Here is a 144179-nt window from a genome sequence, read left to right as displayed (position 1 = left end):
ACGTGATTGGAAATATGACCTCGCCCACTTCTCGCTGCTGCCATTGGGAAGGAGGTACAGGACTCACACCACCAGGTTCAGGAACAGTTATTACCCCTCAACCATCAGGTCCCACACCACCAGGTTCAGGAACAGTTATTACCCCTCAACCATCAGGTCCCACACCACCAGGTTCAGGAACAGTTATTACCCCTCAACCATCAGTTCCCACACCACCAGGTTCAGGAACAGTTATTACCCCTCAACCATCAGGTCCCACACCACCAGGTTCAGGAACAGTTATTACCCCTCAACCATCAGGTCCCACACCACCAGGTTCAGGAACAGTTATTACCCCTCAACCATCAGTTCCCACACCACCAGGTTCAGGAACAGTTATTACCCCTCAACCATCAGGTCCCACACCACCAGGTTCAGGAACAGTTATTACCCCTCAACCATCAGGTCCCACACCACCAGGTTCAGGAACAGTTATTACCCCTCAACCATCAGTTCCCACACCACCAGGTTCAGGAACAGTTATTACCCCTCAACCATCAGGTCCCACACCACCAGGTTCAGGAACAGTTATTACCCCTCAACCATCAGGTCCCACACCACCAGGTTCAGGAACAGTTATTACCCCTCAACCATCAGTTCCCACACCACCAGGTTCAGGAACAGTTATTACCCCTCAACCATCAGGTCCCACACCACCAGGTTCAGGAACAGTTATTACCCCTCAACCATCAGGTCCCACACCACCAGGTTCAGGAACAGTTATTACCCCTCAACCATCAGGTCCCACACCACCAGGTTCAGGAACAGTTATTACCCCTCAACCATCAGGCTCCTGAACCAGTGTGGATAACTCCACTCAGCTTTTGATGGCATGTCATTTAAAACTTTGATGAACTTTTATAGAAGCACAGTGGAGAGTATTCAAACTGGTTGTGTTACAGCCTGGTATGGAAACACCAATACCCAGCAATGGAAGTTTACAGAATTGGTGGAGACTACCCACTCCATCACAGGCAAAGCATTCCCCACCATCAAGTACATTGACAAGGAGCGCAGCCGCGAGAAAGCAGCATCCATGGTCAAGGACATTCTGTGCCACAGGCAGGAGTTACAGGAGCCTTAGTTCCCACACCACCAGGTTCAGGAACAATTATTACCCTACAAACACTAAGGCCCTGAACCAGCACAGATAGCTTTACTCACCTCAAGACTGAACTGATTCCACAACCTATTAGTTCACTTTCAATGATGGGGCAAGTGAACTTGAGTGAACCCTTTGGTTCAAGAGCCTGATGGATGAAGGGTAATAACTGTTCCTCAACCTGGTGGTGTGAGTCCTGAGGCTCCTGTCCCTTCTTCCTGGTGGCAGCAGTGAGAAGAGACTGTGACTTGGGTGGTAGAGGGCGGGGTCCCTGATGATGTGCTCAATGGAAGGGAGAACTTTACCCATGATGGGCTTGGCTGTACCCACTACTTTTTGTAGGACTTTCTGTTCGAGGGCATTTACTTTGAACTTTCAACTTTGAGTCCATGAAATCTTTTCCTTTTAATCTCTTCCCTTTACTATTAAAAAAAGGAACAAAAACACGCTGCTAGAAATATTTAGCTAACAACAGCAAAGTACAATCTGTATGAACAGTATGCAAGCTAAACTTTTCACTGTGCCTCTGTACGTGTGACAATAATAAATGAATTCAAATATTTTTCAAGCATTAGATATTTGCAATTTTTCCTCATTTCACATTAAGTAGCAAGTTTTTGTTTAGCTGTAATTTTGCATCCCATCTCTAACATTATTCCTTTGTGTGTGGATGTCATGTAATGTCCAGGCTCCTGTTGCTATCCCAGTGACGTCTTTCAACAGGCAAGTAACGGACTTGACCGTGGAGTGTGTGTATATCATGGTAAAAGGTGACACCTAGTGGTTGCTCTAGATAATGTCCCAAATCTCTATTCCTATTTTTTTACAGCTCCTCTGACCCACCTTTCCTCTGAGCAGGAAATTTTTTTACACAGCCTGAAAACTGCGCAGCACTTATTTTTTTTGTAATATGCATGCCGTGAGTATCTAGAATGAAATAGAAAAATCACATCCATTTAATTTATTAATCGAAGGGGCACAATGAAATACAGTAGACCAAAGAAAATCTTTAACTTTTCGTAAACATTTTCTCGTCTGTCTTAATTACAAATCAATTTTCTGTAAACCCTATCCAAATTAATTTCGCATCCGGATGAAAGGATCCTCATGAGATCATCCAGGACTTCAGGTCTGTTTCTGAATTTACATTAGATTTAATTTATAAAACTGAAGCTTGAAATGTTCCAATGATGTCAACAAGAATTAATAGTTCCCTAAATTCTTCGTTTCAAAGCATTCAACATATCAGTGAACATATTAAGTAAACTATTCTTAATTTTCTCAGAATCAACAAACTTGAAATCACATTATTGCTACAATATTTTTGCGGGAACGCTTTCGTCGTAGTTCGTGATAGTAGCTAAGTATTTTTTTTGTCAATTGTATAACATTCTCTTTTCTATTTCAAAATTGGTTACGTGTGCAATAGTAACAGAGTCAAAATCTTGCCATTCTGTTAATTCATCATCGAGGAATCTATTATCCAAATGATTACACACACTTTGAATGCACCGAATGATAAGCGCAGTATTGACATCAGAACTAACAGATACTGTACTCGCAGATCTTTCACTTTGTCACTCCAATAAACGGTACTGCCAAGATACTGTGACTCTAACTTGTTATTATTTTTTTTCTTTTACATACTGCAGTGCTTCATCTATATTAAATTAAAAATCCCAGATGTCCGGCAACAAAGGCTATGTGCGCCGGAGGATTTCAGTTATTGCGCTGCGGCGTAGGGGGGAATAGTTTTCCCGTGGCTCTACGTTTGGTTGCTGACGACCCAGCTCTTACAGGACAGGACACATTGAGTTCATTTCACCCCCTTCTGTTTCAGTCCAATTTACACCACAGATTTTTAGAAATGAGAGGATCAGAGAATGGAGGCTAAGTGTCAGAATAGAACGACATCCCTTTAGAACAGAGATGAGGAAGAATTTCTTTAGCTGGAAGGTAGTGATTCTGTGGAATTCATTGCCACAGACGGTCGAGGAGGGCAATTGATTGAGTATATTTAAAGCAGAGTTGATAGAAGAGAGTGTTAAAGATTATCAGCAGAAGGCAGGAGAATGAAGTTGAGAGGGAAAATAAATCAGCAGTGATGGAATGGTGGAGCCAAGTCAATGAACTGAATGGCCTAATTCTGTTCCTATGTCTTATGTGACAATAATAAACTAATTTACTAATTTACCAGTCCAATAAATTTTTCAACATGACCCTCTGTAGCCTGCTATATAGTCATCTTCATATCCACACCACTAATCTATGCTTTATGCAAACATTTTTCAACTTGGCTGATATTTTTGGCATTTTATCAAAAGTCTTCCAGAAATAGATGCCCACCACACTGACTGCATTAACTTGATCAATTGTCCATTACCTCTTTGAAGTATCCCATCTAATCGGTCAAACACAATTTTCCCCTTTGCAACTCTGTGCTGGCGTTGTCGGTGTAGTCCTGGTGTACTAACCTTGTACCAGATCAATGAAACCCTCGCACACTGAGATTAAGCTGATTGATCTGTAATCGCTGGGTTTATTTCATCTCCAGGTTTTTGAAAAAGGTAGTAATATTCACCGACCTCAATTATCTGGTACCACCACATATCCAGAGAGCAGTGAAAGATTATGATTAGTGCCCCACATTTCCTTCTGTGAGTCCTCAAAGTCCCAGGATATATATCAGACTATTTAACAGTTCCGTAGTATGAGAAGGGGCTTTTATGCTGTCTTTGACTTTCCTTGTCAGCAAGTTTGGCTCATCCTAACTTCAGAATACTTCTTCATCTTCCGGATGGATCTATCCTGCACCTTCCGAATTGTCCCCAGAAACTCCAGCTATTGTTGTTCTGCCATCATCCCTATTGTGTCCCCTTCCAATAAACTTTGGCCAGCTTCTCTCTCATGCCTCTGTAATTTGCTTCACTCCACTGTAATACTGTTACATCTGACTTTGTCTTCTCCCTCTCAAACTGTGGGGTGATTTCTATAATAGTATGATCACTGCTTCTCAAGGTTTCCTTTAGCTTATGATCCCTAATCAAATCTAGTTCATTACACAACACACAATCCAGAATTCTACATTGTTCCACCTCAGTGCACTGTGATCTGGTCTGATCTGTATGAACAGTATGCAATATGAGCATTTCACTGTATCTCGATACATCGGGGTCTCTTTTCCCGCCATTACAGACATTTACACCACACGCTGCATCCGCAAAGCAAACAGCATTGTGAAGGACCCCACGCACCCCTCACACAAACTCTTCTCCCTCCTGCCGTCTGGGAAAAGGCTCCGAAGCATTCGGGCTCTCACGACCAGACTATGTAACAGGTTCGTCCCCCAAGCCATCAGACTCCTCAATACCCAGAGTCTGGACTGACACCAGGTTACTGCCCTCTACTGTGCCTATTATCTTGTTTGTTATTTATTGTAATGCCTGCACTGTTTCATGCACTTTATGCAGTCCTGGGTAGGTCTGTAGTCTAGTGTAGTTTTTTCTGTGTTGTTTTTACATAGTTCAGTGTAGTTTTTGTACTGTTTCATGTAACACCCTGGTCCTGAAAAACGTTGTCTCGTTTTTACTGTGTACGATACCAGCAGTTATGGTCAAAATGACAATAAAAAGTGACTTGACCTGATGTACATCTGTGGGCATGTATTGTTGGTGCCAGAGGCTTGGTGAATCTAGCAGGCTGCTTCCAATGCAATGCTCAGAATGTGCTGGAAACTGCCACAAACAACACATGTATCAATGTACACATGACAAATGAAGCTAATCTTGATCTTTACACGTGACAACAATAAACCAATTCCAATTCCATGTATCCTATTGGTAGATGCCCTATCTACTTTTACATCCTGTCAACTCCAGATGGCATTGTTTTCGGGATCTCAGGAACTCATAAGCTTCTTCACCATGATAAGGTGATGATCCTTGGAGAATAGCTTTGTAATCTCCCTGCTTCTTACCCATATTTACCTATCTTATTATTAACAGCCTTTTAAGAAAACTTCTTAGTTTGGACAAGTCAAGGTAGTATTGACAATGGACTATAGACACAATTGATTTCTAGATCAGTAGGGTCAAAGTTAGACAGCACAGAAACAACCCCTTGGTCCAACTGGTCCTTACTGAACAAGATTCTTATCTAAGCTAGACCCATTTGCTTTTGTTTGGCCTATACTTACCTACCGATGTACCTTTTAAATGTTATTAATGTACCTGCCTCACCAACTACCCCTGGCTGCTTATTCCACACAATGACCACCATCCAGGTGGAATAAGTTGTCCCTCAGGTTCCCATTAAATCTTTCTCCTCTCACCTTAAACCCTTCATTTTCCTATACTCCAATGTAAAAAGTCTCATTCTGCTCAACGTCTCTCCAAAACTCAATCCCTTGAGCCCTGCAACATCCTCCTAAATATCCTCTGAACTCTTATCAGCCCAGACCATGAGACATAGAAGTCACCCCTTTGAGTCTGCTCCGCCATCCTATCATGGCTGATTTATTATCTTCTCAACCCATTCTCCTGCCTTCTCCCTGTAATCTTTAATGGCTTTACTAATCAAGAACCTGTTTTAAATATGCCCAATGACTTGGCCTCCACAGCCAGCTATGGCAATTAGTATTGCAGGTTCACCACCCTTTAGCTAATGAAACACCTCCTCATTTCTTTTCCAAAGGGATGTCCTTTTATTCTGAGCCTGTACCCTCTGGTTGTAGACTCTACTATTATTGGAAATAACCTTTCCAAGTCCACTCTATCTAAACCTTTCAGTATTCAATAGTTTCAACAAGATCCACCCTCATTCTTTCAAACTCCAGTGAGTACAGGGCCAAAGCCATCAAATGCTCCTCATACATTAAGCCTTTCATTCCCGGGATCATTCTCGTAAATCTCCTCTTCTGGACCCTCTCCGATGCCAGCACGTTCCCAACAGGGCGGACAACCAATGTGAAAAGGCAACAATCTGTGCAAATACAAAATTAAAAAAATAACAATAAATAAACAAGAACATGAGATGAAGAGTAATTGAAAGTGAGTTAATGGGCTGTGGGAACAGTTCAGTTTTGGGGAGAGTAACGTTGAGTGAAGTTATCCCCTCTGGTTCAAGAGCCTGATGCTTGAGGGGCAATAACTGTTCCTCAACCTGGTGGTGTGGGTCGTAAGGCTCCTGTATCTTCTTTCTGATGGCAGCAACTAGAAGAGAGCATGGCCTAGGTGGTGGGGTCCTTGATGATGGATGCAGCTTTCCTGGAAGAGTGTCCGGTGCAGATGTGCTCAGTAGTGCGGAGGGCTTTATCCGTGAAGGACTGGGCCGTCTATTTCTTTTTGTAGGATTTTCTGTTCAAGGCCATTAGCATTTCCATACCAAACCCTGATTCAACCACATGTTGAAACCAAATCTGGAGCACTGTGTACAACTTTGCTGGTACAGTATAACATACAGTATATCAGGATTTACTTTCTATAGGGGAGAGCAGCAATGATTCATCAGACTGGTGAGATTGTGTCTCAAAATTGGAAATGTCAACTCAACATCTGCCCTATCCAAACCTTAGATTACTGACGAATCAGATCTCCTCAATGATTTTCTGAAAGGAAAAAGGCTCTACTTACTCAATTTAACCTGGGACGTCTGGTTACAGTATTTCTAAGCTTATTCTGCATTTTTCTTCACTTCAGAATGTGACAACACTGTGGACGACCGATTCCTCGCCGGCGACTGGAACATTGAGCCAGCGGGTGCGGCTGTCGGCGGCACCTGCACACGAGTATCGCTCCCCCTCTCTCAATGATAAGGGAGAATTTACTGCTGATTTTCGAGGTCGAGGGACAAAGTAAAAAGTGACGCTGCGGACTGTAACATGGAAACAGCAAGCTGCTGGTGTTCCCTTTCGCTGTTTCGGGAGTGACACCCCTCCCTCCCTTGTTAGTGAGCAAGAGAGCTTGTGGCATGTCGAACTGTCGGGTGATATTAAACAATGCATGGTATTCTACGTTCTGAACCGCCGAAGAACTTTATCACTAGAAATTACTCCCCGGATCTGGTTTAACATTACCAATTGCTCTGGTGAGTTGCAATATTCCTTCTTCTATGGCTGTCAACCGTAATTTAAATGGTAGTACCTTTACCCAACTGAATAATGAGTTCAAGTCCCACTCTTGAAATAGGAGAGCAGAAATCTCATAGAGCAGTTCAGTTGAAACACTGAACACCTGCTCTGTCCGGTATGGCTTCGTGCAATTTTCAAGAGTTATACCTGGTATTTTAAAGTATTATCTGTTCAAACTCACATTGCTGTTTGTGGGAGCTTGCTCTGCATACCGTGGAGGCTTCAGTAACACGGCGAGTAAAACTACTGCCCCACAGTTCCAGCAAGCTGGGTTCCACCCCACTGCCCTTGTAGCGTGTACACATTCTGCCTGTGACTACATGTTCAGCTTCTCTAGCACCCTCCCGCTTTCCAAAGAGCAGGTTGGTAGGTTAATTGGTCACCATAAATTGACCCTTTTGTGTAGGCAGGTGGAAGAATCTGGTGGCAGTTGATGGGAATGTGGAGAGAATAAACTGGTTTAGGGTAGGATTGGTGCTAACACGAGGAAATCTGCAGATGCTGGAAATTCAAACAACACACACAAAATGCTGGTGGAACACAGCAGGCCAGGCAGCATCTATAGGGAGAAGCACTGCTGATGTTTCGAGCCGAGACCCTTCGTCAGGACTAACTGAAAGGAAAGATACTAAGAGGATTGGTGCTTGATAGTTGACATGGGACTCGATGGACTGAAGGGCCTGTGACTCTCTTACAGCAAATACTACATTTTAAAGTGCTTAGTTAGCTTAAGACAGGGGTCCCAACATTTTTATGCCATGGAATTGCCAAGCTGTCGTGCTGGGAGTGTGTGAGAATACTGGCTGCAGAGCTTAAACTGTGTTGTCGTTCCACAGCATGAGCCTCCGGAAGATCCTTTGTATTTTCTGGCCAAGTAAAATCTCCAACCTTTTCAGTGTCATCTAGAGGACATGATCACAATCATCAAGAGGAAATGTTGGAGGTTGATTGGGCAAGTGATGAGAGACAGGTCAACTCCATCATCAAGGCAGCACTTCATTAGACCCCTGAAGGGCAGACGAAAAGTGGGTGACCATATGGTGTATGGTGCCAACATACACCATAGGCATGAAATGAGAACCACACCTGAGGCACAATAGAGAAGACGACAAAGGACAGAGATGAAGGACCTTCAATGCTGCCTTTAGCGCCAGTGGTGTAATCGTAATGCCATTAATCAAGAGGTCCGTGAACCCCAGTCTGAGAATCCCTGGCTTAAGGTGTTTTGGATGAAGTGATAGTGTACGGTTTTGTCCCTAGGTGTACTACATTCCAATTCTTAGTTCAAGCTGTAGGTGATCACCACCTGCCTTGAATATTGCTTCCCATGTTAAAACTCATTTGCCAATTAATTCCACATCTAGTATGTATATTCCACACCATTATCCATTTTATGTTTGGGAGATACCACTAAGGTGTGATGATTCATCCACTTTAAACCATGGTAAAGCTCTCTTTTTTCACAATGTTTATCTCAGCCAGTATTTTGCACATTTCCTCATTAATGACAGCATTGGTATGATTACTGCAGAAATATTTATTTAGAGCCCTGACCACATCCTCTACATCCATGTTTTGGTTCATATCAGCCCCTGCTCTTTCCACATTTATCCCTATTCTTTCTGTGCATATAACACATTGTTGCATTTTATGTAAAGTTACTTGCTCATATTTCTATTGTTGCTCTAGTTTCCTCCCATATTTACAATATGGACAGTTAGGTTAGGGTTAGTAAGTAGTGCCATTAGTAAGTCGGTGACACAAATAATGCATTTTACTTTGTTTCAATGTTCGTGACAAATAAAGCTAATTAATCTTTCAATAACCATGTTGAATTTAACTAAATTATTATTATTAATGCTTCTTCCATATGTCCGGCTGGAACTATATCCAAAATTTCACACTATCCAAACTCTTGTTGGGCTTATACTGGCCAAAAAAGTTTATACAGAGTATAACTTAAAAATTATGTGCTTTATACATATTTTACACTCAAGTTGATAAGGAATGAAAACACAGGGGTTTCCCTCCCAACCATTGGGGACATTTATCAGGAGTGCTGTGTAGGCAGAACCCATTGTATTTCAAGCATCCCACCCATCCACTAGCATTCTCTTTGACTTTCTACCATCAGGCAGGAGACTCCCATGCATAAAACCAAGAACGGTCAGGATGGGAAACAGTTTCTTCCTTCAGGCCAATAGGCTTCTGAACTCCCTGCCATATCGCATTCAAACTGTTACCGGTTAATCTGTTCTTTACCTTTACAAAATTTAATTTATGTACTTTACTCTTTTTTTTATGCATAACTCATCTATAGACACGATCCTAACTTTCATAAGCTACTGTGCTTTACACCTTGGTTTGGAGAGCCATTGTCTCATTTGATGGTATACATGTAGATTCACCTATATGTGTATAGCTAAATGACAATAAAATTGACTTGAATGTGGAGCTAAGGCTCCCATCAGATCACCCAGGATCTTATCGAATGCAGAGCAGGCTTATTGTTGGGTGGGCAGTGGCACAGTTAGTGAATGTTTTACTTCAGTTTTTAATTCATATAACTGTATCCCAATTAATAATTAGGTGACTAAAATCCACATTAGTAGCAGTTGTCAGAGACCAGACTGCAAATTTACTTAACTCTCCCTTGGTCTGTCATGTTTTCCCAACAATATCCCCCTTTCTGTTCTTTATTCTAATTCATATGGCCTCATTTGATAGTTTAGCTTCATCAAATATAGTCTAATGTTTGATTCTTTCCTGAATATTGCTAGCAGCTATCTTCTTTTTAACAAGCGCCTAATTAGGAATAGTGAGCAACTCTCTGGTTTTTAAGGCTGCTTCCCTGTTTAACAAAATCATGGCCCATCTTCTACCTCGTGCTGTTTTGTGCAATGTTTCCATGTAGTTACAGTCATTCTTTCTCCTTTGAAAACCCCTTCATGCATCAGCCCCTTCAGCACTTCTGCACTAAACTTCTTTCATTTAAGTATACATCAGAGGTAGATTAAATTTTTCACAATCCATTTTTCCAAGCTTCATTTTCTTTGCTTTCCAGACTAATGTTATAACTTATTTTCAGAACTGCTTCCCTCCCTTTCAAATCTTTACTCAGATTCCCATTCTTCTCCTCAAACAGTCCTTACCAGCATCAGTAATCCTGTCTGAGGATGTCTGACCAACTTCAGTGGCCTTGAGGGCCCTGACAATAAAACTGAATGCATAAGACAACTAGAGAACAATATCCTCATGTTCATTACAAATGTAAGATGAAAGATAGTCATAATCTTACCCAGCTAATTAATGTAAGATTATTTTTATTCTGAGACCAGATTCAAATATCTGACTTCTAAAGTAGAGATATTTTTAAACAGAAATTTCTTTGCACCAGTGTTACCATTCCTTCACTTAAAATATTTGATATGAGAATCTCAGTGTCCTATGACATATTTAGTAGATACTGAACATGTTTAATAGAGGTGAAATCAGACAAGTACATTGACCTTCAATTATAATTGTTTAATGTTTTGATTGCCAGCCTGTTTGAACACTTAATGTTTGGTTCAATTATTTGGTTGAATGAAGAATCAGTTATACAATAAACGGAAAAAGTTCCTTCAGCCTAACTCATCCACATAGTATGGTAGCGTAGCAATTACTACGACACTTTACAGTATAGATGACACATGTTCTATTCCTGCTACCACCTGTAAGGAGTTTTATACATTCTCCCAGTGACCTTGTGAATTTCCTCTGGGTGCTCTGGCTTCCTCCCAAAGTCCAAAGGTGTACCAATTGGTAGGTTAATTGGTCACTGGAAATTGTCCCGTGATTAGGCTCAGGGGATTGACGGGCAGTGAGGCTCAAAGGGCCAGAGGGCCAATTCCCTGCTGTATCTCAATCAATAAATAAAATTGAACAAATGCTTCCTGAACTAGTCCTATTTGCCTGCCTTTGGCCCACATCCCACTAAGCTCTTCCTTTTCATGAACCTGCACAATTCTTAAGCATTGTAATTTTATCTATCTTTACCACTTCCGGCATTTCATTCCATGTATCTATCATCTCCTGTGTAGATCCCTATAAATCTTTCCCCCTCTCACCTTAAACCTATGCCCTCTAGTTTTAGACTCCCCTGCCATGGGAAAGAGCTTCTGATCATACACATTGTCTATGACCCTCATGGTTTTATAGACATTTAAAGGTCATTCCTCAGTCTCCTTCAGCTGGCTGGTGGTGTAGTGGCATCAGCACTGGACTTTGGAGCGAAGGCTCCCGAGTTTGAATCCAGCTGGCCCTCTTGCACGCTTTCCATCCATGCTGGGTGGAGCGTCGAGCTAGCAACTTGGACTCGTAAAAATAAAAAAGCCTGCTAAAAAAGAAGCCATCACAATGGTGTCCCGATGACTCTACACTCAGAGTTAAGGGCTTTCTTCTTCAGCCCCCTTTACATCAGGGAAACAGTCCCAGATTATCCATGAAACCTGAGCACTTCAGTTTTTCATCCTTTTATCCTACCTCCTTAGCTTAATCACATCCTTCCTGTAGTATGGTGATGAGAACCGTACAAAATTCCAGCTCCATTCTCAGTAATGCTTCATTCAGTTATGTCATGGCATCCCAACTCCTGTACTCAATGCCTAGACTGATGGAAGACAAGCATATCATATGGCTTTTTCCACCACTTTCAGAACTATGTATTATACCTCCGCAACTCCTATTCTTCAAAACATTCAGATTCCCAGTAAGTCCTGCCCCACTTTAATTTCCTAAAATGCATCACTTGTACTTGTTCAAGGTAAATTCTGCCATTCCCTTACCCAAGTTCAAAGTGCAGATCTTATGGACTGCTGTATTCTGCCCTTGTATGTTCACTAAATTCTAAGGGGATTTATCAGGATACTTATTTTCATCTGCAAACCCAGCAAAACTACTTTGCCTTGGAACAAGTTCCACCATCTCCATTCTCTCATGATGTGCATCACAGGCACCCCCCCACCCCCCACCACTTTCAAGCACAATATTACACTTTTACTCTCAGGAATTCTTCCTTAAAGTACTTCAGACTATCAAACATTTTCATTTAACATTAAGCATTCATTTAATTTTCAAATTCATACTACAATACTACATTTGAAAAAGGAGCTAGTGCTTTCCTGGCATATATGACTTCCAGCAGGGTCCAAGTATTGATTATAACCAATGTTTTGATGACAAACTCCACCATCTTGAAAATGCCAGTTATAATCAATACCTGTACCATAACCATATAACTATATAACAATCACAGCACGGAAACAGGCCATCTCAGCCTTCCTAGTCCGTGCTGAACTCTTAATCTCACCTAGTCCCACCTACCCGCACTCAGCCCATAACCCTCCACTCCTTTCCTATCCATATACCTATCCAATTTTACCTTAAATGACACAACTGAACTGGCCTCTACTACTTCTACGGGAAGCTCATTCCACACAGCTATCATTCTCTGAGTAAAGAAATACCTCCTCGTGTTTCCCTTAAACTTCTGCCCCCTAACTCTCAAATCATGTCCTCTCATTTGAATCTCCCTTACTCTCAATGGAATACACAGATGGAAGTCTGAGAAAAGTTTAATACTTCACTTATCAAATTATTTGCCTATATTTATTATGAAAGCCATCTATTTTTAAACTTGTTTTAAATTGACAGCTTGAGTAGATCTATGTAACAGCAAATTGTCAAGGCCATTGAAACAGCCAGATTAGAATGGTCAAAATGAGTTGATAACTTAGAAGAAAAGCAAGACTGGAAATCAATTCAATGAGGTAATCAAAATTAAAGCACTTCCAAACTAATACACAACATTCTTAAAGCTTCAAGACACTTCAATAATTTGAGTAAGGTACTTCAGTAATTGCAGGTTACAGTAAAAAAACATTAACTTGTCTTCATCCAACATCTTACATTGACACATAACTCAATTTGTTAAGATATACCTTTGGATAAAAGGTTATTGCCTAACAAACTAAAGATGAAGGGCCCTTATCTCATTTGTTCACATTTGGTTGTTTGAATCTGTGGCAAATTCAGTCAGTTTACAAAACAGAGGATTGCTTCCACACAGGGTTTGAGAGCAGTGAGATGGCTAATGAGATCAATATGGCAGCCTTTCACAGATGGGGCATGTGCTAGCTGACAGAACAGGATAGTATAATAATGTTTTGTGGTGAGCAGTATGCCTCTGCTCCCAACGCACAGGACCTATTTGAATAGTCTGCGCATTCTTAGGCAGAGGGTCCCAGGTGTTGTGGGATGTTACACTTCAACCAAGCTTTGAGCTAGTTCCACCCTCCCAAAGAGCTCAGCAAGTTGTGCACTTCAGGATTTTGATGTCCAGTATGCAAAGGATGTGATTGTCCATCGGGGATAATCAAGTAACACTGCCATCATTCTAGGAATGTAGCAGGAAGAAGAAACTAGTGTTCATTCGCTTAATGTTCCAATTGCTTACTCATACAATCCAACCAGACACATGTACACAGGTTGAGTACCTCTATCCAAAATGTTTGGGGCCAGAAGTGTTTGATTTCAGTATTCATGAGATAGTGTGGGATCACCAATTCCAACTCTGAATTTATGTGCTATTGGTAAGCAGTCTTTGTCTTACTGTTAAGTACGTATGATGAACAAGTGTAAAAATTATTATATACCAATAAAATAATGAATGCAGGGTAACAAAAGCAGCACAGCAGCTTGGGTGAATACCTGAAACACCTGTTAAACAACAAACAGCCAGCTTTCAGTCTCCACTTACAATGGAGAGTTTTGATAAGATTACAGTACATTGTATTTGTATTTTACTTATTTAAAAAGGTTTTATTTAAGGTATAAAAACAATTAGCATGGTAGACTTATTCTGGTGTAGATTTTCATCAGCAATGATCTTGGCAAACAACAAATTTTTCTACTGTTTGATGATCAGAAGCTTTAAATATCTAATATTGTTGCTTTTTTTTAAATTTCTACAACCTGCCTGCTGAAAGCTCACAATTACCTTCAATTTTCTTTCATTGTGACAGAACTTTGCTTATTTCCAGATCAACATACCGTTAAGTGGCTCACGTTCACTCCGATGCTGACGGTACACAATTCAGATCTTCATTTTTCACTTTTTGCTTTTTTTTGAATTTTCATTAACTCCTGTTCATTATATACAAGAGGTTACTTCACAGAACTGTGTGGTGTGCAGAGATCTGCTCATCACAGGGGAATCCTTCTCAGCACTTTGAGTAATTTTCCACTTGTGACATCATATATTGCGCACAGTTCTGGTCACCTAACTATAGGAAGGATATCAGTAAGATTGAAAGAGTGCAAAAGAGATTTACTAGGATGTTGCCGGGTGTTCAGGAGTTGAGTTACAGGGAAAGATTGAAAAGGTTAGGACTTTATTCCTTGGAGCATAGAAGAACGAGGGGAGATTTGATACAAAGGATTACAAAATTCTGTGTGGTATAGACAGCGCAAATGCAAGTAGGCTTGTTCCACTTAGGTTAGGAGAGATAAATACGAAAGGACATGGCTTTAGGTTGAAAGGGGAAAGGATTAGGGGGAACTTCTTCACTCAGAGAGTGGTGGGAGTGCGGAACGAGCTGCAATCAGACGTGGTAAATGCGGGTTCACTCTTAAGTTTTAAGAGTAAATTGGATAGATACATGGATAGGAGAGGTCTGGAGGGTTATGGACTGGGTGTACGTCAATAAGATTAGCAGAATAAAATTTCGGCACAGACTAGAATGGCCAAATGGCCTGTTTTCTGTGGTTCTACATTAGCACTCAAAAATAAAAATTGTATTTCAGAGGTTTTTTTTGATTAGGGGGTATAACCTGTACTTGCACATCATTCAGCAGCAGGATCCAGGCTCCTAAAGCCAAAATTAACTGGCTGTTGCATTAATTTATGGAAATTCAGCATGCATTACAGAAAGGCAAGGAGAAAGTAATCCCTTTTAGAAGTTTGCTGCGGGCTTCAGAGATATCCAGAAACCAAGCCAAGCATGCAGCTCAAAAGGAAAGATTTTAGCCCTTGGATAGATTTGAAATGCTGATTGAGTGCAATTGTAATGTACATTGATTGCTGCAATCCAATATGGTATGTTCAGCAACACACACAAAATGTTGGAGGAACTCAGCCGGCCAGTCAGCATCTAGGAAAAGTATGGTTGATGTTTCGGGCCAAAACCCTTCGATAGGACTGGAGAAAAATTGCTAAGTAGATTTAAAAGGTGAGGGAGGGAGAAACACAAGGTGATAGGTGAAACCTGGGGGGGAGGGGGGGCAGATGAAGTAAAGAGCTGTGAAGTTGATTGGTGTAACAGGACATGGAAGAAAGAGAAAGGGGGGTTGGACAGCAGAGGGAGGCAATGGGTGGGCAAGAAGGTGAGAGAGGGAGAGGGGATGGGAAATGGTGAAGGGGGGCACATTACCGTTAAGTTTGAGAAATCTATGTTCATGACATCAGCTTGGAGGCTACCAAAACCGAATACAAGGAGGCAATGGATGGACATACCGGAATGGGAATGGGAAATGGAATTAAAACGGATGGCCTCTGGAAGGACCCTCTTGTTTTGGCAGAGTGTAATTGCTCAGCAAAGCAGTCTCCCAATCCACATCGGGTCTCACTGGAGGCCACACAGGGAGCACTGAACACAGTTTATAACCCCAACAGACTCACAGGTGAAGTATCACCTCACCTGGAAGGACTGTTTAGGGCCCTGAAAGGTAGTGAGGGAGGAGATGTAGCACTTGTTCAACTTGCTAGGATAGGTGCCAGGAGGGAGATTAGTGGGAGGGATAAAATGGGTAAGGGGGTCACATAGGGAGCGGGCGATCCCCGCAGAAAGCAGGGGGTTAAGTGCTTGGTGGTGGGATCCCATTGGAGGTGGTGAAAGTGTCAGAGAATTATGTGCTGGACACAGAGGCGGGTGGGACGGTAGGCAAAGACAAGAGGAACCCTATCCCTGTTAGGGTGGCAGGAGGATGGGGTAAGAGCAGATGTGCATTAAGTGGAAGAGATGCAGTTGAGGGCAACATTGATGGAGGAAAGGAAGCCCCTTTCTTTGAAAAAGATCCAGCATCTTCAGATTTTCTCGTTTGATATATTCAGCTTTATGTTAGTTGCCCAGCAGGGGCATGTGTCACCAAACCCGATGTGATAGACGTGAATACGGAAAGGAAAAAAGCCCATTGTGTACGACATCCAACTAAATAGAAATTAGCAACAACTGAGCAGTGATTAGACAGTACAAATTGGTCTAATCTTTACAACTTAATCTATTGAAAAGAAACACTGCCAACACAATTTTTTTAAAAAATTGTTTTATGAACTGTTTTATTGTATAAAACACATGTAACCTAGTTGTTGACAAACAGCTGCATTTTCTAGTTATATATTCATACAGCTTCAAATCTAAACTGTAGGACATACAAACAGATCTTTCAGTTTATACTGAACACTAAATTCATCTCCTAAAACTCTCCCATTTTATTTTAACTACTCTTTTAAAAAAAATATGCCAAGTATCCCCAGGTTTCTTCTGTCCAAATTACAGTACGACAGTAGGGAGGAAGAGGGTAGGTTCAAAACTGGGCTTTATGCAGTTTTCTGCTGCCCCTTCTTTCCAATCAGAGACTTGTGAATGTGAGGGATCACACCTGTAACAGAAAGCAATAAAAATGTACAAAATGCAAGTTTAAAGCATAGGCTTAACACAATTATGTGCTGCATTTCTATTAAAATGGTCTGGCCAACTTTGAGATGGGAATGTTTTCACAGCTTAAGAACAGTCCACTACATAGTAGCTAAAATTGAACTACTGAGTGATTAGCTGTACTGTGAAGAAAAAGATCAGGTAAAATTATTACACATGCTCAGCATCTAATGCTGCACTGTCTCCCACTGCATATATGGGAATGGTTATAACTGCCTGGTGTATATATTATGTTTATGAATGGATTATTTACTGTATTTCTATCACTGAAATGCTATCTTATTTTGAACACGTTTAAACTCCTGATCCTACACACCTTCACAATTTATTTTACAATAGGACCACTAGCATTCCTGATGAACACCAACGTAGACTAGACTGTGATATCATTAGAGCTGCTTTATCACAGGAATAGCTTGCTCATAATCTGTGCTTGGTCAGGGGAAAATGACCAAGAACCCTTATTCCATGCACATTTTTCTTCCAGGTTTAAAACCTCAAAATGACACTTTCTTAAAAAGTTAATTCAACAGCTAAATGCTAGCTCTGGATTCTAAACTAATCAAGCATCATGCTTCACACTGACAAGTCCATTTGCTGCACATAACACCAGCTACTTGTTTTTAATCCTGAGCTAGTTTGCTGTATGTTGTACATCTGCAAGACTGTTCCAGTTTTTCAAGGGCACGCATATTGCAAGTTAGTTTGCTTCTGTAAACTGCCCCTAGTATAACTCGATCTAGAGACTGGGGGAGAAGCAAGAGTAGTGTTGATGGGCACATGTTAATAGATAACAGGACTAATTTTCAAAACTTTCCTATCACTATAGACATGGGCTTGACTGGTGTGTTCAAAGAAAATGAAGCATTAGAAAGATTCCTGTAGGGATGATCTCTTCCAATTACACAATGAATTTCCCCAACAGTAACCAGAGCAATAACAAAGCTTACAGAATGCCAGTCAAACTCTTGGCAATCCCACACTAAAGATACTCTACAGCTTCCTTCTAGTGAAGGAGTTCTCAGTACTACATTTAACGTTCTTAATGGTAATCAAGGTACAGGAATGACAAAACTACAAGCCATGGATAACTTAAATTTAAGTACTCTACTAATTTTCACAACAGGTTGCAGAAGGAAATGCAAAAAGTTCAAAGTATTATCATGCCATGACTGTTATTTAAAATACATTTTTAATTACCCCTTTTTAATGTAGATTGAATAATTTCGAAGCTCATTTTAGTGTGAATGAGGTTTGAGACATTGTGCAGTGTTATTTCCTTCATTACTGTCCATAATCACTAGAGGTGGTGAAGTATGGACTAGGACAGTGCTGGGGGAGAAACTAGAGATTAACACATTTTTTTGGTACAAGGGAAGGAAAGGGAACCAAATTTTGGGAAACAATGAAGTTCTGAACTTGACAACACAATCAGGAATGTATCAATGCCTGGAGTTTCAGCTGGAGCCTGAATATGGTACTCCAAGCAGAAAATGTGGACATTGATTTCTACATGTTTATTTTCCACTTTCCATGTAGAAGTGGAAGTCATACTGCACTGAAGCAAAAGTCCAAATTTATACATCTTAACATTGTAGTATAATTGTAAAATCATTGGATTAATAAGCAGAGCCTAGAACATTGATCTTTAAACAAATTCGATATTCACCATCACAGTCATTGACCACACGATACAGGAGCAGAATTAGGCTATCTGGCCCATTGAGCCTGCTCCACCATGTCATCACAGTTGATCCATTTTTCCTCTCAGCCCCAATGTCCTGTACTTCCCTTGTATCCCTTTATGCCCTGACCAACAAAGAATCTATCAACCTCTGCCTTTAATATACTAATGACTTGGCCTCCACAGCTACTTGTGGCAACAAATTCCAGATTCACCACTAAAGAAATTCCTTCTCACCTCTGTTCTTAAAGGATACCCCTGTATTTTGAAGCTGTGCCCTATAGTCCATGGGAAACATCCTCTCTTCACCACTATTAAGGTCTTTTACCATTCCACAGGTTTCAATGAGGTCACCCTCATTCTTCTGAATTCTAGTGAATACAGGCCCAGAGCCACCAAGTGCTCTTTATATGATGAACCATTCAATCCTGAAATCATTTTTGTTTACCTTCTTTGAACCCTCTCCACTTTGAGCACATCCTTTCAAAGGGGCCCAAAACTGCTCACAATACTCCCAAGTGAGGCCTCTCCAGTGCTTTATAAAGACCCAGCGTTACATCCTCGCTTTTATATTCTAGTCCTCTTGAAATGAATGTTAACATTATGTTCGCCTTCTTCACCACAGACTCAACCTGCAAGATGACCTTTAGGGAATCCTGAACAAGGACTCTCAAGTCACTTTGCATCTCCGTTTTTTGTATTTTCTATCCATTTAGAAAACAGTCAACCTTTCATTTCTTCTACCAAAGTGTATGACTGTACACTTCCTGACACAGTATTCCATCTGCCATTTCTTTGCCCAATCTCCTAATCTGTCCAAGTCCTTCTGTAGCTGCTCTACTTCCTCAAAACTACCCACCCCTCCACCTATCTTCATATAGCCTGCAAACTTTGCAACAAAGCCATCAATTCCATCATCCAACTCATTGACATACAAAGCAAAAAGAATCAGTCCCAACAGACATCTGTGGAACATTACTAATCACTGGCAGCCAGCCAGAAAAGGCTCCCTTAATTACCACTCCTTGCCTCATGTCAATCAGCCACAGCTTTGTCTATGCTAGAATCTTTCCTGTAATACCATGATCTTGTAGCTTGTTAAGAAGCCTTATGTGTGGTACCTTGTCAACAGCCTTCTGAAAAACCAAGTATACAATATCAACCGATTCTCTTTTGTTTATCTTGTTTGTTATTTCTTCAAAGAATTCCAACAGATTTGTCAGGCAAGAATTTCCCTCGAGGAAACCATGCTGACTACTATTTTTATCATGTGCTCCCACATACCCTGCGACCTCATCCTTAATAATCAACTCCAACATCTCCCCCAACCACCGAGGTCAGATTAACTAACTTCCTTTCTTCTGCCTCTCACTTCTTGAAGAGTGGGGTGACATTTGCAATTTTCCAGTCTTCCAGGACCATTCCAGAATCTAGCAATTCTTGAAAGATCATCACTAATGCCTCCACAATCACTTCAGCCACCTCTTTCAGAACACTGGGTGTACACCATCTGGTCCAGGTGACTTATCCACCATTAGATCTTTCAGTTTCCCCAAGAACTTTCTCTCTAGTTATAGTAACTACTGAGTTTCAATTCAGTCATTGAATTTGTAATAAAAGCTATAATGCTGATCATAAAATCACCTAGTCATATGAATCTACACCATACTCAGAACAGCCACTATGAGACTCAATCCACTAATGTCTTTGACTCTTAAGTACTTCATTTCCAAAGGAACAAAGAGTTAACTAGGCTTAGTCAACAATGTTGATATCCTGTAAATTAAAATAGTCAGGGAGACCTTTCCTTTTGGATAAAAGAGTAATCTGCCAAATGCAGGCCAAATACATTATGCACTTGCTTCAAGTGACACACACGAGTTGTATATCAATAAGTTATCAAGGGCTAATGAGCATTAAAGTCTTAACCAGTCAACTTGAAGAGGTAGGAGATGAAATACTAATGACAATACATCAAACTATCACTCAGCCAGTGAAAAGACAATCTGATGTAATAACTTTCTTGCTTCAGTACAAATATAAACCTTGTACTATAGACTGAAACAATGAATAGCATTTTTGCATATTTTATGGATGAATCCCTTTTAAAAAACATGTACCCAGAAGCAGTGGTGAACAGCCTGCATAATATTTCAATGTTACAGTTAGAATATCATACAACTCCAGTACAGGAGAGTTATAAGCATCAGATAAATGGTTTTCAAGTAAATATAGTCTGCATCACCTTGTTCATTCCTCTAACAACCTTACAGAGCATCTACCTTTATGTTGCTCTGGCAGCTTCAAATACATTACCACTTAATACATAATTACAGGTTGGCGCACCCCTTATCTGAAGTGCTTTGGTCCAGAAGTGACTCAGATTTTGGAATATATAATGAATAGCTTGGGACCGCCATCATTTCAGACTCTGAATTTATGTGCTACATGTAAGCAGTCTCACACTTGTAGATCACACATATACAGTATTTAATAATTTACATACCATAATATAATGGAAAAATAACATGTGCAGGCTAACAAAAGTAACAACAGCATAGAGAGAATACCTGAATCAGCTGTCGAACAACAACAAACAATGGCAGTTTCTCAGTCTCCACCTACGATGCTGTTTTGATTAAAAGGCTATGATACACCGTATTTATATTTTACTTTTTTTTTTAAGGTTTATGCAAGATGAAAAAACAAAATCAGCATTGTAGACTTGTTCTACTGTTAGATCTTCATCAACAACGATCTTGGCTAATACAAAAATTTCACTGTTGCTTCATGATCAGCAGATATATAAAAAAAATTAATACTGTGCATTTACTTAAATTTTTGCAACCAACCTGCAGAATATTCACAATTAAGTTCAATTTTCAGTTAATTGTGATAGAACTTTGCTTATTTCAAGTAGCATACTGTTAAGCAGAATATGTTCAGGCTGAGTGTGGGCCAGTGGGACTAGGTGAGAGTAAGCATTCGGCACGGACTAGAAGGGCCGAAATGGCCTGTTTCCGTGCTGTAATTGTTAAATGATGCTGACAAAGCCACTCTTTCAATACACAATCGAGACATTCAATTTTCGCTATGCAGCTTTTCTACTTTTCATTAATTTCTGTTCATTACATAGGTGAGGTCACTTCTCAGAACTGTCTATGGTGAGCAGAGATTTGCACATCACCTGGGAATCTTCGCAGCACCTTGTGGAATTTTCCATTTGACATATCAGTGCTCAAAAAAACATTTTTGGATTCTGGAATGTCGGATTAGTGGGTACTCAACCTGTACTACAATACAAATATTAATACATTATAAAAAATAATTTTGGATGCGATGGCTTATATCAATCAAATGGTCTTCTCAATCCCACTGAGAAATACTCTACTGCCTTGAAAAACTATTACTTTTATTATTTCAATACATACCACCACCAGCAATGGTTGCCTTGATCAGCGAATCCAACTCCTCATCACCTCGGATGGCCAACTGCAAATGACGTGGTGTGATACGCTTTACTTTCAGATCCTTGGATGCATTTCCTGCCAACTCCAACACCTAGAGAACACCAGCAGAACATTGTGAATATGTTTAGCCCAATATCCCTGGATTTCTATTTTGAACAGGCTGCAATGACAAGAAATCCAAAATTAAGCACACAATTCTTTAAAATTCCACTTTCTCATTACCGTAGTAAATTTACTCATTTATGAGCTATTAGAATCCTACTCTGGACATCTCCATACAGGCCCCGCCCTGACATTTCTTTACAATATTTATGTTTCCTCTTTTAATTAGATAAGCTAAATAATTTTTCTTACACAGTATTAAAGTGATAGTGTTGAAAACCTCGCAAGTTCCAAGCATTATTTCTGCTGAACCACTGGTTGGTCTCGAGTATAACACTGCGCAGCTATTTTGGCAGTCACATACAACACTCCTGTTCAGAATTGTCTGTTAAATTATTTAACTTGCAGCATTCAGGTTCTTAAAAATCATTCCTACCAAACCTTTGATTTTCCCACCACAATTTTAGATCCTGATGAATGGTCACGTTAAAATATTGAAAATGTTTATTCCTTCCCAGATGTGGCCTGACCAGTTGAGTATTTTAAGTACTTCCTGTTCATTTCAAATTTCCAGCATCTGCTCATCTATTTCTCTTGGCTCTCTGCCATCCTCATTGAACAACTGTTTTAAGTCTTTTAACATTACACCATAGAAATAGATATGGAGAGAGAAAACAAAAACTACCAGCAGTTTAGATCAAAGTGGACAGAAACATCAAGACAAAAATTAGCAGCACGGATAGATATCAAGGCCTAGAGTTTTATTCACTCTTCTCACCCTAATACAAAAAAAGCACTACATGTGATGTTTGAAGTACTTGTCAACCCCATCACCTACCTCAGCAGTGAGATACTCAAGGATAGCTGCACTATACACTGCAGCTGTAGCACCCACCCGTCCATGGCTGGTAGTACGAGTCTTCAAATGCCTATGAATACGACCTACAGGAAACTAGAAGAAAGAATACCAAGTGATAACTGTCAACCTGATCCAAAATAAAAACTAGAATTCTATTACAGAATGAATAATTGTTAGCTTCCACATTCAAGTTCTGTCAGTCCATTAAAATATACAAAAACATTTCTTGGAATAAAAAGGCTTCTAAATTTAACTTCTATAATCTCCAACTGCCTCACTTAAAGCTCAAGCTTCTCTCTTGGAGATCACAAATCCTACTACAGAAATTGTTCTGCAGATTTCACCAAATACCTATTAACTGAAATCCTGGTTGATTGCCAACATCCACCCACAGCAAACCCATGAAAAAAACAATTACTCCAATCAAGCTTAAAAATGAAAACTAAATTTAAACACAAGTTGATTTCGAAGGAATATCCCAGTTACAGCTTTGCAGAGTCCAAAAAGGATGAAAAAGTCTGGTATATTTGAAGTATTTACAGTTTAAATCTACCAATAAAAGAAATTTCTTCCCTGCAAATCTACTGAACTATATTTCATTATACACAAAAATTACTGGTTGCCCTCAACTTAAGGACTGTCCCTAATTCTAGACAACTCTTGGAAAGAATGCCAAGACCCTGAAGAGAATGACAATGCCTTCATGAAGAACCAGTAATAAAGCTGGAATTCGCCTCAAAGGACATTAAGGAACTTTGATAAGGCACAGAGGGAGAAAGTATTCACATCTATAATGGTCAGGAAGGTACATTTTAAACCAATCACAATCTAGAACATACTACTGAAAGGAACAGATTTAATTACAAATTCTGAAATGGAATTGGGAAAATGAAGTTTTGCAAGAGCAGGTTGAATTACTTCAAGCAATTAACATGAGGCACATGCTCCTCCTATACTGAATGCTTCAACAATTCTAAATTAATAATTTTTGTCCTTCTGAAGTTTAACAAGTCATTTCTGTTATTCCCAAAGGGAGATAATTTGAAAGGCATTACAGGTCAGCCATGATTGAAGTGAAAGCAAATTGAGTCAAGAGAAAAAATGACTTACTCATGTTGCCCAACAATTAATGGCTTTATGATGTGTTCCCAAATCCATGTTTAAAATTGTGTTATACTCTTGAGAGGGTATCAGGGCAAAAAGAGCTAGCAAACCAGCTAGAACCAGTTAGAGGCAGCAAATCCAGTGTCATTAATTGCAAAGTAAGTCAAAAGTACCATATAACTTGTGTTAGAGTTCAATACCAGTGTCCTCTGTATGGAGTCATTGTACGTCCTCCCTGTGGAATGTGTGGGTTTCCTCCCACAGTCCAAAGACTGGATAGGTTCACTTGTCACTGTAAAAAGTCCTATGATTGGGTAAGGATTAAATCAAGGGTCGCTGGGTAGCACATTTGAAGGGCCAGAACATCTATTCTGTGCTGCATCTCTAAATAAATAAATATCCCTTCCTACACACTGAAAAGGTATTGAAGCACCCCACATCCTAGTAGAAATTTACATTTTAAAAAAAGTCTTTATATAAAAACACATTTTTTTATAAACACATACTAAGGAATTACAATAATCTTGTGGCCATCTATGAGACAGTGAGCAAAGAATAATGCTAGATAGACCAAGCAATCCAGGCAAGGATAAATATGTTGAAACTGAATGTTTGAAGAACCCATACACAGTTTTGAGAAGCTAGTTCGAAGAACAATTGCTTATTTATACATTAATTTCATCCCATGACAGAATATTAGATCCCTTATTGCTCATTACTGAACTGAAGGCTGGCAAATAATTTGAAAATGCAAAAATAGCTCTGCCCATGGAATGATGCTAGATTTCAAACTTGCACTCTACAATGTCTTCTCTGATGTTGTGTGCAATATATATGACTTAATTTAATCAGGTGTATCCTGGAGAATTTTCAGGCTTCAGGAAAGAGCAATCAAAGAGTTTTGCTTACTTTTGCCCTTAACTAAAACTTAATCAAATTTCAGGAATGTAACATTCAGAGCCTTACACAAAGGTAAAAGAAATTATAAATACATGAAGAATAAATGCACCTGAGTCCAACTTTTTTAAAATATATTTTAGTTACCATGTGCTGAAGAGTACAGCTGGCACACACAAGTTTCAACTTCTACACTCAAAGGTTACCTAGCACATTAATTTCAGCTAATGAAATAGTTTCTTCTATTGTTTTGAGAAGTTAATGAAAATACAGCCAAATTTGTTATCACTTCACCACATTTCCAAGCTAAAAAATAGCAGCAAGAACATTCTCTGCAACTTCTACCATCTTCAATGGGATCCTACTACCAAACACATCTTTACTTTCCCCCTCCCATCTACCTGCTTTTCATAGGGGTCACTCTCTGTGATTCCCTTATTCATTCATCCTTACCCACTAATTTCCCTCCTGGCATATATCCCTCCAAATAACAGAAATGCTATAGTTGCCCATTCAACTTCTCCCTCACCTCCATTCAGGGCCTCAAACAGTCCTTCCAGACAAGGCAACACTTCACTCCCAAATCTGTTGGGGTCGTCTATTGTATCCAGTGCTCCTGATGCAGCCTCCTCTACATGAGACCCAATTAAAATTGGAGGACCACTTTGGCAAGCACCTCCACTACATTCCAAAGCAGAATTTCCTGGTGACCAACTTTTTTAATCCCCATCCCCATTCTGACATGTCAGTCTATTGCCCTGTTTGCCACAAACAGGCCACACTCAGAAGTGGTGGAGCAACACCTCATATTCCATCAAGGTAGCCTCCAACCTGATAACATGAATATCGATTTCTCCTCATTTAAAAAAAATTCTCCCCCCCCCCCCCCCTTCTTCTATTCCCCACTCTGGCCTCTTACCTATTCACCTTACCTGTCTACCATCCCCCCCCCCCCCCCCCCGGTGTCCCTCCTTCCCAAGCTCTCCTCTCCTATTAGATTCCTTCTTCTCCAGCCATTCATCTTTCCCACCCACCTGGCTTCACCTACCATTTTCTAGCTTGTCTTCCTTCCCCCCCCCACCATTCATAATTCCAATGTCTTTAGCCTTCCTTTCCAGTCCTGAAGATGAATCTCGGCTCAAAATCTCAACGGTTTGTTCCTTTCCATTGATGCTGCTGAGCTCCTCTAGCATTGTGCGTTACCCAAAATGATTTATAATATTGACAGGGCTGATTCATTCCAAAGCAAAACCGACAGACTGAGATTTTCATATGATTAGGACAGGAGGTTGATACTTGTTGAAATGCCACAGTATAGCAAAATGGAGATAACTTTTTTGTGTACAACTAGATCTGAAAATTGCCGTACTCTTTACACACCTCTCCCACTAACTGATGGCGATTAAGGCAGCTACGTTAGAAGGTGGTGCTGCTCCACAAATTTTCCCTCCAGTTGGTATGATGAAGATTAAGACCTTTTGTCTCTAGATGGAGAAAAACCAAAATTTGAAGATCAAGTGGACAGACTCAAGGTTCCTGGCACTAACTTTACATGTGACCAACAACAGGAAGACCCTTCTGTAATTACTAGTTAAGACGTCAAGAACAATTTCAATGAAGATCAGTGTCAAACAAGGTTACGTCATTGCTCCAACACATTCCCATCTTCCTCACCACAATGAGGTGCTTCATCTTCAACAACATACTGTAGGAGCAGTATTGATCTTCAGAACCAACAAAAATCTCTTCATGCTATGTTAACTATGTTCTAGAACAAAGATCGCCAAAACCTCTGGTCAAAAAGCAGTTGATGTTTATGTTTCTGCATGCTTAGAAGCAGAGCTCCAAGATAGCATACAAGAGGATAGGCCTTACATCTAACAACTCAAAGGCTTCTACCAACTAACAATAAAGGCTCACTTTGAGATCTTGTAAAACATAGATTAACTCACAACATCTTGAAAACCACTTCTCAACAAAGTTAGACATCAATGTCTTTGGTCAGTTGAGTCAAGGGTATTTAAGAGGTCAAGGTATACAACCTGGCACAAAATTTACTAGTGGAGAGCAGTGATCCCTCCTCTTGCATATGCTCAAGCATCTATAACAACCACATATAACAATCACAGCACGGAAACAGGCCATCTCAGCCTTCCTAGTCCATGCTGAACTCTTAACCTCACCTAGTCCCACCTACCCGCACTCAGCCCATAACCCTCCACTCCTCTCCTGTCCATATACCTATCCACTTTTACCTTAAATGACACAACTGAACTGGCCTCTACTACTTCTACAGGAAGCTCATTCCACACAGCTATCACTCTCTGAGTAAAGAAAGACCCCCTCATGTTTCCCTTAAACTTCTGCCCCCTAACCCTCAAATCATGTCCTCTCGTTTGAATCTCCCCTACCCTCAATGGAAACAGCCTATTCACGTCAACTCTATCTATCCCTCTCAAAATTTTAAATACCTCAATCAAATTCCCCCTCAACCTTCTACGCTCCAATGAATAGAGATCTAACTTGTTCAACCTTTCCCTGTAACTTAAGCGCTGAAACCCAGGTAACATCCTAGTAAATCGTCTCGGCACTCTCTCTAATTTATTGATATCTTTCCTATAATTCGGTGACCAGAACTGCACACAATATTCTAAATCTACATTCTGCAAAAATCTACATTGCCTTCACAACACCTTTAAGTTCACCAGAAGGGCAAACAGGCCAACATCCCAGCTTCTCGCATAATTAGCTACACTTTGCAGACCACATTTTTTGCATGTCTACTAATAGATTTCTAAACCAAGCCCTCGCAAGAAATTGCCAGGGAGATAGAGAAAGAAAAATCAAGGATGTGCACAAAGCTTTCTGAATAGCTCAAAATCCTTATCAAATCTTTGGAAACTTTGGGCTATTATCTCTAAAGAAATACCCAGGACAGAACAGACAACCTCAAATCAGGCGCCAGCTGTAGATAGACAGGAGTGCGAACTACTCTTCACAGCCTACCCACCACCTGCTCTCTCAACCAACTTCTCCCCCCCCCCCCTGCAGTTCCCACATTGGTTTTGTAAGTTTGAGGTGGCCTATAGAGTTGAAGTTAGTCATTCTCAATCCCAAGAGACAGCCTAAAATAATAATATGTGATAATGGGCTTGTCATACAATAGAAGTGTTCTACATAGCAAGGTTTTACTAAGCGATAAACATAACAAATATTAAACTGATGGAGAAGACCACAATTTAGTTACTGGATTCCTCCCTAACCCATGGTGAGCAAAGGAGGGTACATCAAAACAAACTTAGCAGTTAGTTTATAGGATTACTTGTATCAGTAAATGCACTACATGGAAACATCTATAGCCAAAACAATTTGATCTCCTTGCACCATGTTTCAATTTATTGTACCAAAGAAATTTGACTGACATTGAACTGTTAAGTGTAGTAGATACAATGAAGGATATGGGCTGGAACTTTTTAAATAGAGCAAAAATTGAGACACTATGGTGCAATAGTGGCTTGGTGATTAAAATTATCAGACTAATTGTTGCTTAATGTTCAGTAATATAAATATATACACTTGTAAATATTGTTTGAGTAAGCATTCTTGTTTGTTTCAATAACTCATAACAGGTTGTTCGTACAGGTAAGTGAACTGCACATGGCATCACTCTCCCATGTGATACATGCGTGCCTTGCTTAAAGTAAGCATGAAGTTACAAGACAACACCAGGGACCAATTTTCAAATCACACCATGGTAGCTATGAAATCTACATTAAGTTAATAATTTGGAATGCAATGACCACAAAACTAACAATTCAACTAAAATTCCAACAGGAGTACCAATACCTTTCGTGGTAGAAAAACCCCAACTTCACCAGGTCTGATTTATATGCAGTTCTTAAATGCCCCCTGATGTGGTCAATCATGACAATTAGTTTAAAGCCCCTAATGCAATGTCCAGACTCCAAAAGTTAATACTGAAGCAAGCCTAGTCATTTTTCCAGAATGAAAATAATCATGAAATTTGTGCATGACACTTAGACCTTTAGAAAAGTCTTACATCACCTCAGTATCAATTCACCTGATTAAAACCTCAAAGTTTATGTTAACTTTATGCCATCAAGTTCTAAACATCCTATTACAACATCCAATCTTGATTACGGACTGGGATACAGAAGTTGAACCCGAGGATGCAAAAGCAGCCCTTCATCCTGAATAACATGGCATCAAAGAGGCTTTGAACAATAGATATTAGGAAAACTGAGTGACTGTTGGTAGTACCTGACACACTGAGAAGTTATTTGTTGGAGGCCAATCATTGCAGTCCAGGGCACTGTTGCAAGTTCTTCAGGAAATAGCCCTCAGCCCAAATAATCTTCAGCTGCTCCAAGTAGAGCTGTTCACTGATGATTCCAAATGCAACCTCTTAGGACATAACATTTTCCTCATAATATTTAAGTAGCATTTCAATTATTTAGAGATAAAGACCTGATTCTGAAATCTATTTTCTTATGTCCAATCTGAACAGAAGGCCTACCTGTAATCCTGCTCTCTGAGACCGGGAAACTGCTTTAGCTTTAGCTTTTCCTGAATCCTTCCCAGCTTTCCCGCCAGCCTGTCAAACAGAGTAAAAAGGTGAGAATAACATCCAAAAGGTTTTCTACGGGCCAAAACAATATGCCATAATGACAGACTTAAACCCAACTATAATATTTATGTTATTGTTAAAAACAATAAAATATTCAACAATTAACACATTTACTTGTGAATACTTTTAAAAAAGTATTTATATTCTTGCTTGTGAAATCAAATGGAAACTATATGTTTTAATTGTGGTAGCAGCACATCACAAACCGGTAAGCAATTATTTTATGCAATCCCTACTCCACCTTCATTGGGTGGAATAAGAATTTAATTGAGGAAGTAGAAAAAAATCATTTAAAAACCCAGCTCAGGACATGCAGGCACTGTTACTTTACAATTAGATATTAACACCTGTGTCCAGTCTTCCAAATTTAAAGCACTCAGAAAATAAATAAAGCTTTTTAAAATTCAATATTTAATTCATACACAAATTGATATTGGCAAATTCTACTTTAATGCTCGCTGTAATAATAGTTTCCATAAATCAGTGGAGTGGAATTAGGCCATTTGGCCCATCAATTCCGCACCGCCATTTGATCATGGCTGATTTATTATCCCTTTCAACCCTGTTTACCCACTTTCTCCCCATTACCTTTACTAATAAAGAACATATTAACTTCCAGTTTAAATATACCCAAATGATTCATCTGCGCAATGATTCACCACCCTCTGGCTAAATAAATTCCTCTTCCTCTGCTCTGAGGCTGCACCCTCTGGTCCTAGACTGTCCCACTATTGGAAGCATCCTCTCCACATTCACTCTATCTAGGCCATTCATAAGATTGAAAACGAAAGGCTTGGCCCAAGTTTTCTCCTTATCAAAACCACTATTGTGAATTTGTTAGTTTTTTTAAGTATGTTCACCATCTGAACAATGCTTCTACTTTCATATACAAAATGGGATACTGTACATGGTTTTTGAGGCATGAGATTGATAAAAAGCATTTAGTGCAACTCTTATCTATTTAAGCAAGTGTCTGTCACAAAGTTATTTAATGATCTCAACATGAATAGGATGTAAATAATTAAGATGTCGGATGTTCAATAATGAAAAACAAGGTTACAATCTAATCACCCATGAGTTCTGAGTTGACAGCTGATCAAAGATGCAGCAACATTTTTTTTACTGGCTAAAATTTGCTCTTTGGCTGGAGTTACGTTTAACACAGAATTTTTGCTGAATATAATGGCAATAAATCAGTTAAATAAAGCCAATTAAAAATATTGCTGTTCATGCTCTCAGCAAATCACTTAGCATGAATGTAGACCCACACCCCATCAGCCGATGCCAACCTCCTCCATCCAAGTGCACAGCAGTAAGTCTGGAAATGGGACAAGTATTTAATTCAGCTGCTCCGACACATAACAACCATTAATGATTTCACAAAAGAGCATCACTCCTTTAAATCAATGGAGATTCGAATAATTCACAGAAATATCGATAAGCAATTTATGCTGGCACGGTAACCCTCTCAGATGACATAACCAAAGTTACAGATTTCCACCCCAGTACTACGAGTCACCACAAATATTGAAGGGCCAATTTATGAATGTTTCCTAGATTAATCTCAAAACATGAAACATACTGACAACTACGATTTACATGGTCAAATTATAAATGTTTATAATCTGTCTAACCAATATTCTAGAAATTAGAAGCGTAACATGAAAATGCCAAGCACCTACGCACTTCAATCTCACACGAAAGCAAAAAGATATCTCAATCAAATCTTCAGGAATATAACCTGTTTAGTCTGCCAATCTTCTAGAAATTGCACATTAACGTACATTGTTATAAGTGTAACAGGAACATACACTTCAATCTCAGATTAGATCAAAAGAACATCTCAATCAAATCTGTATGACCATAACCGATCTAATCCGCCAAATATTCTATAAGGTACACGTTAACGTATATCGTTACAAGTGTAATCGGAAAGTACAAGCACCGATGCACTTCACTCTCAGATGAAACCGAAGTAACATCTAAATCCAGTCTGTATAAACATACCTAAACATTTAAGGTTGCACATTACACACTTGCAACTGCGACAGGAAAATGCAAACGCTTCCGGAACTTGCCAAAACTACAGAAGTGAGATTTGCACGCCGATTGCACATTCGAACTGGAGTTTGGATTTAAAAAAGAAAGTTATCCGGTTCGATGCGTGTGCAGCCGACTGCGATGACAACTGGCAGAGTTCCTGAACTTGAACAGTTTGCAGCCCTCGGGAGATGCGAGGGTTGGACAGCTTTTCCCGCCAGTGAGCTGTCAGTCAGCCCGGACGCAGGGAGGGGAAAGAAAACCAACCCACCCCTCCCCTCAACTATCCTCCAGAGGGGCCCCTCATACCCCTCTGCCCCGCCGGGTCCCCCCCCCCCCATTCCTCTTCACTCGGTGGCGGTGATGCCAACAGAAATCCCGCGCTCGGAAGGGATAAGCGGCCGGCACCCTGGCGCAGGGAGAGGAGGGAACGGGGGAAGGGGGTGCCCATCCAAACGCTCCCCACAAACCCGAAAGTAACCACGGCGGCTGCCGGTGTCCGGAGGGGCTCTGGCAGGCAGCAATCCCCGAGCCAGCCAGATTTTTCCAAAAAGCGCCCCGGGGGGGGGGAGGTAAGGGGGGGCAATACGAGTGCCGCCAACCGGCGACGGGTTTAGTGATCCAGCCCGTGTCGGGGCGCACTCACCATGTCCGTTCCTGTCAGCACTCTCCACCGCCTCGCGCCCACTCTCCACTCAAACAATAACCGACACTTCACAGCGGCCCGCCGACGTCCGGGGCTCCCGGCCAATCGCCGCCCCGCATACTCATTCAAACCCGCCACCCGCCCAATCACCGCCTCCCTTCTTTTAACGTCTTTCCTCCCTCCCAACGGTTTTTTAAAATTTGTTTTTCGCACGCGGCCTTTTGAGAGGTATTTGCCACACAAGCGATCGTGTTGCCGCTTGTAAGCTGAAATGTCCTTATTTCGCTCTGTAGTGTTTTAACTCCGGTGCAGTAAAATAAAGGAAAAAAAGCCTGGACTTGACGTGTGAAGTGTGACCAATTAGATCAGACCTTCCACATTTGACCCGCCCATCATTTGGCGTTTACTATTTATTGATAACTTAATACGATGTGTTCACTAACAGGAACTCCTTAATCTATTTCATGCTTCTTTTTACGAAGTTAGAATGAGTGAAGTTACTTTAGTAATAAGTGTTTGGAAAAGGAACCGTAGAGATCATGTGATTGGCATCCCCATCAGCCAATCAGTGGCCCTGTCATTTTGGGCGCGGGATCTGGCAGCAACCAGTGATCGACAGTAGCACCAGCCATTCCAAAAGAGAATTAATTCTTAAACGCAATTTGAAAACTCATTTTGAAAAACAACAGCATATTGCATCTTTGCGTTAGCATTATAAACATGCATCTCGTCAATTTGCTCTCAGAATTCTTCCTGCAAGCACGCAACGATAGCGATTCATAACTTAACGAATGTTAGCTGTTTATTATGTTGACCATCTTTGAAAGAATTTTTTTGATTTAGTGTTAGCCAGATTTTAAATGTACATTTGTATTAACTTCATGTATACAAAATAAACATTTGGTTCCGCAACAGGTTGTCTTTCAGGCAGTTTGCGCCATCTGGTCCTCCCGGTTGGGAGCGTGTACAGTAAGGATAAGCAGCGGAAGGTTTACGGATTTCAAAATGCGCCACAACCACGCCTTTTCCAAAGGGAAGGATTGATGCACTTCTTAACATGTTTAAATTTGATTTCTTGAAATTTGCATTTGCACCTTTACTCGAATTTTAATTTCCTTTTTCCTCACGATTCTCCAGAGCAGTCAGTCAGATACGCGCCTGTGACATTTGCCTGCGTTTGCTCCTTATCTCTCGACTATAAGATCTATCAATTGCAACAAACAATCTGTCAGAAACTTAGCGGGTCGAGCAGCATCTAAGCAGGGAGGGGGATTTTTTATGATATTTTGACTGGAGACCCGGCATCCGGATTGACGCACTATGTTTCTCCAGCTGATTGATTGTTGCTCTAGATTCCAGCATTTGCTGTCACTTGTGTTTCAATCAACTGTAGTTCAGAAATTTTTAACTAAAGCAGCTTTTGGGAAGACAGTATTAAAGAGTGAAGAAACATTTTTGGATTACACTCCTGGTTAGCCTGGATTTTTAAATGATGCCCTATTTTGTTTTGGGTTTCTGTCACCACAGAATATACTGTAGTTCCTCTATATTTTCCCTAGTGAATTATTTCATTGTTTCAAACACCACTATTAACAAATTGTTGACCTGTTTAAACTCTCCACAATCTGATATGGGCAATACAGGATGTCCAGGGGCTGGAGATCTGACCTCATGTTCCTTGCAACTGTCAAAGAGTTGGGTTTATTGCAGACACACTCTCACAAGCTCGCTACTTGGCTTTGGAGCAATTAGACAACTGCAAGACATATGTTAGGCCGCTGTTTATGATTACATCTCAGTGTTTAACACCATCATTCCCTCAGAACTAATAACCAAGCTTGAAAATCTGGGCTTCTGTAATTAGATCCTTGACTTCCTTACAATCAATGAAAATAGGTAGTAGTATCTCATCATTGACCATCAACACGGGGATGTGTGCTTAGCAAACTGCTCTACTCCACATTCGTGACTGTGGCAAAGCACAGCTCAAATCCTATCTATAAATTCACCGATTACACCACTGTTGTTTGTAGATTCTCAGATATCTACGAGGAGGCTTACAGGTGAGAGAGACAGGTCAGCTGGATGAGTGGTGTCACAGCCACAACCTCGCAACCTTGCACTCAATGTCAGCAAAACTGAGGAACTGATTGCGGACTTCAGAAAGGGAAAATTGGGAGAAGACACACCAGTTCTCATTGAGGTGTGAGTGGTGGAAAAGGTGACAGCTATTTTGCATTAACTTCATGTGCACAAAATAAACATATGGTCCCTCAACAGGCTCTCTTCTTAGACAGTTTACACCATCTTAACCTATTGGATACCAAAATGCATGGATAGAGTAGATGCAGAGAGTATGTTTCCATTAGTAGGAGAGTTTAGAATCCAAGGGCACGGCTTCTGAATGAAGGGACATCTCTTTAAAACTGAGCTAAAGAAGAATTTCTTCTGCCAGAGGGTGGTGAATCTGTGGAATTCCAGAGGACTGTGGAGGCAAAGTCACTGGGTGTTTTTAAGGCATGTCACAAGTACCAAGATACGGGTGGTGGGGTGAAGATACATCTCTACCAAAGGCAGTATAAGGCACTCCTTCCCTCTTCTAGCCTGCAGGTCACCCTTGGGCAAGGTGTAGCACCTGCTCAGTCCCCGATCAGGGTCATGTGAAGCCATGGGAGCAGGTGGTGGATGGTCGTATGAGCAGCTGGTACATACAATATCACTAGTCCTGGTTATGCGAACACTGACACCAGGCAGACAATCTCTCTGAAGAGTATTGATAATGGCTGGAGTAACCTCCACTGCCAAGAAGGCCCACCAGTGCCTTTACTTCCTGAGAAAGCTGAAGAAATTTGGCCTGTCCCCTAAAACCCTCACTAATTTTTATAGATGTGCCAAAGAAAGCATTCTTCTAGGGTGCATCACAAACTGGTATGGAAGTTTGTCCTGTCCAAGACAGGAAGAAGCTGCAGAAGATCATGAACACAACCCAGCACATCACACAAACCAATCTTCCATCCTTGGACTCACTTTACACCGCATGCTGTGGGAACAGTGCTGCCAGGATAATCAAGGACACGACCCACCCAGCCAGCACAATTTTTATCCCTCTTCCCTCCGGGAGAAGGTTCAGGAGCTTGAAGATTTGTTCAGCCAGATTTGGGAACAGCTTCTTTCCAACTGTGATAAGACTGCTGAATGGATCCTGACCGGGATCTGGGCCGTACCTTCCAAATATTCGGACCTGACTTGTACTACCTTACTTTCCCTTTATTATTTTCTAATTATGATTTATAATTTAAATTTTTATTATATTTACTTTAATTTGTACATTAGGGAGCACGAAGCGCAGAATCAAATATCGCTGTGATGATTGTATGTTGTAGTATCAATTGTTTGGTGACAATTAAGTAAAGTAAAGTAACCCATCTTGTAAAGACACTGCCCAGAAGAAGGCAATGGCAAACCACTTCTGTAGAAAAATTTGCCAAGAACAGTCATGGAAAGACCACGATTAGCCACTTCATACAACATGGCATATTACGAATGAACGAAACAAGACGCAGTGAAAACTTTTTGTGTGTGATCCGTATCTCAAGGTAGTCCAAAAGGAAAATAATAACAGAATACAGAAGATAGTGTACAGTTACAGAAGGGCCTTGACAAGATAGATTGAGAGATCAAGAGTTCTTCTTCATTACATAAGACTCTTTATTGTATATGGCTTGTTCAAAAGTCATATAGCAGTTGGGTAAAAACTGTCTTTGAGCCTGTTGATACACGTTCTCAAGCTTTTGCATCTTGTAACACATAAAATGCAAGAGGAACACAGTAGGTCAGGCAGTACCTAGGGCGAGGAATAAGGAGTCTCTGCTTTTCCTCTCCCCCCCTTCGAATTCTGGTTTCTTCCACAACCCCCCCACCCTTACTTACCAGTCTCAACCTGAAATGTCAACTCTTTACTCCTTTCCATAGCATAAATGCTGCCTGACCTGCTGAGTTCCTTCAGCATTTTGTGCACATTACTCTTGGATTTCCAGATCTGCAGAATCTCTTGTGTTTTTGTATTTTGTGTCTGATGGAAGGAGGGAGAAAGGGGAGAAGAGATAATTAATCAAAATCAGGTTTAATATCAATGGCATACGTCGTGAAATTTGTTAACTTTGTGGCATTAGTACAATGCAATACATAATAATAGAGAGAAAAAGAACTGAATTACAGTAAGTATATATACGCACATATATAATAGTTAAATAAGTAGTGCAAAAAATAACAAAGAAAGAAGTAGTGAGGTAGTGTTCATGGGTTTAATGTCCATTCAGAAGTCAGGTGGCAGAGGAGAAGCAGCTCTTGTACACTGAGTGTGCTCCTGTACTTCCTTCAGGCTCCTGTACCTCCTTCCTGATGGTAGCAATGAGAAGTGGACAGAAATGCAGCCGCCATCTTGCCTTCTTAATGGTTGCATCAATGTTGGGAGGGGTCTTTGATTATGTTGACTGCTTTCCTAAGGCTGACAGAAGTGTAAACAAGAGTCAGTGGAAGGGAAGCTACTCTGTCCAAGGTGAGAGAAGTTATGGTAATGTATTATTCCTAATTGTTCTTTTACTAATCTGAGTTCAATCAACTCTTAACACATTGCTCCACTTCCAACACATACAGAACATTCCTAAAATGTAATCTATTTGTTAGAAGCATTCTTCTGTCTAATACTAGAAGGCATCTACTTAAGGTGAGAGTGGATAAGGAGATGTACTGGGCAAGTTTTTTTTAACACAATATGGTGGACACCTGGAATGCACTGTTAGTGGTGGTGGTAGTAGAGACATACTGTTATATGATAGAGATATTTAAATGACTTTTGGATAAGCATGTGAATATGTAAAGAGTTGAGAGGTATGGACATTGTGTAGCAGAAGGGATTAAATTACAAGTATAATTAGTTCAGCACATCGTGGGCCACAAAGCCTGTTCCTGTGCAGTACTGTTCTACGTTCTGTTCTATTTTTATCTCTATGTGGCAAGGAGTGACCACAGGTTTCTCACAATTTTCCATCTGGAGGAGGTGCTAAACAGTATTCCTGCCAAAAAAGAAGAGCATCTTACAAAATATAAACTGGAGACGCACATTGTCTTAAAACTCTGATGCAGTTCTGAGCCGTCACTGACTTCACCAACCAGGCAGAATTCTTTGATGAACTGGCAAACCTCTTACCCCACGAAGACCTCTCTGCTGGTCTGTTCACCCCCTGCAGTCCTCTTTAATGCTCAGCACTGCTGGCCAACCAGCTGACTTCCTGATACTGCACCCCACAACGAGTGGCCTTCCTTTCAATTCTGGCAGCTCACCAATATGATTGAAAATGGGCTTTGCCAGATTATCAGTCAATGGTGTCCGATAATCACAACGAATGACTCCCACTGCTCGCACTCCCACCACCAATGAGAGATCAGAACTTGCTGGAAAACCTCTGCAGGATGTGTCAAAGTCGGAGCATTGATCATCACTGGTGATCACTGTAAGGGTGTTAAAAGTTACTGGGAGAATGGGGCTGAGAGGGATAACAAATCAGCCATGATGAAATGGTGGAGCAGACTCAATTATCGAATATCCTAATTCTGCTCCTATATCTCATGGTCTTATTCATCCTATCACAGAAACTCTCATTTTCTACACACACCTTTCCCATTTTCTTCAAACACAAAACTAGCTTTCATTCATTTCATTTCCAGTTCTGCCAAAGGGGAGCAAATTCAAAACATTGATTTTTTTTCTTCAATCAACAGATTCTGCTTGACATAATGACATTTTCGTGGATGCATAGAAGAATACAGCACAGAAACAGGTTTTTTAGTCCATCCAGTCTGTGCCAAACCATTTAAACTGCTATCTCCCATTGACCTGCACTGGGACCATAGTGCTCTGTACCCCTACCATCCATGTACCTATCCAAACTTCTCTTAAGTGTTGAAATCAAGCTTGCGTGCACCACTGGTGCTGGCAACTTGTTCCACACTATCACAACCCTCTGAATGAAGCAGGTTCCCCTCTTGTTCTCCTTAAGCTTTTCACCTTTAAGCCATGATCTCTAGTTGTGGTCTCACCCAACCTCAGTGAAAAAAACCTGCTTGCATTTACCTTGTCTATACCCCTTATAATTTTGAATACCTCTGTCAAAACTCCCCTCAATCTTTTACATTCCAGGGAGTAAAGTCCTAACCTATTCAATCTTTCCATATAACTCTGGTCCTCCGGTCCCGGCAACATCCTTGTAAATATTCTCTGTACTCTTTCAACCTTATTTACACCTTTCCTATAGGTAGGGAACCAAAACTGCACACAATACTTCAAATTAGGCTTCATTGACATCTTATGTAACTTCAACATAACATCCCATCTCTTGTACTCAATACTTTGATTTATGAAGGCAAGCGCTTTCTTTATGACCCTATCTACGTGTGCCACCACTTTCAATGAACTATGGGCCTATATTTCCAGATCCCTCTGATCTACCCATTCCTCGTGTTTTCCAGCTGTTTTCCTTTTGATTTTGTTTCAGATTTCCTGTATCTGCAGTTTTTTTATTTTTGAATACAGGCAGTTCCCAGGTTATGACAGGGTCTGTCCCCAAGAACTGTTCATAAGTCCGACATGAACGAAGACAGTGCACGGGAGAGGGTCACAGAGACCACAGTGGCAGGAAAGTGAGCAAACACGGGAAGAGCAGCCACCAGAGTGAATGAGTGAGTTTGCTCAATGCTTCTGGGACTGATTAGCACCAACCAATCCCTGCTTGTTGCAGCTCAGGCATGTGGAGTGGAGAGGGGAGACCAGAGACTCCCACCATCCAGAACAAGCTCGCTTCTCACTGCTGCCATCAGGAAGATGGTACGAGAGCTTCAAGACTCACACCACCAGGTTCAGGAACAGTTACTACCCCTCAACCATCAGGCTCTTGAACCAAAGGGAATAATTTCACTCAGCTTCATTTACCCCATCATTGAAATATTCCCACAACCAACAGACTCTCTTTGAAGGACTCCTCATTTCATGTTCTCAAAATTTATGTTATTTATTTAGTATTATTTTGTATTTGCACAGTTTGTTATCTTCTGCACTCTAGTTGAACGCCCAGGTTGGGCAGACTTTCATTGATTCTGTCATGGATTTATTCTATAGATTTATTGAGAATGCCCAAAAGAAAATGAGCCTCAGGGTTGTGTATGGTGACATATATGTACTTTGATAACAAGATTTACTTTGAACTTTGAATGTACTCTTATATGCCTGTTCCCATCAAGGAGAAGGTGACTACAGACCCACAGTAGCCAGCAAATCCACTCCATCTATCCTGGTGGCTTCCCAAATGCTCATTCATTTGTATGACGTGTTCATAAGCCAGATGTTCATGGTATGGAAAAATCAATGCCTAGAAACAGAAAAGACTACCAAGAGTGGTGGATACAGGCTAGTCAATCACAGGCAAAGCCTAAAGTACACTTACATGGAGCACTGTTACGAGAAAGCACAATCCATCATCAAAGACTCCCATCATCCAGGCCATGTTCTCTTCATGCAAGAGGTGCGGAAGTCTTAGGTTCTACACCACCACGTTTTGGAACAATTTTTACCCTTCAATCATCAGGATCCTGAATTGGCATAGATAACTTTACTCACTTCAACACTGAACTAATTCTACAACTTACAGGTGCACTTTCAGAAACTTCATAACTCTTTACAATTCACGTACTCGATATTAGTTTTTTTTTTGCACAGTTTGCCTTCTTTTAGTTATTTGTCAGTTTTTGTTCATGTTTAGATTTTCATCATTTCTATTGCATAGTTTTATTTTTCCTCTAAATGCCTGCAAGAAAATGAATTTCAAGATGGGATATGGTATATATGCATACTTTAATAATAAATCTACTATGAACCAGGGGAGCATCAGTAGTCAGCAATCACCCTCAGGATGCCCATGTAACAGTTTTATCTGATCTTTATCAGAGAATTCGCTCAGTCATTTCTGGTCTCATCAGAGTCCTTTCTCCTCCATTAACAGGGTACATAGATATCTGTGCAAGAAAATTGACAAAGCTTATGTCAAGGAAAGGCACTGAAGTTGCAATGGATTTAGGACAAGGTTGTTGCCAAAATTTTAATTATGAAGGGAGATCAGCTATGGCGGAATTATTTTCTTTGAGACAAAGGCTGATGAGGGATTTAAATGAATAGGATAAGATTATGAGAAGCCTAGGTCGAGTGAGAAGGAAGAGTATATTTTTCTTAACACAGAGGTCAATAACTAGGGATCAGGATCACAGGAAAGCGCAGGAATAAAACTTTCATGCAATGAGTGTGCAGGCTGGAGCTCATCTACCATATGTTTCAAAAGAGCAGTTGATTTGCCATCATTAACAGAGCTACCAAAACAAAAGAGCTAAGTCTATGGAAATGCAAGAGCTGGCCCAAGGCATTCCATTTGTTGAGGCAGGATTAGGGTCCTGCAGAACCTGATTCTTGTGGGAAAGCAGCTGTTCCTAAACCTGCTTGTGCAGGACTTTAGGGTCCTGATGAAAAGTCTTGCCCCAAAACTGTTTATTCTTTTCCATAGATGCTGCCTGACCTGCTGAGTTCTTCCATCATTTTATGCGTGTTACTCTGTACCTGACAGTAGCAGCAAGAAGAGGGCAACACCTGAATGGTGGGGGATCTTTGGTGATAGATACCAAATTCTTAACCATATAACCATTACAGCACGGAAACAGGCCATCTTGGCCCTTCTAGTCCGTGTCAACGCTTACACTCACCTAGTCCCACTGGCCCGCACTCAGCCCATAACCCTCCATTCCTTTCTTGTCCATATACCTATCCAATTTTACTTTAAATGACAATACTGAACCTGCCTCTACCACTTCTACTGGAAGCTCATTCCATACAGCTACCACTCTCTGAGTAAGGAAATTCCCCCTCGTGTTACCCTTAAACTTTTGCCCCCTAATTCTCAAATCATGTCCTCTTGTTTGAATCTCCCCTACTCTCAATGGAGGTAGCACCTCTTGTAGATATCATCAATAGTGGAAGGGTTATTCCCGTGATGGGCCAGGCTGTGACCACAACCTTTCTGTGTTCCTATATGTTCATATTGTCATACAAGGCCATAATGCAACCTATCAGGATACTTCCACCAGTGTATCTGTAGAAGCTTTTTAGAGTATTTGGCGATGTACCAGGGTGGCGGGTTGGAGATACATCACCACCAAAGGAAGCATATTATCAGAGTACATAGTGGATGTAAGTGCCACTGGGCAATAGTCATTTAGATAGGTTACTGAACTCTTCTTGGGCATTAGTATGATTGAAGCCTGCTTGAAGCAGTGTGTACCACACACTGCTGGAGTGAAAGGTTGAAGATATCCGTGAATACACCAGCTAGTTGGTTGGCACAGGTTTTCAGTACTCGGCCAGGTACTCAGTCCAGACCAGATGCTTTCCTTAGATTCACCCACATGAAAGCAGCCCGCACGTCATCTTCAGATACTGAGACCAAAGGATTATCAGGAGATAGGGGGGTGCGCGATGGTTCCTCCCTGTCCTGGTGGTCAAGACAAGCATAGAAGGTGCTCCTTCCCCCTTCTAGCCTGCACGTCACCCTTTGACAAGGTGTGGTGCCTGCTTAGCCCCTGATCAGGGTCACGTGAAGCCATAGGAGCTGGTGGTGGATGGTCATATGAGCAGCTGGTGCAGATCACAAGTGCTGGTTATGCGACCACTGACGTCAGGCAGACAATCTCTGAAGAGTTTTGATAATGGCTGGGGTCACTGTCCAGAAGAAGGCAATGGCAAACCACTTCTGTAGAAAAATTTGCCAAGAAGAATCAGGGTCATGGGACCATGACTGGTTACATCATACGAAACAGCACATAATCATGATGGTGACATACTAAATCTCCTTAAGCTTCTAAGAAAGTAGAGGTGTCTTCTTTGTTATTGCATCTTTGTACCGAGTCCAGGACATTTCAGCTCTTAAGTTCTGGCCAATGAAGGCCAGAATCCCTGATGTCTTCTTCACTATCCTGTGATCCTATGGTCCTATTCCTTGTGACTTGAGGAGTGGGCACACCCAGAAATATCAGCTTCCATCAATTTATCTGCTGATCTCCAGCTTACTCCAGTCATCTTAGGTTTTTTAAACCCCTATTTCCAACATACTCCTTCCATTCTGATACTCATATACTGCACTTGAAAAACCATTTGTAATTATGGTGCAGATCAATGCCAGAATGAGCACCCAAACAGCAAATGGCTTCACAGAGGTCATGCTGACAGTAGCATGAATTGAAAATGAAGATTGCTGGCTGATGGAACCCAGTCAATAGATTACCTGCACCCTTTAACATTCTCTAAGAACAGCAATGCGGGGAAACTTCCAAGCAAGATTTCAGTGAGAAATAGATGAAACTGAAGATGGAATTCAGTGCGAGCTGCCGCGGGTTTGCCAAACACTAATTCATTTGAGAAAAGGATTGATTTAAAGTATACACCTTCCTGTACACAAAGGGGCACTGTTGCTTAACACACAAACAATGAATTGTAAGAGGATCAAAAGAAAAACTCAGACCATAACGTGATGCTATTCGCTGCTCACAGCTCACAGGGTACTTAAAGAGGTGGCTCTAGAAATCGTGGACACATTGGTAATCATTTTCCAATGTTCTATAGATTCAGGAACAGTTCCTGCTGACTGGAGGGTGGCTAATGTTGTCCCACTTTTCAAGAAAGGAGGGAGAGAGAAAACAGGGAATTATAGACCGGTTAGCCTGATGTCAGTGGTGGGAAAGGTGCTGGAGTCAATTATAAAAGATGAAATTACGACACATTTGGATAACAATAGAAGGATCAGTCCGAGTCAGCATGGATTTATGAAGGGAAAATCGTGCTTGACTAATCTTCTGGAGTTTTTTGAGGATGTAACTATGAAAATGGACAAGGGAGAGCCAGTGGATGTAGTATACCTGGACTTCCAGAAAGCTTTTGATAAAGTCCCACATAGGAGATTAGTGGGCAAAATTAGGGCACATGGTATTGGGGGCAGAGTACTGACATGCATTGAAAATTGGCTGGCTGACAGGAAACAAAGAGTAGTGATTAACGGGTCCCTTTCGGAATGGCAGGCTGTGACCAGTGGGGTACCGCAAGGTTCGGTGCTGGGACCGCAGCTGTTTACAATATACATTAATGATTTAGATGAAGGGATTAAAAGTAACATTAGCAAATTTGCTGATGACACAAAGCTGGGTGGCAGGGTGAGATGTCAGGAAGATGTTATGAGAATGCAGGGTGACTTGGACAGGTTGGGTGAGTGGGCAAATGTATGGCAGATGCATTTGATATTGATGCAATCTGATGTTGGAAGGGAAGAAGAATTGTGTACAGTTCTGGTCACCGAATTATAGGAAAGATGTCAACAAAATAGAGAGAGTACAGAGGAGATTTATTAGAATGTTACCTGGGTTTCAGCACCTAAAGTTACAGATAAATGTGAGGTTATCCACTTTGGTGGCAAGAACAGGAAGGCAGATTACTAGCTAAATGGAGTCAAGTTAGGAAAAGGGGAAGCACAATGAGATCTAGATGTTCTTGTACATCAGTTAATGAAAGCAAGCATGCAGGTACAGCAGGCAGTGAAGAAAGCTAATGGCATGCTGGCTTTTATAACAAGAGGAATTGAGTATAGGAGTAAAGAGGTCCTTTTGCAGGGCCCTGGTGAGACCCCACCTGGAGTATTGTGTGCAGTTTTGGTCTCCAAATTTGAGGAAGGACTTTCTTGCTATTGAGGGAGTGCAGCGTAGGTTCACAAGGTTAATTCCCGGAATGGTGGGACTGTCATATGTTGAAAGATTGGAGCCACTGGGCTTGTATACGCTGGAATTTAGAAGGATGAGAGGGGATCTGATTGAAACATATAAGATTTTTAAGGGATTGGACACACTGGAGGCAGGAAGCATGTTCCTGCTGATGGGTGAGTCCAGAACTAGAGTCCACAGCTTAAGAATAAGGGGTAGGCCATTTAGAACAGAGATACGGAAAAACTTTTTCACCCAGAGAGTGGTGGATATGTGGAATGCTCTGCCTCAGACGGCAGTGGAGGCCAAGTCTCTGGATGCATTCAAGGGAGAGTTAGATAGAGCTCTTATAGATAGCAGGGTCAAGGGATATGGGGAGAGGGCAGGAACGGGGTACTGACTGTGTATGATCAGCCATGATCACAGTGAATGGCAGTGCTGGCTAGAAGGGCCGAATGGCCTACTCCTGCACCTATTGTCTATTGTCTTTCATCAGTAGTGATGTAAATTACCGTGTATTTAAATTTGGGAATTGAATGGAACATATGAAAAAGGATGAACATACACTGCTAAAGAAATGGTAGAACAAAAATTACATTTCCATTAAAGATTTTATTGTTATTACAGTTTCAGTCTGTGTTTCTCTCTTCTTTCATTATAAGCCATTTATATAATGAAGCAGCAATTTTTACCCCCTGCTCGCCCCAATCTTTTTCATCCAACTTGTTACTAACTTTATCCAAACTCACCCCAGTTCTTGTCGTTCCCACTGATCTACAATTAATCTACAGTTGCTGTTTCCATTCGAGAACACCTCAAAAAAATTTTAAAAATCACCTATGTTACCAAATACTTACAATGAACCTGCCTTTCCTATCTCCACAACCTTTCTGAGCATAAAATATCCCAAGATCTTTCCATTTCTCCTATTCCAGAACCAGTATCAGAATCAGAATCAGGTTTATTATCATTGACTTGTCTCATGAAATTTGTTGTTTTGCAGCAGTAGTACAGTGCAATACATGAAAAAATTACTATAAGTTATGGTAAGAAATATAGATAGATAAATAAATAAATAGTGCAAAAAGAGAGCTAAGTAGTGAGGTAGTTTTCATGGGTTCATGGACCATTCAGAAATCTGATGTTGGAAGGGAAGAAGAATTGTGTACAGTTCTGGTCACCAAATTATAGGAAAGATGTCAACAAAATAGAGAGAATACAGAGGAGATTTACTAGAATGTTACCTGGGTTTCAGCACCTAAGTTATAGAGAAAGGTTGAACAAGTTAGGTCTTTATTCTTTGGAGCGTAGAAGGTTGAGGGGGGACTTGATAGAGGTATTTAAAACTATGAGGGGGATAGATAGAGTTGACGTGGATAGGCTTTTTCCATTGAGAGTAGGGGAGATTCAAACAAGAGGACATGAGTTGAGAGTTAAGGGGCAAAAGTTTAGGGGTAACACGAGGAGGAACTTTACTCAAAGAATGGTAGCTGTGTGGATCGAGCTTTCAGTATAAGTGGTAGAGGCAGGTTCGATTTTGTCATTTAAAAAAAAATTGGATAGGTATATGGATAGGAAAGGAATGGAGGGTTATGGGTTGAGTGCAGGTAGGTGGGACTACGTGAGAGTAAGCATTCAGCACGGACTAGAAGGGCTGAGATGGCCTGTTTCCATGCTGTAATTGTTATATGGTTATAAGCTGTTACTAAAACCTTGAATGTGGGTCTTCAGGTTCCTGAACCTCCTTCTTGATTGTAGCGATGATACATGAACATTTCCTGGGTGGTGGAGGTCCTTAATGATGGATGCCTCCAGTGCTCAAGATGGAGATGACTGAGTTTTCAACCATCTGCAGTTTATTCCAATGACACATCCATGCCAGATGGATGTACACAGGTGTACACAGTACACCTGTAGAAATGTGCTCGAGTCTTTGGTGACATACCTTGAGCATCCCTAAGATCTTTTTCACTGTCAACAGTCTACAGACTCTGAACTTCTGGAATTTTCAAAACATAAGTTGTCTTTCTTCCATGTATTAATATTACCCAATGTTGCCCAATGTTAATTCTTCTCAGATTTATTGGGAAATTTTGGAACACATTATTAAGGAGGTGGCAACAGAACAGTTAGATATGCATAATGTGATCAGACAAAGTCAACACATTGTTTTGAAAAGGAAATTACATTTGACAAATTTTGTAAAGTGCTTTGAGAATTTCACCAGCAGGTTGGACAAAGGGGAAACAGTGGATGCATTGAATTGGATGCAAAAAAAGCATAAGGATTAGCCCTTTGTATATGTAAGGGCTGTGTTTCTGAGAGTAATATATTAGGATAGAGGGAAGATTGATTCACTGACCAAAAATACTAAGTCAGTATTAATTTTTGGGCATTTGCAGCAGCGACCATCGATCAAGATTCAATTCCCATCACTGTTTGCAAGGAGTTTGTACTTTCTCTCTGTGACCTCCAGCTGCCCTGGTTTCCTCCAACATTCCAAAACTGTATAGGTCAGAGTTAGTGAATTGTGGGCATGCTATATTGGCACTGGAAGCATGACGACACTTCTGGTCAGACTGTTTTGATCAATGACGTAAAACAGTACATTTCACTGCATGTTTCAATGCTACATATGACAAATAAGCTAATATTTAATATTTTCAGGTGCTCAAACCATAGCTAGTGGGATGTCACAGAAATCAGTGCTGGGACTTTAGCCATCAGATTGTTTTGATGTCACCCTATTCCTGCTTATGTAAGTTGCATAAAGAGTGATAACTTCATTAAAAAGGTTTACGGAGCAGTGTTGTTGGGTTTTCCTGAGTAATGTTGGACTGAAACTAGCGGCTCTAATGAGCATTACATATTGCTGTCTTGGCTTGCTCCTGCAAGTGCCACCAATAAACTCTATAGATGCAATCTTTGCAACTTTAACAGTGACAAAACACAATGCAAGCAACTCTCTTCCAGTCATTGGGGAGTGTTGCAATGGAATAAATGGTTGCTGCAATGATGTGGTTTCTTCTAGCAATAGTGAGCTCTAGATAGGCTGGTGATGAGCAGTATGCACAGGAGGCATGATTTTTGTGAAAAGGCCAAACAGACCCAAGAGGGTTCAGCCTGACACGAGACTGTGGGGAAGGGTTGCATAAGGACACGAGTGCCTGCACTTTGACCATGCTGAATTGTTGGTGCCCACTTTGCCAGCTTTGATTGGGTCCCAGTCAAGATGGCACCAAGTTGCAAAGTCTGTCGATGGCTCAGACTTAGCTGTTTTTTTTTCAGGTGTGTAGGGATGGGTATAGGGGCAGGGTGTGGGGTAGAGGTCAGGTTATGGTTCAGAACAGAGATGAACTGGGAGTTAGAGTTCAGAGGTAATAAATGAAGAGCCTAGGCAAAAGTTCAAGTCCAGGTTGAAGGACTCTGTGATCACATATCAGCGATCTTGGAAGTTGTGTCACAGGCACTAAGAAGACCAGTAATCCCAAGGTCGGAGACCTGGCCACACAGGCGGGAGACATCAAGGCAAGTGACTCACAGGTCATCAGGATTAGAGGTCCGTGCAGGCCCAGAACTCAAGGCCCAAAGGTCAAATTGTGATCAGCATCCTGGGGAGAAGTCCAAAGTTGGAGGTCTAATGTCTGTGAGTCTGAGAATAAGGGGACAGGAATCGGTGGCCTATCCTGGGTTTGGAGACCTGTCTGGGTGTGAGAGGGTGGGTGGGAAGATGGATGGGAAAGTGACTTGTTTTGTTGTTATTCTTTTGCAAAATATTGTGGGCATGTTATGATGGCATTGAAATTTATGGCGACACTTGCAAGGTGCCCCAAGTACCTCTTTGGGTGTTTGGTTGTTAATGCAAATGACGAATTTCACTGTATGTTTTGACATACATCTGATAAATAAATCTGAATCCAGGCATTGAATTACACTTTAAACATGTCTGTGTATGATGTTAAAATAAATTCATAAAGTTGGCCAAAATATGTCAAAAACAGCACCTTGGTAATTCATACCCTCAAATGTGCTGTAAAGTGGGCTTGCGAAGTTTCTAATAGGAGCAGACTCCACTGAATGCTGTTTCTGAATGCAGCTTAAAAATGGTCACTGTGAAGGAGCAAGGAACTGTAGGGAAGAGGGATCAAGCTCCCAACAGCCCCTTTCTCCCCTAGTGAAAGGGGTCTAGTATTCTTATCAGTGGGATAAATACCCTGAGGGTAAGGGAGAGGGAGGAAATTCACTGGGGCCACCAATGGAAGACCATACAAAGTGCTGAAGTCTCACCTGAAATTATCAGCTACCTACTTCTCTCCAACAGATGCTGCCTGACAAGCTGAGCTTCTCCAGAATTTTGCATGTTCCTCCAAATTCCAGCATCTGTTATCTCTTATGTCTCCATCACAGGAAGAGCTAGACAGAAAGTGACTCCAGGGGTGAGAGGTCCCACTTGTTCCAGCAGATGTAAGCTCAGCATCCTTGCAGGGTAGTCAACTACAAAAACAAATTGGAGCAAGGCATTTCAGGAAATGGATACAGGATTCTGTTTTTGTTCATGCATTATGATTCCAATGCTATATCTTAATAAATATCAGAGGACCTCAAGTTTATTGTCACTCAATCGTACACATGTATACAGCTAAATGAAGAAACGTTCCTCAGAGATCACGGTGCAAAATATAGTTCATACAGTACATAAAATGACATGAACATAATAATGGTGGTGGTGTTTGCCCATTGTACCTTGTGCCAGAGAGTTTTTAAAGTGGAAAAGCCATTGTACTGGGGCAGTTCCACTCTCTCGAACTCAGAAGTCTGGATCCAGTGGTACAAACAAACATCACAAACTGGAGTCTTCCTTGGTTGCTGTGGATGACCATGATGTCAACTGTGCCTGTCATGCCCTTCGTCCTCCATGGAGCATTGCAGTACCGCCTTCCTGGCTGTTGGATCTCACTTAGATCTCATCTGCCCAGTCTACCGAAGCTGACTTTGAACATAATAATACATTTTAATCTACTGAGCATAATATTAACAGAATGAAAAGTATTTTACAGATGTACAAATTGACATAAAGTGCATATATAAGATATAGGAGCAGAAGTAGGCCATTCAGCCCATCAAATCTTCTCCACCATTCAATCATGGCTGATCCAATTCTTCCAGTCATCCCCACTGCCCTGTCTTCTCCCCATAGCATATAGTTAAATGTACAGCAGCACAATGCCACTAACACTGTCATGAATAATGTGTACAGGGTCATAGCAGAGTGCTCAGAAGCCTTACAGCCTGGGGGAAGAGGCTGTTACCCAGCCTAACAGTCCTTGTTCTTATACTGTGGTGCCTTCTTCCTGATGGTAGGAGATTATGGGAGAGGACCTTGGCAATGCTGAGGGCTCTGCAAACTCAGCTGTCTTGGTGTATGAGTCTGGGATTAAAAGGCTTGTCATATGATTAGCATTTGATGGGTCTGAGCCTGTACTCACCGGAATTCAGAAGAATGAAGGGTGACCTCATTGAAACCTGTCGAATGTTGAAAGGCCTCGATAGAGTGGATGGGAAAGGATGTTTCCTATGGTGTGGGAATCTAAGACTGGAGGACATAACCTCAGAATAGATGGAGATGAGGAGCAGTTTCTTTAGCCATACAGTGATGAATCTGTGGAATTCATTGTCACAGACAGCTGTGGAGTCCAAGTCTTTGGGTATATTTAAGGCAGAGGTTGATAGATTCTTGATTAGTCAGGACATGAAGGGATATGGGGAGAAGGCAGGACACTGGGGCTAAGAGGGAAAATGATCAGTCATGATAAAATGGAAGAGCAGACTTGATTGGCCAAATGGTCTAATTCTGCTCCTATATCTTATGGTCTTATGCCTTGGATAGGGTGGAGTAAAGAGAGGTCCCAATGATTCTCTTAGTAGTCAATCGGCTGCAGGGTCTTGCAAGAGGAAGACAGAGCAGATGTATTTGTTGCAGGAGAGATGAAGCAAGAGGGTGGGGTCTTTAAATTTCTGAGGTATTGGGGCTGTTTCTGGGAGAGGTGGGACAATTCTGCAAGACCAGAACCAATATCTTTGAAGGGGAAGTTTGAAGCACTATAAGGAAGGAGCGAAATGATGTGGGCAGAAGAAGTTTAGAAGTTAGTAGATGAAATGAAGAGGCAACAGAAACAAAGCCAAATAGTGAATGGGATCAAAGTTAAAATTGCAAAGCTGAACATGTATATTAAATGGTAACAACATTCACAACAAGATTAATGATTTGGTCTTTTGTGTGTCCCAAGGTAAACAATTTCATGGCACAAATAGAAATGTAATCAATATGAGCTCATTATCATTGTGGAAACGTGGCTGCAGAATGGCCAGAGCTGGAGTTGGTTGTTCAAGGATATTTAATCTTCAGGAAAACAGAGCAAAAGAAGAAGGTCTACTGGTATTATATGAGAGGAGATCAGCAGTGTGGGGGGAAGCAATCTTGACTTGGTAGATTATGATGTAGAATAAGAATCATTTTGATTGAGCTGAGAATTGGCAAAGTGCAGAAAGCACTGGCAGGAGTTGTTACTGGGCTCCAAATAGTAGTTGAACTAGAGTCATAAAGCACCAGAACAGGCCTTCACACATGATGCTGACTGACACCCATTTTACATTAATTCTATCCTAAGTCATGTTATTTTTCCAACAGTCCCACCAACTTCTCCCAATATTCTACTCCTCATTCACACACCAGGGTTGATTTACTGCAAGCAATTAACCCACAAGAGGAGCACAACTTGTTGTAAGGTTTGAAGGCTTGTGTGCCTCAATGACCCGGAGAGATATGTTGACTGGTCAGGGCTTTGAACTTTGGCTCTTGGTAGGGTCACCCATGCCAAACAGGTAAAAGGGTGGAGGCTAGACTAAGACTGGTTCAGCAGTCCTCCAGGTTCAGGGGTTCAGCTCAGGGCTAACAACCCTGACTGGTCAGAAAATTGTTATGGAAACGGCAATGAAGAATCCTCTACATCTGTGTGCAATGGTATGGACAGACAGAGATGGAGGAAATACATTGTTGCACTAAACACCAGTGGTATAATGGGCAGTAATTTAATTAACCCACCATCTTGCGTGTCTTTAAAATGTGATGGGAAATCAAAGCACCCAGGGTTGTGAGCAAATCCATGCAGATAGCTCTGAAGGTTAGGATTGACACTGCAAGACATCAGCTCTACTATTTGTGCCACTGTGCCACCTTAAATATGTCTGGAAAATGAGAGATACGGGGATATCTGGACAAGCTGTGGTTTTCCCAAATGGTTACTGTGACCTTCTTTGACTTCCATCCAAAGCCCTCTCCTCTCTTCTCATGAGCTGAGTGACACTCATAATAAACAGTCCTGCCTGACCTGTTCAGGGATCACTGAGTTCAGGAGTCACTGGGGTGGCACAGTAGCAAAGCAGCCAGTGTAACACTTTACACGCTAGCTGAAGATTGGGGCTCAATTCCTGCCGCTGCCTGTAAGGAGATTGTATGTTTCCCCCTCCATGACTACATGGGTTTCAAAGATTCAAAGTACCCCTGAAATTTATCTTCCCCACAGACAGTCACAAAACAAAGAAGAACCATGGAACCAACCCATTCAAAGGAAAACATCAACCAACATCCCCCCCTCCAAAAATGCGCAAACTGCAACAAGGAAAAGAGTGAAAATAGTACAGTTCAGGTCAGTGTTCATTATCTGCTGGCCGCCCAGATTCACACATCACACATCATCTCTGAGGTACGCAAATGTTTCCAACGAGTGGACTGTCGCAAGGCTGCGGGACTGGACGGCATCCCAGGGTGAGTACTCAGGATGTGCGCAGCACAACTGGCAGGTGTGTTTACAGACATTTTTCATCTCTCCCCCAGTGTAAAGTGCCCTCCTGCTTCAAATTATCCAACATTGTCCCTGTACCAAAAAAGACCAAGGTAACATGCCTGAATGAGTGGCGTCCTGTCACACTCACCTCAATAATAAGCAAATGCTTTGAGAGGCTGGTCAAGGATTACATCTGCAGCATGCTACCACCCAAACTGGACCCCCTACAATTCGCCTACCGACACAACCGATCAACAGACAATGCTATAGCCTCTGCTCTGCATACCATCCTTACACATCTGAAGAAGAAGGATGCTTATGTGAGAATGCTGTTCTTGGATGACAGTTCAGCATTCAACACCATAGTTCTACCCAGACTTGACAAGAAGCTCAGAGACCTCAGCCTTGACCCTGCCTTCTGCAGCTGGATCCTGGTCTTCTGTCAGATCGCCAGCAGGTTGTAAGAGTGGGCTCCCTCACTCCCAACCCTCTAAGTCTCAATACAGGAGACCCTGTGATTCCTCCTTTACTCGCTGTATACTCATGACTGTATCGCCACCCACAGCTCCAATCTGCTAATTAAATTTGCCAATGACACTACATTGATTGGCCCAATCTCAAACAATAACGAGGTGGCCTACAGGGAAGAAGTCATCTCCTGACACAGTAGTTTCAAAAAAACAACCTCTCCCTTAATGTTGCAAAAACAAAGGAGCTGGTTGTGAATTAGAAGAGGAATGGAGATGGGATAACTCCTATTGACATCAATGGATCTGGGGTTGAGAGGGTGAACAGCTTCAAGTTCCTCGGCATTCACATCTCCAAGGACCTCACGTGGTCTGTACACACCAGCTGTGTGGTGAAAAAGGCACAACAGCGCCTCTTTCACCTCAGACGGTTGAGGAAGTTTGGTATGGGCCCCCAAATCCCAAGAACTTTCTACATGGGCACAATTGAGAGCATCCTGACTGGCTGCATCACTGCCTGGTACGGAAGCTGTATCTCCCTTAATCGCAGGACTCTGCGGAGAGTGGGGTGGACAGTCTGGCACATCTGTAGTTGTGAACTTCCCATGATTCAGGGTATTTACAAGGACAGGTGTGTAAAAAAGGGCCCGAAGGATCATTGGGGATCCAAGCCATCCCAACCACAATCTCTGCCTGCTGCTATCATCTGGGAAAACGGTACCGCAGCATAAAAGCCAGGACCAACAGGCTCCAGGACAGCTTCTTCCACCAGGCCATCAGACTGATGAACTGATGCTGACTTGAGTGTTCTCTATGTTACATTGACTGTTCTATTTATTATAAATTAAAATAAATTACTATGATTGCACATTGCACATTTAGATGGAGGCAAGAGGAGGATTTTTTACTCCTCGTGTAAGTGAACGATGTAAGAAATAAAGTCAATTCGATTCAAGTAGTAACAAAAAAGAGCAAGCAGAACTAGAACACATCATAAACCTGAGTAAGAACCCAAATCTACAATCTGCATCGGTTAAACCTAGCTCCGGCACCGTCTGCCACAGTACCAAGGGAGAAAGAGATCATTCGAACTCAAGAACCTTCCCTGGGAAAGTGAGAGGCCTCCATATGCAGACACCTTCTCCCCCAAGAGCCTGGTAAATGGCGCTGAACACTCGCTCACCTTCCACACCTGCCTCAATGATTTCAATCTTCCTTGGCGCTTTAATCGGTGAGAGATGGAGTCAATAATGGTCTTGGGCCTCAACTCCTGGCTTCATGGCCTCCATGCTGCACGTTTGCAACACTCTCAGAGACAGCAAGGTACCAGATTGCCCTATCGGCCTGAAATTAAACCTCCAGAATGTAGATTAGAGGTTCTAATAATAGTAGAACCATATCCAAAATAAAAAGAAAATGTGGAAGAAGTGAAAAGAATTGCTTCATGACCTGTCTTGAGGATGTTGCCTTTGGTAGCATTGTTTATTGGCACCATCTTCTTCTGGATTTCCTCCCAAATTCCAAAAACATACGGGTTAAGGTTAGTAAGTTGTGGTCACGCTACGTTGGCACCAGAGGCATGGCAATATTTGCGGGCTTCCCCTGCACATATTTAGACTGTGTTAGTTGTTGACGTGAATGATGGACTTCACTGTATGATTTGATGTACATGTGATAGATAAAGCTTATCTTTTCTTCACCAGCAATGGATCCAATAATTACATTCCGCACTGCTGTGCCACCTCATCATCAGCAGAGAATTAATCAGGAAGTCAGAGTTTTAATCATGAGGGAATTTACATAATTGCATGGACAATCAAATTAACAGTAATAAGGTTGAGGATTATTCATAAAAAGTATTCAAGATGGTTTTCCAGATCAACCAAGGAACCAACTAGAGGAAAAGCAATTGTGGATTAAGACAATGTTAATGGATAACTGTTATAAAAGGCCTGTGGAGAAGGGGGACTGTGTGATGATACAACTTTATGTTGTTTGGAAGTGATGTAAATCAGTCTCAACCCAGAGCTGCTGATGAGCAGAAGGAAACATACTGCAGGAGTGACACAGATGGAAGCATGTTGTCTTGGGGATGGATGGCCAACTCATAGTGATCAGGACAGAGCATTAGCGATTAGTGAATAGAGAAAGCTAGAATGGTGAGACAGTGTAACCGTGCCTATGTACAGCACAGAGACACACACTCACACACAATGCACTTCAAGACTGTGACATAAGCAGTCATGGCACATGCACAATGCATGGCTGCTGCCTGAGTTTTAGGGGAAGCTGACACCTCTGCTGTGCACAGTGGCTAGATCTCTCTGCAAGTGTTGGCACAGGGCTGGATGGATGGATCCCACATTCTACACAAGGGAGTGTGCAAGGTGGCTAGTTTACTTTGTGCTCCTGGATGTTACGCACAGATGGACCACACAATGCCCCAAACATTCCCATGAACATCCAACGCATAGAATCATAGACTGGTTTCGGCAAGGAAGGAGGGCATTCAGCTCATCTGGTCTGTACTGGCTCTGTATGTGAGATGTTCAGTTGTCCTTCTCCAAATGACCCTGCAGATTCTTTTCTTCTGGATACTTAATGGGCTCCCCATTGAACTCTGTAATTGAATCTGGCTTCACAACTGCACCCAACAGTGCATTCTAGCTTCAACCATTTGTCCCGTTGTGATTGGGGGACCACTTCATCGAGCACCTCTACACCAGCTGCCACAAGCTGGACTTCCTGGTGGCCAAATATTTTAATTCCGATTCCTATTCCCATTCCGACACGTTTATCCTCGGCCTCCCTTATCTTCTTATTTCCTTTATCTTCTCCATCTCAGCTCTTCAGGATATTGTAGATCTGTTACCTGACCCACAGGGTGGCCTATTCCAAGGAGAACAAACCCAGTTATCACATAAGTAGCCTCTGGAATCATAGAGTCACACAGCACAGAAATAGGCCCTTCAGCCCAACATGCCCATATTAACCATCACGTATCTTTCTGTTCTACTCCTGTTTCCCAACACTTAGTTGGCAGCCTTCTACACCTTGGCAATTCAAATGCTCATTCAGGTATTTCTTAAATGCTGCCCCCACCACCTTCTCAGGCGCTGTGTTCTAAGAAAAAATTGTCCTTGTATCTCCTCTGACTTCTCACTTCTCACCTTAAACCCGTGACCTTGCCCATTGGTCTATACACCTCTGCCATTGGGAATTTTTTTTTATATATAAAAATATAGGAGTAGAATTAGTCCATCTGGCCCATCAAGTCTGCTCAGCCTTTTCATCATGGCTGATCCATTTTCCTCTCAGCCCTAATCTCCTGCCGTCTCCCAGTAACCCTTCATGCTTTGACTATTTAAGAACCTATCAACCTCTGCCTCAAATATACCAAATGATCTGGCCTCCACAGCGCCTATGGCAATGAATTCCACAGATTCAGCAACACTTTCTGGCTGAAGAAATCTCTCATCATCTCCATTCTAAATGGATACCTCTCTATTCTGAGGCTGAGCTCTCTGGTCCTAGACCCCTCCTCCCACACATGAAAAGCCTTCACACCTTCCTTGGACAAAATGCTCCATTTGTGGGCAAATCAGACCTTTGTCTGCCCCATTATGGTCCTCACCAGCATCCTCTGGAGCAGAACTGATGTGCAAACACATTTTTCCGATAGTTGTTTCTACGTTTTGCTTTTGGCCTGACTGTAAATTCTTCAAATAAAAAGGAAAATGGTTGAAAAACTCAGCATCTCAGGCAGCATCTTTGGAAAGAGAAACTGTTTAAGATTTCAGGTTAAAGACCCTGGCAAAGAGAGAAAGGAGGTCTATAACAAAATGAAACAATGCAGCCATTCAGCCCCTCTGTCTGGTTCATGTGTTGCATGCCTCCTTGCAACTCGCCACCTTCTGTCCATCAAGTGCCAGAATCTGCCTGGTGTATGGAAGCTTCTTTATCATCTTCTTCATAATCTTCTTTATCCTCAGCTGTCTCTGCCAAAGGGCAAATGGAAGAGGTGCAAGTATTGGGTGGTGGGTTTGAGATACATCTCCACCAAAGGAGGCATAAGGCACCCCAACCCTCCAGTAGCCTGCAGGTCATCCTTGTGAAAGGTGTAGCATCAGTTTAGCTATCCCCACCACCACCACCACAGGGACATATGAGGCCATGGGGGGAGGAGGTGGTGGATGGTCGTATGAGCAGCTAGTGCATATCACAAGTCCTGGTTATGTGACCAATGACATCAGGCAGACAGTCTCTGAAGAGTATTGATAATGGCTGGGGTCACCCGTCTTGTAAAGACACTGGACAGAAGAAGACAATGCAGACTACTTCTGTTCATGGCCTTGAGACAATGATCGTTTATATCATATGACATGGAACATGATGATGATGACGACAGGTTATATAACCACAGAAAATGGAGAGAAGGTGACAGGGGGAAATTTCAAATGAATTGTCCTGGGTGAATATTTTTTTCTTGCACAGAGATCCTGGAAAGAGTTGGAAGGGGTGGTGGAAACAGTTACAACTGAAGTTTAAGAATTTGTTAGATAGGGAGTGGAAGGATATGGATCGCCCACAAGCAAAGGAGATGGCAGTTTAATTTGGCATCATGGTCAGCACAGATCTCTTGGGCTGAAGGGCCTTTTCTATGCTTCATGTTAGGAGAGATCTGATGGACAGGTGTAAACTACAAGTTTTAATGGGCAATTTAATTTTAGTGCAGAGAATCAGCTGGCTGTTGGGACCGTTTGACCTTGATCCCAATGTTTGCCAGCAGGGGTCACTGGTTAATGATGGTTGATTTGTTACGTTTCAATACAAGCACCTATCACCGACCATTTGCTGATAGTTACACCAGGCCTTTACCACTCTGACTGGTAACACAAGTAGACCAGCGGAAGGCTTCAACTAGTTGCTGGCAGGAGTTTCGGACAGATGAGCAGACTGGCACAGAACAGTTCACCCACAAAGCAATTAACAAATGACATCACGGTATCAACAAAGACCCAGTTGTGTTTGTCGGAGAGAGAAACGCAAACACCAGATACAATAAATATATCAAATGGAGAGCCGGGATATTTTAAAATGCTCCTCATTTCCATGTTCTCTGGTTAGCAGCTGTTGGAAACCTTTCAGATTTAAAACCTTTTTCTTTGCTGAAGTAATAATATATGAAATATTTATACTTCTCCGTAAATTTTAAGGGATTAATCTGCCATCGGGAAACAAATGTGTGTCAATGCAGATAAGGCACTGTCTGTTTGGAAGCCTTACATGGAACAGGTGTCTGTGGAAGTCCATTGGAGAGGGCCTTTGCTCCACTGACGCCCCTCCAAACAGGCGTCTGAAGCATCTGCTGTAAGAACTCCAATTCAGGCCAGAGCAAGCTCCGCAGCAGGGATTATATACAACCGTGCAAAGCAGAACGACATTAAAACGATGCAAGAACAAACTGGTGTTAAAAGCCATCTGCAGACATCCCTGCACTCACATACCATTGAGGTTTTTGACAATATAAAACACTGGTATAGAAGCTGCAATTGCGATAGCTAGCCTGAGCTAGGTTGGCTGAATTCAGTGAAACAACTGGGGCATTTCAAGCCTCCAGGGTCAGGAGGTTAAATATTAACCACAGAACCTTGCCGTTAATTGTTATCAAATGATATTTGTATATTAGTATTCATGGAATCTTTATAACCTCCTCTGACCTGACAAGAATTCTGCTTTCCTCTGAACCTGCCCCCTCCTCTTCTTTCATCTCCAACCTCTGTCTTTTTTCTCTCCTTTACAACATACATTCTGTGGTCACTTTATTAGGTACACCTGTATATTTGCTTGTTAATGTAAAAATCTAATCAGTCAATCATGTGGCAGCAGCTCAATGCATAAAAGCATGCAGACATGGTCAAGAGGTTCATTTGTTGTTCAGAATGGGGAAGAAATGTGAATCAAGTGATTTTGACAGTGGAAGGCTTGCTGGTAAGAGAATGGGTACTTAGGGTATCTCAGAAACTGCTAATCTCCTGAGATTTTCGTGCAAGACTATCTCCAGAGTTTACAGTGAATGATGTGGAAAACAAAAAACATCCAGTGAGCGGTAGTCCTATGGGCTAAAACACCTTGTTAATGAAAGAAGTCAGAGGAGAATGGGCAGGCTGGTTCAAGCTGATGGGGGCGACAATGACTCAAATAATCATGCATTAGAACAGTGGTGTGCTGAAGAGCATCTCTGAGTGGACTAAATGTCAAACCTTGAAGTTGACGAGCTATGGTAATAGAAGATGATGAACATATGCTCGGTGGCCATTTTATTAAGTACAGGAGATACCTAATAAAGTGATTACTGAGTGTAATTATTTAAAGACCTTATTGGCAAACATTTCAAGAACTAAGAGGCACAGGCTTAAAGTGATACAAAGGGAGCAGGAGGAAAGGCTTTTTAGACATTGAGAATGATGGTGATGAGGGGCTCACTGCCTGTGAAGGTGGCAGGAACAGAATTCACTCTTGCAGATCTGACAAGGAGAAATAATTTATGGGATTGTGGAAGGAATAGGGGAATGAGAATTGATAGTGGTTATTCTGTGGAGAACCAACCTGACCCGAGGTTTGGTCGATTTAAGTACCGGGCCAGATTGAAGTTGTCGGGGTGTTGGTGTTGAAGGTGGGAGATGGACCGGTTCAGCTCGCTGTTCCGCGGGGCTTGCTTGACTCCGTACTGAGGCTGTGGCCTGCAACTTGTGGTCTTCTGAATCAGCTGCAGTGAAGCCTGGCGTTGTGAACTTTGGTTCTGAATGCTGTTTGCTTGCCTTTATTGTTTGCACAATTCTTTCTCTCTCTCTCTGCACACCGGGTGTTTGACAGTCTTCTTTTGTTTTTAGTGGGTTCTGTTAGGGTTCTTTGTTTCATGGCTGCCTCTAAGGAGATGAATTTCAAGGTTGTGTAATATATACATTCTTTGAGAATAAACTGTACTTTGAATTTTATACTAAATGAGCCAATTGGCCTTTATCCATGTGGTGAACTACATATACCTGTCTGGACATGCCCCCCCCCTCTGCTGACTGCTCCTGTGGCTCCTCCCACAGACCCCGGTATAAAGGCGATTGGGGACACCGCCCCGGCCTCAGTCTCCAGGATGCAGTGTGGTGGTCAATTGCTGCTTGTTCTTTCTTCCAGCCAGTAAAAGCCTATATCTCGCCTCACATCTCCAAGATTTTTTGATGGTGCATCAATCCATGCTATAGAAATTCCACTGATCCAAAGCTAACCCTTAGACTCATAGAGTTATACAGCACAAACATGGTCCCTTCACCCCAACTTGTCCACGTTGCCTACTGAGCTTGTCCCATTTCCTTTTAAACCTTTCCTATCTGAGTAGCTGTCCAAATATCTTTTAAGCATTAACTATATTACTTTGTCTGGTAGCTCATTCATATGCCACCATCCTCTGTTTCGCTCTCACCTTAAACCTATGCCTTCTGGTTTTGGACTCCCTTACCCCAGGAAAAACACTGTGACCATTCATTTTACCCATGCCCCTCATGATTTTATAGACCTCTGTAAGTCAAAACCTCCCCCCCCCACCACTCCTCGCAGACTATCCAGTCTCTCCTTATAACTCAAGCCATCCAGTCCTGGCTACATTCTTAGGAATTCGCTAGAGTCTTTGGTACATCATCAAAGACTTGCAAATCTCTATGGACTTTCCATGGAGAGCATTCTCACTGCTTGCAACATGTCTGGTACGAAAGCTCCAATGCAGAAGATCAGAAAAAGCTGCAGAGGCTTATAGACTCAGCCAGCTCCATCATGGGCACTAACCTCACCACTGAGGAAACTTTCAAAAGGCAATGGCTCAAAAAGTTCCCTCACCATCCAGGACATGCCACCTTCTCATTACTACCATCAGGGAGGAGGTACAGGAGCCTGAAGACACAGACTCAGCATCTTAAGCACAGCTTCTTTCCTTCCACCATCAGATTTCTGAGCAGTCTATGAACTCATGAACACGAGCTCACTATTCTGCTCTCTTTTTGCATTACTTATTTATTTTCTTATTTTCCTTTTGTAATTTATAACAATAATAATAACTTTATTGATCATGTAGTTCTAAGTGCTCTATACTAGGATGAAAGTACAAATATGAAAAAAAGAAAATAAAAGGCAAAAGGCTTTAGTTAAAAGCAAGGTTAACACATAGGTTTTGAGCTGGCATTTGAAAGTGTCGACTGAATCTGCATCCCTTATAGTTTTAGGGATTGAATTCCACAGTTTAGGAGTGTAGTTCAAAAATGCTGACCTGCCATTATTGATACTCTTAAGAGATTGTCTGCCTGGCGTCAGTGGTCGCATAATCAGGACTTATGATACACACCAGCTGCTCCAATGGCTTCATGTGACCCTGAATGAGGGAGTGGGGGGACTAAGCAGGTGCTACACCTTGCCCGAGGGTGATCTGCAGGCTAGTGGAGGGAAGGAGCGCCTTACACCTCCTTTGGTAAAGACGTATGTCCACCCCGCTACTGTGGGAGGGGAGAAAGAGAGAATGATTAGGGTGGAAGTAGTCCTCAATTATGGTCTGCTTTCCAAAAGCAGTGAGGAATGTAGGCAGATTTCTATCTGATTATCCTCCTGTGAAATGTTTTCAGACATTTTACTCAGTTAACTAACTTATTTATTGCCCATTACACCGCTGGCATTTAGGGCAGCAATGAAGGTCCTCCATCTCTAATAGCACTCAGGACTTCCTTCATTGTGTCAGTAGCTCAGTTTTCACTTCCATCAGTCATGCAAGTTCCAGGATGGAGAATCAGGAAATTGCATTCAGACGTAGAAGGATTCTTCTTTGCTGTTTCTATAGCAATTTTGTTTTACCAATCAAGGTTGTTAGTCCTGAGCTGAATCTACAAACCTGGAGGACCAGTGGACCACTCATAGTCTGGCCTTAACTCTTTGACCTGTTTGGCATGGGTGACCCTACCAATAGCCAAAGCATAAAGCCCTGACTCCAGCCAACATAGCTCCCTGAGTCTTTGAGGCATGCAAGCAGCCAAACCCAACGACAAGATTGTGGTCCTCTTGGAGGTTACTCTGTTAAGGGTGCCACAGAAATGTAAGTCATTGTTGTGTAGATATCAAAGCTCTCCTCAGTCCTACCTACACTCTAACAGGAGTCATCAAAATGCAACTCAGTGAGGTGTACCACCTAACACAGTAACATGAAGATTGGTGGTATCCCTGGCTGAGTCTCTATCCGATGGAGGATTATTGGCTTAACATGAGCACTAGTCCGGGGATGTGGAACAGTTGTTGGGAGCAGAACTCCATCTGGGGAGTTGCTTGAGGAATCAGATTGCATTATTTGATAATGAGACAGCAGCTTAATGCTACAGATATAATCAGATGTAATGACAGAGTACAGAGCCTGAGGCCCAGTTAATAATGCACACACTCAACACAACCTCCTTGATGACACCAACTTGCCCTCTCTCAGGTACCCGTCCCAAGTCTCTAGAGTGTGCTCCAACAGGAAACATGTTTTGCTAAACAGAAGATAGCAGCTTGGAAATGTAAACAATAGGGAACTGAACTTGCTGGAGTTTAGAAGAATGAGGGGGATCTCATTGAAATCTACCGAAAATTGAAAGGCCTATATGGAGTGTACCCGGAGAGGATGTTTCAAATAGTAGGGGAGTCTAGATCCAGAGGGCGCAGCCTCAGAATAGAAGGGCACCCTTTTAGAACAGAGATTAGGAGAATTTTTTTCAGTTAGAGTGGTGAATCTGTGGAGGCCAACCCATTAGGTATATTTAAAGCAAAGGTTGATAGGTTCTTGAATAGTAAGGACATCAAAGGTTACAGGGAGAAGGCAGAAGAATAGGGGTTGAGAGGAATAATAATCAGCTATGATTGATTGTTGGAGCAGACTCGAAGGGGCTGAATGTCCCAGTTCTCCTTTGTTCCTGTTCTGATGATGGGACAGTGGATGGTAGGGAGAGCATGGTAGTTTAACTGTTAGTGCAACCCTTTATAGCGTCAGCTGTCTGTTAGCAGTTTGTACATTCTCTTCTTGAGTGCTTCAGGTTACTCTCACACTCCAAAGATGTAGGGGTTAGAGCTGGTAAGTTGTGAACTATGTTAGCACTGGAAGTGTGGTGACCTTTGCAACCCCTAGCGCATCATCAGACATGTTGATCATTGAAACAAACAACGCATTTCATACTATGTCTTGATATTTCCGTGTACATACAACAAATAAAGGTAATCTTTAATCTTTCATCTTTGACATCTAATAACTCAGTACCATTCTCCAACTGTATTCCAGGCCACAGCTCTTCCTCTCTGCCAGTACTCCTTAATTTCTTGATCTTTTATAAACCTATTTACTTTCAACACTTACAATGATCTGGCCTCCACAACCCTCTGGAGAAAAAAGTCTCTGTTTTAAATAACTTGCCCCTTTTTCCTGAATTATTCCTGGTTCGAAACTCTATCACTAGTGAAAAAATTATATTTTAGTATCCAGCCATATCCCTTTAGGATCTTATATACTATGATAAGGTCAGTCCTTTATTATTTTGAACACAGACCCATCCAATTTAGCCTCTGTTAATAGGATAATCCTTGCTTCCCAGGAAGAATCTCTTTTGGACTGTCTCCAGTACTGCTATACCCTGTCTAAGGAGACCGAAACTTTGCACAGTTCTGCTGGTGCGGCCTCACCAATGCCTGCACAATCAAAGCAATGATTTCTATACTCCAACCCCTTACTAGTAAATTGTAATTGCCTTCTTAATTACTTGCTGAACCTGTCTGTTAACTTTTTATGACTCATGCACTAGAACGCCTTGATCCCTCCGAACCTTACTCCTTTGCAATCTCTCTTCATTAGAAAATAAATTAAAATTAGGCAATATACCAAGATCATTTCATCACATCAGTGTACTTACAGAGTACAAGGAAAAGCAAAACCAGAATGTAGAATAGAGAGAAAGTGCAGGCAGACAATAAGGCCATAGTGAGGTAGATTGCCAAATCAAGAGTCCTTATTGTACAAGAGGATTGTTCAGCAGATTGTTCAACAGTGGAGATAGCTGTTCTGGAATCTGCAGGCTTTCAAATCAGCTGCCTTATGATAGAAGGGTGGAGAGGAGAGAATGCTTTGGTTATGCCCCTGTGATTTGCTGAGCTGTGTCCACAACTCTGCAGATTCTTGTGGTTTCAGGCAAAGCTGTTTTCATACCAAGTCATGATGTATCTGTTAGGAGTCTTTCTATGGCATATCTAGAAAATTTGTTGAGGGCAAAGCGAATGTGCCAATTTGCTGTAGCCTCCTGAGGAAGGAGAGATGCTGGTGCACTTCCTCGTCTATGGCGTCTCTGAGGTCGGATCTAAACAGGCTATTGTTGATATCCCGCCTTTTGATTCCTTTTACCAAAGTGATGGCCTCACACTTCCCAATATTCAAAGTAGATTTATTATCAAAGAATGTATAAATTATACAAGCTTGAGATTTGTTTGCTTCCAGGTAGCTACCAAGTAAGAAATCCAAAAGAACCCAATTAAAGAAAAAATAAAAAGACCAACACCCAATGAGTAAGATAAAGGGAAAAAACACAAATCATGCAAACAATTGAAGTGAACAACAACATTCTGAACCAAATTGAGTCCTCAGATCCGAATCCTGGAACAGCCCGAAGTAGGCTCAAAGCCTTGCTTATTTGTTTATCATATTCATGGGCATGGCCAGGTTTTATTGCCAACTCCTTCAATCTATCGGCGACCCTGCTATAGTGTCAAAACATTCTCATTGAACGAGTCCTTCTCCCTATTTTCCTGTCATCAGAAAACTTGGATAATTTTGTTCTGCCTACCCTTCCAGGTCATGTCCCATACTTTAACTTTGAAGGGCTTCCCAAGACCAATGTCCTCAGCTTAATGTCCGAACTTCCCAGAGTTCTCCAGGTTTAACCAAGGCTTTGTTACGGCTTTATTTATACTCCACTACTGTGTGTGTGTGTGTGTGTGTGTGTGTGTGTGAATCTATGTGTGTTGGAGTTTTAGTGTGTGTGAGAGAGACAGTGATCTGAGAGTGAGTATGAGAGAGTATGATGTGTGTGCCTATGTGAGAGTATGTGTGAAACCACATACCGCTAATTTCTTCCACAAAAACCACACTGTGCACGTGTGCATGGGTTCTTAACTCTGCTACATACTTGCACGTTCTGCTATAACTGCTCTATAATCTGATGAGTGCCGGACGTGATAGGTGCAGGTTAGTGAAACATGCTGTTTCATCAAAGGTCAAACCAGACTCTACTTTGGTTTCATCCCTCCATCAGCCCAGACTCTCCCTCTGGTCCACCCATCCATCAGCCAGACTCTTCCTCAGTTCCACTCCTCAATTTCTCTCCTCCATCAGCCCAGACTCTCCCTCACCACACTTCTGGCACCAACACAGCATTACCACAACTTGCTAAACTCAATCTATAGATCTTTGGAATATAGGAGGAAACCAAAGCCTGTGGCCTCGAGTAAAACTTGCACACTCCTTGCAGAGGGCAACGGGAATTGAATCCAGGTCTATGGCACTGAAAAGTGTTACACTATGCTACCATGCCACTTGTGATAGAGAATTCTTTAAGAACATTATCAAAACCTCCTTTCAAAATGTAATATTCAATATTCTCAACAATTGATGAGAGTTTTCACTGTGACCACTCAAATCCTTTATATTTCTCTTATACTGTATATCTCAGGAAGAAGTCAAGTGGCTTCTAACCAGATTTCTAATTTTATTTCTAATTTTCGCAAGATGCTTTAACTCTCAGTCCAATATCCCGCTTCTGAATCTCAGGTTATTTGGGAAGAGTCAATAAGCGAGTTAATTGAATGATTTTACTCTGCGAACTGGGGTATTTGGGGAGTCCAGGGAGGGGTAGCACCTCTAGGGAAGGGGCTTGTCTTGTTTATTCTGGGACAACTCACTCCCCTTTGGTCTCCACCAGACACCTAGCTCTCACCTGTGGCTCCAAGTAGTAGTTTTCGTGTGACAGCGGCCACACCCTGGTACACCGCAGGAATAGGCGGGCTAAACCAGGTGAAGGTAGCTGATGGCCACCCTCGCCCTCATAGAGTTTGCACCCTATGTCACCTGGTGAGATAGGGATATGCCTTTCTTAGCATGTGAAGTCAGCTCTGGCAGAATGGACAGGAGATCTACAGTGAGATCCAAAGGCCAAGAGGACAGTACTGCAACACACTGTGGAGAGCGAAGAGCGTGACAAGGGCACAGGAGACCAAGGAAGATTCCATTTTGTGACACTTGTTTGCACCACTGCACACAGACTTCTGGGATCGAGAGACAATGGCTTTCCCACTTTAAAACCTCTCCCACATGGGTTTCCTGTCATCGCCAGACACGATAGACAACCTGAATCATAATACTAAGTTCACATCCTCTGCACAAGTTTAAGCTTAATAATTTTTGGAGTTTCCTACACTTGTAAAGTAGCAGCAGTTCTGCTACAGAGTTTGGCTTTTCTCTATAGTTTGGCAAAGACTTTGAAACTGACGGCCATATTCTTAAATAAGTTCCCTTGCAAAACATTCGCACCAATCCCAGTTTTACCGCTTGAGACTGTATGAGATGGAGAATGGCTGTGTGCTTCAGACTACTTTGCGTAATGTAGCATTAAAAGTGTCCATAAAACCCTTACACATAGGAGCAGAATTAGTCCATTCAGCCCATCAAGTGCACTCTGCCATCTGATCATGGCTGATTTGTTGCTCCATTCTCCCTCCTTGTTCTTTGACATAACCTTTGATGCCCTTACTAATCAAGAACTGATCAACCTCCACTCTAAATACACTTGCTGAGTGGTCTCACTCTGAAATTGAGGACAGCAATCTGAGACTAATTCTTCTGGTTCGCTGTGAAGGGGGAAAATCTCAATTCCTCCTAAAGTCTTTGCTGTCGTAGTACAGGACCTAGCAGATAAGGTGCAGAGAATGAACTTTTCCTGTTTGAAAAGTCGACGGACAGGGTTCGCGGTTTCAGAATAGGGAGCAGGTCAATCAAGAGAAATTTATTCACAGGGAACAGTAAAATCCTTGGAGCAAAGAACAAGCTGATTTTGTGTCTCCAATAAATCTTCGGAATTTTCTGCCCTGGAGGGTTGCGCTGATGAGTCACTGAGTTCATTCAAAGCACAGTCACTGAAATTATTTGAAACAGAACGATGCAAATGGAGAAGGACAGGGAACCAAGAGACTGCAGATGACGGACGCTAGAGCAACACACAAACTGCAGGAGGAACTTAACGTGTCAGGCAGTGTCTATGAAGGACAGTGGACAGACAGTCAACTTTTCAGGTTGAGGTTCTTCATCTGGACTGAAAGAGAGGAAACAGTCAGCATAAAAAGGCAGAGCAAGAGCTGGCAGGTGGGAAGGAGGGGCGGATGTGGGAGGGGAGAGTTGAGAGAAGCTGGGAGACAATAGATGTGGGTGACAAAGATGATGAAATCTGATAGTCGAGGAAAGTAGAGCGTGGAATAAAGGGAGTGGGGAGGGAAAGGCAGAGGAGTCGGGAAGGCTGATTAGGAAACTAAGATCCCGAATTGGTGATTCATAAGGATTTGGGCTGAAACTTTGACTTTTATTCCCCTCCATGCGTTTTGTATGTGTTGCTCAAGATTCTGAGTATTTGCAGAATCTCTCGTGTTTATCATAAGCCAGGACCTGGCAGAGGTAGACAAAGAGTAGCTACAGCCTACATGAGACAGGTGGGAGACATTCAAAAGCAAAACTATGGGATCTCAAGACCATAGGTTCCCATAAGGATGAAATGTACAAAGTTCAAGGAACCCTACATATCAGGGGAGATCCAGGGTTCTGTCTATGACTGGAAGCTGTGAGCAACGATGTATGACAGGGGTTGGGGGTTTGGTACTGGGACTTCTATCGTCTGTTATATAAGTAGCTGGGTGGTGGGTGGAGACAAGTCTTTATCAAAGGAGGTGTAAGGCACTTCTTCCTTCCATTAGCCTGCAGGTCACCCTTGTGCAAGGTATAGCACCTGCTCACCTGCTTAGCACCTCCCCCCACCCCCGGATCAGTTGTCACGTGAAGCCATGAGAACAGGTGGTGGATGGTCGTATGAGCATCTGGTGCATATCATGAGTCCTGGTTATGTGACCACCAACGCCAGGCAGACAATCTCTAAGAGTATTGATAATGGCTGGGGTCACCCGTCTTGTAAAGACACTGCCCAGAAGAAAGTCATTTTCTGTAGAAAAGTTTGCCAAGAACAATCATGGTCATGGGACCATGATCGCCCACATCATACGGCACAGCACAAAATGATGACTACATTACGGGGCAAATGCCACATACTCTACTATACTATTCCATGTCCTATGTCCAGGTGTCACTTTGAATCATATCCAAAGTTCCCAATGAGATCCTCTCCCTCCACACTGACTCTGGGTTATTTGCCTGCAAGAGTCGTCAAAATGACATGCATCTGGTGAGTTTCTTTGCAGATCTGGCCTGGCCTTTACCTTCCCTCCCTCAACACAACTCCGGATATCCTTCAGCTATCCTTCAGTTATGAAATTTGGCACCAGAAAGTGAGAGGTGTTTCACCCTTGAAGGGTTGTAGAAGGCAACATTTTTATTGCATGCTTCTTCTCAGTAACTTGTGATGACAAAAAAGCACTTTTCAGCCAAGAAAGCATTTATGAGACTTCTGCTGTAGTGTAGCAGACACACAGTTTGGGAGTGTTTGATAGAACAGGAGACTTACTTATATTATCCTTAATTGTTTGGATGGAGGTTCGGAGTTATTGGCACTACTGTATATGTACTTAACATTATTCAATGGCCCATGTTGGTTAGTGTTTTTTTTTCTCTTTTTTTCTCTGTTTTTTTTTTCTTTTTATTTCTTTGTTCACCAATGTTATGAGTTTGGGAGGTTATATATTTTATTATTATATGAATGTCTATTTAAACTATTAATTATGTACTCTCAAACACTTTGTATTCATGTTTCATTTATGTTTGTTTAAAATTAATAAAAAGATTTAAAAAGAAAAAAAAAGATAGAACAGGAGAGTGTAAACAGATATTACTCTCTGTCTAACCCAGACTGTAACTGCCCTGGGAGTGTGTAATAGGGCAGTGTAAACACAGCTCTGCTCTCTGCACCAAACCTGGATGTGTTCGGTATAGAGTCATAAAAATATACTATGTGGAAACAGGCCCTCCAGACCAACTTATCAATGCTGACCATTGTTCAAAGTTCAAAGTAAATTTTATTATCAAAGTATGTATATGTCACCATATACAATCCTGAGATTCATTTTCCTGTGGGCACACTCAGCGAATCTATAAAATAGTAACTGTAACAGGATCAAAGACAGATCAACTAGAGTGCAGAAGGCAAAGTACTGTGCAAACGCAAATAGAAATAAATAACAATAAATAATGAGAGCATAAGATAACAAGAAAGTTTTCTTAAAGTGATATCATTGGTTGTGGGAACATCTCAATGGATGGGCAAGTGAGGGTAGTTCTCCCTTTTGTTATTGTTAAAGAGTCTGATGATTGAGGGGTAGTAACTGTTCTTGAACCTGGTGGTCTGAGTCATGAGGCTCCTGTACCTTCTACCTGATGGTAGCACCAAAGGGAAAGCATGTCCATCAATTTATCCACATATTCATTCTGCTGAACACTGTAGGCAAGCCACATTTGCATGAAATGTGTGGCTACACTTGCAGGCCACCCCCAGAACATCTTTGGGTCTGTTGATTATTAACACAAACTACACATTTCATTGTATGTTTCAGTGTACATGTGATAAATAAATCTGACCCTGAATCTGATCTGTATTGGAATCGTCGACTGCCTTTCAAATGTATTGCAACAGCTTCAGCTGCTTCCTCTGGCAGCTCTTTCTATAGATGCACCATCCTCTGTGTGAAGAAATTGTCCTTAAAATCTTTGAACAGTTTTGCTGTTTCTATCAGTTGTGGAAAGGCAAAGCACAGAAACAGGCTAACTTTTACTTTGAATTCACGGTACCTTGTGAGAAAGTACATGCTAAGTTGGAAGGACTCCATTCTCCACCACTGACATCTATTTGCACTGAGCATCATAAATCCTCTCTTAATGCTTGCTTTACTAACTTCACCATTCTCCACATTAAAAAGGCAAGTAACCATCTGACGTAAAAACCCAAAGAATTACTCTGATTTTTATTCTCAATATCGAAACTCCCCAAAGTTTCAAATTATTGCACAGAAAGATGGAGGGAAGATAGAAAAATGGAGGGCTATATCAGAGGGCGTGTTAGATTAAATGTAGAGTAGGTTAAAGAGCCAGCACAACATGGTGGGCCAAAGGGCCTGTCCTGTGCTGTAATGTTCAATGTTCTATGAAAGCAGCATTTGGACATTTAGTGGGATGGAAGGGATCATTCCTCCAAGAGGACCACAACCTTGTCATAGGGATTGGAGGCTTGTGTGCCTCAATGACCCAGAGAGCTATGTTGGCCTTGTGGTTTGACTCTCCCCCATGTCAAACAGGTCAAGGGGTAGCTGCCAGACTAAGAGTGGCCCACCAGTCCTCCAGGTTTGGAGGTTCAGCTCAGGGCTAACAACCCTGACAGGTAAAACAAAATTGTTGTGGAAACAGCAATGAAGAATCCTTCTACATCTGCTTGTGACGGTATTCCTGAGTCTCCACCCGGGACTTGCATGACTGACAGTAGTGAGAACCAAGCTGCTGACACAATGAAGGAAGCTCTTCGGGTCACCGAGGCACACAAGCCTCCAAACCCAATGACAAGGTTGTGGTCCTCTTGGAGGCCAGGAGCACTACCTTACTGTTTTTGCTCTCTTTTTGCACAACTTTTTTCACTGTTATATATTTTTTCCTACTATAATTTATAGTATATTTTATGTACTGCTTCCACAAAACAAAAAATTTCATGACATACGTCAGTGATAAATAAACGTAATTCTGATTCACTTGATGTAAAGTCACAGCCGATCTAGTACCAGGAATCTCATAGTATCTAAAATGCTCATTACATTAAGCATAGATTGCAAACTAGTTTGTTAAAGTTATTCAGCATTAGTGATAGATGAACATCTGGAGTATAATATTCACAGGCAAACATCTGGAGGATGACCTCTGAATGGACCGCTGGGGGGAGTAAGGGTGATTTTCACAGCAGGATATCTGTTGATTCCTATTAAAAGGGAACACAGGAATCTGTAACAGCTTTACGAAGCAGTACATTAACACATAACTTGCGGTGAATAATGTTGATGAGCTTTGGACACAAAGAGACACCAAGGAATCATCCTGCTGTGATCTAGTTTGGAACAGGAAGCGGTACCAGTGATTTCAGGATACAAAGTGTTCAGGGAAGGTAAGGTAAAGTATTGTGCCAAGGTCTTAGGACGTACATACATATATATATGTATATAAAACTAGGGTTATATATATGTGCAGCAGAGAATGAATTTGTAAATCTGGCGGAAGTAAAGGATGTTGGGACTCGGCAGTGAAAAAAAAACTTTTCAAACTCCATACATCTAGGGTTGGTATGACTTGGGTCCCACCAAAACTGGGAATTAGTATGCCTCGACCACCCAAATCCCGATCTGTGCAAATACTGTGTAAGTTTTGCCTCCATGCAATTATATGATAAGGAAAGAATGTTTACAAATGTCAGCTTTATCGAACAGTTAATAGGAAAAGAAAAAGAAAAAAAAAATTAAAAGGCCGATTACAGTTAACCCAGTCCAAATGTGCACATAACTTGGAGCTCATCTTGAAGTTGTCTTTAACTCATGTGCTGGACCCTCGGTCTGCATGAAAGTACACACCACCTTCCGAATGTCGCTCGAAATCCATCTTGAACAAATGGGCTCTCCAACAGGAGTATTGATCCTTCCTCCTTGAAGCCAATCATCTGCACAAAGCACCTGTGCAAAAGGGATGGCATCCTCAGTCATCTTCCCTCCTGCCTTCTCCCAGTTCCCGCCAAAAAAACTCGATCCATACCAGTGTCCATCACAAAGACCTCTCCACCCAGCGCTTTCTCGAAGCCTCTCTCAATTCCACCATCCTGACTGGCTGACACAACATTCCTAAACTGAAAAACACAGCTCCTTATCTTTAACTCAAACCCGCACATGCTAAAAGCAGAACAGACTGCTCTAACAGAACAGTTAAAATGAAATACGCACAGCATAGCAGTAAAAATCTTAACCTGGGTGTCACACTTGTAAGGGATGGTGTTATTGAGGGGTCATTCATATGGTTCCAAAGGTTAATTATTATCGAAGTATACAACTTGAAATTCTTCGTCTCTGGGTGGCCATGAAATCAAAGAAGAAAAGAAAGAAAGGCAGAGCAATCATCAACCCCCAAATCCACCCCCTTTCCCACACAAAAAATGACCAAAAATGGAACAGGCACATCCAGTTCAACAGTAATGTGTATCATTCCTTCTGCTGACTCATCAAAATTCATGGTCGTTAATTCTGCCACCTTTCCATTCCCTCCTGGACACCTACCCCCAATGGTATTTACAGTTAGTGAGGAATTCTTATCTGAAAGACTACACAGAGATTTAAGGTACAGATTACACTTGTACCTTACTTCTGATACTTTATAAGGGCTGCAACCTCCTGAATTGCTAACTGAGTCATTGCTCAAACTAGGGAGCTCAAGTTTGGCTAATTCCCACCAGCAAATTCACTCCAGTGCACTATCCAGTTTGACAGCTTGTGGGAGAGAGCGTGCAAGTACTCACATAGAGTCTGTCAACATATCATCTCTTCAGCAGCCTTTGAAAAGAATGAAAGAGATGCTGCAGGTAATGCGGTTTCAGGGAGGAGCCGTACAAAGTCCTGATCTAACCACACCTGCATTAATCTGAGCATTAACTTTTAAATGAGCACGTTGTTATGTAAACTTTTATGCAAGTGTTTATATAAGGTTATTCCCTAGCTTTGGGTAGGTCGTCCCACTGCCTTGTGGGCTGCCTTGGGCCAGACAAAGGCTATGTGAGGAAATCCAGACAGCAGGTCCAAAGTGGGGCCCCTAAGGCGGCTGGACATCATTAAATATCCTTCCAGCGCCGCCTGCAGCCAAGCAGGTGCCAAGTGTATTGCTTCAAAAGCTTTCCTTTGGACTACACTGGAGAGGCTGAGAGGGGGATCTTGACAACTGGGCATCTCAGGATCTTCATACCTTCCATACCAGGCTTGTGATGATAATGATCATCAGCCATTGTCCTTTCAGACAGACAGATGTCAACTAACCATTATTATAAGTGAGTGTTTAACTTCTGATATAGCACACCTCTTTTCAATACTGCATATTCCTGCTTGATATAGAATGACCCTGTTTCATACAGTGTAACACTATTCAATAGAATGTATCTTGAAGAAGATACCATAGTGACATTTAAAAGCCTTTTAGGCAGATAAATACTGTATGTAGCTTTTGGGTGGATATCAGTCCCCTCCACTCAGGACATGCTCTCTTCTCGCGGTTGCCATTAGGTAGAAGGTACAAGAGCCTCAGGACTCACACCACCAGGTTCAGGAACAGTTACTACCCCTCAATCACCAGGCTCTTGAATAAAAGGGGATAACTTGCCCCATCATTGAGATGTTTCCCACAGCCAATGATCTCACTTTAAGGACTCTTTATCTTATTATCTCACATTCTCATTATTTCTATGGTCCACTCTCCTCTCCTATCAGATTCCTTCCTCTCCAGCTGTTGAACGAATTTTTGCATTTGCACAGTTTGTTGTTTTTTGCACGCTGGTTGATCTTTCTTGATCCTGTTATAGTTACTATTCTACAGGTCTGCTGACCATGCCCACAGGAAAATGAATCTCAGGGTTGTATATGTACATTGATAATAAAATTTACTTTGAACCTTGATCATATGCAGGCAGATGGAATTCATTTAATTTGGTACCATGGACAGTACAGGCATCCTGGCTGAAGGGCCTGTTCCTTTTCTCTGTGTAAGTCAGAAGCTTCCTCAAATAATTCAAAAATTCAGAATTAAATTTATTATCAAAGTACATATTTGTTACCATTTGGGTGGTGCGGTGGAGATACGTCTCTACCAAAGGAGGTGTAAGGTGCTCCTTCCCTCTGCTAGCCTTCAGGTCACCCTTGGGCAAGGTGTAGCACCTGCTTAGCTCTTCCACACCCCCCCCCCCAAATCAGGGTCACAGGAAGCCACTGGAGCAGGTGGTGGATGGTCGTATGAGCAACTGGTGTGTATCACGAGTCCTGGTTATGTGACCACTGACACCAAGCAGACAATCTCTGAAGAGTATTAATAATGACTGGGGTCACCCATCTTGTAAAGACACTGCCCTGAAGAAGGCAATGGCAAACCACTTCTGTAGAAAGATTTGCCAAGAACAATCATGGTCATGGATAGACCATGATCACGTATGTTATACAACATGGCACATGATGATGATGATGATGATGATGATATGTTACCATATGCTACCTTGAGATTCATTCTCTTGCAGACATTTACAGGAAAAATAAAGGAATACAATAGAATCTGCAAAAAAACATTAAGTTTGGAAGAGAACCTTTGGCCCACAATGTTGTGCAAAACTAGTTAACTAGTTCCTTTAGTAAAAACACTCAAAATGCTGGAGGATCTCAGTAAGTCAGGCAGCATCTATGGAATCTAATAAACAGTCGATGTTTTGGGCCCAGGACTGAGAAGGAAGGGGGAAGATTGCAGAACAAAAAGACTGGGGGTGGGGGAAGAGGTTTGCTGGAAGGTAATAATTGAAGCCAGGTGGGTGGGGAAGGTCAAAGGCTAGAGAGGAAGGAATCTGATAGGAGAGGAGAGTGGACCACAGGAGAAAGGGAAGGAGGAGGAGACCCAGGGGGAAGTAATAGGCAGGTAGAAGAAGTGAAAGGTCAGAATGAGGAATGGTGGGTGGAATTTGTTCACTGGAAGGAGAAATCAATATTCATGCCAACAGACTGGCGGGTACCCAAGCAGAATATAAGGTGTTGCACTTCCACCCTGAGGGGGGTGTCATCTTGGCACAAGAGGAGGCCATGGACAGACATGTCAGAATGTGAATGGGAATCAGAATCAGAATTAAAATGGTTGGCCACTGGGGTCAATACCAGAAATCAAAGTCCAAAGGTTGATGACCGAAGTCCGGTAGTCAAGGCTCGGTGGCGAAAGCCCTGGATCTGCATCAGGGAAAAGTTGGAGGCCTGATGTCTGCGAGTCACTGAAGGCTGGGGGCCTGGAGATATCCTGTCCTGGGTTGCAGGGTTGTCTGTGTAGGTGGCTGAGTGGGTGCTTGGGAGGGAGAAAGGAGGCTTGTTTTCTTGTTGTTGCGTGTGTTGTTCTGCTGAACATGGTGGACATGCTATGTTGGCCCTGGAATGTGTGGCCACTCTTGGGGGCTGCCCAATTCTTGGGTTGTGCCAGTTGTTATTGACGCATTTCACAGTGTGTTTTGATGTTCACACGATGCATAAATAAATGAAGCAAAAATAGAACTGAATGTAGTCTAGATGCAGCCTAAAGCGTTTTATCAAACTGCAACATAATTTCCTAACTCTTGAACTCAATGTGTCGACTAACAAAGGCGAGCATAGCATATACCTTTTATTATCACCCTATAAATTTGTGCATCCGCTTTCAGGTAACTATAGATTTGAACCCCAAGATCCCTCTGAATATCAGCACCATTAAGGGTCCTGCCATTAACTGTGCATCGTCTCTTTACATTTGATAATGTTTATCTCTTTCCTTTTCAATCCACTGGGTCCCCCAGTTCTCATATGTTCTGACTCATTGACACCCTAGTTTCTGTACTTTGTTTAAATTTACCAGCTCCTCTGGGAAATTTACTCTAACATTTAAAATAAAAGGGAATTAAAAAACCATGTCAGGTTTTCTCAGGATGATTCTGTGCATTTGGGGAAGAATGACCAGTTTGTGCACTGAAGCCCTTGTGATCAGGACCAAGGCAATAATCCTCACAGACCGACTCACCTCAAGTGGAGATGTCTCCCTAAACTGGCCCCTACTGCCTGCTCAACCAGGGTGAGAGATGCGGTGGCAGTCTGCAGAAACCCACAAGCTGGAAGGAGCAAACCATCAGTAACACGTTCCGGGCAGCAGTCCACTTTGTCTTAAAGACGTTAAGAGAAAGAGGGTAAGGAACCTTGCTCACTCTTTGGCAGTTGACTTGCGAGGAGATCTCTGCATCTCGGTTGTTCCAGAATTAGGCCTCAGAACCCTACCAGAGATCACCCTCGAATCAAAGGATGAATAACAAGAAGATAGTGTACAAAGTGCTAAGAGGAAGAGATTGAGTGGACGCCCAGGATGGAAATGGCTAATATGAAGGGGCATAATTTTAAAACAATTGGAGAAAAGTGCAGGGGGAACTTTTTACAGAGAGTGGTGGGTACATGGAACTCCTGCCAGGGATGGTGGTAGAGACAGATATACTCATTTCTTATTTTCGTTTAGACATACAGTACGGTGCCAGGCCCAATGAGCTCAAACCGCCCAATTACACCCAAGTAACCAATTAACCTGATATAAATTAACCTGAATGTTTTTGAAATGTGGGGATTAAATTGAAGCACCCAGAGGAAACCCACACGTCCTTGGGTACAAACTCCTTACAGACAGCGGCACAATTGAACCTATGTCACTGGCACCATAATAGCATTGTGCTAGCCACTACACCACCATTAGGACATTTTAAAAACTCTTAAGATGGGTGCATGGATGATAGAAGAATGGATGATTCTGCAGGAGGGAAGGATTAGATTGATCTTAGAATAGGTTTGGCATAACATGATGGGTCAAAAGGCCTGGACTGCTCTGTAGTGTTCTATGTTCTATAAATATACACACAGTGGCCACTTTTTTTAGGTACTTCCTGTACCCAATAAAGTGGCCTCTGAGTGCTTGTATGTGGTCTTCAGCTGCTGTAGCCCATCCACTTCAAGGTTCAAAGTGTTGTGTGTCCAGAGATGCTCTTCTGCACACCACTGTTGTAACGCGTGGCTAAGTACAACTCCAGTGCCATATTCAAGTTTGCTGATGTAAGGTGAATCAAAGGTGGTGGTGAATCAGCATTTAGGAGAGAGATTGAAAAGCTGGCTGAACGGTGCCATGGCAACAATCTCTGACTCAATGTCAGCAAAGACAAAGCAGCTGATGACAGAGTTCAGGAAAAGGAAACCAGAGGTCCATGCGCCAGTCCTCATTGGAGGATCAAAGTTGGAGAGGGTTAGCTACTTTAAATTCCTCAGTGTTATCATTTCAGAGGACTCACACATACTGTAAATCCAATTACAAAGAAAGCATCTCTACTTCCTTAGGAGTTTGCAGCGATTCAGCATAACATCTAAAACTTTGACAAACTTCTATAGATGTGTTGTGGGGAGTATATTTACTGGCTGCATCACAGTCTTGTGTGGAAACACCATAGCCCTTGAACAGAAAATCCTACAAAAAGTAGTGGATACTGCCCAGTCCCTCACAGACTGAGCACGTCAGCATGAAACTCTGTTGCAGGAAAGCAGCATCCATCATCAGGGATCCCCACCACCCAGGACATGCTCTCTTCTCGCTGCTGCCACCAGGAAGAAGGTATAAGAACCTCAGAGCTCATGCCCCCAGGTTCAGGAACAGTTATCACCCCTCAGCTATCAAGGCTCTTGAACCAAAGGGGATAACATCACTCAACTTCCCTTGCCCCATCATTGAAGTGTTCCTATAACCAATGGACTCACTTTCAAGGACTCTTCATCTCATGTTCTCAATATTTATTGCTTGTTTATTTACAACTATTATTTCTTCTTTTTGTATTTGCACAATCTGTTGTGTTCTGTTTTCTGGCTGAATGCCTTAACTGGGTGGTCTTTCATTGATTCTGTTCAGGTTCTATAGATTTATAGAGTATGTCAAAAAGAAAATGAAGTTTGGGGTTGTATATGTTGACATATATGTACAACAATAATAAAATTTACTTTGAACTTTTAGTTTCTGTCATCTTTCTGTCAGCTTGAACCACTCTGGCCATTCTTCTCTGACATCTCTCATTAAAAAGGCATTTTTGCACACAGAACTGCTTCTCACTGTTTCTTTTTTCCTTCTTTTATTGTACCATTCTCTAAAAACTTTAGAAACAATCGTGTGTGAAAATCCCAGAAGATCAGCAGTTTATGAAATACCCAAACCAAAAATTATTCCACGGTCAAAGTTAATTAGAACACATTTCTTCCCAATTCTGATGTTTGGTGTGACCAATAACTGAATCTCTTGACCATGTCTGCATGCTTTTATGCATTGAGTTGCTGCCACATGATTGGCTCATTAGATATTTGCATTTATTAGCAGGTGTACCTAATAAAGTACACTGAATATATATCTGCATATCTCGAAAGTCTTAGCAATGCAAAAACGTTGCCTGATTAAAAAGATCCTGTTTCATTTATTGCAAAATCAAACTGACGTGAATAAATCATGCATGAGATGTGGGTCACAGTGTTTGAAATTCTGTTCACTTCTGCAGACTCCTAGGTTTCAAAGTGAAAAACTTTAGCATCTTTTTAAGTGCTCCTGAACTAAATTGTGTAAAGCCTAACATGCACGCCCCTTGCAAGATGAAGCACAGGGACCCTGTTTAATGCAAGCGTTGCAGGCAAGCACCTGAGGCATTATGGACAGGCAGGGATGATGTCAGTGCACAACTGATATATAATGAAACTGATACTTGTGTGCAGAAAAGTGTAGGGAAAGCAGGTCAAACATCTGGAAGAAACCCTGTGCCCACTCTATTCAATGTTCAAAGAGCAAATTTCAAAGTAAATTTATTATCAAAGTACAAATATGTCACCATAAGATTTCTTTATTTGCAGCTATTTACAGGAAAATAAAGAAATACAATAGAATTTATGAATAAACTATAAATGAGGAAGATTGACAACAAAATGTGCAAAGGAAGACAAATTGTACAAATATTAAAAATGTAAATAATGAGTTGTAGGGTCCTTGAAGACAAACTATTCAATAAAAAAATAAATAATACTGAGAACATGAGTTGTAAAGAGTCCTTGAAAGAGAGTCTGTAGAGGTTGTGGAATCAGTTCAGAGTTGAGGTGAATGGCATTATCCATGCTGGTTCAGGAGGCTGATGCTTGGAGGGTAATAACTGTTCCTAAACCAGGTGGTGTAGGACCTAAGGCCTCTATACTATCTGCCTGATGGTGTAGCGAGAAGAGGGCATGGCCTACCATAGGGTTTCAGCCCAAAACGCCGACTGACCTCTTTTCCTAGATGCTGCCTGGCCTGCTGAATTCCTCCAGCATTTTGTGTGTGTTGCACAGATTTCCCACATCTGCAGATTTTCTCTTGTTTGTGAGAGGGCAGTGAATGCTGCTTTCCTGTGGCAGAGCACCTCATAACTGTGCTTAATTATGGGAGGGTTTTGCTTGTGATAGACTCAGTTGTATCCGCCAGTTCTTGTAGACTTTTCCATTCTACCCATTAATGGGAACCATCCATTACTTGCAGGAGTGTCCCAGCGTTAGCTGAAATTACACCTCTGGAGATTACAACACATCTCCAAAGTGAAGCTCATTCACACAGCTTGGAACCAGTACCACACATTTAGCCTATCAAATTCATGACAGCTCCTTACTGAGCAACCCACTTCAACCCATTTCCCTGTGTGATTTAGCCCTGATCCTGTTGGGACCGCCGGGAACTTAAGAACAGGAGGAAGATGTCAAAAGCAAGGCTGCCTTGCTGGAGGAAGTTCAAAGGTCATTTATTATCAAAGTATGTATACATTATACAACCTTGAGTTTCATCTCCTTACAGGCAGCCACAAAGCAAGAGACCCAAAAGAACCCATTAATAAAGACCAATGTGTAGAGAGAAAAAAAAATTAATTGTGCAAACAATAAAAGTAAGCAAGTAGCATTTAGAATGAAAGTGAGTCCTCAGACATGAAGGCCCAGAGCAGCCTGAGTAGGCCCACAGCCTCAGCCTGAGTTCAGCACATAGCGGGATAAACTGTCGCGGAGCCTGCAGACACAATGCCCGGAGCAGCCAGATCAGAAACCGAAACCGAAAGGCTAAGAAGTGAGTATGTCAGGAGGGGAGGGATCTTGGTTCCAGTCTCTAAGGCCTTGCATAAAAAGGGTATTTATGGAAGAATGGCAAGGAAGAAGCTGTGATTTTAAAAAATAGCATATTGGTGCCCCTAAAGACTTTGAAAAGCATCACTTAGAAGATACTGTAAAGATGTGGATGGAAGTCTAGTGGTCGGATGAGACTAAAATGGAACTTTTTGGCCTCAACACTAAGCCGTATGTGTGGCTTAAATCTAATTTTGCTCATCAACCAGGTAACACCATTCCTACTGTAAAGTTTCATGGAGGTAATATCATGCTATGGGGATGCTTTTCAGCAACAGGCACTGAAAATCTGGTCAGGACTGATGGGAAGATGAACGCTGTGAAATACAGAGAGTTCCTGGATAAAAATCTGCTAGTCTCTGCCAGGAAGCTTAAACTGGGGAGCAAGTTCGTCTTTCAGCAGGACCACAGCCCATAGCATGCTGCCAGAGCAACCACGAGTGGCTTCAAATGAAGAAAATTGATGACCTTGAGTGGCTCAATCAGACTCCTGACCTTAACCTGATAGAATATCTTTGGGAAAACCTTGAGATTGCTGTCCACTGCCTCTCCCCATCTAACCCGGCACAGCTTGAACAATTTTGCAAGCAGGAATGGGCAAATCTTGCTCCATCACATTCTGCAAAGCTAATAGAGACTTATCCAAAAAGAGTACGGGCTGTAATAGCTGCGAGAGGTCATTCAACTAAGTACTGAGCAAAGGGGGATGAATACTTTTGAATTGTTAACACTTCAATTCTTGAATTTTTAGTTTTTCTTGTTCCCTGCTTTTTTGGGCTCTACTGTAAAAAAAAGGAGCACGTGATTTACAAATAAAAATTCTCAGTTAAATTGATCCAAATCCCTTGTTGTAATGCTCATTTATGTAAATAAAGGGTTGGAGGCTGAATACTTTTGCAAAGCACTATATGTTTCAATGTACCTATGACAAATAAAGCTTTATAATCTTTCTGAGGGCTCATGATGCATCTCTGTTTGTCAAAAGCCAATATTTTAGAAGGCATGACAGAAATCTGTGCAGACAAAGCTCCTTCCAGGTACTTGTGCTTTGAGCCCCTCTCTCTCTCCCTCTGACCTCTTTCTACGCTATCTCTGGATATAACTACACCCCACTTCTCCCCCACCAACCTTCCCCATCACCGGCTCTCACCAATTACCTGCCAGTTTTTATCTCTTCCCCCTTCCCTCACCTTCTTAATCTGGTTCCTTCCTTTCCAATCCTGACGATGGGTTTCAACCCAAAATGTTTAATCAGAATCAGGTTAATAGGATTTCAAAGGTTATGTGGAGAAGGTAGAAAAATGGTCTGAGAAGGAAAATAATTCAGACTTAATCGAATGGCAGTGCAGGCAATGGGCTGAATGGCCTAATTCTGCTCCTGTATCTAATGGCCTTATTATCACTGACATATGTTGTGGAATTTTTTTTTGTTTTGCAGTACAGTTCAATACCTAAAAATATTATAAATTAAAACAAAGATGAGCATTGAAATGTGTTGCTTATGTCAACGACCAACACAATCTGAGGATGTGCTGGGGGTAATTTTCAAGTGTCACCATGCTTCCCATGCCAACATATTGTGCCCACAGCTCACTAACCCTTCCTCCAGGTGGACCTTGTCATGGATTGGAGGCTTGCATGCCTCAAAGACCCAGAGAGCTATGTTGGCTGGAATCAGGTCACCCATGCCAAACAGGTCAAAGGGTAGAGGTCAGACTAAAAGTGGTCCACCAATCCTCCAGGTTCAGGGGTTCAGCTCAGGGCTAACACCCCTGACTGGTCAAACAAAATATTGTTACAGAAACAGCAATGAAGAATCCTTCTACATCTGTGTGTGACGGTATTCCTGAGTCTCCACCCAGAACTTGCATGACTGACAGTCGTGAAAAACGAGAGCTACTGACATGATGAGGGAATCCCTGAACATGCCAAAGATGCAGGACTTCCATTGCTGCCCTTAACGATAGTGGCATAATGAGTAGTAAGTAAGTAAGTTGTTAGCCCTACCATATGATTCTGGAATATGGGAGGAAACCCAGACCCTCACAGGAAGAATGTATTAAACCCCCTACAGACAATGGCAGTCTCATAGTCGGTGCTGTAAAGTATTCTGCTAACCACTACACTACTGAGTCATATATAAAAATACATAAGTTGTACAAAAAGAGAGCAAAATAGTGCAGTAGTGTTCATGGATTCATGGGCTGTTCAGAAATTCAGACCGTTCAGGGGATGTCACAGTAGCACAAGGGATTGTACAACGTCTTACAGTACCAGTAACCTGGGTTTGTATGTTCTGCCCATGACCACATAAGTTTCCTCCAGGTGCTCGGGTTTCCTCCCACAGTCCAAAGGCGTACTGAATGGTAGGTTAATTGGTCACTGTAAATTGGCCCATGATTAAGCTAGGGTTATATTGGGAGTTGCTAGGTGGTGTGGTTCAAAGGCCCAGAAGGGCCTGTTCTGCATTGCATCTCAATAAAATAAAAATAAAATAAAATCCGAATATGGGAGGGAAGAAGCTGTTCCTGAAGCTTCAAGCTTCTCCCTGATGGTGGAACTGAGCAGAGGGCACGTGGATGGAGAGAGTTCTCCATGATGCCATCTTCCAGAGGCATTGCCTTTTGAAGATGGTGGGGAGACAAACCCCTTGCTCCTTCTGCTGTGTTTTCATTCACCAGCGACCCAGTACACACGCTTCATCTGGCCCAGCACAGTGACAGAGGACTGCACATGTCAGCTGCTCCTCTCTGCTTCCTCGCGTTGCCTGGTTTCGCCAGAACAAAACCATTATCTCTGTGCCAAGTCGGCCCAGGAGATGGGTGAATGAATGAGATTCATTCAGCAGGAACTGTAAAGATTGTGTGTAAGTCGGAACTCGACGTTATCAGCAGCAGCTAAACATTAACGAAGCAGGGAGTGGCTTTTAGACATTCAGTAAAGATACTCAGTTCCTGTTTCTTGTTCCCAATAGTTTTAGCTAGTGATTCCCCAAGATTTTTTCAGATACTTTTTTTTAAATATGGGACCGATCAAGGTGTAGGTGCACTGACTTGGAAAGGACATGTTCTCTCCTGAGGGATCCAAGGCGAATCAGGAGCAGTGTGCAAATCCCTGCTTCAAAGCAATACTGATTCTCACTGACAGCAGTAGTAAGCTGCCCATGGCTGCACTTCTGTCCAAAATCCCCACTCCCTCCCCTGCACATAACCCCTCCACACCCTCCCTGTGTGATGATATTGGATTTGCTGACCGTGAAGTTCTAAACTTTAAGCCCTATCGGATATAAATAGCCATAAGAATGCTCACTAAAAGGAGATTACACAGTAACTATCCAATCCTCAAAGACTAGTTTACTTCCCTGTTAGTTCTCCACAGTGAGGTCAGCTGCCAGTACCCACTATTCGAGTGTGGGTCCACCTCCCTACCAAGGAGAAGATACTTCCAGCTAACAAAGTAGTTTAAAACACAGTTCATTTATTCATAGTGATTAACATTCAAATCCACAGATTCTTAAGACTCATTTAAAATTCACAGAGGATTTCTATCTTAAACGTTTCCCAATTATAAAAATAGTTCTAAAGCACAAAGCATAAAACATTTCTCAAACATAAAGCATTAAGGATTTCCAAAGCACAGGTAAATTCCTATAAATTAAGAAGACATACCAAAGATACAGACAAACAAGATGTCCATTGCAGAATCTGGCTGGAAGACTGGATTCTAGTTCTTCCATGTTTCTCAATGTTCCTCACCTTATTCCCAATAAGCCTGAACTGCCCTCTACATTTATACCCTTTCCAGCCACTTGGGTGATTTCACAAGCGTGTGATAGTTCCTCACATCCTTTAATACAAATGGTCTAAAAGCATTTTCTGGAGACATACATCCTAGCTAGCTACCATTAATGCTGTAAAACTAGCTTCTTTGAGTACATAAATCTTTCAAACTATAAACATGTTATTGATATGCTAAATGATATTATCCATCTTGTTCTGCAAGCTACCTTGAACTAAGCAACGTAAGAGTCAGATTGTCTGTTTGAAACAACCCAAATTAAAAAATACAATTCTCTTGTACTCTACTCTTGAACAATAACAAAACAAGTTGTTACATACCCCGTAACTGGGTGTCTTACCAGCAAAGATAGAAGTGTCTGTTGGAGTCTGGTACTATTTTCAAAACAGTGTTTATTAGTAAAATATACAAATCAATATCAACAATGCAAATATACAGATAATACACGTTAGCAATACTAAACCTAAAAGTGTGGGTATAAGAATAATCAATAATAAACAAGCTCTATTGTTGTCTAGGGGATAATGAATTATCATGGGAAAGCATAAAGTCCAGTTCAGTCCATGTAGGCTGAGGTAGTTGTTGGTTCTTTTGTTGTAACCGTTGGAGGGAGAGAGAGAGAGAGAGAGAGAGAAAGGGCGAGCAAACAGTGACAGCTACAGTCATTCAAACCTTCCTTTATTTTCTTGATCCGTTGATATGTTGTTGTGGCCATTCAGGTATGACCTCTCTGTCCTTTAGCTAGACCGTTCTTCTATGGTGGACTCGTCACCCAGGCAAAGGTGGACACACACACAAGCCCCCTCCGGCCTCGCTATAAACACTGTGAGGTAAAATTGACCGATCCTTCGTTCGGTATCCGATGTCCCACACTTTTCTCGTGGGTTCCAACACTTAAGCAGTGCTCACTAGTGTGTCTCTTGGTGCATCTGAGGGGTGTCTCCCCAGACCTCACTTTTATCCCTGCTCACAGGGTCTCAGGTGTCAATCAGTTTTGAATGGCTTAGTCCATCAAACCAGCCCACTCCGGCTGTCCACTGAGCAATTTTAATGAACAGAATGGTACCAAATAAACAGCCCTCTCCAAAAGACATAACAGTAAATCAATGGCTCCTCTCCTCTCTCTTATCAGCAGCAGATGTTCCAATTTGTTTTCCTCTTATCTGTGTCTCTCTCTCATTCTCTCTCATGAGCAGCGTGGTAACAGTAACAGTTTGTGATTCTCCCAGGGGAGGGGGACATGGGCAACCTTGCATCCTTCTGCCCATCAGAGCTGTTCATCCTTTGTAACAAAGTGCAGTGACTCTTTATAGAGTGTCTTCACAATACAGAGCCTATTTGCAACACTGTTCTATGAAAAGTGCTTTTATTAACTTAAAGCTACTTTCCATTTATATTTTAAGAACTGAAGACTGACTTCCGTTTATGACCAGAAGTTAAAAATCAAGTCAATGGCAGCTGCTATTTAGAAAGCAAGCTTAGCAAACATGAAATAAACATGAATATCACACCTGTAGAAACTCCTACCCACCGTTCCCTCTCCTCATGCACATACAATTACAAACACATTTTCTCCCGCTAAATGAAGAAACATAAACCCATTCACATGTCTGTTCCCATACATGCACACAGATGTGCCACACACAGACACATACACACATTACTGTGCACATACGCACTCATGCACATTTACACACATTCAAACTTCAAGACTCAAATGTATTTACCATGTGTACATTGAAACATACCGTGAAATGCATTATTTGCGTTATCAACCGACCCGAGGATGTGCAGAGGGCAGCTGGCAACTGTCTGTAAGGCATTTGTACATTCTCCCCAGAACTCTGAACACAAGGCCTCATAATGTAAATAGGAGGCTGATGTTTGGATCAGACTTGGCATGCCTGCAGTCTTTTCCCATGCTGTATGTCATCTCAGACTGACTGGGAGAGACTTCAGTCTAAGCCTTTAGTATAGAGAGCAGGTCAGAGACTGGGAGTCTTGTAATAAGCAACATTTGGCTTGCCCACAGATGGCAGAGGGTGGTAGTAATATTAGGAGGGAGAAGAAGATGGCGGCACGACGCAGTGTGCTCAGCCTCTCTGGTGAAATGATATCTGTTATTTGTTAAGTAGGGTACCGTGCACAATTCTGATTTGATGGAGACAGACGTGAGAGCATGGAGGAACATCTGGAGAGACTTCTGAAATGCCCGCTTCACTTCTGCTGCTACTGTGCGGTCCGGAATCTCCGGAGGAGAAGGCCTCCAAGACCTCGGCTTTGCTTATTTCAGCAGCCAGGACGAGGTCGAAGGCGCTTGGCAGAGGATGGCGCTCAGAAGGCTGTATCGCAGGGGCTGGTCGGAGGCTCGAAGTTTTTAGACGGACTCAGAGTCTGCTGTGGTCAGGTGCTTCCAATGCATCAGTTGTCGGTGCCTGGAAGTTTATGGCAGGGAGAGTTTCTCCCTTTTTGCTGCCTCATATTGGGGACTATCGGAGTCAATCGGGACTTGAGACTTTTTTTTTACCGGGCCCATGGTCTGCTCTTTATCAAATTATGGTATTGCTTTGCACTGCTGTAACTATATGTTATAATTATGTGGTTTTGTCAGCGTTAGTCTTTGGTTTGTCCTGTTTTTTTGTGATATCACTCTGGAGGAACATTGTATCATTTCTTAATGCATGCATGCATTTCTAAATGACAATAAACGAGGATTGAGTGTCCTCATAATCTAGAAGATATAGTGTATTCTGCCTGGAGGTCTGTGACTACTGGTGCTTCTCAGGGATCTGTTCTGGAACTCTTGCTCTTTGTGATTTTTATAAAGGACAGATGAGAAAGTGGAAGGGCGGGTTAGTATGTTTGCAGATGGTATGAAGGTTGGTGGTGATATGGATAGCGTAGGTTACAAAGATGCAGAGCTGGGCTGAGAAGTGACAGATGATGTTCAACCAGGAGAAGTCTGAAGTCATTCTCTCTGGAAGGTTGAGTTTGCTGGCAGAGTACAAACTCAATGGCAGGATTCTTTGCAGTGTGGAGGAACAGAGGGATCTTGGGGTCTAAGTCTACAGATCTCTCAAAGTTGCCACGCAAATTGATAGTATGGTTAAAAAGGTGTATGGTGTGTTGGCCCTTTGTTAGTTGGAGGATTGAGTTCAGGGGCCATGAGGTAACATTGTAGCTCTATAAAACCCTGATTAGACCACACTTGGAGTATAGTGTTCAGTTTTGATTATCTTATTGTAGGAAGGATGTGGAAAGGAGATTTACCAGGATGCAGCCTGGATTAGTAAACGTGTCTTATGAGGTAAGTTTGAGCAAGCGAGGGGCTTTCTATCTGCAACAAAGGATGCAGTGAGGAGACTTGATAGAGGTGTACAAGATGATAAGAGGTACAGAGAGACTGAACAGCCAGCACCTTTTTTTCCCAGGTTGGCAGTGACTAATATGAGAGGACTTTCCTTTAAGGTGATTGGAGGAAAATATAGGGTGGGATGTCATAGATAGTTTTTTAAAACAAAGAGTGGAAAGTTTATGGAATACATTGGCTCAGGTGGTGGGAGTGGCAGATGCATGAGGAATATTTAAGACTCTCTTAGATTGGCACATGGATGAAGGAAAACTGGAGGTCTGTGTGGGAGGGAAGGGTTAGCTTGATCTTGGAATAGGTTAAAGTTTGGTACAACATCATGGGCAGAATGGTCTGTCCGTGCTGTGCCATACTATGTTCAATGTAACTCACCGCCTGACTTTGCAAAGCTTCAGCAACACTCAAGAGGTTTGATAGCATCCAGGACAGAGTGGTCCACTTGACAGTCAGCCCATCCACAACCATTCACTCTCTCCACCACCGAGACTCAGTAGCAGCAGATTGTACCGTCTGCAGGATCCACTACACCAACACTACTCATGTAGAACTTTCAAATCCCACCATCCCTACTGGTTGAAGGACAAGGGTATCTAGTAGCTGCCCTTCAGAGCCACACATAACCCCACCTGGGAAACATGTCTCTGCTCCTTCATCATTACTGGAACCCCCTTCTGTAAAGGAGTACCCACAACTCAAGGAGTGGTTCAAGAAGTCAGCTCAGCACCACCTTCTCAAGAGCAACTAAGAGTGGACAACTAAATACTGACTCAGCCTGAAAAGCCCATATCCTTTGATGGAATATTAAGGAAAATTAGTTTTATTTGTCACATGTACATCGAAACATACAGTGAAATGTGTTTTTGCCTCAAATCAGTGAGGAATGTGTTGGGGGCAGCTTATAAGTATCAGCATGCTTCCTGCACCAACATCACATGACTACAACTCATTAACCTTAACCCATGTATCTTTGGAATGTGGGAGGAAACCGGAAGATTGAGAGGAAATCTATTCAGTCAAATGTACAACCTCTTACAAGTAGAGGCAGAATTGAACCCAGATCTTACAGCTGGCTCTACACTACTTTGACGCCCTTTATGAATGAATGACAGAAGTCCTAGTAGACCAACTATTAGATTATTATTGTTAGGCTTATGGCAAATAGTTATTATTTCCAGAGCTCTGCTTGTGAAAGGAATCTGATGTCTTGTGGATTCAATGTTAAAGTCTGATCTATATAGATATCTGGAGCATGATTCATGTTTTTGTCTTACAGCCTCACCCTGCCACTTTATATGTATCAGTTTATGAGCTTCTGAACCAGGCTTGCAGTGATGAATCACCATTTCTCATTATCTGAACATTACATAGCGTATGGAACATTACATCCTTTGGCTCAAAATGTTGTGCCAACTTTTTAACCTACTCTAAGATTAATCTAACTCTTCCCTTCCATTTTTCTATCATCCATGTGTCTATCTAAGAGTTTCTTAAATGTCCTTAACTTAACTGCCTCTACCATCTACCATCACGTAGGGCATTCCACTCTGGGTAAAAGAAACATGCCTCTGACATTTCCCCATGTACTTTCCTCCTAAATCACCTAAATCACATCGACAATCACCTTCAATCCCATTGACAAACTGATATGTAGTGGAGAGCGTGTTGACTGGCTGCATCACAGCCTGATATAGAAATACCAATGCCTTTGAATGGTAGATCTTCCAAAAGTAGTGGATTCAGCCCAGTACATTGCGGGCAAAGCCCTCCCAACCATTGAGCACATCTACATGAAACAGTGTTGTAGGGAACCAACATCCATCATCAATGACCCCCACCAACCTGGTCATGCTCTCTTCTCACTGCTGCCATCAGGACTCACACCACTAGTTTCAAGAACAGTTATTACCCTAAAACCATCAAGCTCTTGATCAAAAGGGGATAACTATACTCACTTGCCCATCCATTGAGATGTTCCCACAGCCAATGATCTCACTTTAAGAAAACTTTATCTTGTTATCTCATGCTCTTATTATTTATTGCTATTTATTTATATTTGCATTTGCACAATTTATTGCCTTCTGCACTCTGGTTGATCTTTCATTGATCCTGTTATACAAGGGGTGATTGATAAGTTTGTGGCCTAAGGTAGAAGGAGTCAATTTTAGAAAACCTAGCACATCTATTTTTCAACATAGTCTCCTCCTACATTTAAATACTTAGTCCAGTGGTCATGGAGCATACGGATCTTGGACCTCCAGAAAGAGTCCACAGCAGGGATGATTGATAAGTTTGTGGCCTAAGGTAGAAGGAGATGAGTTATACAGCTCTCGTTACATGCACATGCAGGTCATCTCTTTGACTGATTATGCAGAAAATTTGAAGTTAATAACTCATCAGTTAATAACTCATCTGGGGTGATTGATAAGTTTGTGGCCAAGGTAGGAAATGATTTATTAACTTCAAACTTTCTACATAATCACTCAAAGAGTTGACCTGCATGTGCATGTAATGAGAGCTGTATAACTCATCGCCTTCTACCTTAAGCCACGAACTTATCAATCATCCCTGCTGTGGACTCTTTCTGGAGGTCCAAGATCCGTATGCTCCACAACCGCTGGACTAATTATGTAAATATAGGAGGGGACTATGTTGAAATATAAATGTGCTAGGTTTTCTAAAATTGACTCCTTCTACCTTAGGCCACGAACTTATCAATCACTCCATCAGTTATTATTCTATAGATTTGCGGAGTATTCCCACAGGAAAATAAATCTCAGGGTTGTGTAAGGTGACATGTAGGTATTTTGCTATGGAAGTTTGCTTTGAATTTTAAAACAAAATGAGAGTGGTGAAAATGAGGAGAGTATTCCCATGTGATTGTTGATTCATTTTTCTTTTAGTTCTCTTTGTATGTCTTTTTTCCTCATTTCCCTTTCCGCTACACTCTTATTCTCTCCTTCACACTCTTCATGGTTGCTGCTTTCACACTGACAGATGATTGATCGCGTATTTTCTGAACAGAAGGTACTTTAAGTACGGGGGTCAGACAGCATTCAGGGACTGTTTACACTTCAATCAGCAGCTATTAAAATTGGAGAGAGAGGATGTGGAGAACAGGACAGGAGAGGAATTAGCAAACAGGAAGGCTTATGAGAGGGGAAGAGGTAGGAAGGATTAAATATTAAAGAGATATCAGTGCAAGTCTAAAAGGTATCAATGGGACAAATATTTGCCTGTGTGTACTTGCTGCATTCGACTCAATTATAATAGAAGTTTAGAGTTAAAGTCAACCATAGCAAGTTATAAGCACAGGGGATTCTGCAGGTACTTGAAATCAAGATAGCGCCAGTGACCAACAGTGACGTCCTGCAGACAATTCACAAAGCAATTTCTTCTTCACTTTCTTCTTTTAAATATATTTCTACTACGAATAAACCATGAGCAATTGGAGCCAGTAATTTACATTTTTGTGATGGTTTTTGGGCCAGCTGAGGGGGAACTCGGCGAGGTTGAGAACCTAGTTCTCAAGTTCGAGTTCGCGGCCTAATGGTGGAGCATGAACCCATGGCCGGCTCTATTGGTCCTTGTTGATTAAAGCATTGAGCAAGATTGAAATCAGCAAGGCCAAGAGCAGAAGGTGAGTGGGTGTTCAGCACTGTCTGCCTGTGTTTGCCTGGTCCCCCTCTCCCTCTCACTACTATTCCATGAGTCTTGGATCTTGGGCAAGGTTTGGTTGGCATGGCTCAAGGCTGTGGGCTCATTTCTAGAGGACTCTGCAGTTCATGTTACATATGTTTCTGGTTTCTGGTCACTCCCTTTTTATTGCTATTTTGTGCTATTTGATCAGGGCACTCGGCGCAAACTGGCTCCGCGGCCTTCAGTCAACAAATGACACAGTGCTAAAGCGAACGGAACATCCCTAGACTGTCCGAGGTTTAATTATTCTGTGTGTTATTCACTTGCTTTTGCCATTTGTGTGACTTGCTTTTTGTTTTGCATGTGGGGTGTTTGCTGTTCTCTTTGAATGGGTTTCCTTGTGTTTCTTTGTTTTGTGGCTACCTTCACAGGAATCACAGGATTGTCGACTGCGTACATACTTCAACGATAAATGTACTTTGAACCTTGAATCTTTGAAAGCTGGGGCAACACACAAAATGCTGTAGAAACTCAGCAGGTCGGGTGGATCTACGGAGGTGAATATATAGTCAATGTTTCCAGCTGAGACCCTTCATCAGGACTCCTATACCCATGGGGTAGAAGGGGAAGTACAAAAGCGTGCCACAGTAGCATAGTAGTTAGCATGATACAATTACAGCACGGGGCAGCAGAGTTTCAAAGTTTAATCTTGGCATCCTCTGAAGGGAGCTTGTACGTCCTCCCATGGAATGCATGGACTTTCTCTGGGTCCTCCAGTTTCTTCCCATAGCCCAAAGGCATAGCTGGTAGGTCAATAGGTCATAGTAAATTGCCCCATGGTTTGGGTTAAATCAGGGCTGTGGGGGTGTGATGGGGGTGCAGCTCAAAGGGCCAGAAGAGCCTTTAAATTGGATTCCAAACTGGCTCAGTAGCAACGGGTAAAGGGTAATGGTTGTTGCATATTTCTGGGACTGAAAGGGTGTTACCAGTACGGTTCCCTAGGGATCGGCTCTCAGTTCCGTGCTTTCTGGAATGCATAGTAATATAGGGCAGAACACTGGCACATTTAGTAAAGATGTTCCCTCACAGCTCCAAAGACCCAGTTTAGTCCAGGATTCTGTCTGTGTGGAGTTTCCATGCTCTATCTGTAACTGTAACGTTCTCCTTCGGGTGTAACGAAACGCCGAATTTAACGTCCGGATAAACCACAGTTAATAAGAACCAGATCGCAGTAAGATTAACCATTTACTGTTCACTCTTCACATTAACATATGGTGAAAACTGTTGATAAAACAATACAAGATTGATACAGTATTTGTTCCTTCCTTAATATCACATTTCAAGTGTAAATACTTGCAAAGGTGACTATAACTACATTACACTAAGGTGCAGTATACAGGGAGAGGTTACCTGCTCCATTGACTACTTTAAATACACTTCCATGCAAACTATCCGCGACTCTTTAACTAACGAAAGCATAAACATTATCTACCGTCGTTACCTCTAACAGGATCAGCATTAATATCTTAGTTCAATATATCGATTATCTATTAACTTACAGCGTTGCTCTCACTGTGATTTCTCATGCCTGCAAAACTGCTTGTGCTCAGGTGAGCCTCGTGGAAAGCCCCCACCCTCGCGCTAATTTCAAACCGGTGTTTTCCCACAAGACGCGGCGAAACCGGATGTGACGTCATCGCATGCCGATATATTTTACATGCAATGAATACACTTTAAACACTTATAATTCTAACTAGAAAATACTATTGAATGAATTACTAAGCGAAAATATTATAAACTAAATAACTGTCGTAAAGACAGCACACTCCCCGCTTGACCTTCGTAAGGTCACAATGAGCAGAGTACAAAACTTAGTCTCTTAATCAGTCATTGGGTAGAAGTAGAATAACTTCTGTAACTGGCCTTTGGTAAATTTTCACATCGCCTTGGTCGGTAGTCTTCAATTCGATCTTCCTGACATGTCCATCCTCGATAGGGAATGTAGCAGTGATTCTGGCCGTTGGCCAGCTGTTGCGGGTGGCTTGCTTGTCCCTGAGCAGGACTAAGTCTCCAACTTGAAGATTCCTGCGGGGTTCTGTCCACTTTTGTCTCTGTTGCAACGAGTGTAGATATTTCTGTCTCCAGCGGGGCCAGAACTGATTTGCCAGAGCCTGGACTTGTCTCCATTGCTTTGTGTACAAATCCTTGTCTGAGAAGTCTCCTGGTGGAGGAGGTGCTCCTGCCTTCTGCGTAAGGAGCGTTGATGGCGAAAGTATAAAGGGGTTTTCTGGGTCAGAAGACACAGGTAGGAATGATTGTGCGTTTATAATGGCTGTGACCTCTGCCATTAGGGTGCACAGTACCTCGTGGGCCAATCGGGTGCGTTGCTGCATCTCAGGTTTCCTTTTCTGGGTTTTCCGTAAGGACGTGAACCGTTTGACTGCCTGCTCTTTGTTATCTGGTGAGCGCTGGCATGGTTCTCTGATAGGCAATGGGGCAACCCCATTATTTGCTTCATCTCTGAAGACCTTGGTGTCTTTGGTTTTTAAAGAAATGGTATCTTGAGCTGATTGTGCAAGTTTGTTTCCGTCCTCGGTTTGAACGAAAACTGACTGACCTAGTGTCTCGTCGGTTACTTTACGCTTGGTAATGTCTTGTTGTGCTTCTTTAGGGTACACCTCAGTGAGGCAGATCTCGGAACAAGAACGGCTTGACTGAGTTTGACCGCAAACTTCTGTACAATTCGAGCTGACAATTGTTGTCCTGGAGTGAACCTCTCCCTCCCCGCCGTCCTGTTGTGGGGGTGAAGGAGCGTTGTTGGTTCTTTCATTCTTGACTTCATCACGGAGCCGTGAGGGTAAATTTCCTTCCTCGTATGGATGTGATGCAACCGTGACTCTCTGAGGTTCCTCGTAGCTGGGGAAGTTATCGAATACGTATGGAGAGGGGAGACGAGCCTGCCTGTCTATTTGATATTGTACATAGTCGCTTGTGCGTTCCAGTCTGGTCCTTTCTAAAGTAGATCTTACTTCGGTCAGATCACGCGACCCTTCAGCTTGTTCTATGTACTTTGCTTCCACCCTGGCAGCTTCTCTTTCTCCTTCTAGCTGCAGCACATGCAACTCTGTCGATATTTTTGTCATTTCCAACTGGGTTTCGGCTTCTCTGGCGGCCTCTTCTCTTTGTCTGGCAGCCTCTTCTTTCTGGATTTCGGCTTCTCTGGTGGTCAGTTTCATTTTCCAAACTGCTTCTTGTCTGGCGTAACGCAGTAGCACCTTGGCGGCTTCTGCCTTTCTGGCGGCCCTTTCGGCTTCTCTGGCAGCCAGTTTAATTTTCAAAACTGCTTCTTGTTTGGCGTAATGCAGTCGCACCTTGGCGGCTTCTGCCTTGGCTCTTGCCTGTGCGGACTTACTTGATGTCGTTCTACTGCCCTTGTCGCTGGGCGCCATCGACTTGATCCCGGATCGAGCTGACATTGCAGCACTTTGAACACCTGATAACGCCTGGGTGGGCTTACTTGATGTCGGTTTACTGCCCCTGTCGCTGGGCGGCGTCGACTTGATGCTGGATTGAGCTGACATTGCAGCACTTGAAACACCTGATAATGCCGCTTTTTCACTGTAACGTTCTCCTTCGGGTGTAACGAAACGCCGAATTTAACGTCCGGATAAACCACAGTTAATAAGAACCAGATCGCAGTAAGATTAACCATTTACTGTTCACTCTTCACATTAACATATGGTGAAAACTGTTGATAAAACAATACAAGATTGATACAGTATTTGTTCCTTCCTTAATATCACATTTCAAGTGTAAATACTTGCAAAGGTGACTATAACTACATTACACTAAGGTGCAGTATACAGGGAGAGGTTACCTGCTCCATTGACTACTTTAAATACACTTCCATGCAAACTATCCGCGACTCTTTAACTAACGAAAGCATAAACATTATCTACCGTCGTTACCTCTAACAGGATCAGCATTAACATCTTAGTTCAATATATCGATTATCTATTAACTTACAGCGTTGCTCTCACTGTGATTTCTCATGCCTGCAAAACTGCTTGTGCTCAGGTGAGCCTCGTGGAAAGCCCCCACCCTCGCGCTAATTTCAAACCGGTGTTTTCCCACAAGACGCGGCGAAACCGGATGTGACGTCATCGCATGCCGATATATTTTACATGCAATGAATACACTTTAAACACTTATAATTCTAACTAGAAAATACTATTGAATGAATTACTAAGCGAAAATATTATAAACTAAATAACTGTCGTAAAGACAGCACAGTAACCACGTGTGTTCCTTCTAGGTGCTCTGGCTTCTTCCCATGTAGCAAGACCTAGATAAAATGGACTTGGGGAGGATGTTTCCAATAGCTGGAGAGTCTAGGACCAGAGAGCACAGCCTCAGAATAGAATGACATTCATTTAGAACAGATAAGGAGGAACTTCTTTATCCAGACGGTGGTGAATATGGCTGTGGAGGGTAAATGAACGGCACTTCGTCTGGCGATGAAATGACTGCAAGCTATTTGCCAAGCTCGGTGAACACAACATCGAACCCCAACCCGACCTACCAATATTCACCACCATCCGAGGTTGATAGTTTCTTGATTAGTAATTGCAGCAAAGGTTGTGGGGAGAAGACAGAGGAATGGACTTGAGAGGGAAAGTAAATCAGCCAAGATGGAATGGCAGTGCAGACTCAATAGTCTGAATTGCCGATGTCTGCTCCTATGTCTTATGGTCTTAAGAGGTGTGGGTCAGTAGAATAATTGGCCATTGTAAATTGTCCCTAGCATGTAGATAAGGGGTAGAAACTGTTATGGGGACTGTTGATAAGAACATGGGGAGAATAAAAACTGAGATTAACCAGAGTTGGTGTCATTGAGTGATTGATGGTCAGTGTAGACTCAATGGGCTGAAATGCCTGTTTTCATCCTGTATCTATGAATCTACTTTCTCCAGTAAGAGTCTCTTTATGACTATGGCTATGACCCTAACGTAAGGCATAATAAATAAGTTAGCAAATATGTAAAACAAGCAGTGTGATGGACAGTGAAGAAGAAAGCTTCAGACTGCAGGAAGTTGCAGAAGGCACAGTCAATCGGTGGAAAATTGACAAATTTAATCCATAGAAATGCGCTTGGGAAGAAGAACAAGGTAGAGAAATCTACCATAAACATGGAGTATTGAGTGGCTGGAGGAACAGCACTGTAGCATAGCGGTTAGTGTAGTACTTTACAGTGCCAGTGACCTTGGTTCAATTCCTCCACTGTCTGTAATAAGTTTGTCTCTTCTCCCATGACCACTTGAATTTCCTCGGGTGCACCAGTTTCCTCCCACATTCCAAGCATCCAAGTTAGGGTTAATAAACTATGGGTGTGCTATCTTGGCATCAGAAGTGCCAGCTGCCCCAGCACGTCCTCATACTGTGTTGATCGTTGATGCAAATAACATATTTCACTGTAAGTGTTTTGATGTACATGTGATAAATATAGTATATCTTGTAAACATCCGGCATCTCTTAAAGGTAGCAGGATAGATCAATAAAATGTGTGCAGTTCTTGTCACTGCATTACAGGGGAGACCTGATTACAGTGGAGAGGGTGCAGGGGAGATTTATTTTCATTCTCCCTGATAATTGTTTTGGAAGAAATTTCTGCTCACTTGTTGCTGGGTGTGGTACAATCAATGTATTTATAACCAGCTTAAACAGGGAGATGGTGGAGAGCAAGATTGAAAAAAAAAGTCAGCCATGTCTGAATGCAGAGCAGACTTGATGGCCAAATTACTTAATTCTACTCATAAGAGCAGACTTAGTCCATTTTCCCATTGACTCTGCTCCACCATTTAGTCATGGCCAATTTTATTTTTTCAACCCTATTTTTTCACCATCTCTCTGTAACCCTTAACCCTTTTACTATTAAGAACCATCAATCTCCATTTTAAGTAAAACCCTCCATAGCTGCCTGTGGTAATAATTTCTACAGATTCACCCCCCACTTGACAAAATTCCTCTTCATCTCAGTTCTAAAGGGACATCCTTTTATTCTGAGGCTGTACCCTCTGATCCTAGACTCCCCAACTATTGGAAACATGCATTCCATGCCCACTCTATCCAGGCTTTTCTATATTCAGTAGGCCTTAATGAGATCCCTCTTTCATTCTTTTGAATTCCATCAAGTACAGGCCCAGAAACATCTATTAAGTTTTTCATTCCCAAGATATTTCTTATCAATCTCTTCTGGACTCTCTTCAGGGCCAACACATCCTTCCTTAGATATATGACCCAAAATTACTCACAGTAATGAAGTAGGGGATACCAAGAGATATTGGATTAACTGTCACTATGGTTTAGATATTGCTTATGATAGCATGTAGGTAAGAGGATAGTTATTTAGATGAAGGAGTTTACTTAGACCAAAACTTTTGTTTGCAACTTATGGAAGGCCTATATAGAGTGGAGGCCAGAGGGGTGGAGATATGCCTCTAACAAAGGAGGTGTATGGTGCTTCTTCCCTCCGCTAGCCTGCACGTTACCCTTGGATAAGATGTTGCACCTGCTTAGCCCCCAGTCAAAGTCATGTGAGGCAATGGGAGCAAGTGGTGGATGGTCGTATGAGCAGCTGGTGCATATCACAAGTCCAGGTTATGCAACCACTAACACCAGGCAGACAATCTCTGAAGAGTATTGATAATGGCTGGGGTCACCCGTCTTGTTAAAAACAATGCCCAGAAGAAAGCAATCCTGTAGAAAAATTTGCCAAGAACTATCATAGTGATGGACAGAGACAGATTGAAGACAATGATCACCCATGTCACACGACACGCCACATAATGATAATGATATTAGAGTGGACGTGGAGGGGATATTTCCAATAGCGGGAGAGTCTAGGACCAGAGGACATGGCCTCAGACTAGAGGGATGTCTCCTCAGAACAAGGAGGAACTCGTTCAGTCAGAGGGTGGTGAATCGGTGGAATTCATTGCTGGAAATGGCTGTGGAGGCCAAGTCATTTAAAATAGAGATTGATAGATTCTTAATTAGTAAGGGTGTCACAGGGAGAAGGTAGGAGAATGGGGTAGAGGGGAAACAGATCAGCAGACCTAATGGGCTGAATGGCCTAATACTGCTCCTATGTCTTATGGAGACTGTAAGGGTGGTGGATATATGGAACGAGCTGTTATAGGAACTGGCTAAGGCAGGTGCAATGACATTTAAAAAACACTCAGATAGGAAAGGTTAGGTGTGCATGGGCCAAATGCAGGCAAATGGAACTAACTTAGATGGAGATCTTGATCAATATGGGTGAGATGGGCCAAAGGGCCTGTCTCCCTGCTGTAGTGATCTATGACACTGTGAGCGACTGCAAAAAGTGGGTGGGGGAGAGGGATCAGGTGAACTGCACTTCGATCTAGTACATCCTTTATGGATGAGTGGTTTCCCCTTTCCCCTGTCAACCATTCTGAGATTAATTGGGGGAAGTATATACTGTCTTAAATTCATGCTGTTCCTGTCCCAGAAGTGTTTGATGAGGCAGTGTAAAGGGAGCTCCAACAGATTTCGGTACGTCCAAGTGTGACACCGATGCTGACCCATGTTCCAGCTAAAAACCTGATCTACCGTCTGATGCACTGGAAGATGATTGGAGAACACTTACACCCGGCCTTGCGCCAAAGGGCTGTGACCAGGTGTTGTATCAGATACCTACATTTATCAGGGTTGACAAACTAAATCATCTTTTGAGAAAAATACACATTTAGTTCATAGTTATTTGAGGCTTCTCATGCATATTTGGCAATGAATCCTCCACCCTCTGGTCCTCAGGCAGGATGCCCTAAAGGTTAACTTGCAGCTTGAGTCGGTGATAAGGAAGGCAAATTCATTTTGAGAGGACTAGAATATAAAAGCAAGGAGGCAAATGCCAAGGCTTTATAAGGCATTGGCCAGACCACTCTTGGAGAATTGTGAGCAGTTTTGGGCTCCTTATCCAAAATTCAATGACTCTGTGGAGCACCTAATGTTTGTGTGTGGAACATTGTAACTTCCGTGTTTCCAATCCTGCATTTCCAGCATCAACCTTGTATTTAATATACTAAAGTTTTTCAGGCTAGCAACTGTAGTTTATGACAAGCTTTGGAAAAAGAAATTTATAGAAAAGACTATGGGATTGTAAGTTCTTAAATAAATATTTATTTAATCAGAAACACATCCTACTTATCAGAAACTTTGGATAAAGTCTCTGTTACTTGTTCCAGAAGATTTTGATGGCAACCATTCAGACATGCACTTCTTGAACACAACAAGGACATATTGAGAGCATGGCTTCTTAAATTATATGGGATCCTGGGATTCTTAACCAGGAGTCTGGAGGACAAAAGCCATTTATGATTGCAAGGCTGTTGGATCAAAACAACAGTGGGCCCACAACTGGAGGTCGAGGCCAATTCTGATTTCTGCAGTTGTGAGGGCTGGGGATAGGGCAGAGATATACTAAGACGGTTCCAGGGATGAATGATTCAAGCTGCTTGGCTAGACTGGAGCTGCGCTTGTTTGCCTTGAAATAATGAAGGTTTGGGGGAGCTCTCGGTGCAGACTTCTGAAGAAGCACATCCATAGAATCGGGCTGGTGAACAAGGACCGAGGATGAGGGTTTTGTGGCACTCCAGGTCACTGGGTCCCACAATCAGATGACTGTGCGTGCAGGAGACACTCAAGCCCTCTAGGTACCATAAGGCAGTGAGTCCAGAGTCTAAGGCTTGGAATTCAGGGTCCCATCATCAGCGAGTCTGGAGTTCAGGGTCGTGTCATCGACCAGACTTGGGTTCAATACTGAAGATCAAAGCACAAAGGTCGATTAGAAGTCAAAGTCCAGTGGCTGAAGCCCTCAGTTCTGAAGTCTGAAGTCCACAGGGTAATTCAGAGACTCATGGTCTGAAAGCCTGCCAGTCTGCTGGAGGCCCAGAAGCGAGTCTGTATGTCTGCATTGGTATGTGAATGGGTGGGAGACAAGGGGCTTGATTTGCTGTAGTTATTTTGTTTTCTTGTTGTGTTCTATAACATCTGACAGATTCTATAAAGCCTGTAGTTAAGCGTTAGATGCAATTGAACACCGCAGAGTTTCCAAATAATTGGATTCATTTGCAAAAACAACCTCTTTCCTGAATTCACTCTTTCTTCTCTCATGTGTAGAGGCTTCATCGATTTTCCTCTCATTAAGCAGGAACACTATCCGTAAAAGAAAAATAAAGTTATTTTGTAGGATGCAATGTGGACAAATCAGCTTTATTTTTGTTTTAATTTATTGTACTTATTTTGAAACACAGTATGGTAACAAGCCCTTCCTGCCTCGTGGAGCTGTGCTGCCCAATTATACCCATTTGTCCAATTAACCTACCATCCAGTATGTCTTTGGAATGTGGGAGGAAACCGGAGCACCCAGAGGAAACCCTCACAGTCATGGGGAGAACATACAAACTCTTTGCAGAGAGTGGTAGGAATTGAACCCGGGTCACTGTTACTGTAATAGCATTTTGCTAACCGCTACGCTACTGTGCGCCCGAGACAGGAATCTGTTTCCCTTAAATGGGACGAGGGTACGGAAGAAATGCCTGTTGCTCACATTAAGAAATGTTCTCCTCCCATGAAGAGAAGTTTCAGATTTATGGTGAATTACCTGGTTTGGATCAAATCATGAAAAGGTAGCGACGTTGAGAAGATCCCAGCTGCCTAAAGACTTTGACTGATATGTTCCTGGACTTGGGACTAAGTGATGAACAATGACCAAGAAGATTGGTGAATTTATGCTACAAAGCAGTGCAAAGGAAATTCAATCACATTACATAGAGCAACCATCTCTTGTGCTTGGTGCAACATTAATTAATTCAGTGTAGAGCCTGCAGTCGTCTGTTGTTGCTGCATGTACTCTGGGGAAGGAGACTTGTAGCTGGCATTTCTCACTTCTGGGTGACTGCAGGAGTCTACAATGGGTAGTTAAAACTGACCAAAGAATCACCTGCACCAGCCTGCTCACATATAACTGCACAACCAATCACCCAAGCAATCAATTGTCGAGTTTGCTGATGTCATGATAATGGTGGGGATAAGAAAAGGTGGCAGGAAGTTGTAAGCTCAGCCAGCTCCCTCGTGGGCACTAGCCTCCTCACTGTCGAGGACATCATGTGAAGGTGATACCTCAAAAAGATGGTATCTGTCATTAAGGGCCTTCACCACCCAGGACACACCCTCTTCAGAGAGAAGGTACAGGAGCCTGAAGACACACACTCAATGTTTTAGGAACAGCTTCTTCCCCTCGGCCATCAGATTTCTGAATGGACAATGAACCCACGAACACTTCCTCACTATTTTCGTCCTTTTTTTGCACTACTTCAGTATTTTACATATACAGTAGATTCTGGTTAATTAGAACACAATCAAGGTCGATACATTTTGGCCCAATTAATCCGCTGCTCCAATTAGCCGAAGTTTCGTGGAAGTAGTTAAAGAGATTTAAAAAATATATATTCTACCATTTAACTGAGTAACAAATTATGTATTTAAATGAAATACAGAACAAATGAAAACACTATCAATACAGCTACAGTACATTCCCTATAGTTATTGTATTCATTCCCTATAGTTATTGGTAGAGGAATTAATCTACCGTGTTCTTTTGATTAACTGTAAATGAATTAAATCGGTGCAGACAACTAGTGTACCTAACGGACTGTCTTCATACAATTTTCGACAATTGCATCCTCCAAATCTTCATTTTCATTGCAACATTCAAGATGACTGTAGATGCTTTCAAATTCTTTGTAGTTCCTAACTTGAAGTGGTGAAATAATTTCATTTTCACTCTTAGCTGTTTCTGGCAACCAAGCCTGAATGCTTGAATCTGCAGTGAACAAAACAGTTCTGAATTGTCTTAATGCTTATTTCTTGCCAACTATCAGTGAAAAAAATGCTGCTTTTTGAACACAAGCCCATGCAACTAATGCCATTTAAAAACTATGCATTCTAAGCACTGTGTAGTTTCAAACAGCCGTAGAAGTACACCCTTCTGATGCTGGTTAGAAACTGTTCAGCAACATTAATTAATTCAGTGTAGACGACATACTTCAGGCAGTTCACGAAACTACTACTTCTTTAACTTCTTTCAACTATGGGTCTTCTACTATTGGAACTGTGGTTTACATTTTGACAGTGTACTTTTGAGTTGAATGAGCAATCTGGTGCTCTGCTGTCTCTGAGGGAGTTCAGTGAGAATTGAAGCAGAGCGTGCAGCCTGGAGACCAAATAAACCGAAGATGGGATGCAAGCCCACGATTGACTCCATTTCTTTCTGATCTAAGTGTGGAGCAAGATTGAAATCAACAAAGACAAGAGCGGAAGGCAAGCAGGTGTTCAGCGCTGTCTGGCTGCATCTTGTGTCTCTCTCTCTCTCTCTCTCTCACTCACTGCTGCTGGAGGAACGTACCTGCATTTGGCTGGTTTCTCCCTCTTGCTCGAAGCATCTGGATCTTGGGTCTTGGGGAAAGTTTCATTGATGCATTTTGTGAATTGCATCATGTTAGGTGCTTCTGGTTACTCCTTTCTTATTGCTATTTTGATCGGGGTGGACTCGCTCTGCAGCCTGCAATCAACAGACGACAGCACAAAACTGAACTGAGCATTCCTAGACTATTTCAATTTGATGTTTAATATTTCTGTTTTTCCACTCTTTTTTGCCATTTTCACAATTTGTTCTTTGTGCATTACGTGTTTGATGTTTCCTTTGAATGAGTTCCATGGTATTTCTTTGCTTCATGGCTGCCTGCTGGAAGACGAATCTCAAGGTTGTATACTGCATGCATACTTTGATAATAAATGTACTTCGAACTATGCTGTGTTGTGGGAAAGCTGCTTTCAGTATCCTAAGACATGATCTAACAGGGAGTAACTATGATCAGGAGGCCGACATGCCACGAGTGAAAGTAATTAAAGTGAAGAGGTGAGAATTTACTCTATCTATGCCTCTCAGGGTCACCTATCATTCTCCTTCGCTCCAAAGAGATAGCCCCAGCTCTCTCAACCTATCCTCATAATGCAAACTGTCTGGTAAATCTCCTCTGCACCCTCTCTAAAGCTTCCACAGCCTTCCTATAATGAGGCGACCAGAACTAAATGCAATATTGCAAGAGTGGTTTAGCAAGCATTCTGTGGAGCTGTAACATTACCTTGCGGCTTTTGAACTCAATCCTCCAATGAATGATGGTCAACACACCTTCTTAACAACCCTGTCAAGAAGGTATATGGTAAGTTAGTCTTCATTAGTTGGGATATTGAGTGAAGGGGAAAAGGGGTGTGTTTAGAACTTAATAAATCATGCACAAAATTGCACAACACAATCCTTTTCCCTTCACTGCCTCCATCTCTCAGCACCATTCTCAAGCAACAATACATTGATCTTTGTGAGCACTTATGTTCTGCTTATATAATGCAGTATCTAGGTTATTATCAGTTCAATGAACTATCCATTATAAATATAATGCAATAAAGGCAACCAGTTCCTTTATTTTAAAGGTCATGCAGAATCAGAATCAGGTTTAATATCACTGGTATATATGTTGTGAAGTTTGTTAACTTTGTGGCAGCAGTACAGCAAAATGATAACAGAGTGGAAAAGAAAGAAAGCAGAATTTAAGTATATTAAATAGTTAAATTAAATAAATAGTCCAAAAAAAGATATAAAAATGTAGTGAAGTGGCATTCATGGGTTCAATGTCCATTCAGAAATCAGATGGCAGAGGGAAAGAAGCTATTCTTGAATCATTGAGTGTGTACTTTCAGACTCCTGTACCTCCTTCCTGATAGCAATGAGAAGAGGGCATGTCCTGGGTGATGGGGGTCCTCAGTGACGGACACTGCCTTTCTGAGGCATCGCTCCTTGAAGATATCCTGGATATTACGGAGGTTCTTGCCAAAGTTTGGAACTGCCTAATTTTACAACTCTCTGCAACTTACTTCAGTCCCGTGCAGTAGCCCTCACTCCCCCCTCCCCATACCAGATGGTGATGCAGCCGGTCAGAATGCAGTTTAATAAATAAAACCCTCTTTCTTAAAAATAAAGGTAAATGGTTACACCCATTTTCTTATAACCTTCGAATGCTTCTTGTTTTTGCTTCTGACTGAGTAGCTCTAACATTAACACTGAAGTTCATACTATGGATTTCTGCATGCCTACACTGTAAAAGGCTTTCATCATTTTGATGTATTGACAGCTATAAAAGGGATAGTCCATGTGGGCATGTACATCAGCAATATTATAGACTATGTAGAACACTGCCTAGGATACAGCGGGCTCGAGGTTATTTGCGGGTATGAATGAAGAATATTTTTGAACAGAGGGACCTAGGTGTGCAGGTGCATAGTTCAAAGAAAGCAGCATTACATTTGGCATGCTGGTCTTCATCAGTCAGAGTACTGAGTGGGAGTCCGGAAGTTATGACAGTCATAAGACCGTGATGAGGGTTCACTTGCAGTACAGTGTACAGTTTTATCATCCTATTTTAGGAAAGATGTGATTAAACTGTAAAGAGTGCAGAAAAGATTTACAAGGATGTTGGCTGGACTTGGGGACTTCCGTTACAAGGAGAGGTTGCATAGACCAGGATTTTATTCCCTCTAGGACAGAGGTTCCCAACCTTGGGCTCACAGACCTCTTCTTAATGGTATTAGCCCAGGGCATAAGAAAGGTAGGGAACCTCTGCTCCTTGAGATTGAGGGGCGACCCGACAGGTATACAAGACCATGAGGGCCATAGACAAGGTGATGCTAAAAACAAAGCAGCATAGGTTTAATATCAGAGACAAGAGATTTATAGGGGACTTGTGTGGGGCAGCAGTTTCTTTAAAAGGGTGGTGTGTATTTGGAAGGTATTGCCACAATAGTGGCCGAGTGGGCATCAGGAAGCAGAATTATATCCAAAAGGGCATAATTTTAAAGTGTTTGGAGGAAAGTATGGGGGGGGGGGGGAATGTCAGAGACAAGTTTTTTTTTAAATACACAGAGTGTGGTAGATGTATGGAATACCCTGCCAAGGATGGTGGTAGAGGCAGATACATTAGGGACATTTAAGAGATTTAGATAGGCGCATGCATGTTAGAAAAATGGAGCGCTATGTTGGAGGGGAGGGTTAGATTGATCTTAGTAGGTTAAAATGTCAGCACAATATTGGACCAAAAGGCCTGCACTGTTGCTGTAACATTCTATGTTCTATTAGCGACACTTAAAGTACATGGAGAGGAATGATATAGAGGACTATGGGCCAAATGCATGCAGATGGGACTAGCTGACTTGGGCAACAAAGCTGGCATAGATGAGTTAGGCTGAACAGCCTGCATCAATGTTGTATGACCCTATGACTCAGTCTAGGTTGGGGATGAAGTGTAACAGTGCAGGTAGTCACACTATAAATCAGTCTTCCAGCGATTAGGGTTAAATTCCCAACATTCCTTTAATGAGGCCAGCAGAACTGAATGTAATATTCCACCTATGGTTTAAGCAGTGTTTTACAGAGCTGTGACATTACCTCATGGTTCTATATGTTCATTACTTGAAAACATGACTGAGGAACACTGACCATAAAAAAACCTCTTTTTTAAAAAAAAGGGCAAATATTGCTTTGAGATGCAATTCTATCATCCATAACAAAAGCATAAATCACATCCACCTTTTTAACCTGTCTGCGACACCCCCAGAGTAGTTTCATTCCTACTTCCTGAGATACCACTAGTTTAGAAGACAGCAACGCACAAAAGAGCTGGAGGGACGTGGCAGGTCCTGCAGCATCAGTGGAGGGAAATGGACAGTTAACAAGTCACGTTGACGCTCTTCATCTAGACTGGAAGAGGGTGGATTAGTTTGTTCACAATATGCTGTGTCATATGGCATTGGGGATCTAGTCTTTCCAGGACCATGATAGTTCCTGCAAAATGTTTCTACAGAGTGGCTTGCCATTGCCTTCTTCAGGGCAGCATCTTTACAAGACAGGCATTATCAATACTCCAATTGTCTGCCTGGCGTCATGGTAGTGTTGAGTCTTGAGATCAGAATCAGGTTTAATATCACCGATACACAGTACATCGTGAAATCTGTCATCTTTGTGGTAGCAGTATATTGTAATACACAATAATAGAAACAAAACATGGATTAAAGTGTGCATGAGGGGAAGAAGCTGTTCCTGAACTGTTCAGTGTGCGCCTTCAGGCTCCTGTACCTCCTCCCTGATGGTAGCAATAAGAAGAAGGCATGTCCTGGGTGACAGGGGTCCTTAATGAATGATGCCAACTTTGAGGCATCGCCCCTTGAAGACGTCCTGGGTACTGTATTACGAAGACTAGTGCACATGATAGAGCTGACTGTTTTTACAACTGTCTGCAGCTTATTTCAATCCTGCGCAGTCGCCTCCCCATACCAGTGTTGCCACTGGTTAAGTTGTCTTTGCAGTACATCTGTAGAAATTTGCAGGAGTCTTTGGTGACATAGCAAATCTCTTCAAACTCCTAATGAATTATAGCCACGGTCAGGCCTTCTTTGTAGCTGCATTGATATGTTGAGTCCAAGTTAGATATGCACCAGCTTCTCATATGACCATCCACACCTGCTCAACATGAACCTGACTGGGGTGAGGCTAAGCAGGTGCTACACCAAAGGTGACCTGCAGGCTACTGGAGGGAAGGATCACCTTACACCTGAAAAGGTGGAGAACTGGCAGCTGATAGGTGGATCCAAGTGAGAAGGGCAAACTAGAGAGGGAGAGAGTGGGAATGACGCAAGGATCTGGCAGGCTACAAATGGAGGTGATGAAGGAATCTGATAGAACAGGATAATGGAATCAGGAGAAAAAGGAATCTGTGGGAGGAGTGTGTGGGTGATATGCAGATGAAGAGAGGATGGGAAAGAGGATGATTGAAGCCAGTGGGTCAGGAGAGAAAGGGAAGGGAAAAAGTAGCAGGAAAGGGAACATGGGGGGGGGGGACTTCTTCACACCGAGTGGTGGGAGTGAGCTGCCAGATGAAGTAGTAAATGCAGGTTTACTTTTAACATTTAAGAAAAACTTGGACAGGTACATGGATGCGAGGTGTTTGGAGGGATATGGTCCAGGTGCAGGTCAGTGGGACTAGGCAGAAGAATGGTTTTGCACAGCCAAGAAGGGGCAGAAGGCCTGTTTCTGTGCTGTAATGTTCTATGGTTCTAAGAGGTAGAGGGGAGAGGATAGTGGAAGTCTGAGAATCCAGTGTTCATGCTGTTAGGATGGAAAAGGCTCAGGTGGAATACGAGGTGATGTTCCTCTAATTTGTGTTGAGCCTGGTAGAAGAGGCCACAGACAGGCACGTAGGTGTGGAGACAGGAAGTGGAATTAAATTGGCTCACCCACTGGGAGATCCCAGCTGGAATAACAGACAGAGTGAAAGGGCTTGACAAAATGGTGTCCCAATCTACATCCAGGCTCACAGATGCAGAGAAGGTCGCACTGGGAGCATCGGATGCAATAAATAACTGGGGAATTCATCACCTTAGGAGAACTGTTTAGGTCCCTGAATGGCGGCTAGGAAAGAGGTGCAGAGCCAGGTGTAACACTTTAACATGGTTGCAGGAAATGCATGGCTGGAGAGGAATTGGTGGGGAGGTATCAGAGCTGGTGACTCTGAGAGTAAATAGAGGGGAGGGGAAGGTGTGCCTTTTAGAACAGAGTAGTTCCTCCCCCCACCATTTTTAATTCCTGTAACTTGAGCTATGTACTATACTATACTTCAGTGTTAAATAAAGAAATAGTTAATCTATTTTAGAAATATTGCCCACGTTTTCTCATGTTCACGGGGACTGGTAACTTGTACAAGGTTATCGCCACAGAACTATATTAAGAACTAGCAATAGCTTCCATGGAACTAGCAGTAATTATGGGAAACTTCTAGGAATCCCACCTACAACCAGTGAAACAGTCCTTGGAAAGGAGGTTGCGGAAAGAAGAGAGATTCTTTAAAATGTTATTGGTCTAAATGCGTTGATTAATTAGACGCAAGAAGGGGAATTGTTTTATTTATTGCATGGAGCGAGCCAGTGCTTCCGTCTGGCAACTAGTCGAGGGAGAGAGAAGGTAAGAATCTGCAGAGGTAGTAGCTGCAACCTGCCATGTTAAATTCGTGTTGCTGGAGGCAGACCAGGCTCCAGAACACTTCTACCATAGCAACCGCACTAAATATAGAAAATGCAGTGCCACTCTCTCAGCTGCTCATGAATGGCCAGGCTTAACATTCATCAAATCATCTTCAACAAGAGCCGGAGATATGAACGAGCACAGCCCTGCCTCACTGAAGGATATCTTACTTTACAAGATGTCAGCTTGAAGAGCGAAGCCTCCTGTTAAATGAGAATTGAAATTACCCGAATGTCGTGCTATGTTCGAAGCTCGCTCGTCGGCGCAGGATTTACGCTCTCAGCATTTCTTTCTCACAGTGCAAGCAATCAGAAATCTGCCCGTTTAATGTAACTGCACAGCAGAGCAGTGCTACTGTCACTGGAGTCCACATGAAGATTTATAGTGACCAACCACACTTCCTCAGCGGCAACTTTAGACCCTGTTCCTGGCCACCGGATTCACACAACTTCCTAATCTTTTAGTTACCAGGCGGAATATTAAAAGCGAAATGGATTCACAATAAAACTGGGCAAAAAGTATCGTAGTTAAATTCAAAACTTAAAGTAAATTATCAAAGTACACATATGTCACCACGAGGTTCATTTTCTTGCAGGCACTCACAGTAGAACAAAGAAATACGATAAATAGAATCAATGCAAAACTATACAAAGGCTGAAGTTTTCCAAATTTCAAATTAGCAGCTCATCACATAATAGAACAAACAATCCTGGAATTATTGCAACAAACGGGTGACTATTCAGCCCATCAAGACTGACTCTTTGTAGAGCAATCTATTTGGTCTTTCTGTTTTCTCTTTGAAATTCCTTTATGATTGTTTGCCCCACCCTTAAGGCAGTGACTTCCCGACTATAACTACGTTCCTTGATGGAATATTTCCCCACATCCTTCTACTCCCCTCCACTTACATTATTGGTTCAAAAATTCACATCATTGAGTCACACAACAATGAAACAGGCCCTTCAGCCCGTTCCTACCAAGATTCCCATCTAAGCTAGACCATTTGTTTGCATTTGGTCCATATCACTCTAAACCTTTCCTGTCTGTGTACCTGTCCTTGTGCCTTTTAAATGTTGTTAATCAACCACTTCCTCTGTCACTCATTCAATATAGGACAATCTTCTACGTCTGGGGTTCCCAATCTGGAGTCCATGGACCCCTCAGTTAATTTTCTATGACTATCTTCTTGTTTGATTTCTTAACCCTGGGGAAAAGATTTGTGCTTTTGCCCTGTCAATGCCCCTTGTGATTTTATATGTCACCTCTACACCTCCCATTCTGCTACACTCCAATGAAAAGGCCCAACCTGCTGAACCTCTGTCCTTCAAGTCCTTGCTACATTTTTCTCATTCTAACATGTTGGTCCATGGCTTCCTCTGCAGCTATGATGAGGTCAGACTCAGGCTGGAGTAACACACCTCATATTCTGTCTGGGTAGCCTCCAACCAGATGGCATCAACATCAATTTCTCCAATTTTCTGTATCTCTTTCCAACACTCCCCCACCTCTTCTATTCCCCATTCTGGTTACCATCTCACCCCATCTCTTCTCAACTGCCAATCATTTCCCTCTGGTACCCTTCTTTCCTTTCTTCCATGGTTCTCTCCTATCAGATTCATTCTTCTTCAACCTGCAAGACTGATCTTCCATTCTGGACCACATTCCAGCATCATCTCATATTCCATGAGTTCCACAGTATCCAGAAATCTATCTGCTTCTGTTTTAAATGAAGACTACAGGCCATGGGAACAGAATTAGGCCATTCAGCTTATTGAGTCTGCTCTGCCATTCTATCATGGCTGATTTATTATCCCTCTCAACCTCATTCTTCTGACTTCTTCCCATAAACTTTGATGCCTGTACTAATCAAGAGCTTATCAATCTCTACTTTAGGTACATCCAATGACCTGACCTCCACAGAATCCTCTGCTATAGGAAATATTCTCTCCATGTCCACTCTATGTAGGCCTTTCAGTAGGTTTCAAAGGCCCAAACCCTAAACTGCATCAAGTAGAGGCCTACAGCTATCAAACACTCCTTATACCCAGGATCAATCTCACAAACATCCAATGCCAACAACTGAGCTTTCACAGCCCTGAGATGGATTATTCCAAGGGTTCCCCATCCTACAATGAAAGTGTTTCTCCTCATCTCAGTGCCAAACAACCTATGCCTCATTCTGAATACTTTCCTTGATTCCTCAGCATCTCTCTCTGCATTCTCAGCCAAAACAGAATAACTTGTAATTCCCTTTATTAACTTTCATCTGCCATCTGTCTGCCCATTCTGCCAGGATTCATTACAATCTTCCCTCTGCTTTACACATTAAATGCAAAAGACAATTTCGACCATCAATCTACATAGGTCACCCAGTAGAGCAATCCCATCAGTCCCATTCCAGCTTTTGTTGTATCCTTGTTTTCTCTGAAAATTATTCTCACACATACCAATCAACTTTCCTTTGATTCAGTTGTCACTTATCCACAGTAAAGGGTAATTTATAGTCACCAATTAGCCTACCAGTGTGCCTTAGTAGCAATGATGCATTTAACAAAGTGTGATAGGGAGGTGCTCTGGCAAAACAGATGCTCAAATCTGGAGCAAAAAAAAGGATGTTGGAGGAACTCAGAGTGTAAGGCAGCATCTGTGCAAGGAAGTGGACAGTGGTCAATTTGAATTGAGACCCTTCATCTGGACTGAGAGATAGAGGAGAGAATAGATGATATGTAGAGGTGAAGGGAAGAGGTGGTAGGCAATACATGGACCTACAATTGGTGAGAAAGGGTGATAGGTACATGGAGGAGGGGAGAACGGAGATAGTTACCGAGGCTATAAGTGACAAAAGGCTGAAGATGATGGAATCTGATGAGAGAAAGCCATAGCTTTCAAAGGAAGTGTGGAAGGAAGGAGGAATGAGGCCTGTGGATAGATGGAGTGGAAAGAAGCAGTCGTTGCTTTGGAATTAAGGGAACTGAAATTAATTGGAGGACACAGATAAGGTAAGAGTAAATCTAACCACTTAATCCCAACATTCAATGGCATTTAACATCACCTAGCATATCACTCATTCCATCAACATATTAGGGGCATCAATGAGCAAAAGTTGACTGGACCAACTACTCTTAGCTGCATAAATGGACCAGACGATGCATCTTCTGACTCCCCAAAGCATTTCCACCATCTGCATGGCAAAACTCAGGAGTGTGAAGGTATAATCCCTCATTGGCCTGGATAACATAAAATGCTAGAGGAACTCAGCAAATCAGGCAGCATCAACAGAGGGGAATAATCAATTGATGTCTTGGGCCAAGACCCTTCATCGGTTCAGCTTCAACAATGCTCAAGAGTTCCAGATCATCCAGCACAAGACAGCTCTCTTGATGGGCAGATTATATATATATATATATATATATACACACACACACACACTATACATATATATAGCTAGCATGTATACCAATGCACTAATTACTCATGTACCTGCAACTTCTACCAAAGGACAGTTGACACATAGAAACACCATCATCTGCACATCTTCCTCCAAATTGTATTTCATCCTGACTTGGAAATATGTTGCTGATCCTTCATCTGGGTCTAAATCCTAGGAATGATTTCCAACATTATTGTAAAAGTAGCTTCACCAGGATTACAGCAGCACACCACCTCCTTCAAGATTAATTTGAGGTGGATAGTAAATCTGACTTTGTTAGAAATTCCCAGAGACAACAAGTTGTGATTGCCATCACAGTCGTGGATCAGAGTTAGTTGTTTTTTTAGGTTCAAAGGGACGGTTTTGAGGGACAGAAAGGGGAGTTAGGGGTCAGGTTAGGGATTAAGGACAGGAACATAGGCCTCTGTTCAAAGGCGATATGGACATGTGACAAAGCAAACCATGGATGGATGTTGAACCAGCATGGACAAGGACTGGTGGCAAGTTAGTGAGTCCCACCAACTCCACCCCCCCCCCCCCCCCCCCCCAGGTTGGTAAGTTCCAGGATCAGAGATCCATTGGGCAGGAGAGCTGAGGGCCAGTGACTCTCTAATACGAGATTTGGCGAGTCCTGGTTCAAGGTCTAGAGTTTGGTGACTTATTATCAGAATTCTAGGGTTAATGCCTTTGATCAGAAGTCCAGAAGCTGATGTCAAAGTTCTGTGTCCGTAAATCCATGAGTCCACTGGGGAAGTTGGAAGCAGCCTATCCTGGGTATATGAGTGGGTGGGAATGAGGAAAGGGGTTTGTTCTGCAGTTGCTTGTGTTATTCTATAGAATATTGTCAGCATGCTATGTTAGTGCCAGAATGTGTGGCGACCCTTGTGGGCTGCCCCCAACTTTTCATGAGTTGCTTTGGATGTTAACACAAACAATGCATTTCATTGCATGTTTTGATGCACGTGACAAATTAATCTGAATCCGAATAAATAAAGCACGGACAAGGTTTTCCCCAGCTGACGCACAGCATAGGGAATTTCTGGAGCTGGCAATAAGCAGAATGTGTAAGCTCAATTCACAGATGACACTGGGATTGCAAGCAACCTGGGCCAGTTCTAAACCAATGGGATGGAATCAGGGGTAAAATATGAGCAGATCAGGCAACATTTGTAGGAGAAAAAAAGTTAAAACTTCCAGATGACCTTGACTTTAGATCAACTCTAGGAACAATAGAATAAAAATTAGGGAAAAGGGGAGCAGAAGAACTTGAAGGAAGCTTTGTGATGGTGTGAAGTAGGAGATTCAGCAATAAAAGAGAATAGGGCAGCAAAGAACAGTCAGAGATCTGAATGCAGCAGGACAATTATCAAAAATTACAAAATAAAGCTGGAAAATGGGGTGTTCCATTAGCTTGTGTTGAGCTTCACTGGACAGAGGGGAATGAAAGTGAGAGGGGCTGTCAGGCAACCAGCTCAGTTACCATCATGTTCTGAATGGTTGCATTCCAAGGCATTCACCCAATTTGTGTTTAAGACCATGTCATTGGAGTAGAAAGAGTCTACTTCACCATTCCATCATGGCTGATTTATTATCCCTCTCAACCTCATTTTCCTGCCTTCGCCACATAGTCTTTGAATCCCTTACTAATCAAGAACCCATCAACCTCCACTCTAAATATACTCAATGACTAGGCCTCCTTAGCTGCCTGTGCCAATAAATTCCAGATTAACCACCTTCCAGCTAAAGAAAATTTTCCTCATTTGTTTACTATAGAAAACATCTTCTCTCTGCCTTTCAATATTCAGGTTTCAATGAGATTCCACCCCCCCAACCCCCTCATTCTTCCAAACAGGTCCAGAACCATCAAACACTCATTAGCCTTTTCATTCCTGTGATAATTTTCATGAAACCACAAGACATAGGTGCAGAATTAGGCTGTTAAGTCTGCTCCACCATTTAATCATGGTTAATCCTTTTCTCCCCTCTTCAGCCCCACTCCCCTTACCTTTGACGCCATGTCCAATCAAGAACCTATCAAGCTCTACCTTAAATACACCCAACGGCCTGGCCTCCACAGATGCCTGTTGTAATAAATTCCACAAATTCACCACCCTCTGGCTGAAGAAATTTCTCCACATCTCTTTTAAATGGATGCCCCTTTATCCTGAGGCTGTTCCCTCTGTCTTAGACTCCCTCAACATGGGAAACATTCTTTCCACATCTACTCTGTCTAGGCCTTTCAATATTCAAAAGGTATCAATTAGATTCTGCCTCATCTTTCTGAATTCCCATGAGTACAAACCCAGAGCTATCAAATGTTCCTCATATAACCCTTTCATTTCCAGAATAATCTCTGTGAACCTCCACTGAACTCTCTCCAAAGACAGCACATCTTTTCTTAGATGAGGAGCCCAAAATTGTTCATGATACACAAGTTGAGGCCTCACCAGTGCCTTATAAAGCCTCAGCATCACATTCCTGATCTGTTACTCTAGACCTCTTGAAATGAATGCTAACATTCCATTTGCCTTCCTCACCACCGACTCTATGTGCAAGTTAACCTTTAGGATGATCTGTACAAGGACTCCCAACTCCCTTTACATCTCAGATTTTTGGATTTTCTCCCCTTTTGGAAAATAGCCTGCACATTTATTTCGACTACCCAAGTGCATGGCCACACATTTTCTAACACTGTATTTCATTTGCCACTTTCTTGTCCATTCTCCTAATCTGTCTAAGTCCTTCTGCAGTCTACTTGTTTCCTCAACACTACCTGCCCCTCCACCAATCTTTGTAAACCCTCTCTGGACCTTCTACAATGTCAGCACATCTAGTCTTGGATATGGGGCCAAAAACTGCTCACATATACCAAATAGGTTGTGACATATGCCTTAAGTTCTCAGCATTACATCCTTAAGTTTATATTCAAATCCTCTCTAAGTAAATGCTAACATTGTATTTGCCTTCCTTACTACCAACTCAATCTGCAAGTTAACATTTAGGGAATCGAGTACAGTATTTGGATTCCCAAGTCTCTTTGTACCTTCACTTTCTGAATTTGCTCCCCATTTAGAAAATATCCTTGATCCCTTCTGCCAAAGCGCATGACCATACACTTCCCTACACTATATTCCATCTGCTGTGGAAGATGATGCAGCACAGAATTTAGGGGGGGAATCAGAGTTTGAAGATGAGGACAACAGCAACTTATCTTAGAGGTGAGATAGCAAAATTACAGTGAATTGAGCTGGCTGTGCAGATTAAAAACATGTTCATACATGTTACAAAGGATGGCAATGTTAGAATAGATATAAAAGGGGTGTAAAGATTTTACTTCTCAGTTTAACTGTGTGGGAAGAAGCGGAGTTAAGGCAGCTGTGATAGCTAATGGGTACCTTGAAGATTAGTCAATATTCCATCCCCTGAAATTAATATAGGAGGTCAAAGACTGGAAGAATTGAAGCAGACCATTTGATAAGAGCAGAATAAAAATTTACATTTTCCAGTTTCACGTAAGAGCAGAAAACAGAACTATAATCAACTGTGCAGCGGAAACCAGTAAAGGGGATTGAAGCATATTCTGTGCAGTCAGTCAGGCTTAGCTCAGACCCATTTAAGATTCTTTGCTACATTTTATTTGGAGGGAACTAATGGAGATGTCATTCAATGTGAAAACAAGGTCAGTTAGGTGGAGGCGTGGCTGGACCTTGATTCAAAGAAAACTTTGAACAAAGTTTTTCATTGCACTCATTCATACATGTGCTTATACACATGACAGTTGACTTAGTTCCTCATGACAGGGAGGGGAGATAGAATATATTAGCATACAATGGAAACTCAATGCTAAGGAACAGGAGATCAGAATAATCCATGTTTTAAATCAGAGGTGCCTACGTAGGTGCAGAAATTGTTGGTAATACAGGAATCAAAAGTTGTATTTCTAATTACTTTGACCTCTGGAAAATACTGGCTTTTGTTGGACAAAAACATCCTTTCAGAAACTTAACCCACATGACTATAGATTTTAATGGTCATCACTTTACTGCAACGTCACAAACTTGATTTTGCTTTCACCAATTATGTGTGCACTTTGAAGTATCACAACAGTAATCAAGACCTTGGGAGCTAAAGGAATCAATTCCAGCAATGCAATTGATTCTGTAGACCAGAGAAAAACCTTTTGAACATCTGAAGCAGTATCACACCATTAGCCAGAAAGATATTCTCTTCAAATTCTGAAACGTTAGGTTTAAATGGGGAGATAGAGTCAATCATGTTTTAATTTGCACTATAGAATATTTGCACTTTTAAAAGAATGTGGAAGTTTGGACAGCACAATAGCATAGCAGTTAAGGCAACACTATTATAGCACTTGCGACAGGTTCAATTTTGCTGCTGCCTGTAAGTTTATACATTCTCCCCATGATCATATAGGTTTCCTCCCACGTTGCAAAAATGTACACGCAAGTTAATTGGTCACATGGTGTAATTCAGCAGCACAGGTTTGTTCGGCTGGAAGGGCCTGATGCTGTGCTGCATCTCTAAGTGCAACTTGTTCTCAAACAAATGCCATGTTTTGCTACATGATTGATTTGAATGTAGTTAATCTAACTTTATGGAACTTGGCTTTGTATTTTTGCATGCACAAATCCCCAAATGTGACATTGGTGGCGAGAGGAGGAGGACATGTGTTGGTGAACAGCTACAGAGATCACTGGTGCAAGCATCAAGTCTTCATGGATTACAGAGACCTACTGCAGAAATTCACAAGGCACCGATTTTAAATATACACTTCATTCATCTCTGTGGATGTATCTACGAATGAGGGAAGCATTATAAATAATTTTTGAAAGCTTTGGCCTTTCGTGATATTTAGACACGACTCAGTGAGTGAGAAATTCTGGACTGACAAAGCACCATATGTGCAGTCCCGTCCAAGTGAAGTCATTGTTGGAACATGTGGCTGCTATAATCAGATCAGTGAGTACTAAGAACCCCAGTGGATGTTAACTATATCAAGGATGACTAACTCAGCACTACACCATGAATTATTATGCATAGTTGAGATGTGTGTGTGTTCTAAACCAGTGATGTGCATCACACCAAACGCAATGAAATGGCTGCAGCAGAACACTCGTTGAAAATGAAACACTTCCTTTGTAATGCCGGTTTTATTAGTAACAAATAAAGTTGGATCATTGTTAACAAAAACTTGAGTTAGAGAATAAATACTGCACACTGTTCAACAGGCAGCACTCATTTACACCAGCGTGCAAGCCCAGAATTAATATCTGTGCACTCCCCATGCAACATCATGCACAATACGCTTCAGATACACTTTACAAACAGCAAGTCACTGCTCAATTTAGGATTTCTTTTTTTGAGGCAACACATCAAAACCACAAGGTTTCTTTTTTTTTGGAAAGCCACAGGCTTAATTTGGTAGCAATCACTCCCTTTACCTTTAACCCATCATAACAAAACAAAAAGCAATGAAGACCTAATATCAGATACCAATTGGACAAAATTGTAATCTAAAGCGATATGGGATCTTGATTTTATTCCCACTTCAGTCAAAGGGAGGAATAAAACGGGACATAATTTTTATTAAAAACCATATGGTTTTGTTTAAATAAGTGGCACTTGTTAAACAAGGGCATCTTTGCAAAGGCCAAACCACTCAAGCTACCCTAGCCATATCCCACCAAACTTGGTCAGGTCCTAATTCTCAAATGCCCTGGTCTACTGGACCCGTGCAGTACGATTGTAGTTCACTGCACTGTGCTAAATTTTGCGACTGAGGGTAGTCTTGTAGGTTTACCCACCTGGAAATACTCCCCCAGCCTCAAAATGCAGTGGTATTTTATAATCATTCAAATTTCAAATGGAATATAATATATTTTATTTTGCACAAATTCAACAATGTTCCATGTAAAAAAATAAAGATTTGTCTGGAAAGACAGGCTCGTACGTCAGGACTTCTTTCTCCCATTATAAACGATGCCTGTTCACTTGCACACCTGAGTTACCCTACCGGGGGCAATTTTATTTTAATCTGCCCTCTTGTGCTCTTATTGTTTGTCTGTGCACAGATACGTTTATTGGCATAACGCTATTTGAATTACCCTGCAAACAATGGCAGGATGTGCGGTAGGCGGCACGTGGGAGGGACGCAACACTAAAACGAGCTATATTAAAGTGCAAGGCGCTCAATGCAAGTCGAGAATAGCTGCTTCCAACTCATCTGGGTGGTCACGTTAGTGTTTGAAAAAAGTTCCTACAAACAGGAGGAGCCTGTTAATTCTGGCATTTGGGGTAGGAGAGAGTAAATTTTGTCAGGCAAAATGATCTACAGTTTGTAATAGATTTTAACTGGCAAATACAATTTGAAGTTCAAACATGGAAATAGACGGACAGCAACAATGTCCACTGCCCAACCAATTTGAAGGTATATCAAATTGCATTTAGCATTGAGTATACAAATCCAGAAATTTCCAATATTCAATTAACTAATTGTTTCAATCAGGCTATAGTTTAACAGTTACGATGTCTTGTTAGTCCCACAAGACCTTCCCTATAACACCCCCTTCCCCCAAATTGTGTTGCATCAGGCTTCAGCTCATGCTTTCATTCATAGATCAAGTTACCACACTATGAATAGAAAATTTAGAAATACTTAATTCAATGCAGCAATCTCTTTACATTAAGCTAAAGTGGGTGCAAGAACAAAGCAACTGACAGAAATAAAGATGCCCTATTACTCCTCTATGCATCCAAGCTTTATGGAAGCCTAAATTTCCCATTCAGCACAGTAGGCACTTCAAACATTACAAGCAAACAAAACATTGAGTAGATTAGAACTTAAAAGGCAATTTTGTTAAAACAAAGTTTAATCTTCTTGAAATAAGTTGCAAATAGAATTTTTTATAGCTACTAGTGTTTTTAGGTTAAGTGATTAAAATGCCCATTTTAAAGGTCAAGTAAAAGTTTAAGGTTTAAACAAAAGTCTTGTAAATAAGAGCCAAAATAATTTGGGCCAGCCATCAAAATCTAATAGCTTGTGAGTTTTATACAACCATTGTTGGACACAAATCTACCCAAATTCACTAATCCAAGGTCGTATGCAAACATGATTCTCCAAGTAGTGAGAACACACACACACACACACACACAACCTGCAAGGTGAAGGGAGCCTGCTTTAAAGTTTATGGTCTTTATCTACTGAAAAAATAATTAAGTGGTTGCACATTGTTAGTTACTTTTAATTAAAGTATCATCATTAACTTCATGGATGTGGGTAGAGTCCCAGCTATTTATAAAAACATTCTTTCTGGACATTCAATCCTTTCCCTTCCATAAGGCAAGGAAGTTATCAGGTCACAGATGCTTTAACACCTACAGCTTGCCCAATTTCCTGATATTCAGATTAAAACCAACCGATCCCCATATTGTCCCCTTCCTGATGCCCATACTCACTACTATGGAAACCCAATGTGAATTCTATCCTCATAAGCCCAAAGCAACACTTATTGTAAAATATACCAGTGGATGAAATCACCTTGCTGAGTAAGAGATATAATGTGGACAATTAAACCCTTTGAACATAGCTTCTAACAGATAATCCAGAGTTATGTTAACCACCTGGAAGTTTGCATGCTCTGGCATTGTGCTGTTAGAGAATTAACTCCAGCTCTAACTATCCGACCAGCCTGCAGGACAGAGTTGGAGTTAGAGGGCAGCAAACCACTTGTGGCCCTTCTACAATGATGCACTTGCTCCTGGAGTACCAGCAGGTAGGGACAGGTACCAAAATACATAAATAAGCCTGGCTTGCTGATTGTCAATCAAGATTAGCAATTCATTTTGAAAAAGGCCATGATGTTTTCCCCTTTTCCTAAGTATCAACAATTCAAATTGTCAGCAGACAATATCATTCGATTTTAAAAGCAAAGTTTTCAATCATTGCCATTTTATCTCATCCCGTTAAATATACGCCTGCCTTTTTCCTTGACCTTTAAGTAAACGGACCATCAGAGACATCATGTAATGATCAGAAGTGGGTAACAAACTCAATTAAAAAAATTATATATAAAAAAGACTCACAGTACATATTTAACTATATTATGTAGATATTCATCATTTTTGTCACCAAGCAACTATTGACTTCTCACAAATCTTGCCACTAATTTAACTGCATTAGTCTGAGTCTAATGTACATGGCAAAACAATACAAGCAGATGCGACTGTACATTTTTTTTCAAGTGAAATACATAAGGAATCCAGAGAGGTAGCTAGGCACACAGCTTTATTAAACCAACTCAGCTGGGTAGGCCCAAGAAAACTTGGGAAACTATGGTACGCCAGCATGACGATAGAGGACCTGGTAACTTAAATGGTACTGACTACTTTCAAAATGCTGAGAAGGTTTCTGGCCATGCCATGCAAACAGATAACAGTTTGTTATCTATCTTTTTACATGACTAACGTGCCCCCCTTCCTATCAGTGTTACTCACAAAATTAAGACATAACCATTAACTATGCAAATTTTCTGTTCTCCAAGAATGAGGACCACTGCCTCCAGGTTTAAACTAAAGACAGTTTAATTGTTTTAACCATTTACTGACTGCTAATATACAACTTGTTTTATTTTGCTGCCATATACAAGCAAGTATGATTTAAATGAGCTGCTCCTACATGAGTAAGATTGAGTACAGGGTGTTTGTACCAATTGCTTACGTGGGAGTGGTCCTGGGAAACAGGGAAACGTAGTTTATACAATCAATTGGTAGAGACCAATGAGCGGGAAAGTACCGAGGCAGTTGCTGGACTCTGGCATCCATTTTACTTTTCTATTGCAAAATATCATTATCACACAACAATGCAATGGGAAGGAACTGGAGCACCATGCTAAAGATGAGTATCCTCAACGAACTATGGCTAAAACAAAGAATGCAGACCCCAGAGTCTTAACCCTAAAGAAGGCAGTGAACACATATACTGAATTGCTACCTTGTACAGTTAGATTATGTATTAGTGCTGCAGGGCAAGAGGTTTCAGTTACTAGCTCACATTTAACCCTCCCGATCTTCAACCAAAGAGTACCAGCAACAGGGCTTTCAGAGACAATGCGGATATCACAATTACTATTTGTCCCAATACACTCAAACAATGCAGCAGCATCTTGGTCCATGCACATGGTTCTAGACAATTCCTCAGTGACAGAGGCCAAACCAATGCAACTCTAATAGATGTAGAGTGGGACTGGTCCATCAAAACTTGTGACTTTACAGGAACAGTTCAGAAGGAAAGGGGCTGATTGGATTTAAGCTAGTTAATTTTGAAATACTTGAAATAGAAGGAAAAGTAGAGAATTAAAACTAGAGAATTTTAAACAAAAGTAATTTTAGTTACAAATATCCGGAATTCATCAACTGTTCTCTCTTATTATTACACGTCTAGGCTACTTTTCCACCAACGACATGTACTGGTGCCTCTCCAGATGTCAAAATTCAGCACAAATATTATTTTTCAAGCCTGAACTTCATTATCAATTTTGATAAATGCAGGTAAAAGCTTACTTCACTATCATTAGACATCATGACAAAATGTCTGTGTCACTGCTCAGCAATTATGCCTAAAGGTTGAGGCATCTGTCATGATGAGAAAATGACTAAATTCTAAATCACTGTTCTCTTGCAGAGCAACCAAAAGCTAATCAAATGTTTTATCTGTTGTTGAATGGGGAACCTGTGTTAGTATCAATTTGGGAGTATTTATTCAAGACAGCAGACCAGCCATCTGCAAACAGAAGCATCTCACCCTCAAAAGGAATGGAAACATTTCTAAGCAGTCTTGATGAGAGATAATCACTGCATTGGCCAGAGGTCATATCATGATAATCACAAGATTGGCCAAACCACAAAAACTAAAGAGGCTCCTCACCCTGAATCACTAGCAGCCCAACCTGATGAGCACAGAATTGAGAGAACTAAAAAAAGGATTGGAAAGTCTTACACAGGAGTTAAGATAAAATAACTTCAGGGGAACAGAAATAATACTAACATGGATAATTTTAATTTCAGTGCTGTGTCCAAACCAGAAATGCACTATGTATAAATAGGCATGGACATCTGAAATGATTAGGTTCTTTCAAAAACGTATTTTCAATATTTTGCACCAATAACCACAATTTCCTTTTAACAACCTATGGAAAATTACCTTATTAATAAAATGCTATGGCTACACATTTTGATAATTTATAATAAAGCACCAGGCTGGGGAGCTCTACATCAACTCCAAATACTCAACAGGGAGCCACTTTGGTGTGTGAAGGCAATGGCCTCTCTGCTTATAAATTCAATTTATGATGAAAGCACGCTATCCCATAAAGACTGGGAAACATTAATAACCACAAAACCCTTTTCTATACATTAGTTCTCAATACAAGGGCTACAGTACTTCTGAAATACAGCAAATTTAACTGTAGCTCTCTTCACTTCCGGTTTAAGTACACATATCTACAAAGTTTACTACTCTCCCTTCCCCCCACCCAACCCCACCCTCCCTCCATTCATAAACTGGATTCTGAAAAGATTTGTCTAATGAGAGATATAACTTCGTTCTGCTTTGTTTCCACACAGTTTAAGACAATCAAATTTGATCGGTTTCTTTATACAGCATCTGGACCATGGAAGTTCAGTTAGCTTTGTTAATTGCGCATGACGTCTAAATTGGTCCATATTGTAAGAGTGGGACAAATGAGAAATGGACATTTATCCAGACCCATAGCTAATCAAATTGTTTCTATCTGGAATTACTTCTCACTATGGGAAGTTAAGTTTCCTAAACTACTCAAATAAAATGCCCATGAACCAACAAACTGAAAATATTTCTTCTGAAAGTGGATATGCCCAAGTCCTATTTCTATGCAGCCTCGTTAATGGCGAGGTCAAAACAGTACTTTCAAACTCAGATCAAACCCACCTGTACCACCCAGAATGACATCTCCCACTACTACAGCAAATGGTCACTCATTGGGAATTGGGAGAGAGATTTGTAGAGAGAAAATCCAACATTCACTAGAGATTATAATAGGATTATGATTGCATTCCCATAGTATCACAAGGAAAGCTCCTCTCACTATGTCACAAATCTCAGCTTTCATTTCCCCTAGTTAGTGCACTACTACTTCTATGAAATGAGCAACGGATGAAGAGTATCTCCCGTTTCATTGCACCTACTCAAACAAGCAAGGATTTCCAATCTCATGTTTGCCTGTATCAATTCTAACAGCATCTTTCATGGAGCAATGCCTAAAAAACATGGAATGTTATCAATCTAGCTCAATTGCCTTGCAACTCAACAGCCATAATGGAGTAAAACAGCCCAATGGCTCAATAATTTTCAACGAGTTTTAATTTTAAAAAAAGGCCATAAAATGAATCTACGTTAATTTTGTAAAAATATAACCCTATGTCTATAAAAGCAGAAGGAAGTTAAAAAACCCAACATTAACAAAATCCTTTTTAAAATTCATTATCCACCGTGAAGAAATAAACCAGCATCCCCCCCACACCCCCCCCCCCAATATTGTCACTTTGCTGCGAATGCAGAGGATGGAATAGCAGCCTTACTGTTACAAGGAAACACTTGGAGCTCGTGGAAAAGTTACTGAGGTTGATAAATGAGGCAATGCAGCATGCCTTTTGGTATATTTTCTTCACTGTGGAAAATAAGTGGACCTTTCACTTTGGATATTTTAATTTCTAGTAAGTTTTAAAAACAAAAGTGACACTACAAACTGGACAAGCAGATGATCAGAAAACAGAATATAGTCCACAAGCTCACTATGAAAGAAAATTTCCCTCTACATTAAGAGCAAATGTTATCACCCTTGTCCAATCATGTTTGGAACTGGGTGATATCACTGCACCAAACAGGTGTGATTGTGGTACTCAAAATGAGCATCATTTTACAGTCATTGGATGTCGTAAGCTATCTCGTGTTAATTGAAATCTAAAAACCGAGTATGACATTTGCAACTTACTTTCCATCACCCATGAACCAATTCAGTAGCATGTGAAACCAAAATATGCAAAGTGTAAGGACCAATCTGGTGGAGGTATTCTCATCACCACCAGTATTATATATCTATATATACATATACACACACATACACATTTTGCCTAGCAGCTTCTCCCAGTTATCCTTGATTGCTAGCTGGCAAGAGGTTAATTATTTCTTTCAGTCCAGATATTGTTTACATCAGAATACATTCAAACTGAAAGCTGTTTGATTGCAAAAAGTGATATCTGAACATCCTGGCTTTAATTCCGACCCTTCAACGCACTCACACCACCCCCCTCCCAACCCCACTCATATTTAAATGCAATTGGACAACACATCACAACTTTGACAGCTCACTTAGGGGGATATTGAACAGTTTAAAATTATATTGCAGATAAAGAATAATGAGCGGCCTATAATGGATGCACATATAATGCAATATTCTTCAAATATGTGACAAATGTTTATATCAGACTCACCAGCAACTTGGGTCAATCGGCAGGAAAATGCTCCAGTTATTTGCTCTAATAGCACAATCCAGAGTCTTTAGAGGGAAAATACTGCAAAATATAATTACTGTTTCTAATAAATAAATACAGCTTAAAAAAAATAACATTAAAAGCCTAAATTCCTGCACGACATAAAATGGAAAAAACAAACAGCAAACGGCTGAATGACCCCTTTCCTTTGCGCCGGTTTTTGCTATGGTTAATAATTTTAGTTCTCATCTATCCTGCCCAATGGCAAAGAATTTTGTATGCATAAATAATGTTTCTTGGGAAATTGTGGTTCAGTGAATTTTTTTATACAATTATTCTACTTATAAGCAAATGCACATTCTCAAGTCTGGAAAAGTCAGATCGTACGTCGTGGATAACTGACTTAAGTAAAACTAAAACAGAAAACTATAGAGCATCTCTTACAGGGCTTGACATGCCGTTTGTTTTCGACAATAGCACCTGGGCTAGTTACATGCAGTCTCTACAACAAGGGTAACAAGTTCACACTGGCAGAATTTTTGATGATTTACACTGCAACAGAAATACAAAATACACATAACACTGACAAAAAACACTGGGGTGGGGAAGAAATGCATAACTATACAAGATGGGCCTTATTACTCTCTAATGGAGACATTTCAGTCACATGTAACCCTGGAAGTAGATCTCATGTGGAACTAGCACTGTGTATTATGCTATTGAATAAGTCAAGCCATTTTTTGATTCTATTTAAAAACATTAATTTTCTACATCAGGAACGACAGTTTTATCAAATATATTTGAAATATTTAGAATGAAAACAAATTTTAAAAATGACTCTTGATTGTCCAGTATTTAAAATAATTAAAAAAACTTCCATAAGAATTTTTAATATACGAAAAGAACTTCGAAGTGTTGCTGGCTTCAGTGACTTGATGGTGGCTCTTTAAATCATTTTCTCCCCAGGTTGAGGTCATATCTTGTAACTTGTTTCTCTTCCTTTAAAACTTTTGGTTACGCCAACAAATCTTTTATTTTTTTTGAATTGCTGATGGTTCAGTGATACGACGCTTTTCCACAAATAACAGTGTGTATTTTGCAACGAACCGATCATCCAACATCTCCGAGAAGAGCTTGCCCCATTTTTGCTCTTTTCACGAATATGCATAAATACTTAACGCAAGTATTTTCCTTCTTCCTCAGAAGATGCATTTACTTATGTAACTGCGTTTCCCAAAAAATACTATTCAAAACTTTTTCTCGAGGTTTTGTTTTGTAAATCTTCTTTGCAATCGACCCAATTTGTTCTTTTAAAGATTTTTTTAAACGTCTTTCTTTGCAATCGACACACCAATTTATTCATTAAAACATTTTAAAAAAAACTTTTCTTCTCAATCGATACAATTTGCTCTATTTTCGTGGTTTTTGTATTTGTTTCGTCTTTTACTCAAAAGCTTCAGTCGTCGTCCACATCCTCCCCATCGGACTCGTCAGCTCGCCTCTCGAAGAGCATTTTGTCCCGGTGCTTGTCCTGGATCTCCTTCATCTCCTCGGCGTACTTACTGAAGGCGCTACCAAACTTGGACCAGGCTTTGTAAGGGATGGTGATGGAGTTTCTGTACGAGGGCTTCACCTCGCTCACCCGCATGAACACGCCGTACTTGTTGGAGCCCACGTCGAAGAAGAAGCGCTTGCTGTCCACCGTGATGGACGTACCCTCGGGCAGCTCGGCCTGGCCGCACGGCTCGTCATCCACGCCGTAGTCATCGATGAGTTTGGCCAGCGCATCCCTGAACTCGATGAGGCCTTGGGCCGGCAGGGCGATGGTCTGGCCCTGTGTGCCCCCCAAGCCGGGGCCTCGATTTAAGGTCTGGCGGATGCGTAGAAAGCGGCCCCGCTGGTTCTCCTTCAGGTCCATGTAGTACTTGCGGTTCTCCCGTACCAAGAACTCGCTCTTGAGAGCTCGCCGCGGCTCATCCGAGCCTAGGCCGGCGCCCGAGTCTGAGTCCGAGGGCCCGAGCTGTGCGTAGTGCTCGATGAAGTCGCCGAGGTAGTCGCGGAACTCGGCCGCCACGGCCATGGACAGCGTCAGCCGGCTCTTGTTGCCTCCCGCGCCCACCTCGGCGATCTTGATGAAGCGGCCCTTGGCGTTCTGCTTCACATCCAGGTAGAATCGCTTGTTCTGGATGTCCACCCGCTTGGAGGCCAGTTCCTGGGTCTCCTGCTGCTGTTGCTGCGGCAGGAGGCCGCCTCCTCCGCCGCCACCGCCGCCGCCCCCACCACCTCGCTCGCTCCCGCTGTCTCCCTCCGCCATCTTAAGCCACCAGCCTTCCCTCTCTCTCTCTCCCTCCGAGCGGCGGCCCGACCTCGCGAGATCTCTGTTCTGGCGGGGCTGCGCACGCCGTCCGCGTGGAGACGGTTGGACGGCGGGAGGCGCGTGCACACGCGTCGTCCCTTGCGGGCGCGGGAAAGTCTGAACTTGCCCGAGCGGGAAGGTGGGACCACTTTTATTAATATCCTTTATTCAGCATAAAAGTATGTAATCTGAAACCCCAAATCAACTTAAGCATAAAGCAAATAATTTTGTTGTTTTATTATTTTTAAAATACACAATTTCAGGTAATTAAACCAGAGGTGTTAAAGATCTGCAGTAATACACAGAAGATGCTGGAGGAGCTCAGTAGGTCAAGCAGGTGGGAATAAACAGTCAACATTTCGGGCCGGGACCCTTCATCAGGAAATGGAGAAGGCAATAAGAAAGTTGGGGGCGGGGTAATACCAGGAGATAGTTGAATCTGGGTGAAGTAAAGAGCTGGGAAGTTGGTGCGAGAGAAAGGACGGAAGACCATGGACGAAAGGGAAGGAAGAGGAGCACCAGATGGAGGGAATAGGCAGATGTGGAGATATTGTGAGAGGGAAGCAGGATTGGAGAAGGGGACATTTACTGGAAGTTCACAAATAGACTTGTGTTGCTGTCAGGACAAATGCATCGGGAGTGAGAACATAGACTAGCTCTTTCGGGAATATGCCTTTATCAGGTATTTGCAGAGGTTTGTAAAGGTTTTTCAGTTGAGTTCGGAAGCCTGATGGGAGCCTTGGTCTTCAGGCTCCCATAACCGCCATGATATTAGTATTTCAAGTTAAGGTTCATTGGCATTCAGCCATATTCATTCAGCTAACTGAAACATTGTTGCTGTGGGACTCTGGTACAAAACAGTACATATAGTTATGACACAGTACAGTCACAAAATATTAGCACATGTCCCTGAGTGGCATTTCAGTGGCACAGAATGGTGGGGTTCTGATAAATGTCACCTTTGAGACAATTGCCTCTTGTAGATGTCTTCATTGGTAATAAGAACTATACCAATGATAGAATCAGCGGAGTCCTCTACTCTCTGTAGCCCTTGCATAAAAAGTAAACAAATTTAGTACAGGGTGGCTAGTACTCAGACCATGTGTGAAAGGCCTACTGGATGAGGCTTTCTTGTGACTGAGTGATCGAGGTTTTTCCTGCCTATTTGGAAGTTTTGATGGCTGGTGCAATGCTGTTACAGCTTGGGGTGTTCTGGAGTTACCAGCTCCACTCTAAGGCATCTCTGTACGTGGGTTTTCCCTCAGTGCAAAGACATACTGAGTAAGTAAATTGGTCATTGTAAATTGTCGCCTGATTAGGTAAGGATTAATCATGGTTGTGGGATTGTCAGGACAGCAAAAGTAGAAGGGCCGGAAGACCTATTCCATGCTGTGCCTCTAACTAGAGGTATTCAGAATCAGGTTTATTATCACCAGCATGTGACGTGACATTTGTTAACTTAGCAGCAACAGTTCAATGCAATACATAGAAGAGAAAAAATACATAAAATAAATAATATAATAAACAAGTAAATCAATTACATATTGAATAGATTAAAAATGTGCAGAAACAGTAATACTATATAATATAAAGTCAGGTAGTGTCCAAGGGTTTGATGTCCATTTAGGAATGGGATGGCAGAGGAGAAGAAGTTGTTCCTGAATCGCTGAATATGTGCCTTCAGGCTTCTGTACCTCCTTCCTGATGGTAACGCGAGAAAAGGGCATGCCCTAGGTGCTGGAGGTTCTTAATAATGGATGCTGCCTGTTTGAGACACCGCTCCCTGAAGAAGTCCTGGGTACTTTGTAGGCTAGTAGCCAAGATGGAGCTAACTAGATTTACAACCTTCTGGAGCTTCTTTCGGTCCTGTGCAGTTGCCCCTCCATACCTGACAGTGATGCAGCCTGTCAGAATGCTCTCCACTGTACAACTATAGAAGTTTGAATGTATTCATTGACATACCAAATCTCTTTAAACTCCTAATAAAGTATAGCTGCTGTCTTGCCTTTCTAACTATATTGATCTGTTGGGACCAGGTTAGATCCTCAGATCTTGACACACAGGATCTTGAATCTGCACACTCTCCACTTCTGATCCCTCCACAAGGATTGGTATGTGTTCCTTCAGCTTACCCTTCTTGAAGTCCACAATCAGCTCTTTCATCTTACTGACATCGAGTGCCAGGGTGTTACTGCAGCACCAATCCTGTAAGCCCTCGTCACCACCTGAGATTCTACCAACAATGTTGTATCATCAGCAAATTTATAGATGGTATTTGAGCTATGCCTAGCCACACAGTCATGTGTATATAGAGGGCAGAGCAGTGGGCTAAGCACACACCTGAGGTGCACCAGTGTTGATCATCAGCGAGGAGGATATGCTATCACCAATCCACACAAATTGCAGTCTTCCGGTTAAGAAGTTGAGGATCCAATTAGAGGGAAGTACAGAGGCCCAGGTTCTGTCACTTCTCAATCAGGATTGTGGGAATGAGGGTATTAAATTGAGCTAAAGTGGATGAACGGCATGCTGACATAGGAGGAGTTTATGCTGTCCAGGTGGTCTAAAGCCATGTGAAGAACTACTGAGGTTGCATCTGCCATTGACCTATTGTGGTGATAGGCAAACTGATGTTAGGAGTTCAGTCTAGTCATCAAGTCAAGTCACTTTTATTGTCATTTCAACCATAACTGTTGGTACAGTACATAGTAAAAATAAGAATGTTTTTCAGGACCATGGTGTTACATGACAGTACAAAAACTAGACTGAACTACATAAAAATAACATAGAAAGCTACACTAGACTACAGACCTACACTGGACTACATAAAGTGCACAAAAACAGTGCAGGCATTACAATAAATAATAAACAGGACAGTAGGGCAAGGTGTCAGTCCAGGCTTCGGGTATTGAGGAGTCTGATAGCTTGGGACGAAACTGTTACATAGACTGGTTGCGAGAGCCCGAATGCTTCAGAGCCTTTTCCCAGGTGGCAGGAGGGAGAAGAGATTGTATGAGGGGTGCATGGGGTCCTTCATAATGTTGTTTCCTTTGTGGATGCAGCGTGTAGTTTAAATGTCCTTGATGGCAGGAAGAGAGACGCTGGTGAAATTCTCAGCTGACCTCACTATCCGCTGCAGGGTCTTGCGATCCAAGATGGTACAATTTCCGAACCAGGCAGTGATGCAGCTGCTCAGGATGCTCTCAATACAACCCCTGTAGAATGTGATGAGGATGGAGGTGGGAGATGGACTTCCCTCAGCCTTCGCAGAAAGTAGAGAGGCTGCTGGGCTTTCTTTGCTATGGAGCTGGTGTTGAGGGACCAGGTGAGATTCTCCATCAAGTGAACACCAAGAAATTTGGTGCTCTTTACGATCTCTACCGAGGAGCCATCGTTGTTCAGCAGGGAGTGGTCGCTCCGTGCCCTCCTGAAGTCAACAACCATTTCTTGTTTTGTTCACATTCAGAGACAGGTTGTTGGCTTTGCACCAGTCCGTTAGCCGCTGCACCTCCTCTGTAAGCTGACTCGTTGTTCTTGCTGATGAGACCTACCCCGGTCATGTCATCAGCGAACTTGATGATGTGATTCGAGCTGAGTGTTGCAGCACGTTGGAACAGTGGCACTGCTCAGGGAGATGTTGAAGATGTCAGTGAGAACATCTGCTAGCTGGTCTGCACATCCTCTGAGCACTCTACCAGGGATGTTGTCTGGTCCAGCAGCCTTCCGTGAGTTGACCCTGCACAGGGTTCTTCTCATGTTGGCCACGGTGAGACACAGCACCTGGTCATTTGTAGGAGGGGTGGACTTCCTCGCTGCCACATCATTTTCTGCCTCTAAATGGGCGTAGAAGTCATGAGCAACCTCAAAGCATTTCATCACTGTCGATAAGAGTGCTGCCGGGCAATAGTCATTAAGGCAGCCCACATTATTCTTCTTAGGCACTGGTATAATTGTTGCCTTTTTGAAGAAAATGGGAACTTCTGCCTGTAGCAGTGAGAGGTTGAAAATGTCCTTAAATACTCCTGCTAGTTGATTGGCACAGATTTTCAGAGCCTTACCAGGTACTCCATCAGAACAGAGATGAGGAAAAACTTCTTCACACAGAGAGTGGTGAATCTGTGGAATTCTCTGCCACAGGAAACAGTTGAGGCCGGTTCATTGGCTATATTTAAGAGGAAGTTAGATATGGCCTTTGTGGCTGAAGGGATCAGGGGGTATGGAGAGAAAGCAGGTACAAGTTTCTGAGTTGGATGATCGGCCATGATCACCCTGAATGGTGGTGCAGGCTCGAAGGGCCAAATGGCCTACTCCTGCACCTATTTTCTATGTCTATGTCTTCTAGGACCTTGCGCCTTATGAGAGTTCACTCTTTAAAGACAGCCTAACATCAGCCTCTGAGACAGAGATCACAGGGTCATCTGGTGCAGCAAGGATCTTCACAGCTGTAGTTGTGTTCTCCCTTTCAAAGCACACACAAAAGGCTTTGAGACAGGCATTCTGCCATGACAGTCCTCCCACTCAACCATCATAAGGATCTGAACTAAAAACTAAATACTCAGGGTAGACTTCAACTGTGGGTAGAGAAACAGACCTTAGGGCTGACGTTTAAGGCCATTCTCCTTCCACGTGGCCCAAGCGGCTGAGTATTTCCAGCATTTTCTGTAAAATTTTTTTCCAGACTTTCATCATTGCAACATTTGACTTTCACCCCAAAGAACCCTCAGTCTTCTTTTCTAGAGGTCTCTGATAACATTTCAGGCTGACCACTGTTAACTGATTTGTGGCCAAAGATGTTCTCTACACCGAATTCAATGAGGGAGAGGTGTTGAGGAATAACCAACTGAAAGGATTGTCTGAGGCAATCCTTATTAACATTGGGGCAGATCAGATCAGTTTCCTTCTGCCCCCTTCCTTTCCAGACCCGATACAGGGTCTCCGCATGATATTCCTTTACATAGATACAGCCTGACTTGCCAATTCCTAAGGAGTACTGAGGAACTAAGCTGCTTGAGAAGTTGAAAGTCTGAAGGTAGATAAATCACCTGGACCCAATGGACTACAACTCAGGATTCTGAAAAAGTTAACTGAGGAGATTGGAGGCATTATTACTGATTTTCAAGAATCACTACATTCTGAAATAGTTCTGGAAGACTGGAAAATTTGAAAAAGTCACTCCAATCTTGAAGGGAAGAGGCATAAGACAGGAAATCATAGGTTAGTTAGGCCAACTTCAGTGGTTGGCAAGATGTTGGAGTTCATTATCAAGAATGAGGTTTTGGGGGTACTTGCAGGCACAAGATAATAGATGGAAGTTAGCATTGTTTCCAACATTTTGTTGGAAGAAATCTTATCTGACAAATCTGTTGGAATTCTTTGAAGAAAGAACAGGTGGGATAGACAAAGTGGATGTTATTTACTTGGATTTTCAGAAGGCCTTTAACAAGGTGCAACATGAAGCTATGTAACAAAATAGCTTGCAGGATATGGGACAGATACTAGCCTGGGTAGAAGATTGGCTGACTGGCAGAAGGCAAGAGCAGGAATAATAGGGACTTTTTCTGGTTGGCTACTGGTGTCTAGTGATGTTTCACAGGGGTCATTGTTGGGTCTGCTACTTCCAATTTGTTAATGATCTGGATGACAGAATTAATGGCTTAGTGGCCAAGTTGCAGATGATACAAATATAGGTGGAGGGGCAGGTAGTGTTGAAACAGGGAGTCTGCAGAAGGTCTTGGAGAGATTAGGAGAATGAGTGAAGTGGCAGTAGATGGAATACCACATCAGGAAATGGATGCATTTTGATAGAAGGTAAAAACAGATGGTTTTTTTTATTACATGGGGAGAAAATTCAAAAATTGGAAGTGTAAAAGGTCTTGGAAGTCCTAGTGCAGGATTTCCAACAGTTAACTTGCAGGCTAAGTCAGTGGTGAGGAAGGCAAATGAGAACTAGAATATGAAAGTAAAGATACAATTCTGAGGCTTTACAAGGCATTGGTCAGAGCACATTTGGAAGAGTTTTGGGCCCCTTAGCCAAGAAATAATCTGCTTGCATTGGAGAGGGCTCAGAAGACAATCTATGGAAAAGAGTAAACAGTTGACATTTCAGCTGAAACCCTTCATCAGGATGTCTCGGCCCAAAACATCAGCTGTTTGCTCTTTTCCATAGATGCTGTCTGGCCTGCTAAGCTGCTTGGATTTCCAGCATCTGCAGATTTTCTTGTGTTTGGGAATAACTACACTCTCATCATCCACAATTACTGCGTTCTCCAAACTTACTAATCATAGCTGTCACTGTGACATTCAAATTGTAGATGCAGGAACAGTCCCAGCACGATTACTGTAGTACATCACTTGTCACAGGCTTCTAGTCTTCTCTCCCTCCCTCCCCCCAAAAAAAACCCCTACATCTCTACCTCATATTTACAAGCTAGTTTTGGATCCAATTTGTCAACTTGCATTGGCTATTATGTGCTATGACTGGTCTCCTAGTCTAGGATATTGTCAGAGGCCTTAATGAAGTCCAGGTTGACAATCCTGACCACTTTGCCCTCATCAATACAACACATTACCTCTAGCAGACTGATGGTGTGAGCTTTTGTTTCTTTTGGAGCTGCTTTTCTTTCCCTCAACTGTCATCTTGTCTTGCTACCTTATTGTCTTGTTTTAAAATTTTAAACATTTTATTAAAAAATTAGATGTAGTTCAGTGAGAAGGCTATTCATTCTCTTCACTGCATAACCTGGTATTGGGATTGGTGATCTTGATAGCAAGCTGGGCTGCCCTCTCCACAACGGTCTTGCAGTTTTTGGAAGAGACATTGTGAGCAATCTCAGCACAATATGTCTTGTTGCTCATCAGAACCTCCAGCTCCTTCACATTGTGAACCAAGAATTTTTTTGAATCCCAAGGGTAACATGTGTTTCTTGTTGCTGCCATAACCAATGTTTGGCATAAGGATCTGACCCTTAAATCTCTGGTGAGCTCTATTGTCAATACCACTTGCTTTCCACCAATTACACACAATTTTCACATAGAGATCTAACTGGTGACGGATAAACTTCTTCCTGCGTTTCTTCACAATATTAGGCTTGGTTAGAGGTCTTAGGGCAGCCATGGTAACTGAGAAGCCTTAATGCAAAAGAGGCACACAAGGCCTGCTGGGAACTATATCAGCAGCGGCAACCGCTAACTTATTATCAGAGTAGATATTGTAAAGATGACCAGTCTTCCCCATTTTAGCTTCCTGGAGATTTGGCTACCTGTCTCCTAGTTTCAGCAGTCATTTTGCAACATTTATGGAAACAGTAATGCCCTTGAATGGAAAGTCCTACAAAATGTAGTGGATAAGGCCGAGTCTATCATGGCTAAAGTCCTCCCCACCATTGAGCACATTTACATGGAGTGTTGTCATAGGAAAGCAGCATCCATCAGAGATCCCCACCACTCAGGTCATGCTCTCTTCTTGCTGCTGCCGCCATCAGGTGGAAGGTACAGGAGCCTCAGGCCTCACCACCAAGTTCAGGAACAGTTACTATCCCTTGTTATGAGTGATGAATAGACCTGATGGCCAATGGGGTACAGAGTTAACCATTCCCCTCCTGAGAAACACGAACTATTACTGTTGCTATGCTGACCATGAGAAAGAGAGACGGAAAAACAAGCAAGAACATTGGCGACAGATAAGAGAGAGGGGGAAATTGCTGATTAATCGTACTGTGACTCCTTTTTGAATTATTTACTGTTTCGCTGCAAGGACATTAGTTTGCTCATAAACATTCCTCAGGGGACTGAAGGAGTGGCCTTATTTGACGGACACGGTCATTCAGGAGTGATGGATAGCTGAGTCCCCGTGAGTAGGGATAAAAGACAGGTCTGGAGAGACACCCTCCAGACACTCCAGTGGACACTGATTGAGTGTTGGAACCCACAAAAAAGGTGGGGGCTTCGAAGACCGAACCAGGAGATTGGTCTTTAAGGCTATCAGTGTTAATGCTTGTGTGTGTGTCCACTCATGCCAGAGTGACGAGTCCACCACAGAAGAACGGTCTAGCCGAAGGATGGAGAGGTCATAACTGAATGACCACACTGATACGACAGATTAAGAAAGCAAAGAGAGGTTTGCCTGACTGTAGCTGTTACATCTCACTCTCTCTCTCTAACGATTACAACAACCATAACTACATCAGCACTCATGAACTGAACTTTATATTCTATGACAATTCATTTACCCCTAGACATCAATAGAGCTTGTTTGTTATTGATTATTATTATTCCTACACTTTTAGGTTTGTTACTGCTAACTGGTTTTATATGTATATTTGCATTATTGATGTTTTTGCTTATTTTTATTAATAAACACCTTTAGTTTGGTATCAACAAACACCAACGAATTCTTCTTTCTCTGCTGGTTAGACACCCAGTTACGGGGTATGTAACACCCTCAACAGCAACACGAGTGAATCTGCAGACATTAGAAATAAATAAAAACAAAATGCTGGCAGAACTCAGCAGGCCAGACAGCACTACCTCCTCCCATAGATGAGTTCTGCCAGAATTTTGTGTTTTTACTACCCCTCAACCATCAGGTTCCTGAACCACATGAGATAACTTCACATTCTACGGCCTATGGACTTACTTTCAAGGACTCCATTGGTTTTTAATATTTATTGTTTATTGATATATTATTTTTTCTTTTGATTTGCACAATTTGTTGTCTTCTGCACATTGGTCATCTGCCCTATTGGTGCAAACTTTCATTAGTTCTATAATGTTGCTTTGCACTTACAATGAATGCCTCAAATTAATCTTGGTTGTACTTGGTGAACTTTAAAACCAGCTATTTCAGATCAGGTTTCCTATAGGTTTGGCACTGGTGATCCATGTAACCAATTCAAGACAATGTATGGAAACAGGCTCTTCAGCCCATCAGGTCTGCACTACCCACACCCAAGGATGTGCTGGGGGCAACTCAAGGGTCACCATACATTCTGGTGCCAACTTAGCATTCCTAGTGTTCAGCAGAACAATACATGCAGCAGCAACAATCACATTAAAAAAAAAATTCTCGCCACAATCCTACACTCAGGACAATTTACTGTGGCCGACGTTTAAAAAAAATCAAAGCATCCAGAAAAACCACAGTCGCTAGGTGGGTGTGCAAACTCCACCACAAACACTTATGGTCAGGATTAACATAGCCCTCTGGTGCTGTGTAGTGGTGACTCTACAAGCCATGTTGCTATGTTTAGAAAGACTCACCTGTTTTGATTCTGTTCAGGAACAGAAGCACTCACTTGCAAACACACGGTATTATGACAACTGAGCCAAGTAATTGGCTCTTGGATTTAATAGGTTTGGGATTTGCTGTGTGCTAGGATAGGAGAAATTTACAAGTCTAAAGTTGAATCATTTGATTGTAATTTAAAAGGATTGGGGTTTTCCTGTACTGCAGAAACAAACTTGAACTATGTGAAAAATGGCAATCAAGATACAAAAAGTAGGAATGGTTAGGAACAAAGATGATCTAAGACTAGTGTGCTAGTAACTATTTAAATACTTTTAAGGAATCACTTAAATAGCAATGTTCCCCCCCAAACTCAAGACAAAAATGTTAATTTCTAAATCAAAGCCATCCACTGATTTAGAAGTTTGTCAAAAATGATTAAGTAGGATGTTTGAATCAGAGTTAATATAACCAGCATACACTATGGAATGTTGTTTTTGTAGCAGCAGTATATTGTAATACACAAGTTGAAACAATACACACCTCATGCAAAAAAAAGTAATGCAAAAAAAAAGTAGTGAGGTAGTGTTCAGAGGTTCAATATCCATTCAGATGGTAGAGGGGGAGAAGCTGTTCCTGAATCATGGAGTGTGCCTCTTCAGGCTCCTGTACCTCATACCTGATGGTAGAAATAAGAGGACATGTCTTGGGTGATGGGGGTCCTTAATGATTGTTTCCAACTTCAGGGCATTTCTCCTTGAAGATGTCCTGGATACTGGTGAGGCAAGTGCCAATGATAGAGCAGACTGGATTCACAATTTCCTGAAGCTTCATTCGATCTTGTGTAGTAGCCCTTGCCCCATACCAGATGGTGATGCAGCCAGTTGGTCTCCGTGGTACATCCGTAGAAATTTGTGAGCCGGTGGCATGGTAACATAGTAGTTAGTGCGACACTATTACAACTTTTGAGTTCAATTCCAGCACCGCTTGTAAGGAGTTTGTATGCTCTCCCCTTGACTGCACGAGTTTCCTTGGAGTGCTCTGGTTTCCTCCCACAGTCCAAAGATGCACCAGGTAGCAGGTCGATTTGTTGTTGCAAATTGTCCTATGATTAGGCTAGTGTTAAATGGGTTGCTGGGCATTGTGGCTCATTGGACTGGAGGGGTCTGTTTTGTACTAAAATTAAAAATAAATTAAGATTAAAAATTAAAAAAAAATAAAAGCCCTAACCACCTGGGTATAGCTCACTAATAGATGATAGTTTAACATAGATGAAAATTAGCGAAGTTGCTTCAAGCATGTTCTTGGCTAGTGAAGATTTAAGGAGAACTGCATTTGACAACCAGATCACTGCCTGGAACAGAGAGATAAGCCAAGGTCTCCAGAAACAATCAAATTTAAAAAAAAAAACACCCAAAAGCCAAAGGCCAGATTGCACTGGATGAAGTGTTACTTAATGCTGTGATACTGCAAATGTGATTGGTTGAGAGTTAGATGTGAAAACTTTGCTCTTAAGAATGGATCTCGAACATGTACATGATGAGTTGATGAAAGTGTTTCAGGAGAGAAAAAACAGTTTACAATTCTGACACAAGCCCTATTGAGAAACTGATTAAGCCAGTCAATCACATGAGGGCAAATAAAAAAGTCAAAATTGGGAGCTGCCTGTTTTAAGACTTTAGATTGAGGCAGCTGAAGGCAAAGGAAAGTTAATCAGTACCTATTTAGTGCAACACACACAAGGTGAGGGAACTCAACACATCAGGCAGCATCTATGATAAGAATAAATAGTAAATGTTCCAAGCAACACACAAAATGCTAGAGGAGCTCAGCAGGCCAGGCAGCATCTATGGAAATGAGTACAGTTGATGTTTCAGGCCAAACCCCTTCGGCATTTTCAACTGAAATCCTTCGTCAAGACTTTAAAGGAAGGAGGAATGAAGTAAGAAGCCGAGAGGTGATGGGTTGAAAAGACAAAGGGGCAAAGAAGGAGGGATCTGATGGAATGGAATGGACCATGGAAGGAGGGAAAGAAGGGGCACCAGGCAGACGAGGGGCAAAGAAGAAGCCAGAATGGGGAAAGGAAAAAGTGCGATCAGGGAGGGGGAAGAGTAATTACCAGAAGTTGAGAACTAGAGGGAGGCTACCCAGGGGTAACATGTGCTCCTTCCCTCTCCCAACGTTATTCTGGTTTCTTCTCCCCTTTCTAGTCCCGATGAATGCGTTTGGCTATTGTTGACAAGTTTGTTCTACAGTGAACATTAATGGTTGGATCTGTTACTTTCCACATTACATGTTAATGATTTGGACAACAGAATTGATGGCCTTGTGGCCAAGTTTGCAGATACTATAGAGAGGCAGATAGTGTTGAGGAAGCAGGGAGTCTTCAGAAGGACTTGGACAGATTAGGAGAATGGGCAAAGAAGTGGCAGATGGAATAAAGTGTAGGGTATTATATGGTCATGTACTTTGGTGGAAGAAATGAAGGCAGAGTATTTTCTAAATGGGGAGAAAATTCAAATAGTTGTAAAGGGACTTGGGAGGCCTCATGCAGGATTCCCTAAAGGTTAATTTGCAGGTCAAGTCAGTAGTAAGGAAGGAAAATGCAGAGTTAGCATTCATTGCAAGAGGACTAGGATTTAATACTGAGGTTTAATAAAGCATTGGCAAGATCCCATTGAGAAGGGAGATTGGCTTTAACTGTCACATATACATTCAAAATCTACAGTGAAATGCATTTGTTGTTGACACATACATCTGTGATGCACTAGGGCAGCCCACAAGTGTTCCCATGCTTCCACCTCCAACATAGTATGCCCTCAATTTACTAATCCTAACCAATATGTCTAGAATGTGGAAGGAACAGAGCACCCAGAGGAAACCCATGCAATCACAGGGAGAATGTACTAACCCCTCACACACAGAGGCAGGAACTGAACTCCAATCTTACAGCTGGCACTGTAAAGAGTTAAACTGCTGTGGTACCCATTTGGAGTATTGAGCAGTTTTGGGCTTCATATCTAAGAATGTGCTGGCATTGGCGAGGGATCAGAGAAGGTTTATGAGAATAATCCTGGGAATGAAAGGATTAAATGTATGATGTGTGTTTTATGGCTCTGGGCCTGTACTCACTGGAGTTTAGAAGAAATGAGGCACGTCATTGAAACCTACTGAATGCAGAAAGGCCTACACAGAATGGACTGACCAGAAGGCACAGCCTAAAAATACAATGGTGTTCCTTTAGAATGGAGGAGGAATTTCTTTGGCCAGAGGGTGGTGAATCTGTAGATTCATTGCCATAGACAGCTTTAGAAGTCAAGTCATTGGGTATATTTAAGCAGAGGTTGATCAGTAATGGCATTAGTATGGGGAGAGACAGAAGGATGGGGTTTGAGAGGGAAATAAATCAGCAATGATTGAATGGTGGAGCAGGATCAGTGGGCCAAATGGCCTAATTCTCCAGTGCCTATGCCCTTAGGTTTTGAAGTGTTAGCACTAGGCTTCATGAAAGAGGCTGACAAGTGACAAGGCAAAACAAGGCAGTCTTGGTTTTTGAAATGGTATTTAGAGCAATTGTTTCCTGCTCCTGTAGGATGTGAGCTCAAGGAAATCTGTTGTCCCGAGTGATTATACCTTTGGGAAATGTATCTAGTTGCAGTTTCTGGCTGAGTTCATCAAGTAGCTGAAGCTCTGTAATGCTGAAAGTGTCATAGATAAAGGCTTTAAGTGGGATTGTCATGCCCAAGATGCATGTAGTTGGGTGACCTCCAGGAAAGGTAGAGGGAGGTAGGTCAGAGGGTATGGGATTCTCTTGTGGCCTCTCTCCTCACTATCATTTTGATTACTATTTGGGGGATGACATTTTGGAGTGAGCAATACCAGCTGCTAGGACTGCAGCACAACTAGCTCTGGAGCACAGCAGGGGAGGGTGGAGATAAGGAGAGCTGTAGCAACAGTGGACTTGATAGTCAGGGAACAAACAGATGTTGGAGCCATAATTGAGAATCTAGGGACACGTTGCCTTCTAGGTGCCAGGGTCAAGGTAGTCTCCAAACATTCCCAAAAGAGAGGGCGATTAACAAGAGGTTATTGCATCCATTAGTAGCAACAACTTGGGTAGAAATGGAAGGGCTACAGAGCGAATCAAGACTTATCACCTTCCACCATATACATTCACATGTATTAGGAATTTGCTGTGTTGTGTTGGTTAGGGCATGGTAAGCAACAAAACATTATCTAATTCTTTATTCATAAGTAGTAAAACTAAAGGTGACTAATACAGATATGGAAAAAATATGAATACACAGTAAATAGCAGCATTTACAATGTAAACAGCAAAATAAAAGGTAGTGCAATAGCAGGGGTAATAGATAGTGGAGGGTGTTGGGGTATAAATAGAGTGGTTGATCAGATTAATTGCCTGTTGAAAGAAACTTTAAGATGGCATTTAAGATGAGTTTAATATAGGGAGATGGGCAGAAATTTAAACAGCAGGATCTCCATGGCTGTAATTTCTGAATTACTCCTGGTGTCAAATGCTAACAAGGATAGGAATAGCAGGCTAGAGCAGATGAATGCATGCTGAAGAGCTGGTTCAGAAGAAAGGGAATCAGCTTTAGACCACAAGACAGAAAAATTAGGCCAGCCCATCAAGTCTGCTCCACCATTCTACCATGACTGATTTATTATCCCTCTCAACCCCATTCTCCTGCTATCTCCCTGTAACCTTTGAAATCCTTACTAATCAAGAACCTATTAACTTCCATTTTAAATATACCTAATGACTTGGTATATTTGACTGTCTGGCAGCAAATTCCATGGATCTGCCACCCTAAATGCCTCCTCATCTCAGTTCTAAAGGGACATCCCTCTATTCTGAAGCAATGTCCTTTGGTTCAAGACTCCATTACTATAGAAAATATCTTCTCCATGTCCACTCTATCAGTATTCAATAGGTCTCAATGAGATTCTTTTAAAGACCAGTGAGTACAGCCCACAGCCATCAAATTCTCCTCACATGTCAGCTTTTTCACTCTAGGAATCATCCTCTGGACTCTCTCCAATGCCAGCATGTCTTAGATTAGGGGCCCAAAACTGTTCAGAGTTCTCCAAGCAAGGTCTAGCCGATGCCTTAAAGTTCAAAGTAAAATTTATTATCAGAGTACATACATGTCACCACATACAAACCTGAGATTCTTTTTCTGTAGGCATACTTAGCAAATCTATAGAACAGATAATGCAAACAGGATCTGTAAACACACTCTGCAAATGCTGATAAAGTAGTAAAGAAGAGAAATAACAAGACAAGAGCCCTTAAATGCATAGTTATCCCCCTTTTATTCAAGAGCCTGTTGAATGAGAGTTAGCAACTTTTCTTGAACCTGGTGGTGCGAATTCTGATGTTGTTATACTTTCCACTTGATGGCAGCAGTGAGAAAAGAGCATGGCCTGGGTGGTGAGGATCTTTGATGGACACTGCTTCTCTATGGCAACATTTCATGTAGATGTGCTCAATGGTTGGGAGGGTTTTACCCATGATGTACTGGGCTGAATCTACTTTTTTGCAAGATTTTACACTCAAAGGCATGGCGTTCCCACACCAGGTTGTAATGTAGCCAGTCAGCACATTTTCCACCACATCTATAGAAGTTTGCCAAAGTTTTTGATGACGACATGTCAAATCTCCAGACTCACAAGGAAGTAGAGGCACTGTTGTGCTTTCTTTGCAATTATATTTATGAGGTTACTGACCCTCTCCACCTCTGATCTTCCAATGATTACTGGCTCGTGGACCTCTGGTTTCCCTCTCCTGGCCATCAGTCCCTTGATCTTATTGACATTGAGAAGTTATTAGACCACTCAGCCAAATTTACAATCTCCCTCCTGAATGCTGATTCACCACCTTTGATACAGCCAACAATGATGTCATCAGAAAACTTAAAGCCTCAGCATTAAATCCTGGCTTTTTACACAATAGTCCTCTTGAAATGAATGCTAGCATTGCATTTGCCTTCTTTACCATCGATGGAATTTGCAAGTTAACCTTACTCTACACTTTATTCCTCCCTACCAAGTGTATGACTATACATTTACCTGCACAATATTCCATCTGCCATTTCCTTACCCATTCTCCTAATCCAAGTCCTTCTACAGATTCTACTTCAACACTACCTGCCCCTCCACCTATATTGGCTGCAATTCCACCACAAAACTAATTATACAAATCATTGACAATGTGAAAAATATTGATTCCAACACAGATTGAAGAGGAACATCACTAATCACCAGCAGCCAACCAGAAAAGACCACCTTTATTCCCAGCCTGCTTTCTGCCAGCTAATCTTATATCCATAAGCTCTCATCATCTTCAGGATGCATCTATCCTGCAGCTTCCAAATTGCCCCAGGAACTCTAGCCTTTGCTGTTCTACCATCATCTATGCTAATGTCTCCTTCCAGTCAACTTTGGACAGCTCTTCTATCATACCTCTAATTCCATTTATTCCATTGTAATACTGATACATCTGATTTTAGCTGCTTCCAAAGTACAGGGTGAATTCTATCATATTATGATCATTGCCTCCCAAGGTTCCTTACCTTAAGCTTCCTAATCAAATCTGGCTCATTACACAATTTCCAATCAGAATTGTCCCTAATGGGCTCAACCACAAGCTGCTTTAAAAAATACCTTATAGGCATTCTACCCGATCAGCACCTACCTGATTTTCCCTAATCTACCTGCATATTGAAATCCCCATGACCATCATAACATTGCTCTTTTACGTGCCGTTATCTTTTGTTATTTGTACCACATTTCCTGGCTACTGTCAGGAGGCCTTATATAACACCCATTAGGGTCTTTTTAACCTTGCAGTTTCTTAACTCCACCCACAAGGATTCTACACTTCTGGTCCCATGCCACCTCTGTCCAAGGAATTGATTTCATTTTCCTTAAACCAACAGAACCATCTCACCACCCTGCTTACCTGCTAGTCCTTTCAATAAATGTGTATCCTTGGATGCCCAAGTTCCCAATTATGACCTTTTGGGAAATAAAAGACTAGGTCTCTGGATTACTGGGACTGAGGTGATCTGCATAAGGGGGATAGGTTGCAATTGAAATAGAAGTGAACATCAGACAACTTCTTCTCCATCACACCTACCAGGCATTGAGCTGCTGTTTGCGGTCTCTGGAGCCCTCCATCCTGGGCCATTATTTCAGTCTTTCAAGGTGTAACCCATTGAAGCTCCTTCTCCCAGGGGTGAGGTCCTTGGAGCTTCTGTTGGTGTTTCAGTAGCCCTACCCCCCTTTTGCAGCTGGACTTGGGACTGTCCATGGTGGAGTTAAAGCACAAGGGTAGCAGATAAGAAAGTTGAGACAAATAGAAGTTAAAGCAAGCAGATTCAGTAGGCAGGCCATATGAGCAGAATAGAGTGTGAAGAAGGTTTTACGTACCAAATTATTTATTTTAATATTAGAAGCCCAAAGGGTAAAGCAGATGAACGTGGGCAAGAATAGTTATGCGGGACTAGGATATTGTAGCTATTACAGGAACATGGTTGAGGGATAGACAGGACAGGTATCTTGATGTTTTGAGATAGATGCTAGAGTGAAAGAAAGAGGAGTGCAAGTTACAGTTTTGATTGGGAAGAAAATCATGGAAATTAGATAAAGATTTAGCTTTATTTGTAACATCCTCCAAGAGGACCATAACCTTGTGCTTCAATGACCTGGAGCACTATTCTGGCTGGAGTCAGGGCTTTGTACTTTGGTGCTTGGTAGGGTCACCCGTGCCAAACAGGTCAAAGGGTAGAGGCTAGACTAAGTGGTCCACCAGTCCTTTATGTTCAGTGATTTAGCTCAGGACAAACAACCCTGACTGGTCAAACAAAACTGTTAAAACAGCAATGAAGAATCTTTTTCCATCTGAGTGGGATGATATTACTGAGTCTTCACCCAGGACTTACATGACTGACAGTAGATAAAACTGAGGGGAAGCTATTGACATGAATGAAGACCTGAACACCAGAGATTGAGGACATTCATTGCTGCCTTAAATGCCAGTGCATAACGGGCAGCAAATTATTTGCCACATGTACATTGAAACATCAATTGAAATGAGTTGTGTGCATCAACAACCACCTGTCTAAATATGTGCTGGAGCCAGCAAGTGTCACCATGCCATGTATTAGAGGGAATTCCTGAAGGATTGTCCAGTGAAATTTTATTTCTGAGTTCCACCCATAAGTAAGGTGTGATCACTGACAAGATTACAGTATAGCCACCCCAGTGGTTAGTGGTCTTTAGAGAGGAAGTGTGTATGTAGATGGTGGCTGGTAAATATCTTAGGTATGGGGAATGAGGCTACTACAGGAAAGTGGCACTGAGAAATGATTGCTGCTTTTAGAAACCTTCCTTCATACACACCATGGTCTATAGCAATGTGAAAATGGGATTAAATGTAAAAATAGACAATCCTATTTGGTGAAGCTCTGATCCTCAGAAGTAATTCCAAATGTGCACTAATCCTTATTTTGGAATAGCTGGAATCATACAATGGCCCCTTTCATTTCCATTTCTTACAGTACTGTACAAAAAGCTTGGGCACATTAGTTAGGGCGCCCACAACTTTTGCACAGTACTGTGGCAATTTTATGTATTGCATTATACTGCTGACACAAAAAAAAAATCATGACAGGTGAGTGATGGTAAA

The 144179-nt window shown here is 41.9% G+C and overlaps 3 protein-coding genes, 1 long non-coding RNA gene and 1 pseudogene across 7 annotated transcripts; all 5 read right to left on the bottom strand.

Annotated features, from left to right (window-relative positions):
- Positions 1-16614: 16614 nt before the first annotated feature.
- On the bottom strand, positions 16615-32739 carry LOC132391369 (histone H2A.V). The gene is made up of 5 exons (XM_059964458.1): positions 32474-32739; positions 29677-29754; positions 23118-23231; positions 22139-22268; positions 16615-16967 (listed from the first exon to the last, which is right to left on the bottom strand). The coding sequence occupies exons 1-5, from the start codon at positions 32474-32476 to the stop codon at positions 16906-16908; spliced, it is 387 nt and encodes a 128-aa protein (XP_059820441.1). The 5' UTR covers positions 32477-32739; the 3' UTR covers positions 16615-16905.
- Positions 32740-36794: 4055 nt separating this feature from the next.
- On the bottom strand, positions 36795-94950 carry LOC132389501 (uncharacterized). Of its 3 annotated transcripts, XM_059963234.1 has the most exons (4): positions 94729-94950; positions 92262-94450; positions 48599-48805; positions 36795-36980 (listed from the first exon to the last, which is right to left on the bottom strand). In XM_059963234.1, the coding sequence occupies exon 2, from the start codon at positions 94281-94283 to the stop codon at positions 92586-92588; it is 1698 nt and encodes a 565-aa protein (XP_059819217.1). In that variant the 5' UTR covers positions 94284-94450; positions 94729-94950; the 3' UTR covers positions 36795-36980; positions 48599-48805; positions 92262-92585. The 3 variants fall into 3 exon arrangements, with proteins under 3 accessions (XP_059819217.1, XP_059818301.1, XP_059818890.1); XM_059962318.1 differs by lacking the exon at positions 94729-94950 and having other exon boundaries at positions 92262-94687; XM_059962907.1 differs by lacking the exons at positions 36795-36980; positions 94729-94950 and adding an exon at positions 40402-40540 and having other exon boundaries at positions 92262-94687.
- Positions 94951-98891: 3941 nt separating this feature from the next.
- Positions 98892-110837, bottom strand: LOC132388712 (uncharacterized). 2 transcript variants are annotated; one of them, XR_009510457.1, is made up of 5 exons: positions 108139-110837; positions 102930-102989; positions 102191-102346; positions 101430-101608; positions 98892-99939 (listed from the first exon to the last, which is right to left on the bottom strand). It is a non-coding gene; the product is annotated as an uncharacterized LOC132388712 (long non-coding RNA). The 2 variants fall into 2 exon arrangements; XR_009510388.1 differs by having other exon boundaries at positions 98892-101608.
- Positions 110838-116474: 5637 nt separating this feature from the next.
- On the bottom strand, positions 116475-126247 carry LOC132391365 (transcriptional activator protein Pur-alpha-like). The gene has a single exon (XM_059964448.1). The coding sequence runs from the start codon at positions 126199-126201 to the stop codon at positions 125344-125346; it is 858 nt and encodes a 285-aa protein (XP_059820431.1). The 5' UTR covers positions 126202-126247; the 3' UTR covers positions 116475-125343.
- A 6710-nt stretch (positions 126248-132957) lies between these two features.
- Positions 132958-133513, bottom strand: LOC132387868 (large ribosomal subunit protein eL32-like; annotated as a pseudogene).
- Between the last annotated feature and the right edge of the window lie 10666 nt (positions 133514-144179).

This window comes from Hypanus sabinus, chromosome 1, assembly GCF_030144855.1.
Source record: "Hypanus sabinus isolate sHypSab1 chromosome 1, sHypSab1.hap1, whole genome shotgun sequence".
NCBI classification, from domain to species: domain Eukaryota; kingdom Metazoa; phylum Chordata; class Chondrichthyes; order Myliobatiformes; family Dasyatidae; genus Hypanus; species Hypanus sabinus.
The sequence above is the reverse complement of the archived record's forward strand: the minus strand, read 5'-3'. Positions and strand labels throughout refer to the sequence as shown.

Bases quoted from the DNA above. Each gene is read 5' to 3' on its own strand.
- LOC132391369 (XM_059964458.1), bottom strand. The intron at 23,232-29,676 runs GTAGGCCTTCTG...TCTTTCTTCTAG, and splicing joins CTCAGAGAGCAGGATTACAG to TTTCCTGTAGGTCGTATTCA. The intron at 16,968-22,138 runs GTATGTATTGAA...TTTCTGTTACAG, and splicing joins GGCAACCATTGCTGGTGGTG to GTGTGATCCCTCACATTCAC.
- LOC132391365 (XM_059964448.1), bottom strand. From the start codon at position 126,201: ATGGCGGAGGGAGACAGCGGGAGCGAGCGAGGTGGTGGGGGCGGCGGC.
- LOC132389501 (XM_059963234.1), bottom strand. From the start codon at position 94,283: ATGTCAGCTCAATCCAGCATCAAGTCGACGCCGCCCAGCGACAGGGGC.